At 43.9% G+C, this 142,322-nt stretch overlaps 5 protein-coding genes across 12 annotated transcripts in view; 2 read left to right on the top strand and 3 right to left on the bottom strand.

Annotated features, from left to right (window-relative positions):
* Positions 1 to 3,765: 3,765 nt before the first annotated feature.
* PIK3CD (phosphatidylinositol-4,5-bisphosphate 3-kinase catalytic subunit delta) lies at positions 3,766 to 34,159 on the top strand. 3 transcript variants are annotated; one of them, XM_068158353.1, is made up of 24 exons: positions 3,766 to 3,974; positions 10,604 to 10,676; positions 11,040 to 11,203; positions 11,694 to 11,922; positions 12,323 to 12,552; positions 13,354 to 13,533; positions 14,094 to 14,243; positions 14,568 to 14,657; positions 15,848 to 16,069; positions 19,135 to 19,231; positions 19,593 to 19,723; positions 20,625 to 20,684; positions 20,898 to 21,065; positions 21,617 to 21,738; positions 21,890 to 22,033; positions 23,007 to 23,106; positions 23,865 to 24,043; positions 24,229 to 24,338; positions 24,903 to 24,981; positions 25,214 to 25,381; positions 26,147 to 26,270; positions 27,533 to 27,678; positions 28,139 to 28,271; positions 28,822 to 34,159. In XM_068158353.1, the coding sequence occupies exons 3-24, from the start codon at positions 11,063 to 11,065 to the stop codon at positions 28,957 to 28,959; spliced, it is 3,141 nt and encodes a 1,046-aa protein (XP_068014454.1). In that variant the 5' UTR covers positions 3,766 to 3,974; positions 10,604 to 10,676; positions 11,040 to 11,062; the 3' UTR covers positions 28,960 to 34,159. The 3 variants fall into 3 exon arrangements, with proteins under 3 accessions (XP_068014454.1, XP_068014456.1, XP_068014455.1); XM_068158355.1 differs by having other exon boundaries at positions 13,372 to 13,533; XM_068158354.1 differs by lacking the exon at positions 3,766 to 3,974 and adding an exon at positions 4,243 to 4,411.
* CLSTN1 (calsyntenin 1) lies at positions 33,810 to 74,055 on the bottom strand. Of its 4 annotated transcripts, XM_068158349.1 has the most exons (19): positions 73,603 to 74,055; positions 63,363 to 63,485; positions 56,927 to 56,956; positions 55,320 to 55,515; positions 53,007 to 53,215; positions 51,887 to 52,036; positions 51,601 to 51,786; positions 50,212 to 50,460; positions 48,383 to 48,504; positions 46,313 to 46,475; positions 44,055 to 44,105; positions 42,562 to 42,719; positions 41,728 to 41,876; positions 41,009 to 41,235; positions 40,431 to 40,601; positions 39,704 to 39,849; positions 38,090 to 38,225; positions 37,228 to 37,412; positions 33,810 to 36,563 (listed from the first exon to the last, which is right to left on the bottom strand). In XM_068158349.1, exons 1-19 carry the CDS (start codon positions 74,048 to 74,050, stop codon positions 36,369 to 36,371), a joined length of 3,294 nt encoding a protein of 1,097 aa, XP_068014450.1. In that variant the 5' UTR covers positions 74,051 to 74,055; the 3' UTR covers positions 33,810 to 36,368. The 4 variants fall into 4 exon arrangements, with proteins under 4 accessions (XP_068014450.1, XP_068014451.1, XP_068014452.1 ...); XM_068158350.1 differs by lacking the exon at positions 56,927 to 56,956; XM_068158351.1 differs by lacking the exon at positions 44,055 to 44,105.
* A 21,427-nt stretch (positions 74,056 to 95,482) lies between these two features.
* Positions 95,483 to 127,624, bottom strand: CTNNBIP1 (catenin beta interacting protein 1). 3 transcript variants are annotated; one of them, XM_068158356.1, is made up of 6 exons: positions 127,449 to 127,624; positions 124,296 to 124,374; positions 110,613 to 110,702; positions 107,476 to 107,597; positions 106,919 to 107,009; positions 95,483 to 95,625 (listed from the first exon to the last, which is right to left on the bottom strand). In XM_068158356.1, exons 4-6 carry the CDS (start codon positions 107,569 to 107,571, stop codon positions 95,567 to 95,569), a joined length of 246 nt encoding a protein of 81 aa, XP_068014457.1. In that variant the 5' UTR covers positions 107,572 to 107,597; positions 110,613 to 110,702; positions 124,296 to 124,374; positions 127,449 to 127,624; the 3' UTR covers positions 95,483 to 95,566. The 3 variants fall into 3 exon arrangements, with proteins under 3 accessions (XP_068014457.1, XP_068014459.1, XP_068014460.1); XM_068158358.1 differs by lacking the exons at positions 124,296 to 124,374; positions 127,449 to 127,624 and adding an exon at positions 118,107 to 118,171; XM_068158359.1 differs by lacking the exons at positions 124,296 to 124,374; positions 127,449 to 127,624 and adding an exon at positions 118,112 to 118,142.
* Positions 127,625 to 131,711: 4,087 nt separating this feature from the next.
* Positions 131,712 to 142,322, bottom strand: part of LZIC (leucine zipper and CTNNBIP1 domain containing) — a 10,963-nt gene continuing 352 nt past the window's right edge. The window contains exons 2-7 of the mRNA XM_068158363.1: positions 141,519 to 141,662; positions 141,201 to 141,336; positions 139,718 to 139,816; positions 138,985 to 139,080; positions 137,066 to 137,147; positions 131,712 to 135,602 (exon numbers count right to left, since the gene is read on the bottom strand). Of these exons, the coding sequence (XP_068014464.1) occupies positions 135,544 to 135,602; positions 137,066 to 137,147; positions 138,985 to 139,080; positions 139,718 to 139,816; positions 141,201 to 141,336; positions 141,519 to 141,619 (573 nt within the window). The 5' untranslated portion in view covers positions 141,620 to 141,662 and the 3' untranslated portion in view covers positions 131,712 to 135,543. The remainder of the gene's footprint in view (positions 135,603 to 137,065; positions 137,148 to 138,984; positions 139,081 to 139,717; positions 139,817 to 141,200; positions 141,337 to 141,518; positions 141,663 to 142,322) is intronic.
* Positions 142,162 to 142,322, top strand: part of NMNAT1 (nicotinamide nucleotide adenylyltransferase 1) — an 8,482-nt gene continuing 8,321 nt past the window's right edge. Inside the window, exon 1 of the mRNA XM_068158361.1 lies at positions 142,162 to 142,322. This exon is cut by the window's right edge and continues 131 nt beyond it. The gene's annotated coding sequence lies outside the window, so the exon portion shown is untranslated.

The raw sequence follows: 142,322 nt of genomic DNA on the forward strand, positions 1-142,322 counted from the left end.
GATGTTCTACCATGCTGCTGACTGCTCAGTGAGCAGCCTTACAGGGCTTGACATTCAAATTGCAAATTCCTATCTGAATTTCCCCAAAACAAAGATTTAAGAGCTTTTGCATCTGCAGTTGGTTCAGATTAGTCAATGCCTTCCTCAGAGCATTAGCACTGATTTTCAAAGTGATGAAGGTCTTGTCTTTCCCTCGTCTTTTAGGCTGTGTTCTACTTGAACAAACATCTGTAAAACCCAACAGTAGTAAGCTGTTTATGAAGTTCATCATAACTGGTAAGACTGTGGCAGCTCTGGTTATTTGAAGATGGAGAATTGCAAAGTTCTAAAGATGAAAATGAATGTGTGCAGCAGTTGGAGGCTGTCGGGAGCTGTTAAAATACTTAGTACAGTTTAATATCCTAAGTTCCCTTCAGCGTGCACATTGCTTGCAAGAGAGCTTTTAGGGGTCCCAAATATGTATTTAAAGGAATCCCAATGAAGAATTAAAATGCTGCAGCAGTGTAGCCTTAGGCTGCAGCACACAGACCCTTTGTGTAGGATGCAACAAGCTCTTCAAGTCTGGGAGCACTGGTTTGGCTGGAGGTGTTTCTCAGCAGAGGATGTGCTGTGGCTGTGCTTACCCAGGTGAGCTCTGCTGCTCACCTCTGCAGTAGCTGCTGTGGATCTGCTGTGTTGTATACTTCATGCAGCTATGAGCCCATTTCTGCCAAAACCCTCTCGTTTGACTTTTAAATGTGCCCAAGTTGCCAGCTGTATCTGCAGCCCCAGCACATAGCTGAAGCAGAAGCGCGGTTTCCCGCCTGTTGGGTAGTGTTAACCACACTATGGAGCAAATAGTTTCAACTCTCCTAAAACTGCTCTGGCTTCCTGTTTGCTTTGTGGTGCAAATAAATGTGGTGAGTTGGTTTGTTTGTTTGTTTATCCCACAGCCCAGTAAGTGGTGGGTAGGAGAGGCTACTTCCAGCCTTGTGTGCAGCAGTGGTGAGTGAACGCAGCTTCGCAAATGGCACTGGTTGCTAAAATCGCCCATGTCTGTGGCTCAGGACCCAGGAGGAGACATGGTGGTGTTGTCTCCAGGTGCACACTGGCAGTTAAAAGCGCTCCTGCCAGGCAATCCTGTAAATACCAAGACACTCTGGTTACTTTATTGGCTTGTTGTTATCCTCCTCCTCTTTCTCCCTTTGTCCTCTTTCCTCCCAAAGCTGACCAGCTGTCTCATCCAGGCTGTGAGCACTGGCCCATTTCTCCTGTCCATTTGTCTTTCTACTGTCTGTGGTTTTGTTACCCCTGGGCAGTGCCAGTGCCTGTCCTTTGTCATGCAGTCTGAGAGAAGAGCCATTTCCTTTACACACAGCAAATACTCGTTGTTTGAGTGGAAGTCAGTTTGTGTTACTCAAGAACTGTGTCAAAATCGGGTTTAGACACCAGTTGTTCTTCTTTGCCTGATGCTTAGCCTGGAGCCAAGCTGTAGTAGCAGCATTGTACCTTTTTTGTTACCGCTGTAGGACTCTTCACTGGGGACCACGGCTGGAGGGTGGAATCGTCTCCCTGGCAGATCCACCAAGTAAGTGGCATGAAGGACATGTCCACTGCGTGGCATGAGAACGTAAGAGCTGAGAACACAAAATGAACCTTTCAGTGTTTCCTGAGTAAGTCTGGGTATATTTCTAGCAGATTGGCATGGCATGGAGTTGGTGGTTTGAACTGGAAAGCCCAGCACATGCCTCATGTTGGATGTGTTTGGCATGATGCCACATAGCTACCGCTAGCCCTCTTACCGGTGTTTATTTCAAGCCCTTTAGCACTGTTTTGCTCTCAGCAACACAGAGCAAAAACAATCTTTTCCCTTCTGTTCTTCCTGGGGGTCTTGAATCTTTTATCCAGCAGGTTAAAACTTTTTTCTGACTTTCAGTTCTCTTTTTTATCCTTTCCCTATGGTTTCTGCTGTCCAATTTCTCACAGGCCATGTGGGCAAATGTCCTCTAAGCGTTCAGTACAGTCCTGTATGTGAAACTTGGAGGTGGTGAATAGAAAAGCTGTTGAAAAGGGAGGGGGGGAAGGCAGAACAGAAACCAGAATTCCTGTAAACAGTCTGTTAAAAATATCTTCAACACATGTCAGGGCTGATGATTTAAAATAGACAGTTTCTGAGCTTTAAAAGGTCGCATTAAGACATGATAGTAGATTCACATGGAGTTGAAGAATGAATGTTTCAACAGTCACATTTTGTACTGATGGTAAGATATCTCTGTTGCCAACTAGTAATGTTCAGAGGGGGGGGGGGGAAACCTGTGAGTCAGATTGCAAGAATAAGGAGCTTTTCTTGGATTGTAACATGGAAAAAAAAAGAAGGAGGAATTTATACCTTAATCACATGCCTCCATCAGCAGAAGCTTTAGGAAAATGGTGATTCTGGGAGTCATAACATTGCAGGAGCAGTCAGGACAATGCACTGAGGCTGACCATGTCCTGACCAAGATGGGTTGTTGCCATAAGTTGGAGTGAAAGAATTAACACAAATCCAGGTCCACAGTCTCATTATTTGTGACTGAAACTGTAGTAGGCACTTTGCAAGATCAAGAGTTGTGTGAAAAGAGGTATGTTTTTCATATAGCAAATTGTCTTTGGGTGTCTTAATTGCTGCTGAAATTTTAATGAGGCAGAGGAGATTGTCTTTGGACTCTGGAAACGTTTCCTATCCGCATCTCCTGCTTTGGAGCCACCAGTTTGCTGTGACAGGTCAGAGGGATGCTGTGTGCAGAAAGGTGAAGGGGTGTCTGAGAAGTGCCCGGTGTTTGAGGCACTTTGAGGCTCTGGTGGGCATTTGCACAATGGTTTGGTGCCTAGGTGGGTTCCCCCTGCAGTCAAGGAGCCTGTGTGCAAGGGGTGGGGGAGGAAAAAACAAAGGGTGGATAACCTGTGTGTCCTTGGTGTCCAGCATAGAAAGGTGTGCTTGGTTCTCTGCCATGACTAGCAGGAACTAGTGAAACACCAGGCACGTTTCCTGATCCTGCCTTGAGCCCCAAGGGCACCTTGCCTGCATTGGAGGCCTTTGTTCTTATTCCCCAGACACCCTCCTTTGGGATTTGGAGTCCTCCCCATCCTTATTGTTCACAAGTTTTCTAGATGAAGAAAGAACAGCATGACTGAGATAGTCAAAGGAGCCTTTCCAGGGAAGGAGTGAATCCCAAGCCATCTTAAATCTCCTGTGTGAGCAGTTTTACATGTATGTGTCGATTTAGGGCCCGCCTTCAACATTTTACCCTTCAGCTCTGGTAGTACCAAAGCTCCTGTCTGGTGTCACCAACATGTGGTGGTTCTTAAGCTCAAATACCACCAGAGCTATTCTCTGGTGTCCCTGCTGTGTACATGATGTCAGTTGCCTCAGGAGGGTGGCAGCCATGTAATGCTTTGGCCATTTCGGCGCTTGTCTGCCAGCACCGATTATCTCCCGGTGGTGTTGTGTTGCCTGTGGTGATCTCCCTGTGCACAAAGCAGTGCCGCCCAGGTTACTGGTGTGCAACACACAGCTGGAGTGACCCGTGCGTGACAGCGGGTGGCTGCTGCATCGGGTTACTGGGGCACGATGCCACCTCTTTGCAGGGCTTGCAGCGCTGTGACGCACCACTGCAGCAGCTGCACCCTTCTTGGGGCCCAGTGTGGGATGGCTGGCGCCGGACCACTGATGCGAGGGTCAGGTGTACGGCTGCTGTCCCAGTGTCGGGCTACTGGGGTGCAGGGCTGCCGGGGTGTGTGGTTCCCGCTGGCCCCACGCACTGGCCGGGTCACGGGTGGGCGGTGCGCGCTCGCCGGCGCCCGGCCCTTTGCAGTCGGTGCCTGGGCGCGACGGGCCGGGGCGGCGCCGGCAGCGGGGCCGGGCTGGAGCCGGCAAAGGGCTGGAGCCGGGGCCGCGTAGCGTCGTGAGCGGGACCCGGCTGGAGCCGGGGCCGCGCCGGGAGCGAGCAGCGCAGGTGAGCGCCGAGCTGGGGCCGGGGGAACGCGGCCGGGGCCGGGAGCGGGGCCCGGGGCAGGAGCCGCCGCCGCGCTGGGGCCACGGACGCTGCGCATCCCCCGCCGCGGCCCCGGCAGTCTCGGCCCGGTTCCCGCGGATGCCGAGTACGCGTTCGGCTCCGGCGGAGGCTCGCTCGGTCCTGCGTCTCTGTGCTGCTTGCAGCGGATCCGCCGGGGCTCCGTGAGCTTCTCAAGGCAAGGCGTTTCTGCTCTATGCTCTATGGACCCGAGTGTTGTAAGGCTCGGCAGCCGGCAAGGCGGATGGAGATTGATCCGCTTTGGGGCCAGCCCTTGCCGTGTCTTCCCCCGCAGCGATTGAGGTGCTGGCAGCCGGGCTCCTCACGGGTTCCGGCGGGTGATGGCAGCGGTCGGCCTTTTCTTGCCCAGGAATTGGAAGGTAGTCACTCGTGTCATCTGCTGATGAACCCCCACGGGGTGCTGGAGGGGTCTTGTCCTTGCCTTTACCCGGGAGGTTTGGATCCTGGAACCTTATGACTGCGATTAAAGTCACCCAGCTTCCTGGGTGCTTGGCAACATCTGGCTATCTGTACCTTTGGAGTTGTGCTGCCCAGGGTAGTTGCTAACAGTGGTGTATGTTTCTCTGGTGGGTTAGCTTTGGGCTGTAGGTTTTGGCAGGGCATCATGAAGTCCTTCAAGAGCACGGTGGGCTGTACATGTTCAAGATGAGAACCTGGAAATAAAAAGTTGAATGTGGTTTGGGAGGGTCACTAGAAATGCAGTGGCTTGGTTTTTGTTTTCATCAGCAAGATGCATGTGGGTTTCTGCAACTGCCCACTCATGGGAGCAGTTGAAAAAGATTAATTTCAGCAATTTCTTCAGCTGGATGCTTTTATTTATCCCAACTTCCTCCAACTCCCAGGCTGTGTCCGTTGTTAGCAGTAATACCAGCAAGATACAAATCACTGTGCCAGCACTTAAGAATTGTGCTGTCCTTCATGAGATACTCTTGTGCACATGAGAAAACTGGTACACAGAGGAGTCAGTCTGAAGTTAGGCACCACCAAACAGCTGTCAGGGTTGGGAATGGAACTTGGCAAGTTTTCAGTTTTCACTCTCTTGCTTTCACCCCTAAATACATTGTTTCCCACTGGATGCTTCCTCAGACGGCTCTGAAAGCGTGGTTGACTGACTGTGAATTTGCCTGAAAGGCTGTTTGAAAGTTTTCCCCAGAGAAAGGTTCTCATGCTTTTCTTACTGCTTGGTGTTCCTCTCTCTCTGCAGTGATACTGTTTTACTTTCAGAACGAGGTATGGCTTTACAGCTCCATTTCTCTTGTTACTTTACCTGAGTTCCTCTCTCCTCTCCCTCCCTCTGGCTGTTATTTGTGGTTGGATCTAAGCTCCTGCTGAGTTGGAGTGATGGTGTATCACTGATGCTCTTTCCCTGGTAGCTCTGCAGCTGGGAGCCCCACGGAACTGCAGCCTGTTGTTATCACTGTGTGTACATTCTGCTTTCCTATCTCTTCCCTTACTGACAACCCCTTTCATCATCAGCCCTGCACACAAACAAGGTTAGCTCCAGTTCAGATTACATTAGTGTAGTTCTGCTTCCCATTACTTTTCTCTGTGAGCCTGTTTTGGAGGGGGTTGTGTGCAAGGTGGGTATTGAGCGATGTAAATGCTCAAGGTAAAGGAGGCTTAGGAAATACAGGGAAAGACACAAGCTAAGGGATTCTTTGAATCCAGCAGTTGTCCAAAGCCTGAGTCTTTAGTTTCTACATGGCTAGAACACTCTTTGGAAGGTGGAAAAAGCCATGGTTCTCTGCTGACATCCTGATGCACAGAAGATGCAGGTTTATATCAGCTCCCCTGGTAGGGAAGGGGGTGCTAGGTAGTGTTTTGGAGGATTCAGTTTCATCCCTTCCCCAGGTACCCTGAGCAGATTCCATTGTGGACTGTACACATACATGTAATAGTTTGTGTAAGCAAAGAAAGGAGTAACAGTGATTAATCAGGCCTTAGAACTCTCTTAATAAAGGGCATTATCAAACCAGTGCAACTGTGTGTCTGCTGTCTAGAGCTGGATGAACAATGAACTGCTGTTGGAAGAATGAATGAATCAGTGCAGGGGGTTGTGTGGCAGGATATGAGAGATCAAATCTGTCCTCCAAGATGATGCTAGCAGGTATTTGGAAGGCAACAAAGCCATTCTTCTGGCATAAAGGCTGCTGCCAGCTGAATGCCCAGGCTCAGAGTCACTCTTGGCAGCCTGTGGGGCATGGCTGCAAGTTGTCAGCCCAGCTTGTCATGGATCCTGTAGGCTGGCCAGAGTGTTCGATCTGATCTGCTACAGTGAAGGTCTCTGCCCAGCTGGGGTGAATGGGGCACCACAGCAGACACTTGCACCTCTGCAGGCTGGCAGTCCCTCAGGCTGTGTTTCTAGCACCTCTCACCAGTGTGTGTTCATATCCAGATGAGTAAAGAGCCAGGTGGTCAATACTTGTCAGCAGGCAGAGCTGCAAAGGTCAGTCTTACTGTGAGCTTCTTTAGTTTGCATTCTCATCACAGGACTAGGGTCTGAATCAGGATTTTTTTGTTATGCCACAAGGGAGGCAGATGCAGCACGTTATTTTGTGTGATTAAGTGGCTGGCACTTGGGTCTGAGTATCTACCTAGCCCTGGAAGAAGGAACTCCCCTGCGTGACTCCCACATACAGGCACAGTTCACATGCTTAGGGGAGTTTTCCCAGCCTGTTCTTGGAGGGGAATTTGTGGGTTAATTTCACTGCCTGTCAATAGCTAAATGACTTGCCCACAGTGTACAATAGTCCTGTTTTACCCCCATCAAACAACCACTTTTAGAACACTCACTGAAATGGATCTCTGCCTGTGAAATCTTAGGCTTGGTTCAGATCTGCCAGATGTGTTGGTTGTGGTGAAGGCACATCAAGCACCTGTGCAGGTGAAAATTTTCATGGTCTCCTCCCCAGCAAAGTTGATGCCTGCAATAAAAGTGGCTTCCAGCTGTCTCCCACACAACACACATCACCCCTGAGCTCTGTGCCACTTGTTTCTTATAAATTTACAAGGTATTTTTGTAGCTCTGGGGTTTGGTAATAGTGTCATCTGTGGGCGTTGGAGCTTCCGTGTCTGTCTGATGCTGCAGCCTCAGAGGTTTGTGGAACACTGCTCCATGTGTGAGTTTGCAAGCTTGCTGCTTTTTCCTCCCTTTCAATAGCTGTTGTATGTTGTAAACACCAGAGCTGTGGTTGGTAAGCTTCAGAAGAGGAGGTTTGTGTGTCTTATGTTTACTTCTGGGTTGATACATAGCCACTGGCTGATTCCAGCTGTGTCTGTCACCATCTGTATAAATTTACCTTTATGCAAAACTATTCCTCAGGGGGTGTGAACTCAAAATGTGTTGGTTAGATAGCACCCAGTGACGCTGGGGTTTATGTCCTGGCAGGCTAGTGCATGGACAAGTCCCATGTGCACATCAGCTCTGCCTTGCCTGTCTCTCCTCTTTGGAGAGATGCACATTTATGACCTTTGCATTGATTGATTAATCACAGAATGATTTGGGTTGGAAAGGACTTTAAAGGTCATCTAGTTCCAACCACCCTGCCGTGGGCAGGGGCACCTTCCAGCAGACCAGGTTGCTCAAGGCCTTGTCCCAGCTGGCTTTGAACACCTCCAGGGAGGGGGCACCCAATAATGCAAGAGGGTGAATCAGTCTGTAGCTTTTCTGCAGATGAATGAGCTCAGGTAAAGAGAGGAGAGGAAACTAAGGAGTTGCCTTCATCTGAAACCTGGAGTTTTGTCTCATGATTATTTTGGTCCAGATGGTACATACCATGGGGCAGGTTTTTAGGTCAGGCTTGTGTACAAGCAATCCAGGAGGAAAACTGCTGCCTGAGATGGATGAGGAGGTATTTGAGACCCTGTGGTTTCCTCAAATTTCTGTCCATTTCTCTAGTTCAGGGGATACCTGAAGTTCACAGAGCAATATACTTAGCCCTCACAAGGGCCAAGTCTTTACCTTGTGTCTACGTGTCACTGTGACTTGGTTGGCCACCCAAACAGATCAGCTGGCTGAGGTGTATTTCTCTGTGTGCACCAGCTATAGACTGAGCTTTGTGTTCTGGTTGTCTGTTCTGTTGCTTGGGCAGCAGTGTACCTGCCTTGCACTTGAAATGAGGGTTGGAAGGTTGTGGGAGTTGTGGAGGAAGCAGCATTGTAGGAAGATGTAGGTGGGGGAACGTGGAAGGGTTCTAGCAAAGTATTTTGTGGTATATTGCAGGAGGAAGGAATAAGGGCCGGGGGTGTCGTATGGTAGCAAGTGGGTGGCAGTAAGCTGGAGTCTCTGATAGCTTCTGTACCTGCTTGAGGTTGGTTCTGTGGCTTTGCATCCCACAGAAACACAAACTTTTGTCTCACCCTTGCTTGGCCTAGCTCTGAGAAGTGTGCAGGTTGTGCAGCAGAGTAATTTCTGTCCAACGTGGATTGATTAACTTGAAGCTCAGGCTAGCAGGTCAGGACACTACCATCACATGGGATTTTCAGCAATAATCTGTCTGCCCACCAGGGTGAAAGTCTGAGGTGATGCTGGGGCTTCTAAAAATCAACAGCTGTCAGAGGGAATCCTTATAAAGACTGCTGCAGTGAAGTGTCTCTCAGACAACCCTGGTAGCATAAACCCTTCTCAAAAGGAGCGATGCTGCATTTGGCTGTTCACAAAGGGTGGAACGACCCTGAGAAAAGGGAACTGTAACTCACCCAGATAGTGCAAACAAGGTTACAGCCTGGAGAAGTCTCTCCCAGTTTCCCAGGACAAAAGGGAAAATGACAGTGGGGTGGTGCAGAGTAAAAACTGTCACACTGAATCAGATGTAAGGTCCAGCTAGTGGAGCATTCTGGATTTAGCAATGGAAGGGAGAGAGGATTGATGAAGTGTTGGAGAGAGTGCAAGACCAGAGTTACTGTGAGACACATCCATCCTAGGCTCTGTTGGAGAAATCCCTCTACACTGGGAGATCATCAGTGAGTTTGGGAAGACATAAGGTACTGTGCAACTCAAACTTGACATTGTAATGCTGATAGCTTTGGTAGGTGCTTCATGTCTGTTGGGATGTGACACCAGCTAGAAATCCTCAGCAGACAGAGGCACTTCAGCCATTGTTGTGTCTTCCATCTCTGCTGGTCAGTAGGGTGGTGATAGTTGGCTGCTTTTGTTGCCTTTGGGAGAGGCTGAGGTAGCTGATACTCTAGAAACTGGCAGGGTTTGTTGTTAATGGGCAGGAGAGGAGGCCAGCTTGTTTTGCTTTATTCAAACTTGTGAACCTTGTCTCCTCCCCCTTTCTCTTCCCTCCCTCTTGAGGCACATGGGGTTGTGGTCTCTGTATCCGGTCTCTGTGCGCTGAGGAAGCAGGACAGATAAAACACAACTCATACTTCTGGGAATCCTCACCTCGCTGCTGCTGGGGAAGTGGTGTGCTCCCAGGCACTGCCAGATAAGATGCTGGGCTCCTTGTCATGCTGAGTGTAGGACTGGCTCATGAGAAGCTGCCAGCAGGACTTCATGATTTGGGAGACCTAGTCTTCAGCAGCATGTTGCTCAGCCTCTTCCTAAGTTTGTACGTTGTCTGACAGCTGCAAAGCCACATTTCAAGTTGTGAATGAGCAAATTTTTTGCTGGTTTCGTGGGTTGAGGACAAGTGGTACTGATAGAGCTGCTCAGGGCACGTGCAGGGCTGGATTTGGAACCAGCAACAGGGCAGACTGGTAGGAGGCTGAAGCCACAGCTTCCCCAGCAGCTGTGAGCCACAGCTAGGTGAGCACCCTCCAGGCTGCGCTACTGGCACGTGTCTCTGCTGACCTGGTGGAAGGACTTTGGTAAGTGAGAGGGAATTCAGGTGGGCTGGTTTCTCTGCTGAGGTGGTTGAAGGGAGTTGGAGCCACTTTTCTCTCACTAGGAGCTAATGGGAACAGTTCCAAGTTCTTGGGGACCCCACACTCTGCTGTCTGTCATCTGTGAAGAAAACTGGAGTTTTATACTGCTGTAGTACTTTGCTTGTAGACAAATCACAGAATGTTAGGGGTTGGAAGGGACCTCTGGAGATTTAGTCCAACCCCCTTGCCAGACAAAGATCACCCAGAGCAGGTTGCACAGGATGGTGTCCAGGCAGGTTTGGAATGACAAATGGATGGAGCATGAGGGTTTCTCTGCTTTTGATGTTTGTGTCTTTAAGAAAGGGAACTTACAACGAGCTTCTGCTGAATGCCTTTTGGTTTAGCTGTGCTTCCACACAGCACTTTGTACCTGATAGCCTTCAGATTCCTTTTCTTTGGATGTCCTGAGCATAAACTGTAGAGCCTGCCAAGTGAGAGGATGCCAATGGAATTAACAAACCTGTTTTCATAGAATCACAGAATTGTTTCAGTTGGAAAAGACCTTTGAGATCATCGAGTCCAACCAGTATCTGACTCTACACTTTTGATTGTCTCAGCCTTAGATTTCCTTTTATTCTGTAATTGTGAAGGGAGGGATATACAATGGAGTGTTATGTGTTTGTGTGTATAGAAATGCTTGTGTGCTCAGAGCCAATAACACCTCTTTCTCTCTCTTGCAGACTGGAACTGAGCCCTGGAAAAACAAGGTGGAGCTTGGAGCATGTGGCCTGAGGATTGCCTTACCAAGCCGGGGTAGGGATGGACTCATTGTTTCTGTTGGCTGCTTGGTCGTAGATGAGCTATGAGGACAAGTGCCTTTGTTCTCAAGAGAAGATAATGGTTTAATTTCTTTGTCCAGCACAGGTGTTCATCCCAGTATAGGAAAGATTAGGTTGTACTGAGGTAGAAGCAAATGCTATAGCAAGAACACCTGTGTGGTTTAAAGGCACTGGACTGGAAAGCTGGCTAAAGTGCATGTTTTCCTGGGTTGTGAGGATCTGCTAACCTTGCTTTCTTTGGGTTCTTTTGCACGTGAACTTTCTACAGAGCCCAGCACAGGTCTGAGGATATATTATGTAGTCAACAGCAACAGACACTTTGCCTTTTTTCTTGCAGGTGGTAGCTGAGAAGTGAGCAGGATGCCCCCAGGCATTTACTGCCCTACGGAATTCTGGTCCAAGGGGGAAAACCAAAACATCCAGGTGGACTTTCTACTGCCCACAGGCATATACTTAAACCTCTCTGTGTCCTGCAATGCCAGCTTGGGCACCATCAAGCAGGTAACAGCCTTATGCCAGTCTTTATGTGAAGTCTCCTGGAATGAGGAGTCTGTTCTTGGGGAGTACCTGAGGAAGCAGGTTGGATCTTAACTGCGTGCAAGTTTGGTTTCTTCTGTGTTGCTCTGAGGTGGTTGCTTGTGCTTCACTCTGAGAGCACCTCCTTTGTGACAGCCTCACAATCCACTACACCCATGTCTAGCCCCTGAGACTGCCAGAAACAGGGTGCTGGTGGCGTCAGGCTCAATTCTCTGGATGCCTGTCTGGCCTTGGTTGGAGAGAGTAACTATGGAGTGAGGGCAGATCTGAGATGGCCACCTAGGGCTTGTGGATTGTGTGAGAAGCAACCAGTGAGTGCAGGTCTAGGAATGGTGTGAGAAGGTTTGGCTGGGCATTGCCTTCACTGAATGGTGAGGTGGTGGGGTGATGGTAAGAGGAAGAGGAGGTTCTGCCAGTGCAGTGGTAGTTTCACCCTGCTGTTGTTCTGGCCCAGGTGGTGTGGAAGCATGCTCAGTATGAGCCCCTCTACCATATGCTCAGTGACCCCGACTCCTACGTCTTCACCTGCATCAACCAGACCGCGGAACAGCAAGAGCTGGAGGACGAGCAGCGGCGGCTGTGTGACATCCAACCCTTCCTGCCTGTGCTGCGGCTCGTGGCTCGAGAAGGAGACAGAGTCAAGAAGGTTATTAACTCCCAGATCAGCCTGCTCATTGGAAAAGGTCAGTTCTCCCAGCACTGCTCTCACCAGCAGTGTGCAGGCTGCTGGCTGTAGGGGGAAGGTGCTTCTGTCCCAGACAGCCTTGCTGTGTGTGGAATAGTGATGGAGCCCTGCTCACGCAGGTGGTGAGTTGGCAAGTTTGGTCTCTGGTGGGTCTGGTGAGGGAACTGTGTGTGCAGACACCAGAAGGATGATCTTGCCTGCTTGCAGAGGGCTGTGGTAATGGAGTGGGTGCAATTGTATGATAAGTGATTACCAGGAGCTTGGGCTGACTTCTCCTTTGGGCTGAATACTAAGCACATGTGCAGGGAGATTGTTTCACAGACACTTGGTTATCAAAGGATCATTTCCCCACTGGGTGCAGGTGCTCATTTTGCTTTTCTTTCTTACTCCCTGCTTAGGTCTGCATGAGTTTGACTCTGTGCAGGATCCAGAGGTGAACGATTTCCGCACCAAAATGTGCCAGTTCTGTGAGGAGAGGGCAGCAAAGCGGCAGCAGCTCAGCTGGGCAGCTTGGATGGAGTACAACTTTCCCTTGCAGCTGGAGCCTATGGCCAAAGGCCTTGGGACTGGCCCTCTGCATATCCCCACCAAGAACATTTTTGTCAACATCAAGTTTCAGTCTGGCGGGGTAAAGCACAAACTTTGCTGTGCTGATGTTTAACTGATTTGTGCTCTCCCTTTGGGAGCCTTTGGGCACTTGGAGACAGGACAGTGTGTGTGTGGACAGCGTTTCCACATGTCCAGTCTTCATTCTCCAGTCTTTTGCCTGTAGAGATGGTTGGGAGGGATCCTCTGAGCCTCCAATCAAGGGAGGGGACTTCCTGACCATGCATTGGGTGTACTGGTTAGCTGGTGGCTCAGGTTGCTGCTTGCATGTATGGGGGAAAGCTTTCTGGGTTTGGGTAGGAGAGGAGCACAGAATCCAACACATGCCTTTCATTTTGAAGCCCAAGAGCCTGCTCAGCTCCTGCTCAGCAAACACTGCTTGCTGGCATTGATTTGTGTGGCCCATGGGTCCCTGTTCTTGCCTGCTACCTTTGATTAGTGTTACTTTTGCATGTTGTGCCAGGGCATGAAGCAGGAGGGACAAGGGCCTTGCAGAGCAGTATGTTTGAGCATGGTGCCTTGCTGGTGGAATGACATTGGGAAGATTTTAATGACTAGCAAGCACATAAACTGGTGATTCTGCTTAAACTGGACTTGAAGTTCCTGATTTCCAGCCTTGTGCTTACACTGCTGAAACAAGCTGCTGCCCCATTTGGCAAGCATCCCTGTTCATTTGCCTGTGTGTGTCTGATTCTGTCTTCCTGTCACCTATTGGCAGCAGCAGGAATGTTGTTACCTATCTGCTGAGCTACTGCTATTCCTTGTGCCTGTTTCAGCCTTTTGCTGTCATTTGACAGTGTGTGCTGTGTTGTTGGGATTGCAGGAGAGCTTCACTTTCCAGATCTCCCCAAGGGAGTTCCCCATCACATTGATGAGCTGTGCTATCAAGAAGCAGGCTACTGTCTTCCGCCATGAGACAGTGGAGAACCCTGAGGACTACACCCTGCAGGTGAATGGGAAATGTGAATATCTCTATGGGAACTACCCCCTGTACCAGTTCCAGGTGAGCCTGTGTCTTGTTTTGTCAATGAGTCTGTTCCCATATGGCCTTCTCTTGGTGGGAGGGTGGACTGAGATGTGTTATCCTTCAGCCAGGATGCTGCTTAGGGCAAGGGGTGCTTCCAGGAACCTAACAGATCCTTATCTTTTGGGGGCATAGTGATCTAAGCCTGTCCCTGGGTACCAAGTGCTGTGTAAATGCATTTGTAGACTATAATTCTGTTTGCTTGCATGGTGAGCTGGGGGTTCTCTTCCTGAAAGCTGGACAAGTAATTCCATAGCCTGTATTCCTCTGGCAGGGAAAGCTGCTGCTGGGAGTGCTGAATCCCTCTGTGTTTTCTCTTAATGCAGCTATTTGAGTCTGATGAAATGCCAGCTATAAAAGGCACTTCATATTCTCAGTCCTGGCAACATGAGTCTAGTGAGTTGTAGGTTCATAAAGCAGGGGTTAATGTGTCCTCTCCTTTTTCTTTCCACCTGTTTCTGCTTCATCCAGTTCTGATTTGCCTGACTGTCTTTGGCTGCTTGGCTGTTTTACCCCTGCTGACTCTCTCCTCTTTGCAGTATATTCGCAGCTGCCTGCACCGTGGCCTCACGCCTCACCTGACCATGGTCCATTCCTCCACTATCATTGCTATGAGAGATGAGCAAACCAACTGCATTGCCAGCCCCCCAAAGATGGTTGCCAAGCCTCCCCCACTCCCTAAGAAAAAGGTAAAAGGGGACAGTGACCCAGCAGGGTCACCCTCAACTCATTCACTGATGGAGATGCTGATCTTGTCTGGGAAGAGCAGCTGCTTCTCCTTGCCTCTCTCAGGGACAGGTTCCTAACCAGGGTCTGCAAGCTGGGAATTTGCAGTCAGCCTTCCAGCTGCCTCCACAGCTTCCCTGGTTGTCACAGCCTTTGTGCTGCCCACCTGCACTGCAGTCATTGATTATTTGTTCTGAGCAAAAAGCACCTGATGAGAGATGAAGTTTAGGGCTGCGTTGAGAAGTCTGTTTCATGTGTTCCTGATCCCAACCCTTCTCTTTTTCTAGCCAAACTATGGTTCTCTCTGGTCTTTGGAGCAGTCTTTTTACATTGAGCTGGTGCAAGGCAGCAAGGTCAATGCAGATGAGAGAATGAAGGTATGTACTGACTCACTTTGGGGTTTTGGTTTTGTTTTGACTTTCCTAGTAGCATCTTCTTATTTGTGTGGTGAGGAGAGCAGAGGCTGACAGCTTGGTCTCACGTGATCCTTCATCATGCTTCATTCAGCCTTTGGGCAGTTTCTGAACTGCAGCACAACAGGAAGGGGAAGGGAACTTGCTAGCCAGCAGCTCAGCAATGCTTTCTTAGAAACATTCCCCTGCAAAGGTTTCTGAGCAGCAGACAGAGCTGCTGCCCTGTGGTAACATAGCTTGATAGCAGTGTGGAGAGGCAGGGAAGCCTGCAAAAACCAGAGGAGGGGAAATCCAGCTCTGAGAAGAGAGAATGGTGGAAGAGGTGGTGACTCGTAAAGTGAAGACAGGATGCAGCAAAGCCCTGGGATTTTTGAGGTCATGAAGGGGGAACAGGTGAATGAGAGAGGGAATAGTTGCTCTCAGGGAAAGGAAAGAGCCAGGGCAAGAATATATCATAGGCACAGATGTTCTGTTAGGCAAGGCTTGATAGAGGAACCGGCAGTGAAACAGCTCTGCCCAGTGCTTCGTCGCTTGCAGGGAGCTTCTTCTGGGGAAAACTCCTGTGGAGTAGTCAGCAATATTGGAACAGGGGCTAAAGCTGGGGGTGAGGCTGGCTTTTGGCTGTACAGTAATCTGGTAGGCTGCAAGAGGAGATGGCAGGAAAATGTGTACCCAGAGACAGGTCTGGATGGGCCCTGCACCGCAGCCTGTGCTGGGGCTCAGCTGTTGGCACATGCCTTTCTCCTGCAGTGTTCTCCCCTTTGGCAGAACCACTTGCCCAGGGGTCTGTCCTGCTTTTCCAGTGTGACAGCTTCCTGAGCTTCTGCAGCATCTCAGAGCAGGGTCTGGTGAATATTTTGTCTGGCTTTACTGGGTGAGACCTCTAAGACTCTTACCAATGGGTTGCCCAAGCCTTTTGCAGCAATTGAGCAGCTCTTTCAAGCCTGCTTGAAGGGAAAAGATTACAATGCCCTTACTGAAGCTGAGTAAAGAGGAGGGTTAAGGAACTTAATGTCTGAACAAATTGGTAAAGAGACAGTAGGGCATCCTGTCAGGGGAGTGGATGTCCTTCCCTTCCTCTTCTAGTCATGTCTTCAGCCTTGAACAAGGCCCTGGGGATTCATGGTGTTCTTTCTCCTTTCTCCTTCCCACAGCTGGTGGTGCAGGCGGGTCTCTTCCATGGCAATGAGATGCTGTGCAAGACAGTCTCAAGTTCTGAAGTGAATGTGTGCTCAGAGCCAGTGTGGAGGCAGAGGCTGGATTTTGACATCAACATCTGCGACCTTCCCCGCATGGCGCGGCTCTGCTTCGCGCTCTACGCTGTCATCGAGAAGGCCAAGAAGGCACGGTCCACCAAGAAGAAGTCTAAGAAAGCTGTAAGTAAAGCCAGGCTGGGGGCACAGGGCAGCATTCTGAGCCAGAAGCCCTTTGCTTTCAGAAGACTTTGCTAATAAAATTGCTTAGATCATGATGGCCAGAAACTGCTTCAATAGGAACAGGGAAGTGAGGAAAGGTTGTTCAGAAGCTGATGTCTTGCCCAGAGAGACCAATAAGAAACACAACTGGCATCTGAATGCACACAAAGAGGAACCACTTGTTGGTGTCTCTCTTGCTGTTACACAACTTCCTTGTTTTGTAGTTGAGGTTAGAGCATTTTCTGTGGTGCAACTTCTTTCTAGTAAAGTCTTTCATGCAAGCCCCCTGTGGAGCAAATGAACAGCTAAGAAGGGGGAAGAACATGAGGAATGGAAACACTGGTTACAGCAAAGCTTTAGGTGAGGTAAAATGAAAGTGCAGAATCTTCAAGATTACTGTTCAGATGCTGCAAACTGAGGGGAGAAGGTTACTTTTTTGGAGGCTCTTACCATTATGAGATCACTTTGGAAGCTCTTGTTTGGAGCTTCTGAATCAAATGCAGTGGCATTTCTCCTTTTCCGCACCTCTATTCCAAAACTTTTAGCCCATTCATAATTCAGTGACTAAAAGCAGAGCTAATTGCAGCCTTGAGTTGCTGGTTTGTATTTGTAATTGAATTGCTGGTTTCCCATTGCTGTATCTCATACATGACGTTTGGAGCCCCTTGCATGTGAAAGGTTTTCTTTATGAGCAACAAATGCATGTGTTCCTCTGCATATTATTGTGTCTGCATCCACAAACCCACTGTTGCCATGCTTTAAAGAGAGGTTTGGTCATGCCATCTTTACAGGAGCACAGAGAAATGTGGGGCTGATAAATGTGATCAGAGAAGACTTTAGTCATGGTTCTGTTAGCTCCTTTTGCCTGCTGGGTGGTTCACTGAGCTTTGTTGTGTGGGCATCAGTAGGGATCTCAGTGCATTAAAGAGCTGGCAGATCACAAGTCCTGCTTGTGTGGACCAGTTTCTGGGCTGGGGACTTCAGACTGGAAACATTTTGAAGCCAGGACCAGGATCAACATTTTTCTTGCTTTTTGTTTGTTTGTTTGGGTTTTTTTAAACTTAAGAATAGTAGAACTCCAACTCCTGCTGGAGGCCTTTGTTGGACAGAATATCTGATTGAGCCACAGGCTGCGTTTTTGTGGTCACACTGAAATAATGTTGAGTTTTGAAGCAGTCAGAAGGAAATCTCACTCTTCTGGTTGACACAAAAACACCAGCCTGGTTAGTTGAGCTGTTCAGAGGATCTTGTTCATTGTGTGTTCTGGTACTGGGGAAAGGTGGATGCGTTCTGGGGAGCCCTTCATGTACAAACCACAATATTAGCTGGACCTGAGCTCTGCAGGAAGGGATTTTTCCACAGGGTCAGCTGTGAGTGAGGTGCCCAGATGTCATTTAAAATGCTTGGTAAGAGGAGGGTACAGTCAGGGTGCCCCCTGGTTTGTAGGTTTTGATTGATAGTTTTTTACTTGCCTTGCTGACTGTGCTCAGAGGTTAATTACATGCATGTTGTTTGTCTGTGCAGACTGTCCAGAGCAGATAGTAAACGATTTAGTCCCAGCTACCACAAAAACAGGCATGCTTGCAGACTGGGATGAGTCAGAGGGTTAGTGTCACCCAGAGGGTTGGCTTCCAGTGTTTTTCTAAGTCATGCAGGAGGTATTTATGTCCTTACCATGCTGAATCGTTGCTTTGCTGGACCTGAATGGTCAAAAATCTTGCCTTGTGTTTTGGCAGGCTCTGTGCTGTGGTTTGCTGTCGCTGACTCTGTTAGAAAAGGTTATTGCTGGTGGTGGTGTTTTGTTTGGCTTTTCCCTGTGATCCAGAAGCTGATGTCTCAAATGGGATTTTACTGAAGACACTTAGCCTAATCAAATCAACTCAAAGCTTTATGAGGGGCCACTTGGAAAAGATTGATTTTGGCACGCTGGAGGAAAACGCTGGCTTTGCTCCCTCCTCTAAGGCCTTTGGTGCACATTTGGGGTGAGCCTCATGTTCTCTGGAAGGTCTCAGTGGAACAAGAGGATGTCTCCCTGTGGTTCCCTTCAAGTACTCGTTAGTGGGTGCATCTCACTGGAATTTTGCCTCATAGCTCCTTTGCAAGTCAGTTTCTGTGCTAGCTCATGTGTAAGGCTTGGTGTGTTCGGAGCAGCTGAGTGAAGTGCTGGTATTGCTGGAACTGTAGCATGAGGTAAACTGTTCCATTTGGGGAACCCGACAGCAGGAAATCTGAGGTCACTCATGGAATATGTCTGTCTGCTCTAGTGGCAGGGAACTGGGTTACAGCAGGGAGAGGAGTTTGCTTTCTTGGCCATGTCTCAGTCACTTTATTGCTGGAGTCTCCGACCTCCGAAATGAGACTGGGTTGGACTTGAGGGATTTATTTTGGGGTGTGTGGTGGAGGACTGGCAGCATGAAGTTGGATTTCTCTAGTTTGTGTTTATTGTTGTAGAAAGGAGCCAAGCCTTTTCTTCACATTATCAGATACATCTAGCACTTTGCCTGGTTCCTGAAGTTATGTCTTCCCTGTTTCAAAATTAAGGTGGTTCTCCTCAAACTGTGAAATGTGTGTCGCAGCTTCTTCAAATACCCTCAGGTCTAGAGCTGCAAGGCATTACCAGAAACCAAAGAGATTCTTCAGCTATGCAAAAGATTGGTGGGGAGTGTTTGGTGTCATTCAGCACTACCCAAAACCCCCCAGGTTTTGACAAATAACAGGATTTGATGCCATCTTGTACTCTGATTTCAGGAGAACTTAAAGTCAAGCTACCAGGGGTAGTTTATTTGCAGCACCTCCTTGGTGAGGGGGTGCCTACATACTCTTGAATGGGAAGTACCTGCCTGTAGCATTCTGAGTAGCACTTTGCAGACTTGGAAAAGATCAAGATTATAGAACTCCTTATTCCTACCTATTGTGAGGGCATTGCTTTACATGGGAATATCTCACTTCCTTGTTAATTCCTCTCTTCCCTTCTTCCAGCTTTTGCAGTCACAGTACCCAAATGAGCTTCTTCCTTTGCTTTTCAGGACTGTCCCATTGCCTGGGTGAATGTCATGCTCTTTGACTACAAGGACCAGCTGAAAACAGGGGAGTGCTGCTTGCACATGTGGTCCTCCTTTCCAGGTATGTCTGGAGATGGAGCTTCTGTATTGTGTCTTGTTACTAACACAAAGCCAGGAGACTCCCTGCATTCTGGCCAGTAGTTGTAGGAGGGGCTGTATTACTTCACATTGGCAGACCTGGTATGTTGTGATGGCATCTAGAGCCCTGCCAAGATGAAGGCCTTGTTTTGCTCAGCATTAGATGTATGACGTGAAAGGTTGCTGCTGTCGTGCATACTGCAGCTGGGAGAGGTCAGCAACATGAAGTGAGCTGCTCAGACTGAGGCCATGTCCAGTGATGGAGCTGGGAGCCATCTGCTCTGCTTTCTGCAGCAAAGCTTCATAGGGTTTGTGGTGATGGGTCGATGTACTTTGCTTTCCAGATGAGAAAGGGGAGCTGCTGAACCCCATGGGCACTGTACAGTGCAACCCCAACACAGAAAGTGCAGCAGCCTTGGTCATCTGCTTCCCCAGCGTTGCTCCACACCCTGTGTACTACCCCTCATTTGAACAGGTAGGGAGCATGGACACTTCTGGGGGGCACAGAAACTCCCTGGGCAGGAGCACCCAGTGCCACTGTCTCTTGGGCAGCTGTTGTCAGGGAGCACAAGCATACTGTTGCTCAGAATATTGACTTTTTTCTCTTAACTAATGGACCTTAGAATGAATGCTTCTTCAGGCTGTCAGTTCCTGAGGTGAAGCTGCTCTGAGATGAGCATTTGATTAAAAAATGGGTTTAGCTGAGCTGCCTTCCAACTGCAGGCAGCATTAGGCTCTATAGGAAGGAAGAGGAATAAAAGGGGAAATGAGTGAAAGTAGACAGCCTCCTCCCTTTCAGCGCAGAGCGGTAATGTGCTGTGTGGTGTGGGGATTTTCCATCTGTCATTGCAACTGGCCAGGCACTTGCAATGTGTGTGAGTGGAAGAAGAAATGTGCCTGTTACAGGGAAGAAAGGAGATCTGCTCTGCCAGGGACATACATGCACGCTCCCCATGCTGCATGTTCTGGCTCAGCAGTGTGAACAGATTGTGCTGGTGTGGAAGGTGGCCTGGGCAGTGCTGTCTGCTTGGCAAGCCCACACCAGCTCTAAGAATCTGGATTGGCTCCTCTTAGCCTGGAGCTGGGAGACCCAGAAGCTCTGCTCTCAAATGGTATGGGTGTGTAGGTGTGCCCTTTTTGGGGGGAAAGGACTCATCCCTTCATTCCTGTCACTGTCATGGAAGGGGCTCTATAGCTTACATCTCTGAGCAGAGGGGTCCTGCTGAGTACATTACCTACCCTTGGGCTGTGGGAGGTGTGATTCCCTTCTCCAGAGGTGGCAAATAACTGAAGTCTAATGCAGAATAAATGCCTGAAGTGGTGGTGAGCTGGAAGTAAATGAGAAGCCTTTCTCAGACTCTTTATTTGTGCCCTAGCTGCTGGAATTGGGGAGGAATGGAGAACAACCCCGTGCTGCACCAGAGGATCCTGAGGAGGTGAGTCTTCTGCCATCAGTTTTCCAGCTATGTGAGGCTATGTGCAAGCCTGCTTTCACAGATCAAGTTACATGTTTTCATCTTAACCCCCAGCCAGCTTTTTTCACCAAGCTGGGTCATGCCCCAGACCTACAGGCTCTCTCTGGGCTGACCAAGTCCTCTGAGTTGAAACTGAGCCTTGTGTATGCTCTTTCCTGTCATTCCCATGAGTAGAAGCAGCAGCTGAAGGAGATCCTGGAGCGCAGGAGCCACACTGAGCTGTATGAGCACGAGAAGGACCTGGTGTGGAAGATGAGGTACGATATCCGTGACCAGTACCCACAAGCTTTGGCCAAGCTGCTCATCATCACCAAATGGAACAAGCATGAAGATGTTGCCCAGGTGAGGATGCTGGGCTTGGCATCTAGGACCCCATTATGATCCATCTTTCAGTGTCTACATTCTTCCTGTGGTGTGGTTGAGAGGCCAGGTCTGGTTTAATTCATGGCAGGTTCAGGATCTGGATTGGTGATTTTTAACTGATAGTGAGAGACCAGCAGTGAATCTCTTCCACCAAGAGTATTAGACATCAGTTTGGGATGGTGTCTGTGCTGCTCATCCCTCCTTACTTCTAGAGCTCTGATAGGACCTTCTAAAGGTCCCTTCTTGGTCTACATCATTATGCTGCAGAAAAGTGCTCTCCTCAAAGAGCTTATCTGATTTTTGCCTGTGGTACAGCAAATGTAACCCTGCTGTGGACTTAGATGGCTTCTCCTGTCAGCCTTGCTAGAAAGTTTGCAGACACCAGGTCAAAAACCATCAGTCCAAACTTGCTCTGAGGCATCTATAAATAGTGACACTCCCCTCAAAAGGGAGCTGCTCTTCCATCAGTGGGATCTTACATCTATATCCACTGGCATAAAAACTGTCTCTTTCCTATTTCCCCCTCACAGATGATTTCCTTGCTTCAGACCTGGCCAGAGCTGCCTGTCCTGAATGCCTTGGAGCTGCTGGATTTTAGCTTTCCTGACCGTTACGTTGGTTCCTTTGCTATCAACTCCCTGAAGAAGCTGACGTAAGTGTTAGCCACGGGGAGAGGCAGAGCCCCTTCCTATTTCTGTGCGGGGCTGGGAACAAGGCCGACAGCCTTGTCGGTAACAGCTCTTGCAAGCACCTTTGTGGCAGTGCAGTGAACATTGTCTGCTCCTTTACCTTTCTGTCCACAGAGATCATGAATTGTTCCAGTACCTGCTGCAGCTCGTCCAGGTGCTTAAATATGAATCCTACTTAGACTGTGAATTAACCAAGTTCCTGCTGGACAGGGCATTATCCAACCGCAAGATTGGCCACTTCCTCTTCTGGCATCTGAGGTAGGGAGCAAACACTTAATGCTTTTCCTCAGTAGTAAGTGAAGCCAGCAGTCACTGGTTTCCTTGGAACAGAATAAACCAGGTTGGAAGAGACCTTCAAGATCATCGTGTCCAACCTATCATCCAACACCACCCAACCAACTAACCCATGCAACCAAGCACCCCATCAAGTCTCCTCCTGAACACCTCCAGTGATGGTGACTCCACCACCTCCCCGGGCAGCCCAAATCATTCTCTCTGTGTAAAACATGGTCTAGTCATGGGGTCTGTGTTGATAGGTTGGACTCGATGATCCTCGAGGTCCTTTCCAACCTAAGTGATACTGTGATACTGTGAAACTTCCTCCTGACCTCCAGCCTGAACCTTCCTTGGTGCTCTAGCAGGCACATTTGTGTGTATAGATGCCAGGGTATTTATTTACAGGCTGTTGGCTCTCCTTTAGCTGGTGGTGCCTTTCTAACTTGCTTGCTGTGATTACCCAAACCCTGGAACTGCTGCCTTTGACTTTGGGAGGCTGAAGGAGGGTTATTCCAGGGGAACACGACATCTCTGTTTGTTATTTTTCCTTCTGTTGCCGTCGTGGTGATGAGATTAGGTTCTATTTTCAGAATTTATATACACACACATACTGCCTGTGAGCTGAAATTTACTTTGGACATCCCTGGCCACCTGCCATTTCTGAGCCATAGGCTCTGAACTGTCCTTGCTTCTTAAGTAATGTTCTCAGGAGAGCTGTTAGAAATTTAGTCATCCAAAAGGATGTCTCATGACTTCAAGCAGTGGTTTTTCTACATCACCTTCTGGGGTGGGTGCATCTGTTTTCCCTCCCTAGTACATAGAATCTAAACAGCAGCTAACATTCTGCACCCTCCTCTTGCCTCTCCTCTCTCCTTGTGCTGGCATAAATAGGATGAATGAATTAGTCACTCACTGCAGTGAATCAGAATTGCTTTAACCTCCCTCCTTCCCCTAGGTCAGAAATGCATGTTCCTGCAGTTGCCTTGAGGTTTGGCCTGATCCTGGAGGCATACTGCAGAGGCAGCACCCACCATATGAAGGTTCTGATGAAACAGGTAAAAATTGCTTTTAGCCATAAGGTTAACTTCCCTCTTGCTTAGAGCTGGTTCTTAGCTGCTTTGCTTTCCTAGCCTCATGTTATCATTAATACATATATATATATTACAACCCCCATCTTTTAACTGCTATGTTGGTTTTGGCCTAGCCTGTTCAGAGCTGGAGTTCCCCATCACATGTGGCTTTGCTCATCCCTTACTCACCCACACGTGCCCTGAACTACACAGGGGATGGAGTTTAGTGGGAGCTGATCCCAACTGGCTGATTCAGTTGCTGTGTGGAAGTAATCCTGCTATTTACCCACTCCCTAATACATTTCTTTTGTCTTATCAAGTATCCCTGTACCCAGTTTGGAAGGGAGGGACTCATCTGACATCCATGATGTGCCCCCAGACCAGTGCTGCTTCTGGTTTGGAGAGACTGTGGCACTACTGCACTGCCAGGGCTCCCCAGAAGCACTGAAGAGAAGGGCTGTATGTCCTAGTGTCCCTTTTCTAGCCACTGCACCTCACTTCTTCCTTTGGTGCTTGCTAATGTGCATTATTCCTAGTGCAATCCATCTGTGCCCAGCAGAATATCCACCAGTTATGGCTCTCCCTCAAGCACAGGCTAAATTGGTTTTGTTGCAGTATGTGAAATTGCCAGAAGGCCACGAGAGGGGAAGAGACACAACCAAGGTTTATATTTCACAGTAGATTGTAAGAGTTGTTAAACTTTTCTCTAGGAGCTCTCTGTTTCATCCCTCCCTTGTTTTCAGGGAGAAGCACTCAACAAGATGAAAGCTCTGAATGACTTTGTTAAAGTGAGTTCTCAGAAGGCCACCAAGCCTCAAACCAAGGAGATGATGCATGTGTGCATGAAGCAAGAAACCTATCTTGAAGCACTTTCTCACCTCCAGTCCCCCTTGAACCCCAACATTATCCTCGCTGAAGTCTGGTAAGGCTGATTGCTGCATCTCTTAATTGGTGCTGCAGGCTCTGTGCAGCAGCAGAGCCAGGCTTCTGGTGACCCCAAGGGCCTCCTTTCTCATGGAAGTCACCAGATGCTGCTGAATGTGCACCTTAGATGACCACTGGTTTGAATAGGTGAAACCTTCATGGTATTACTTCTGCTTTCTCCAGTGTGGACCAGTGCACCTTTATGGACTCCAAGATGAAGCCTTTATGGATTGTGTTTAATAATGAAGAGACAGGTGGAGGGGGAGTGGGCATCATTTTTAAGAATGGAGATGGTAAGTCTTTAAAGGATATATTTTCATACTAGTCTCAAATATTTATTGTGGGGAGTGGCCTTCAATGCAGCCCATTAAATTGGTGTTTGAATGAGGACCATCAAAGTGTTAAGAGTTTTATAACATTAATCTGGAGATACAATAAACTCTCCTCTGTATTTCACTTGCTGGCCTCTCCATTAAGATCTTAGCACAGCAGCAGCTGGCTACCCTTGCACAGTAAAAAGAAACCTGATAGGAGGTCTGAAAGAGCTACAGCCACCCCAAGCTTTGTAGGGCTGGAGTGGCTGCTGCTCACTGTGTCCAGACAGATGCTTTCTGAAGTGCTACACTGACCACTCTAGGGAGAGCTTTGGTCAAGTGAAGCGTTCATGTCTCAGTGGAGGTGTCCAGTGTGGTGCCTTCAGACTGTTAACTGTTCCAGTAAATACTGCTGGGTGCTACTAGCTGGACCTGACCTAGAAGCCTGCTTCAGGGGCAGAACAAGAGCCACTTGCAAGAGCACAAGAGGAGGAGAGAACAGGAGATACTTATGGCCCTTTTTTCCTTTGTAATGCTGCTCAGATCTTCGTCAGGACATGCTGACTCTGCAGATGATCCAGCTGATGGACATCCTGTGGAAGCAGGAAGGCCTGGACTTGAGGTGAGTAACATGCACAGTTACCCTGCTGCAGTGATGGAGGCCATTTTGTCTGCAAGTTTGTTTTGTCCCCAGCAGGTCTGTTTAGTATTCTAGGAGCAGCCAGACAGGCTTTGTGGTACTGAGGAGCAGATATGGAGTAGATGTTAGAGGAACAGACAGGGGAAAACTTAAAAGTCAACACAACCCAGTTCCGGGCAAGATTTCAGTGGAAGGGTTTCTTTCATCTCTGCAGGATGACCCCTTATGGCTGCCTCTCCACAGGAGACAAGACTGGACTGATAGAGGTAGTGATGCATTCAGACACCATTGCCAACATCCAGCTGAACAAGAGCAACATGGTGGCCACAGCAGCCTTCAACAAGGATGCACTGCTGAACTGGCTGAAGTCCAAGAACCCAGGGCAAGTGGCTTCCCTTTGACTCAGTGCTGCTTTACTGCTTCCTTCCACCTAGAGAGGTTTTTTTTCTGCTTTGCCTAATTTTTCCCTTTGGTTGAGCATATCTGCATGCTGTCCAACAATCTCTGTGGCTGCTTCTCTGCCTGGCACACTTGAAGGCATCACATAGATCTGTAGCATCTATTTCTTGAGCAGAAATTGAGGTGTCTGGGTTAGTGTTTGCAAGCTTTTGGAGAGCTTAAGGTAGCACTGTCCACAGGCTGGATTCTAAACCCTGCTCTTACTATGGGTCCTGTAATTTTCTCCACAGGTAGTCAGCATGGTGGCAGCTGGGAAAGGGGCAGAAAGGGTAATGCAAAACTGGGGGGTGAAAAAAGCAGGCAACACCAAAGCTGTGTAGCTTGTGGGTTTACCAGGTAGAGAGTGAGCAGCAGTACATCAGAGTTCTGTGATGTAGGAGGACGCCAACAGGAATCGTTGCAGCAGCCTACTTTGTCTTTTGGGGCTGTGGAGATCTAGAAAGGAGTTAATTTAGTTGAGAGTGAACCATTTTTGCTGAGACTGTGGACACAACCTTACCCAGATCTCCAGTTACTGACAGTTGCTAATGCAGCTGTGGTTGTGCAGCCTGTGGAGAGCACTGCAGAAATTCAGACATGGATCCTGTACCTTCTCTTGCAGCTTTGCATGGGGGAAGCTATAAAAACAACTTCCCCAGTGGTGAAGTACTGGTGTTCTAAGTGTCCATGTTGTTCTCACCCTCTGCAGTGATGCCTTGGAACAAGCTATAGAGGAGTTCACTCTCTCCTGTGCTGGGTACTGCGTGGCCACCTACGTGCTGGGCATCGGCGACCGGCACAGCGACAACATCATGATCCGGGAGACTGGACAGGTAGGGGGACTCACTGGAAGAGGGGCATGAGAGCTCCTTAGCAAGGGACAGATACAGCCCAGAGCAGTCCTACTGCTAGGGCTGGGAGGTGAGGTAAATTCCTTGAGACAGACTGGACAAATACTCTTCAGTAGCTTCTGTCATGAAGAGGGTAAATATTTTTATACCTTGAATTGCAATTCCATCAGCATGGCTGCAATCAGCTGCTGCTCTTGACACCCACTTTGGAATGTCAGTGGAGCAATTCATCTCTCTCATACCTAAAATTGTGTGCAGATGCACACTCAAACATGTACTTATCAAATCTGAAGACTCACTTGGCTTCAGCAGAGCCCAACTCACTTGTAGTTGCTGGGTAAAATCCTCAGGCACTTACCCAAGCTGATACATTTATAGATTCCTCCTGGAAAAAACTGTTGGTTTATTTGTTGCACTTCAAAAGTGAATGCAAATGATCACCTTGTGATCATCAGTGTACTGTACTGAGTCCTGTGCTTCTCTGTTCCACAATAGCTGCCAGAGTTTGTATCTCATACACTATTTGGAAGACAAAGGACAAAACTAGGAAAATGAAAGCCTTTCCCTCAGCATTTTGTTAAAGGGAGAAGTCTGACCTAGCTTTCTTGTTTAAGCCTAAACCAACCCTGCACCGGGCAGTGCAAGTCAGTCTCCTGCAGGTCCAGTGAGGTCAGCTGGTTGGTTAGTTAATACTTGAAGTAAGAAACTTTCTGCTGATGTTTTGAGCCCCTTATCTCTCAGGTATGTGCAGCTGCCTGTCTGCAACTCTGTGTAGCAACCCTCCCTCTCCAGCTTATCCCCATAAATCAAGCAGTCAGAGAAACCTGGGAGTGTCTTTGGGGTCACAGCTGGGACAGGGACACTGCCACTTGCTAGTAAGAGAGCACTGTCCCTCTGGGCTGTGACTGGCAGCAGCCCTTCTTGGAGTGCCTTTTCTCCCCATGGGAAACTGCTGGGCAGGGAGCTCAGAGACCTTCCTCCGTTGTTTGTCCACCGGGGGGAGCTGATGCCCTGCGCTGGACAACCTTGGGCTTGGGTACCCAGGGCTGACAGCCACAGTGTGCCCAGGCTCTGCACTGCATCCTCCTCCTTTGCACTGAGCTGGCTATGGAAAACAGAGTCAGTCAAAACACACAGCTCCTTGTTCTCAGAATCTTTTGAATTCAGGAGCTGTGAAGAGATCAACTGATCAGCTGAAACAGATAACTATACTGAAAAGTTGTTATTTTTTCCCTTCTTTTCAGCTGTTCCATATTGATTTTGGTCACTTTTTGGGGAACTTCAAGACTAAATTTGGCATCAACAGAGAACGAGTTCCTTTCATCTTAACCTATGACTTTGTGCACGTCATCCAGCAAGGAAAAACCAACAACAATGAGAAGTTTGAAAGGTAAGTGTGAGCAGTTCAGCTTGCCTGGAGCTTTTCAAGCTCTCAACTCTGTCTCTACACACAAAAGAAATGATCATCCATCCATAATGGAGGTAAACTACACCACAGAAAGTTCCACTTCAACATGAAGAAGAACTTTACTGTAAGGGTCATGGAGCACTGGAACAGGCTCCCCAGAGAGGTTGTGGAATCTTCTTCTCTGGAGCCTTTCAAGACCTGTCTGGATGCATTCCTGTGTGACCTGTGCTAGATTCTACAGTCCTGCTCTGGCAGGGGGCTTGGACTTCATCTCCAGAGGTCCCTTCCAACCCCTACCATCCTTTGATCTGTTCCAAGATGGTGGAAGAGCTTGGTAGTCATCAGTGGAGCCAGCAGGGTTCACACCACAACATAGTCCTACTCTGTGGCCTTGTACAGTTTGCAGCCTTCATTCCTTTGCCTCATCTTCCTTTCTGAACAGATTCAGGGGTTACTGTGAGAAGGCCTACATGATACTGCGGCGCCATGGTCTTCTCTTCCTGCACTTGTTTGCACTGATGAAAGCTGCTGGCCTGCCAGAACTCAGCTGCTCTAAAGACATTCAGTATCTAAAGGTAAGAGAATCAGAGCCCACGTGGTTAAAACTGACTACCTGGCCTTGTAGTTCAGTGTGGAAGGGTCTGTCCTTAGAAACCAAGGACCTCTAAACATCATGAGTTGACAGCCACTGTTCATGTGCAGGCCAGCAGAAGTGCCAGATGTTGGTGCTCAGGAAGTAACTTCAGATTTCTCAGCACAGAGGCACTAGGTACCTTGCAGAAGCAGCTTGCAGGCAAGGAGACAAAACTTTAGGCGTTGATTCCTGTTTGCCTCTTAAATTGTAACAACCTAGCCCTGGCCACCTGAAAGACAGCAACTCTGTACAAGAGCACTAAAGCCCCTGTTTCCCTGTGCCCAGCATGAGAGTAGGGCGTATGTGTTCATCAGAATGAAAAGACTTGTGCAGCTACAGTAACTGTTACAAATTAATGGCTACTCCTTCCTTACCTGGTGCTCCTTTCAATGGAGTAATTTCCTAGCAAGTAAACATCCTAGCAGGTGAGCAGTTAATAGCTCAGTTGTGCTTTCAGTGAGGCCACACTGATTTCTACCTCTTACCTTCAGGATTCCCTAGCCCTTGGCAAAACAGATGAGGAGGCACTGAAGCACTTCAGACTCAAGTTTAATGAAGCCCTGCGAGAGAGCTGGAAAACCAAAGTGAACTGGCTGGCACACAACGTATCCAAAGACAACAGACAGTAGAGCAGCAGCCTGCACCCCTGCTCCCACAGAATGTAAAACCTGCACTGAGTCCAGCAGCTGCAGACAGGTTTGTAAAGACTGATGAATGTTGCTGTGCTGAAGATCCCCCAGCTGTGCTCCCAGAGATCAGACATTCCTGCATGACTGAAAAATTGTTGGCCTGTCATCAGCTGCATAATCATCTCTGCTGTAGAGCTTCGGGGACAAGGGAGACATGAGGCAATAAAATTACTGCAAACAGTGAAAGGTAGGTAGGTACTGTGCCCCTGTCAATTTGTTAGGCTTCAAACATCTTCTAGTGAAGAGTTCAGGCAGTTGTAACATCCTCCCAGTGTGTTAATGTGTATAGTTCTATTTTCTTGAAAATATAGCTGAACACTGAGAACCAACCACTCCTGTAGCTCTTGTGCTATAGCCTGTCTTCTAGGTCCCCCTCACCGCAGCCCAGAGGCATTAACTCCACCGTGTGACTGTTCTCTTACCTTGTTTCAGTGCACACCAAGGTAGGTCAGCTTAAATGCCCCCTGAAGCCAGCCTGGACAGATTCATGTAGTCTACATTGTGACAGGGTAAGAACATCCATACTGTCCTCTTACTGCTACAGAGGCTGAAGTGTTCTGAAACTGAACTGGATAGTGCAGTGAAAAACCTGATGCCTGGCTTGGGCTGGCCACTGGGTTAGGTACTTCTGTTTGCTTTCCTGTGTCAGACTTCAGCTGAGGCTCCAGCAGTTCCTGGGTTGGTTTGTTCTAAGCCTGGAAACAGGAAGATTGGCTTCTCAAAACTGGCCTGTAGCATTGATTTCCACATGTCCCTCCTCCTGGGGTACATTAGAGGCATGTTGCCACCTGGTTTCCCTGCAGTACCTGCATGCAGGGCCCTGGCCTACAGCCGCATCACTGGGAAGCAACACTGACAGTCCAGTGTCAGTTGGGACAGATGGTACTGGTCTGTGCCCAAGTTCTTTGGCCAGTCTGCATTCCTGTGTGAGGATAGAGGGGTGCCAGGTTAACACTGAGGGGTTTCAGTGGTTAATACTGAAACACTTTACAGTAAGCTGCATCTCAAGTCTCCTCTTCTTACAAATCTATTCCCTGTTCCTTTCCGCTCTCTTCCTCCTTCAACCACAGTACCCAACTCCTGGCCTGTTGTTAGAGCTGGTGTGCAAAGACTGTGCCCATGAGGGGTTCAGCCAGGGAGCAAGCTCTACTCATCTCTGCTGTTCCCTAAATCAGGACAAACTCTCTGCTCCAGCCTCTCCCCTCACCCCCCAGTGCTGCCTCTGCCTCCTTCCTGAGCAGAGTCTGCCTCACCTCCCACAAGGTGCTGTATTTCTACTCCAGCTGGTGTCCTCACCTGGTGAGCAGTTCTGAGCACTGCAGCTGCACAGGGACAGATGAGCAGGAGCCACTGCTGCCACTCAGTGCCTCACACAGGGTAGTGGGGTGCACCAAGCAGGCTGCAGCCTGCAGCTCATGCTGGAGGATAGGTGGAGTGGTGTGGTTAGTACCTGCTTCCTTGAGCAGTTCCCTGCAGGGATTCCTTCCATTTTCCCCACATCAGGTTCCTCTGAGGTGCTGTCATCCCTCCTTTTTAAGGAAGAGTATGGGCTAATTTTCAAGAGACCCCTGAAGCTGGCTGCTGTATTTGCTCAGTATGCCTTTAGCTAGACTGAGCAAGTCTCTTGTCCTCCCAGAGCGGTTTTTAAAACTCTTTTACTGACTCAGGTAGGTTAAAATACTCCCAAAGCACCAGGAAGTTCAGATCCTGTTCCTCAAGTGCCAACAGAGACCTGCATTGGCACATGATGGGCAACTCTCATGCAAATTTACCTTTCAGGGCTGGTTCAAAATTCCCACCAACCCAGCAAGCTTAGAACAGACTAAACAATTTGTTTTGAACACATCTTCCCTGCCCTGGGATACATTTGAGAGGAATTTTGCATCCAGCACAACTTACACCCGACTTCTGCACCTCAACAGGAGACACCAGTACTTCATGGTGAGGATGGCAGAACACTGGAGCAGGCTGCCCAGGGAGGCTGTGGAGGGAGATACTCAAAACCCACCTCGATGCCCTCCTGTGTAGCCTGCCACAGGGTGATCCTGCCCTGTGCTGGCTGTTTAAATCCACCAGTTTAGAGGACAAGTTCAAATTCTTTTGTTCTTCACAACTAACACTACCTTCAGACAGTAACTTCCACCCTATGTAGAAATGAAGAGCAGTTAGTACTGGGTTTGCTCAGTGAACCTTTAGAAACAACCTTCCCTTGCCCCCTTTACAAACAGAACCTCAACTCTAAGTAGAGTTTCTTTTCATCACAGATCTGATGAAGTCTATTCTGTATGGCTCTGGAGGCATTCATACAAACCAGGTTGCCTCACAGAGCATCTGGTACTAGAAGCAGCAAGTCTGTAGAAGACAATTCTTATTTTAACTTGAAATCACCCTGAGAGAGTTCCTTTTTCTGCACTGAATGTGAGGAAGAATTGGCCATGACGTTTTGAGACAGGCTGGCACATACTGTGAGAGCCACACCAACAGTAAGTAGCCCTGAAAAATGTTTGCAGCAAGTAACTTGTGGCTGTAAGGTCTGTGCTAGCTAGAACAGAGAGCTGGCTTCATGTCCTTCTGTGACTTTGCAGCTGACAATAACACTAGGAAAAGAACAGGGGATAAATGTGCACAGACAGACCTGCAGGGACCAAAACACCATCTCCACTGGAGCCAGCGCTCTAGAGCTGCTGCTTCCAGAGGTTAGACCCAAAGAAACCTTCTCAAGTCTGAGTATTGCTGAGTTCTCTTCACTGTGCTAAAAGTTACTTTTGCTGCTGTGGTCCTTTGGTGTCTAGAGAATTGCAGGGAATGGTCTTAGGTTTCCAAACCAGTCAGTCCATACTTGCAGTACTGGAAACTGAGCTGGGCAAAACATTGAGAGTAAACCAGCAGACCTCTTTTTTTCTTTAAGCTGTTTTAAGTGTTGAAAGGATAATTTTCCTTCCTTGAGCCAGATTAGAACCTCAAGCTTCCCAGGCTGGGAGGGCACTGGCTATCACAACTTAGGAGTAGGAAGATGCTTGGATCTCTCACATCCAATTAGAAAAAAATCATACAATGACCTGGACAAAGGCAAGTTTCTACCTGGCAGCTGCTCTACCCCAACTGGCAGCAGGTCTGTGCCCTCACAGCAAGGTGCTGCTCCCACCACCTGATGTCACTCACCTCTTCATGTCCCCAGCAAAACCTCACATGATGCTCCTCCCAGCTCACGTGCAGGAGGCACCCAGCAGTGTCTGGGAAGCAGCTTCTTTGTGCAGCAGACCTTTGTGGTGCCTGCCTTCTAGGACAAGGCTTTCACAAGGCCCCACCATTGTGCTCTAAGGATTTGATGCCATCTTCTGTCATTCTTCAAGGGCCTTTTAAGAGCAGGATTTGTGGAGCCCAAGATTCTATCTATGGTGTATATGGAAAACTTGCCACAGTCATGGAGCCTGCTGAAAGGCTGAACAGAAAATGCAAAGAGGAAGACAGAAGCCCCAAATTTCAAGCTTTAAGTTGTTTTGATATTAGAATAAATACTAAATTGTGCAGGATTTAGAGCTCTCTGCCTGCTCAGAGAACAGGGCTGCCCCCACCTAACTCATTGCTGCTCCATGGGGACAAGCAAACATTTATGACCAGGCTGGGGCTGCTAGGCCCACACCGTTTGCTTGCAGCATTCCTTGTGGCCACACCACTTCACTTCAGAGCACAGATAAAGACTGCTGGTTCCTTCCTTATCAAACTAATTCACAGAGCTAGAACCATAGAAAAATACCAGGCCACGTTATGCTGAGATGCTCTGAAACCACAGCAGCCACCTCAGTCATTGGTACATTCTGGGGGATGGGAAGAGAGATTCTGTAATGTAAAAGCACTTCTCTTAAATGCCCCCACATGGGTTTGCAGGGGACTTGGGTGTGCAGGGGACTTGGGTGTGCAGGGGTTGGCACCATTTGGTAGCTTCCAGGTATTCCCAGAAAATCCAAGCCCTACTATGATTTTACAGCAGCACAAAGCAGCAGTGGCTCCTGGCATCTGTCCTCCAGTTTTGGAAGTGCAATAAAACAAAGCTGCAGGAGTGCTAACTGCAAGACCTGAACACTCCCAAGGGTGTTTCTCAACCTGGCACAGTTCAACAGCGAGGTTGCTTAGTCTAGAGAATTGACTTACCAACAAGTAGTACAGACCAGTGAGTCATCAGCTGGACCACACCTTCTGTGCACACCACTGGAATCCTGTCTCGATGGCTCTCCTGGGTCAGCAGGGAGCCTCTGACTCCAGATTTACAGAGCAGCAGCTCACCTGGTCATTTCCAGCAAGTTGAATTGTACTGCAGAGTGAAGCTGAAATCACTTTCACAATGTACATTTCATTAGACACAAGCAGCTTCTGATTTTGTAAATAGGCTCCGAGGGACCTCCCTTTCTAGTTTATTTATTTAGAGATGTTTCTGTGATTATTTTTTTTAACTCTGTACAAACTGATTGTGCTTCATTCTGTTGCCTTGGGGGGGGGGGGGGGGAAGGAAAAAAAAGAAGTATTTTTTTAAGCCACAGCGTGGTTCTGTACGAAGAGGATGTTTACATGTTTAACCTCTCAGTTGCTTTAGGTACATGTTTTGTAAGTCAGAAAATAAAGATTATTGATTAATTGCAAACAGCTGCTGCTGCAGTCTGCCTCTGCTTGAGAGCAAGCAACACCACTGGAACCACACCCTTCTACTGCCACCAGCAGAGGTCCATTAACACGCAGTTAGTTTAACTCGATTCAGCTCTGTCACGGTCAGTAAGAAATAAATGCAAACAACCTTTAGAACCAGAAATTTATTGTAGCTTATAGACTTTCCAAACTGACCTGTTACCAATATACACATCTGAAAAGTTATACCCACAGTGGCTACGAACTGCATCAGGACTTTTACAACCTTTCAGCATTACCATGAAGTCATGATCAGTTTTGGTCTAAAATACAGCAGCTACAGCAACAGTATATGGAAGGATAAGTCTTCTACACATTAACACAGGACAACTGTCAGACATAAGTTAAAAGTTTCCCAGTTTACTTAAAACTAGCAGTTATGTTACCACCTGAAGTAGTCAAAACCATTTCCCCATTTTTAGAAATCTAAAATTTTACATTTAAAAAAAAAAACAACAAACCCCCAAAGTGGTGAAGCTGCTTGTGTGGGTTCTGGGTTCTCCTCCCTGCTTCCAGCTCCAGCTATGATTGGAAAAGGCACTCCGCAGTCGAGCGTCACCCCAGATAGGACCCACCCCCAGATCCCATTTCACACAGCACTAGGTGAGGATAGGTCTGCTCTGAAAATCAAAACTAGGGAACAGTTGGATCGCTGCTTAGCTTTCCTCTCTCTGCATTCCAACCCTTTGTGCCCACCCTTTGGCTTGCTTGTTGCTTCTCTAGCACTCTTACCCCTGCGACAGGTCCCTGCTGGGTCCTGCCACTAAGCAGCCTGCTGGGAGATGTGGGCTGTGCACCTGGAACAAAGGCAGACTACAGACAAGAGCAAAAACTGGAGCTTGCTTACCGTGCTGAGCAGTCAGTGGAGTCCTAGTCTCCTGTACAAGCAAAACAAGTTACTCTTTAATCCATCTGCAAAGGTACAACTCAAGGAAGCAGGCAGTCATTATGCAAGGCTCTGCATAAGCCCAAATGAAGTGAAAACCAAGAGCTGACAATAACCTAGCACTCTCCACCAAGGGGGCATCACTTCCTTCTCGTACCTTTCAGCTATCTCTTAGCAAAATCCTGTGCAATTCCAAGTCAGAGCTTTGATCAGGAACAACCAAAACCCTCTGGACTTGGAATAACACAAAGATGAGTCCCAAGGTTGGCTGGTTGGATACTTTATGCTCTAGTTTCTCCCCAGCAGGAAAACACAATTACTAAGTGTAAACAAAGGCTTAATACATCAACAGTCCAAGGTACTGTACAAGGGGCTACAGGGAATGAGCAGGAGTGTAACAGAAATGGTACCAGCTATGCCCCAAACCCTCCCACTACCAAAGCAGAAAAAATAAACAACAAAAACCCCCAAACAAACCAAGCCCAAAATACTGATCTATGTAGACTGGTAGCCAAGGTGCCCAGGTACACAGCTCTCAGGCTCTCCAGCTTCAGTTACCAACGCAACAATCGACCAACTAGACAAACAATCCATCCTGCCAGCAGTGTGAACAGACCATCACTGTGCTACAGGCAGCCTCTCTGGGATGAATGGGAGCTGTGGCAGCACCCCACAGCGACAGCCACGAATTTGCTCACCATCCAAGTGGTGGTTTTTTAACCCAGTAACTTAAAAGCCCTTAATGCCGAGACTTAACTGGAGGGGAAAGGAAAAAAAAAGAGAGAGAGAGAAAAAAGAGAAAGCCCAAAGAAAATACAAACAACTGTATTGCACAGGGCAGCTGAACCTCTGCAGGGGTAAAGCATTTACAGTTTCTCACAAGCTTGTCTGTTCCCTCTGCAAAGCAAAAATTAAACCCAAAGGAGATTAAAGGAAAGAAACATTAAAAACCAGAGCGGGGCAGGAGGGAGCATGGCAGCCAAGGCCAATGACACTGAACTGCTGAAACATCTACACTAGAGAGCTGTGCCCGTGCTCCTGCTGCAGTAGTATGAGACTTGTAATATTTCATGCTGCATGATTATTAGCTGGTTGGTGGGTTTTTTTTTTGTTGTTTTTACTTTAGCAGGTTTTTAACCCCCCCAATCCCTGTTTTCACTACCACAAAGGACATACTTACATAATTCCAATATATTTACAAAATATTAAAAAGTCTGTTAATCTTCTACATATTAATAACCTCATTCTGCCACTTTACACATGCACTAAGTTCTGGGAGGAGGGGGAAAAGAAAAACTTAAGAAGAACTGAAGAGGCTGAAATGAGCAGCTTTACCCTTTGTCAACAAGCAATCTTTGCAGCTTTTAAGAAAGAGGAGAAAAAAAAACAAAGATCAAAGCCAAGTTTGTTTCACTGAGCAAAAACAACCCCAAACCAGACAGTCCAGAAATTGATGTGCAATGGCTACAGAGCTGTACAGTCACTTAGCTGAGATGACAGGAAGGGCAAAAATAAAACCAAAAGTGCAAGGTGGTTCCTCACATAGTGTGAAAAAAAAATCCAGTCACTGAGGCATGGCTGAAGGAAAAGTGCTAACTACAACTCTAGGAACAGCATCAGGAACTAGCTGACAGAACACAAACACTGGGGGGTGTGGGGGTGGGATCTACTGGCCAGAATGATTTTTGTTTTGTTTTGGAACACCATGAATCCTTGGTGACAATGGAGTGAGTTATAGTGGAGTCTTCTCGAGCAGAAACAAAGACAGAGGGGACAGCTAGAATCAATAACTGAGGGTAGAGTCATCCCATTCCAGCTGTTGCTGTCTATTCACATTCTGTTGGTCCTCCTCCTGCTCTCCCTCTTCCTCCTCACTGCTTTCAGACTCTGCGCTAGTGATGTCATCTTCTTCCCCCTCTTCACTTTCTTCTTCCTCTTCCTCCTCTTCCTCTTCACTGCTGTGTTGATCCTCATAGGTCTGTTAAGACAGAGATTAGCTGTTGATATCATCCTGGCCAAATGCTTTTAATGCTTTTTAATTCAGGAGGCACTATACTGAGAAAGAGCTACCACAGCCTGCTCACTGGACTCTGCAGTAACTGGGCAAGCAGAAAAGGAAAAGGAAGCAGGGCTCTTTAAGTGGCTCTGTTACACTGTGAGCAATCCTGTCACTCCAAACAAACTCATGCTGGTGTGATCCAGTACTTCAAACTCTACTGGAAAAGGCTCTGTCAGGAGGGTCACACCCAGAGCAGTAAGGTTGCACATCTTGTTCCTCATTTTCTAAAAATGGAGATGTCAGCCACAGGAGAAGGGAACCTCCTAAACACTCTTGTTTTGACTAAAAATTCTTTCTACTTGGGGGAAAAAAAAACAGGCCACAGTTGAGGTAGTGAGCAGCATGATAAACACTAGTGCTGGACATTGTCCTGGAAAAGCCACTTAGGTATCATGAGGCTGAAACCCAGGCAAACCCCCAGCTCTTGGCCTTTGTCACTTGGGCAAATCCATTAGAAATCCACTGTCAAGGTCCCTGTTTTGCTCAGGGCTGGTTCTGCTCCGCTGCTCTCTCCACATACAATCCCACCCATCTCAGCTGGAAAGGGACACTTTTCTGTGAAGTGCTGGCACACCAGCTTTACCTCCATGGGGTTCACAGTGATGGTCAAAGCAGAGTCATCCCAGTCCATCTCATTCTCCTTGCCAGTGTCCTGGTCACGCATCGTTCTCTGATGTGCGGCTCGGATCCGGAACACTCCCAGGATAATCATAAAAACCAGGAAACTGACACAAACCACAATCACCACCGTGGCTGTGCTTGGAACAACTGCAACAAGGAAAGATGAGAAACTCTTACACAATGCTAACAAGTGGACCTCTGTTCCCATCACCTGCAGGAGGGAAAGGGTGTTGCACAAACACTGTATTGTAGCTACCCAGAGGCAGCTTCTCTGAGGCCACCTGAAAAAAAATCAGTGAGCAGCTCAAACTCACTTCTGTAAGTATAATGCCATCAGTCTGAAGGACTGATCACACGTGGAAAGCAGATTCCACCACACACAGACTCCTCTCTAAACAGCCTGTTTTTCTTACTCTCACATCCTACACCCATGCCAAATTAATATAATTAAACCAGAAAGGACAGATGACAGAACTCATCAAGGGAATAATGCTGCAGTTCTTTCCTCGTGCCAAGAAATACTGTCCCAGTTCCTCACAGCCCTTTATCTGGGTCTCTCAGTCCCCTCAGGACTAGCACACCTCCCAGTTTCCAATGTGTGTAGACCAATAGGGAGCTGTCTTGGCAGTAAGAGGCATTTCCTCGGCCTCCAGTAATCCACTCCTCCTGCCTGGGCAACAGCAGAACAGGACTCAGTAGCCGCTGAGATTATTAGCCCGAGACACACTGCTTTGAATTTGGGAAAACCTCTCTGCAGCAAGAAGTCTCTGGGACATTGTAACACCAAAAAGTGCAGGTGAACTTCAGTGACTGAGAGTTCCTACCTGAAAATGGGTGAGGGTTAGCCAAGTTGTGCCCAGAGAGATCCACAAACGTGTGATGCACCGGATGAACAAACTGTGGCTGTGCAGCTATGTGATTAGCGTGTTCAACTGGGTTAGCTGTGTGGATAACATTCACCTAGGAACCACAAGACAACGTTAAACTCCAGAAATGCAACACTTCACTGCTGAAGAGATAGGAAGGGAAGGACAAAGTAGAATTAAGCCCCCACTGTAATTCCCAGAGCAGGCATCCAATTCTGCTTCAGCACAGCAATGGCTTGTCTCAGGGACAACCATCCCAATCTAGCTCCTCATAATTGCAATTCCTTGTCACAAACCCTTCAGTTTCACAGCCCAAATCTGTCTTAGTCTGGCAAGTCTGTGTAGTGACACCAGAATTTGAGAAGAAACCAGCTAAAGCCAGTTTAGCATCACGTTTGGTAGCCAGCCATTTTAATCCTGACATAACAGCATCTACAAAGATATCTAACACACAAATTAATCACACTTCCTTCATTCCCATGTTTTCTTACTCTGATGCCCATCTTCTGCTAACAGCAAAGAGAAAAAGCCACATTACAGTCAAAGGGTTAAGGAAAAAAGCTATTAAGTTTGAGCCACACTTAAGGATGCTGGCTTTGAGGTACAAGCGAACCTCAGCCTTTGCACAGCATGTTTCAAGTTTCCTTGCCAAAAAGCAGAGCTACACAAATACCCCTGCTGTGGTGGAACACTGTGATATGGGTACCTGACCAGCTGCACGACAGGAAGAGAACAGGTTCAGTGCAGAACAAGGAAAGCATTTGCAGCTCAGCAGCTTGCTGAGTTCTCAACTCAAGCTCAGAGAAATTCCTCAGGAAACAAACCCACCCTGCTTAATACAATATTTTCAATTCTGCAAGACAGGAGGATGCCCAGCCCGCCAGAGCCACCCAATTAGTGGTGAGTACAATTAGCCTCACTATCACCCCTTTGGTCAGCTTTAAGATGTGCAAATCCAGGCTCAAAGCTGAAAGGTTCAGTGACATGTGTCAGCTCCTCTCAATTAACTTCACATCCCAGCACATGGAATTTTTGTGCCCTTTATGCTGTTCTTCCATATAAATTATTCCTAAGTAATAATTAGCTTGTGCTCTGCTGCAGAGGAAATGCAGCTTTAGCCTGCCTGTGCTCTTACATAAGCCCTTCAGCATCACACAAGCAACAGTAAAGGATCCAGCAAGTTCATCTGCAGAGTTCTCAAAGGTATACCTGAAGGCCACTCCTGTCTCTGGCAGCACTACTCTCACTCTGATAAGTTTTTTGCCAAATGAATGCACTGTCTTTCCAGCTCAGTCTTGTCTCCTTCACACTTCCATTGGCCATGCTACTTCCACAACACAACAGTTTCACCTCTATTTAGGCAGCCTTATTTAAAGCTGAAGTGTCAGATTAAGACCTCATTTATACACAAAACACAGCCTGAAATACACACATTTACTAATATTTATTTACAGGACAAAAATCTCTATCCAGAATGGATCAATTACCTATCAACTGAAGCAACAACTTCTACCCTCCTAGCTGTCCATGCTCTAAAACCTCTCAGAGTGATCAGATGATCAGCTTACATACCTCCACTTTGAACTCATTGCTGACATAGCGTCCATTAAGCTCAGAGCAGACGAGTTTGAACTTCCTGTCAAAGAGAGAAACTGTGTGCCAGTTCCTGTAGTGTATCAAATGCAAAACTTCCTCATAACTAGCCATGGTGTCAACCCCTGGGGAGAGAAAGAAACAAATAAAACAATTACTTTGCAAGAGACTCCTAGAACATCATCATACACCCAACAAATATCACTCCCTTCTGCCACTGAGTTTTCTTGGCTGACAGATTTTTCTGTTAGCAGGCAAAAGCTAACACCACAGACACACACACATGGCTTCACAATTTGTGGATTGACTCTGTTAGTCTTGAAAGGGATTTGAGGAGCCTGTCTTTCAAAGACATTCATATAGGCTGTATATAAAACAAAGGAATACTGCATGCTCCTAGGCAGTGGTTATCTGAGCAAGGGACAGGCCTATCCTGGGGCAAAGTGTACTTGATTTCCACAGCCCAGAGGGACTTTTGAATTCACCTGCCATTTGGGACATGAGAGAACACTAAGAAGGTTCTAGAATGATGTGTTTTCTAGAATCACAGCTTTCCACAAAACAGCTGGAACATCTCTGCCCTTGAAATTCCAGTCAAACACACAGTACTTGGAATAAGGTGTCACAAGCCATCTCCCTAGCCCTGTTCCCAGGATCACTCTCTTCAGACCCTTCCTACAAAAAGACCAGAAGTCATAACCCCTACCTGTGATTATCATGCCCAGGTTGGAACTACTCATCTCAATGCCTTTCTGCTGCAATCGTGTCATGTCAATCTCCAGGCTTTCCTGTTCCTGGTTTAGCTCCTCTCCTAGCACAGTCACCTCACATGTATCCAGGTTGTGCATGATCTCCTCAGATACCAAAGACTCTTGCACTAAAAAGCAAAGAAAAAAATGAAGTGGTAAGCAGAAGCAAAGGTCAAGTAGACAACAGCCCAGGAGCTACAAAATGTCATATGCAAACTTAACTCTTCTCCTAGAACAAATATAAAGATCTGGGCCTGAAGCAAAGAGAGGAGGTATTCATGAAATGATGGTTAAAAAAACAAAGCAAGCCAAACCCTCCAGCAACAGCCAAGGGATACTTCCATGAAGGCAGCAGCCTGGGCTAACTGCCACTTCCAGGTATATTTTTGTTAGCAAAGCATCTACAGCTCTCTCTTCCCCGACTACAATCCCTACCAAAAGAGAAATCCACGCCTCTCTGCAACGGGAAGATCCTCCAGCACCATCACTGAATGAGGAGGAGGTAGGCCACAGCCCTAAGCACAAAAGTTGTTACCTGTAGGATCTTCATCTCCATCCCCCTCGGGCTCCACCTCCCGTGTAATGGTGCTTATGATGCGCAGCTCAGGGAAGAGGGCAACGCCCTCAGAGCTCTCGAACTCGGAAGCAGAGCGAGCAAAATGGTTGATGCCACTGAGGCTGATTTTTGGTTCCTCTGGTTGCAGCACCATGACATATCCCTCCACAGAAGGGATGGAGACGCAGGCATCTTCATTGAAACATCTGTGAGATACAGCAGCAGTGTGACACAGTCAAGGAGGCTATTTGAGAGGGAGGCACAATTATGCAGAGTAATTGCTTTATAAATGTTTAAAAAGCTCTGTCTCAGACCCAAGAGCCTTAGATAAATTCATCAATCGCCTTGGAAAGTAAGAACTCCTCACCAAGGGAGCAATCTCACAATTAATTTTTACTTACAGTTAACATTTGGCCCCATTTTCTATGCCATGAGTGACAGGCACAGATAACACCTTTAATGAAGGCTGTGATATTGGAGACGCTCACAGCATATCCCTGCTGTGAGTTCCTCCCTCATTACACACTGCTTACTAAATTCTCAGGAAGAAAAGAGAATGTTGATGTAGAAGACATTTGCGGTGCTCAGATGGGTGATGGCTACATACAGCAAGACTCCTTTACCACAGCTGAGATGCAGGAACCATTCCAGGCTCCAGTGGCCCTGCACAGGGGTGCACTGTTCCAGCACTGACTTACTTGACATCGGTGGTGATTTTAAGCCTCCGAATGCCAGGTGTTGGGAACTGGCGGGAATTCAGGTAGGAAATGTGCTGCATGGCCTTGTCAACTCTGTCAATGTCATCCCCCTCTATGCTCACTGTTGACTGACTTGGATTCATGTGGATCTGAAACAAGATGGGAAGAAATAAATAAGAGAATACTCAACCAGTAACATGAGCTGGTAATGGAAGCTGGGAGTTCTGCACTGCTGAGCCTGGTAAATGCTGGGATAATTACAGCTGTATGCAAAGCAGTAAAGCCATTGTTTAGTGGCCCTGTAGCACAAAGACTAACTTCCCTCTTCACTTCATCGCCACTCAGCTTGGGAAACTTCACGAAACAGTGTAGGTTGGAAGGGAACTCTGAAGATCATCAAGTCCAACCCCCTGCCAGAGCAGGGTCACACAGAGCAGGTTACACAGGACAACATCCAGGCAGGCTTGGCTTTGAACAGCTCCAGAGATGGAGACTCCACATCTCTGGGCAGCCTGCTTCAGTACTACAACACCATCAACATAAAGAAATTCCTCCTCATGTTCAGATGGAACTTCCTTGTGTTCAGGTTTGTGCCCATTACCCCTTGCCCTGTCACTAGGCACCACTGAAAAAAGCCTGGCCCCATCACCCTCCTTTAAGTATTTAAAAGCACTGACCCGATGCTCTCAGTGTTTCCTCATCAGAGAGATGTTCCAGTCCCCTCATCATCTTTGCTGTACCCTCTCCAGCAACTGGGACACCAAAATTTGGCCAGCAAACCCAGTAAGTATTAACAGCAAAGCAATGTCCATGCTCCCCTTGAGTCAACTTTACCTTCACACCCTTGCCAGTGCCATCAGCCATCTGCAGATCCAGGCCCTCTTTACAAGTGTACAGGCAATCAATCACCTTCTTGTTCTCCAGTTTGCCAGAACGAATCATCAAACCTGCCAGATTGCCTCGGAAGAACTGAGCCATGTGGAGTTCACCACCTTCATAGGGGAGAAAAGGAACAATCTTCACATTTTGATTCTTCTCACTTTCTTCTTCTCTTGTAAAACAACAAATATGCCTCTGGTACCAAAATATTATATACATGCAGGTTAGTTTTTTTATCCATTCTGGGTGTTAACCTTATGTTCAAGCATAAAGAAAGAATTCAACAGTTCACCATGCACATGGCCTTCAAAACAGCTGTGGCCATTTTGAACTGTGAAACAAAGGCCAACATTTCCATACCAAATTTCTTGAATGAAATTGCCCATACAAGAGGTGGTGTCTTCAGAGATGAGGCAGAATGAATGAGATGAACTCTGAAACCTGAAATCTTCCTGCTGGGGTAAACCCTCCCACTAGCTGGTTCTCTACCAAATGGGTAATGCCTTTCTGGATAGAAGACAACAGCATCCTTCCTCTCAGTTATGTACATCTAAACCCATCCTGACAGGCTGTCCTCACACTCGAAGGATAGAAACAAACTTCACAAAGTCATTCAGCTCATTCTGAAGAAAGTGTCTAAGACTCATTGCTCCCCTCTAACAGTGCTGCCTTCTCTGTATGGACTCAAGCAAGTAGTTTAAACTCAGGTGCCTCATTTTTAGATGTACCTTGAACACACTGTTAGAAACACACACTAACTTTAAGTGTCTCAGCTCAAGACACAAAATCCACTAAGACAATAACATCCTGTAGCCAACCTGGAATGCCTGGTAGGCAAAGATTTTGTGCCTACTCATTATCATTAAAACTTGATATAATCACTTTCTGATCAAGTGAGTATCTACTGTAAATTACAGGTCTGCCTTTGGGTTATGCACAAGCACCTCAACTAAATACCGAATTAGTCTTGCTTCAAGTGGGGAGCATGGCTACCTGACTTCAGAGGTCTCTCCCAACCCACTGAATCATTCTATGATACACACATGCCTACACAGATATATATACTTGGATTTCTACACAATGAGGTGCATTGAGGATTTAAGAAAATGGGATGAAAGAAACCACAGCTGATAATTTTACATCAGCAACTTATTTTACACCACTTCACTGGACTCACAACGGGTGCCCATTTGTACGTGGATGTGTGTTTGGGTGCAACCAAAAAAAAACCAAATTCAAAGACAAGTCAAAAAGAAAGAAAGAAAAATAAAATTAAATCAGCTGATGAAGCTCTGGAAATAAAAGCACAATGAAGAAACAAGCCTAGGAGAGGATTATGTGAAGGTCAATGGCCCGAATGCAATGCCTGCATTTCATGCTGTGTGTGAGATGAAGCAATGTCTTGGCTTAAAACCGAAATAAAACAGTAGGGAAAAAACTCCAGCAACCTGCAGAGGTCTCAGGCACAGTTTCATTGTCATTTTCATTTCCTGTATAGTCTGTAGAAAAGCAAGACAAAGAATAGGACAAGAGGGAAAAGAGCAAGTAGTTACAATTTGGCAAACCTTCTCATCACAGAAAATACCCAGCAGCACTTCCCCCAAAACGTCTGCTTACACTTGACCCAGCTTCTCAAGGATTAGGAGACCTTTGGAACACTAACAGCTGCAGTGCAGGAAAGAAGCATTCCTATGTTGTTACAAGAACATAACATTCATGACAAGACAACCTGAAGAGCCCCCCCCTCAAGCTGCAGTACTGGAGAAGCTGTTAACCACAGATACCCCATCTCACACCAGTCACTATTAGTAATGAGATACAGGTCATCCATTGCCTCAATTGATTTTTCTCCTCTCTCAACCGCTAAAGGAGAAATTAAGGTGAGATCCAGCCTGTATCAGCAAATCACCCAAAGGCATTAAATGCTGATCAAAAGGAGCCATTACTGACACAGTTTTGGGTTTTTTTTTTGAGTAATAGTATCACAGGTATTAAGCTGTCAGTTTATCAGATGGAAGTGTCTCACTGGGGAAGCACCAAAAATGAAACCCAGCTTTTAATCTTTTAAAAGAAATGTTAAAAGAACTTTTTTCCAAAGCATAAAAATCTCTCTTTCCTTCAAGGTGAGCTGCATATATAACTTTGAGCAGCCTGGATCTTGGAAACACAAAGAGGAAGGAGGCTTTTTGCACTAACTTCACTCCTTTGGCAGACATCTATCCCTTTGTGTTTTAATCTCCTAACAACCAGGCTTTTTGGTGGAATTTCTCAAAGGCAGCACCACAAGCTCTTGTATTCCAGACTCCTGGAATGCTCCTACTTCAGTCTGCTGTCATTACAAAGAAAATTCTCATGGGAAGAAATTAAAAGAATCATATATTGGTGCCAATATGAAAGCAGAGAGTTTTTTAAACTAAACATGTATGCTTTTGTTAGGATGCAGAACATATATGGAAGCCATCACAATCCATACACTTAGCTGGAACAGAGTTTCCAAGCTCCGGTTTCTTGAAACCCAGCCACTATAGCTTCCCTTTGAGCTAGAAGAGATAGTTGGAATGTCAGAAACAGAATGAAATAAACTATGAAGAAAATCATTAATTGCCTCAAAGGGAAGGACAACAGAATGAGTTTAACACTGAAATAAAATTAATACTGAAAGACAGTGAACTTGTCACAGAAGAGTTAATTTGATGGAGAGGGTACTTAGACAACTTAACCTCCACGCTTCAAAGCCTTAAAACTCCAAGAGAAAAGAGACATTAGAGGACAGAAGACTTAATTTGATTAACATGTCTCCAAGCTTTCCCTTTGTCTTCCATTCACAAGTTGCTCCTATGCATTATTACAGTCTGCAACTACAGTCCATCCTCTGAACTACAGCCACACAGGAATGATTTAACACTGGTTTATCCCTAACCAAAAAGATGAGCTTTATCCCAGCGGAGGTCTAATTTGATCAGCAAGCAAACATTTCAGTTCAGGACTGTGAAGCAAAAGCTTTGTTACAAAGGTCTGTGGTAACCAGTCTCCATGTCCAGATGCATTCTTCTGCTCCTCAAGCTTTGCAGAGTATGTTACACAAGGATTAAAGCACACGAATCAGCATTTCACAGCTTGTGGAATACCAAGTTTTAAGACAGTCTGCATATACTAAGGCAGATACTTTCTATGTTTATTTTTTAAGCAGAAATGGTAAAAATATCCAAGAGAGGCAGCATCACTGTGTTGCTTTGCTGAACTGTCTGCTGGTCCTGCTTCTATTTATGAGAATGCTTATTCTACAATATGCTTTTTAACCTACTCGAAATTAAGTGTTCTGCTTAGTAATCTGAAGTACCTGACCTACTCTTCTAATTGCTATTAAAAATAGCTAGCTACATTCCCATGGTTACCACAAAATTCATTTTGATAGAATGCTGCTTGGCAAGTACCTTCCTATTCCACAGGCACCTGTGGCCAACAAGCAAAAAAAAAAAAGCCCAAAATATGGAAAAAATTACTGAAAGAGGAAATATGTGACACTAGCTAGGTGCAGAACTAAGCTGCAACAGACACAACAAGTTACCTTTCAGGCACTAGAAAATCTGCTATGTAATTCTAAGATTTCATTTTAAAAAAGAGATTGCATTTAAAGATGATTTCATTTCTAAACAAAAAAAAAAGCAGTTGTTAATTAAAATTATTAACAGTTGTCAGCAGTTACCTTGCCAGCACGCTCCCACTACTAGCTGTGTTTCTATCTTTGAGGGGTGAAGCGGGTAATCTTCAGTCACTGGGAAAGGATCATAGGAAACACCATCTACATAGAGTGTCACTGCAGGAAACTCCACATTGAGGACGTAGTGATGCCACTCTTTGTCACACACCTGAGTGAAGAAAAGGTTTGAACAGATTCTCAATCACTTAACTAACTGATGCGATGCGCATTCTGCATCCCCACACACACACACAGCCTGCCTATAAGCCTGGGCAGACATATTTATGTTTCTCACACGTGGCATGCATCTGAGGAAAAGCAAACCAACTGTCAAACATTTATAAATAGTTTCTTTTCTTCTGCTGCCAATCCAGGAAGCTGCATGTGTTTTCCTTCCTTTCTAATAACAGCATCTTTCCATTTCAATATACATATCCACATGCAAACACGTTCTGAAACGCTGTTATAATACAACATGACTTGGCAAAGGACCTCTGCTTGCTGAGAGGGATTATTTGGAGACAAACATGACTGTTTGGAATAGAAGAAAGCCTTCCAAAACAGAATCATTAATAGTGAAAGCTGATTAGTTTTGGGAAAGTAACAATCTTCCCATGAGGATGTACGTGGGCATTTTACCATGAAAACAGTACACACTGCCCTGCAGAGAAAACAGGATATAGTCAAGCACGTTAGAAAGTGCCTCATTGTTCAGGGAACTGGCAAAACAAAGCTGTAACAGCAACCTAAAGTAGCTAAAAGACCCTTTATAAATGCACAGATAGGCAGGGTTATTTTAGCACTCAGATCCAGGGGGCTGGAAAAGTACACAAAATACTTAGTCCCTTCTGCCTCACTCTTCATGATCATAAACATAATGAAATCACAGAAATAAGTTATGCAGATCTTAGCAGGGCCAACGTCAGGATTAGTTTTTAAAGCCTCCACTTTCAGCTCTAAACCAATTAAGCATACATGACTGAAAGAATAAAGACAACTCCTCTCTAAATAGGAAGCAGAAAGTACCTGCATCCCTCAGAGGCCTATTAACTCTATTTTTATGGAGTAAAATCTAATTAAGAACTGATTTGTAGCTACTGCTCACGTGTAAAAAGTCACCAGTTTTGTTTTAGTGGGAAAAAGGATTAAGAAGGCAAATTCTTCTCTTATCCTATTAACAGTTTGGAATGTCACATGCTCAGAAGTACTTCAATACTATAAACAAACTGTAATATTTTTGTTTTCTCATGCACAGTACTGTAGATAGGATTCAGTGAAGATGAATGATATCACAGCCACAAGATTGATATCATATTTTGACATATAAATCCACATTTTTCTCCCTGTCAGGACAATGACTTGCACTTTATTTATTGACTATCTCACAGGGCTTATAATAAAACCACTAAAGTAGTATTTTATGTTCAAGATGAAAAGGTCTAGATGAACCTATTTCTGACAACTGATCACAAACAAAGTCTTGTTGGGTTCTATAAAACATGACATCAGAAGTCTGGAGTTGAACAAAGCACTTAATTAATAACTGGGTTATCAGGGAGTTCAGTTTCACATGGTTTTTATAGAATGGTTTGGGTTGGAAGGGACTTTAAAGATCATCTAGATCCAAGTCCCTGCCATGGGCATGGACATCTCCCACTGGACCAGGTTGCTCAAGGCTTCATGCAACCTGGCCCTGAACATCTCCAGGGAGGGGGGCACCCATAGCCTCCCTGGGGTAACCTATTCCATTGTTTCACCAACCTTATAGTAAAGAATTTCTTTCTGATCTCCACTCTATATGTCCCCTCAAGCTTCAATCCACTGCCTCTTGTCCCATTCACTACAAGTCCTTGTAGAAAGTCCCTCCCCAGCAATCCTGTAGCTTCAGGTACTAGAAGGCTGCTCTAAGGTCTCTCTGGAGCCTTCTCTTCTCCAGGCTGAACAGCCCCAACTCTCATAGTCTGTCCCCATAGTAGAGGTGCTCCAGCCCTCTGATCATGTTCGTGGCCTCCTCTGGACCCACTCCAACAGTTTCACTGCATTCTAACATCTTACCAAGTGCCCTTCCAAACTTACTTCATTGAGTTTCCAGTGAAACTCAGCAGGTTTGTAAGTTTTTCCCTCTGAAGGATCTTGGCGGAAGAGGAAAACAAGGCGGCAGTTGTGCACGTAGAGCGTGTAGTGGTGCCGGTTCATATCTGCAAAGCAGTTTGCATTTATGTTATTACTGTTATTATTTATCATTATTATTTTCTGCAAACCTCAGGAGCCCCACCAGATACACCTGTTCTGCAATTACACACATCCCCAAGCAACTGACAGGAAGAAACACAGAAGTGAAACAGGCAAGGTAAGAGGAACATGGAAGGTCTGTAATAGTAATTAGGGTGAACACTCTCAAAGAAGCTGTGAGTAACAACTGTACCAGTAGACATATCTATCTCCCAATTCCATCTAAACCAAGGCATAGGGCTGAAAACTCACAGAGATAAACATGCCAGCAAGAGAAAAAGAGCAAGAGCTAGATTTATAAATAGAAGAGCTTCTTTTTGTTACAAATGAGGAGCTCCTGCCACATGAAATTACTGTTTTGAAACAGGTACAGCTCATGGCAGGTGGACAGGCTTTTCTACGAGAAAACAGGATAGCTGTAGCTCTGAAGGATGAATCATCTGAAATAAATACACAAGTGAGACACTAGGGAAACAGGTGAGAGTAAGAAAGGGAAATATTGTCTACATCATCCACTCCATGGCATGGCTGAGTCAAGAAAGCAGAGAATGAAAAAATACCAAACTCATGCGAATCCTTCAGCCTGAAGCATTCAATCTCCCTGCACTGTTCCAGTGCAATATATTCTAAATTGCCTCCCTCCAGCAAACCTAATTCCTGTCTTTTAATATTGCAGAACACACCACTAAAAATGAAGGCAAATTAGATTTATACTCCCAGAAATGATCTGTAGCAAAAATTACAAGGTTAGGTCAAACCAAGGAATTAAAAAAGGAAAACTTGTTTGGAAAGTTTATTTCCTCTGTGCTACGAACCAGCAAACACTCTGTTTACATCTGCCTTTTTTTCTGCAGGTCACTCACTTCAATGGATCCAAAGTTTTGGGTTTTGATTACCAGGAATGGGTGAAGGTAGGGAAAAGAGAATAATTGTACCTTGTTCTGAATAAGAATCATTTTTCTCCTGTTCAAAGAAATGCTTTTAAGGTACTACCAACACTGCTAAATCTTTCTTATTTCCAAATGAAATTTAAAATCCATTCAGTGTGGTTTCCTCTGGCAAATTCTTGCAGTAGGTTAACTAAAGCATCCTTCTAATACATTGAACAAATCCACTGTTCCAGCTAACAAAGACGAGAATTCTTTTAGCCCCATTAGAGAGCAATTATGGAAACACGGTTATCATATTTCCTTATTAATGACATCTTCTAAATGATTGTGTCTGTAGCAGTCAGAGAGGCTGAAATTATGCATGGAGTGAAAAAAAAGTTATCACTGGGGAAAAATGAAATAATCTCCTTCCAGCAAAAAGAGAAGATATAGTAGCAAACGCTGTCCCCAAACCTGATGTATGTATCTTAACGATTTGAGGCAGCATCAAGAATAAATCTGTCTTTGGAGATGCAAACGCAAGACTGCATTGCCAGAACAAATCATCTCCCACGACAAAAAGGGATGCATGATGCAAATTCAAACAGAATTAGAACAACAAGTCTGCCTCATCTGAAGCTAGATAATCTGCGGCCGTGCCTATAGGTAAGCACAGGCTTTCACAGTCCATTTCACTTCCAAGGAAAATCTAAGGCAGGGTTCTCACCTGTGCTGCCACGGCATCTAAAAACCACCACACAAACCCCCACAGTGAAATCATTTGCATCTGAAGTACTGACAAACCTGTCTTGTCTGAATTGCACAGAATTGTCTCTTTCTCTTTGGTTCCAGGCCCGTGCCTCATCCACACTGAAATCATGAAGGGCTCTTTTAGATTGACTGTGACAACACCATCTGGAATCTTCACAGCTTGTGTACCATTAAATTCAAACACTTGGTCACTGTCATGACCATTATCAGTAGGCAGTCCTATTGTCCAGTTAGCAGCACTACTTGGAGGGGGAAGCAGCTCGACTGTGCCAGAAGCAGCACCTACAATAAAAACAATCAAATGAAAAAAGGTAGAAACGAAAGAGATTGGTTTCAAACTGGTTTTCTGAGCACTAATTTCCCAGCAGTGTCAGAATTAATGGCTGGACTGGATCTTAAAGGTCTTTTCCAACCAAAACAATTCTATGATTATCACCACCAGCACGCAGCAAGCAATTCTCCTTTCAAATAATGTGTCACTAAGAATAGAACACCTAATATAACAATGTCCTCCATACATTCAACTTCTGGGTAGATGACTAATCTCATGGAGATTGTTTTGCTTAGTATCTCTGCATCTGTAAAGTCCTATTTTGCCTGTAAGAGTTCTAAGACTAATATCCATCCAGCTGAAGAGGGCTGCCTAAGCACCCTCTCCCTGATCACTGCCTAACAATATCCTAGTCAAGAGCAATGATACCCAGCAGGTGCTTGGCATGCTGGGTTTTTTCCTCCACTTCAAGCCTAAATCATTATCATCACAGTGACCTCATCAGGGAATAGCTTAGGAATTGCTTGTGCCTCTTCTAGGGTTGTTCACACTTTCAGCTAACTTCAGCTGAAGCTGAAGGCAAATCATCAGTGATAATTAGCCCTGCAATCCCAACTCTTCCATATTGGCCACAGAAGATTCCTAAACTTTTCAAAGGGCCTTTAACTGGAGGAGACATGGGTGCCAAGGTGCCCTTTACTCCTTGGGTAAGTATTGCACAAATGTAACCAAGCCAAGCAAACTGTTTTATCCAAACCACACTGTCTTGGCTTTCTCAGCTACTTTTTCACCATGTATTTCTTAAATTGGATCCTTCACATCCATCCTGCCTCAGAAAAACCTCAGAGAGGTTTTCACAGCCATTCCCTTCCACATATATGTAATTCTTTCAGCTCTTCAATCTCCTGTAGGGAAATTATTTGTCTACATAAGCTAGCAAAGAGGCAGAAACAAAAGCCTTCACTGCATTTGAGAATCATTCAGAAGTCACCTTCAGCTAATTTCATGCCTTTTATTGCTTGCTAAGAAAGAAGCTGGAGGAAACTACATGCAAATGAAGCCTTTATCTACTCATTGACTTGTGGTCTAACATAACAAAGATAAACTAAGAATCAAGAGAGATGACTCAATTTTAAGAAAAGTGCTCTTACCACAGAGTCTGTGAATGGATTTCTCTGAGTAGGTGTCTCTGTCACAGCCCTTCCCAATGTGATTGGTTTCTAGTTCAACTGTTGCTTCAACAGAGGTTATGGGCTCATCACACGTCTCCAAACGCATGCCAGGGAAGAGAGCTAAGGAACCAGTACCAGGCTCATATTCTATTCTTTTGCTCCAACCTGTGCATTTATCCAAAGAAACAACATCAATCAATCTCTCATATTTAACTCAAGGTACTGGCAAATGCCAAAGGCAGATAAGGAAGGAGGGCAAACTAACCTTGCCAGCCAGGCTTGCATGTAGGTTTAACGCTAATTTTAACCAGCACATCCTCAGCAGCTCTCTTCTTCCCACAGTCATAGGCTGTTACTGTCAGTTTGTACTGATGTTCTTTGCCATAGTTTAACTTTTCTGTGTTTTTTATGTAACCTGACACACACACACACACAAAAGCAATAATCAGATGTCAGTATCTGCTCATTTCTCAGCCATTGACACAATTAAATGCATTCAGATACCACCTACATACTTGATGCAGGTACCAAGGCTTTTATAGACACACCTGCAAGTGAATTAGCCCTTCACTGTTTGACTTCTCAATGCCAGACATCAGGTACTGGTCCTTAAAAATGCCATAATCCGAGAGATAGCACATATACCCAGAACAGCAGGTACAGAGTTAATCAAACTCTTCACAGTGTATCAATCAAAAAGTAACTGTTCATAGCTGGTAACTGCCACACAAATTGGTAGACACATGCCAGGATTCTCCAGCCGTTTTCATTTGCACAGCTGTACAAATTATCCATTGGCAACGTGGATCCCCAAAACCTCAAACTTAAAGCCCACTAAAAAATGTTTTCCTTTGCTTAATCAGATTTTGAAAGGTCCACAGATAAACTGTGGAAAGGAAATAACCTCAACAAATCACTACACTTCAAACCCAATAACTATGGTAATCTCCAGAGTCACATACAAGCACCTCAAATGTGAAAAGCACACACATGGAATCCAAATTCTGAGAGCTAATTAGCAAAAGCTACCCTAATACAGAATAGAAAACTACAAGGGCAAAAAAAAAGCCTACTAAGAGCTGGTTTCAAGCAGAACACAGCTCCCATATTTTCTTTATTTTGAAAAGCATTTCACAAGAAACAACAGACATGCAGCAGACCATCTGCTCCTTACATCAGTAGATAGTACCACAGGACTGGCATTGAAATCCATCTCACTTCTCATTATCAGTGCACAGTGCTGAAGGGAATGTGGCCATTTAATGATCTGTTGTAGCAATGGGCTAAGAGAGGACTGCTGCGGTTCTACGCCAACCAGTCCGAAGTGCTGCCCTTAGGATGGCAAAGTACAGCAATTCCCACTCCATCCCACATCATATTCTTACCATCTTTGTCAATAGCAAAAGGTACATCCGGAGTTACAATTTCATAACTGCAGATCTGGCTGAACTGTGGTGAACAATCTGCATCCACTGCTTCCACTTTGAGGATGTTGTCATACCTCTTCCCTTCAATAGCAGTTGCTTTGTACGACTTCTCTTTGAACACAGGAGCGTACTCATTGACATCATTCACCTGGATGTGGACTGTTGCCCTGCAGAGAAAACAGAAAGCTCAGCTTCCTCTCTACTGCAAAACTCCAGTTCATGCAAGGAGCCTGCTAGAACAGCTCCCTCTATTACAGATGAAGCTATCCTTTGAAATTTAAGCTCCTGGGAAGGAAGTGATCAATGACTAATAAAACAATCTCAACTACCCTCCCTAGGAAAGCAGTGGATGTTCTCCCAGTGTGTTCCTACATAATTCATTGCAGCTTTATGCTTCCTATTGCTGTTTATTTGCAAATGAAATACAAATGCTTGTATTGCAACTATTAAGTTGCCACCATTTTGCAGATACACCACAAAATACAGCTGTGACAAAATAGGCTTTTGCTTCCAGCAGCACAACCCTTCCTCTTTCCTGCTGTCAGATTATTTGATATAAACACCAATTTTTATTCCATGTGAATAAAGAGTGACAGTTAAGACTGGTCTTAGAGTAAGAGCTCAGTCAAGTGCATTGGATTAGCTTTCTTTGGCTAATAAAGTACTGAGCTGTAAGTCAGTGAAAACTGGCTTATTTCTTGCATGTGGGAATGAGAGAGCAGACAATTTAAATGGAAGAATCACAGCAGTAGAAGATACACTTTAACACATCATACAGTAGCTAGTTAGGTAATCCTCAACAAATTGGATCTTGAATTCTGTCTTTTCATGCCTGTCACTGATTGCTGGTATGTACACAATAGGAAAACAATTCAGTTTCTGCCAGTGACCCATGGAGAAAAGGTGAGTAACAAAAAAGTATCTGGAATGTAAACTGATAAAGAATTCAATCACTACAATCCATCCATAAAAGCAAAAGTTTTCCAATGCAAGTCTTTCAGTATTTCTTTTATCCTATGTGCTAAATAAATGCCACAAAAAAGAGCCTTCTCTACCAAACACACTTCATATTCTTGCCTTTAAAAGCTAAACTCCAAAATGGTTAAAAGCCATAAAAAAACCATATAATAGACAGCCATGGGCCAGGAAAATTTCAACAGTGGTTTGTAGGTGCAGGTCTTTGAAACCCATCACACCCTGCTGTGAGTGCAGAAGAGCTGCAGAGCACACTGCCAGATCTGGGCTGGTTCATTACATAGCTGTGAATTTGGATGACCATAATTTTCACTAGAGCCATCAGAAGAAACTTCATCTCTCAGTTAACCAACAGAGATAGAAAAATAGGTAAATTCTGCAGTCTAGGTTCTACAGCACAGGTTCTACAGTTCTATCCAAATGAACAAAGACTGATTCCAACCAACCCAACAACATTTACTTCCATCTTTCCCTTTGAAATCTTCCTTCAGAAGTAAAATTGAATATCAAATAAGGCAGATCTATTTTCCATAAGTGCAATCCCTAGGGAGATAACTTCCTGCTGCTTGTTTGAAGCTATGGAGTAACAAGGTTGTATTTGTCACCACGATGAGAGCTGCTAGTCTGTTCCTCATCTTATTTACATCCTTCTTTGCTTCATACAAACAGTAACCTTCCACATGCTCTGCAGATGTTTACACCAGGGTGTTAAAGAGCTATTCTCAAGTAGATTTGCAAGAGAGCATTTTATATTGTGGTTTTCTCTTCAGACAAAGATTAGCTGAAGATTGCTTTGTTCTCGTTCTTTAATCTAGGCAGAGATGAACCTTATGCTACTCATCTTGAGGGTTATTTGGTGAGGCTGTCTGGAAATGACAGCAACATGTGTCCTTTGCTATTGTGTCAAGTTTTATACAGACTGACCTCTTGAACCAGTTTTTTTGGTTTTAGGAACTGAACTCTGAACCACTGTCCAGGTCTGGTATCCTCTGCAAACTCTTTAGGTCAACTCAAGCCAGATTTGAACTCTACCAGCAGTTTTCCTGCTTCTATCCCCACATTATTTTCCAATGCAAATTCACAGACAACCCAGGATAAAGCAGTATCATCTACACCCCCATTAAAAAGATGTCAAAACCAGTTCATTTCCATTTTCTTGCCATTTCTATTAGCATTCCATGAAAGTCTTCCAGCATTAACACTTGGTTTGCATTTAAATACAGAGACCACAAACCCCCATGAGCTGGAGACTACTTGAAACCAAACTTCCCCTCAGCCCACCACAGACTGACTTACTTGTGGGATTTTTTTGCATTGGCTCCATCTGGTCCCTTTCCACAATCATAAGCCTGGATGGTGAAGGTGTAGTCCTTCTGGAGCTCACAGTCAAGCTTTTCTTTAGAGCGTATTATTCCCTCACCAGTGGATTTATCCACTACCACTGCTTCAAAGGGAACATTTTGCCCATGAATTTTAAATCCACAAATCTCACCTACAGAGTCAAAGTAAGAGAGGTTAGAACTGGTCACAATTATTAGACCTTTTTGTTTTGTTTTGTTTAAATAAATGACCAAGTATTTTGCAGCCAAGGGTTTGTGAGGGTCTGTGGACAAAGCAAGAGCACTGTGCTTTAAAATGGGTGATTTCTGGGAACTTTAGTAAAAAGAAGCACACGTCTGCCTTCCAAGCAGCTTGTTTACTTTGCATCCATTCATGCAGGAGTACAAAAGAGAGAGAAATGTAGACAGGCATTTCACAGGAGTACTTGAGATAGCTCTAGGGTAAAAGTAGATCTTATGAGAGCATACAGCCAAGGCCACTGGTGTAATCTTCTATGCCAAGCTACTGGGAATAGCTGGGCAGCTTGTTTATTTTGACCAGAGCAAAAGGTTAAAATGCACAGTTACAAGTCAAGGGATGAAAAAGCTTCATGTATAGATTCAGCACCATAATTACAGAAATTCTGTCAACAGATCAAAGAACAAAGTCTTCCTGTGCAATGTACCTGGCTAAAATTAGGGAATCAAAATAAACTATTGAATGAGCAAGGTAGAAATACCAACTTCTCAGGCATCCATTTCAACAGCTATCTACTAACAAAGACCAAATATATTAGCCAAGGAAGCTCTCACATTGAACAATGTAATAGGCTTTCCTTCCTACTCAAACTCCTCATCCTAACAAACTTGCCAGAGAAATCCCCTAGTAGGTCATTTTAAAACACACCTAAGCCTAAGCTTAGATTACAAGAGCTCCTCGCTGGCACAGCCAGGTCCATCTGTCCTCACATTATCTGGACTGAGGCTAGCACACCTAGCTGTGCTAACAAAAGCCAGTCCATGAACAGGCTGATCACCTCCATTGTGGTTTTACCTGTATAACTTGTTATGTTTGAAAGGTGACTTTGTTACACCAACATTTTGCCATTAGACTTGCAGTGGTATCATGGTACCATGAATGCACTCCTCCTGCGAACATGTCTAGAGGCATTATCCTGATTTGAGACTACTGAAGGAGGTGGACTGCAGGGAAGATGTTCCAATGCTTCAGCAGTTCAGTATCACTTTACAAAAAAAGTTCAGATGTCCCAATGAAGTCAGCTACCAGTGAAAAGATCAGAAAATACTTATTTTCCCCAAAACAATCTCTTCGGTGTCCACAGAGCGTACAACCACCCCAAATGGTTCAAATGGATGTCTGATTGACAGATATTTCTAACCAAGGGTTTGGTTACATAACAGGATTTTTTTATCAATATACTTTAAAATAGAAAAAAACTGGGAGAGTAATAAATGGGACAAAAGAGCATGACAGGATCTTCTGTTTAAGTGCTGATTCCCCATTTCATAACCAAAGTTAGTAGGTTAATATTCATAAAAGGGATAGAAAGAACCCTTTATCACCTTCTTTGGTGACTGTCACCTCAAAACTCTCTAAAGGGAGAAAAGATAAACCCAAGTCAGTAACAGGAAAGGTTGAGAGGGAGCAAATAAGGAAAAGGCAAAGATGCACACATTACACAGAAAAGCTTTGGAAAAATTGTCTTTTAAAATTCCAGTGGTAATCTGCTGCAACTGTTACAATTTTTAGAGTTTTAGTTATGTTAAATATGATTTAATCTTTTAACTCCAGGCTGCCATTTGCAGAATTCTGAAATATTTAAGAAGTTTATCAAAAGGCTTTTGGCTTTTTTTCCCTCAAAGGGCTTTTGGCTTTTTTTCCTCCTTTTTTTTTTAACACCAACTGCCAAACCAAAGATATTCTCAAGCTTCCATGTTGATTAAGAGCTATTCATACAGTAGAATTCATGTATACTGTTCTATTTAAGGAAGACATGTTAAATAATCTAAACAGGATTTATTCTAGTGCACTGAAACCACTATGTTTCTACAATTAAAAATCTTCACACTTCCCTTCTAGTTCCAGGAAAATTGTTTTAGACAGTCATGGGATTTTTGTGTTTCCACATAGGTTTTTATCAGTGTAGCACCTGGCAGTTACAAAATTCACATTCTCCATCAAGCTCAACTGGACTACTGCCACAATTCTAGACCAAAACACATGTTTAGTAGTGATCCTAATGAACATAAAAGCTTTAACATAAGCAGCACAGGGTGGGGGAGCTATGTATTCTCCTGGCAGCCCATTGCTCTTCCATGTTAAAAAAGCAACCAACAGCTGCTATCATTTTTATTCTGCTGCTGAAGGAAAGAGATTCAGGTGCTCAGATACAATCTGCTGGTACTGAGAATGCCCTGAGCAGCCTGCTTTGTCCCCTCCACCCACTCTAGAAGAGTACAAACTTCCCCAGTGTCCTGGAGCTTCCATCCTTAGGGGAGATCTCAGGTATCATGGAGTTATACAATGGTATCAGAGGACTGTGACAGACACTTGAGTGGTTTCACAGTTCTACTGGGAAGGGAGTTAACCCTGTCCTTCACTCCCTGGAAATCATAATTGGTTAAACTCCTGAACTATCACCTTAGGCATCATCCACATATCAATTATTTTTTACTGATTACCATCATCTTTGACCTGAATTCCAGTACATCAAAGCAGACTCCTACCCTTAAAATCACTTCTAGCAGGTCTCCTGTTCATTCTCACCTATTTCAGACAACTTTCAGTAGCAGTTATTCAAGTCTCCATCCTAGAGTGGCCTTAAAAAGGCAAATTGACAGTTTAGTATTGAAGCAGAAATACAGTAAAGGAAAATTACCTTCTAATGTATCATGATTCCTAGTCCTTCATTTTAGAGCAGCCAATTGCCGAAATAGCTCTCATTAGGTTCTCCCTGAAACTCACTTCAGGTAATCCCTAGACTTATCATCAGCTCTTTATTTTAATGCACTATGTATGCTGCCTCTTTGGCACCCACCTAATTTATTTCAGTCTGTTCTAGCACAGGTTATAAATATAATCCCAGATTTTCATGTGTCTTGGCAATAGGAGCATTCAAGAAAAACTTTACACTGCTTAAATTCGGGGCTGACACCACTGGTTAGCCACAAGTGACATTCCAGCTGGAAGCTTTTGAATATTCCAGATCTCTCACTCCTGTACACCCACTCCCTGCTCCCTTCCAGCAACTCTAAACTTGAGAGTCAAGCATTGATGTGAAACACTGAGCTTACATTTAGAACAAAAATTTTAAAAGGGGAAGGGAACATTAAAGCAGAAATCCTGGTAATAAAAGAGGGAGAAGTGTACTAATGTGGCAGTCATCTATCTGGGACAAGGAGAGGCTGTTCAAAAAACTATCCACTTCTCAACCACCTGAAGGGACCTTTAAATCTGGCACCAACAACAATTTAGCTGCCCAGGCACTACATTTCTAGCTCCTAAGCATAAGACATAAATAAGCTCTCTGGTAAATATCTGTGTGTCTCCAGATGCTTTTTGAAGTGTAAAGCTCTTGCTCAAGGTGTACTATAGCTCAGCTTCTGCCAGGGGTTTCTCAGAACAGTAACTGATCCAACACAGTCCTATTTTCCACTTCATGGTACTCAGGTTAACAGACCAGGTTCTTGTGACTGAGAAAGTTTCAATAAATAAAAGCTCTGAGGTAACCCAGGATCTAAGTGCTCTAAATATGCAAATGCAGAGCTCCCAACCTAACAGGCTTTTTTAAGCTCTCTCTTTTCAAAGTCTCTCTGCAATAAACAGAAGCAAAAAGCAGTAATTCTCTAAAAGTACTTCTCCTTTCTCAAAAATATATCACAGACTGGTACAGAGCTATTTTAAGACAAATAAGATAATTAATAGATTAATTATGCAGCATATATAGAGAGGAATATATGTGCTTAATGCTTTTTCTCACTCCATTCTGGAGTGAGACACATTACTGAAATAGATTTCTAACTCTCCTAATCTTAGAACAAAATCATGATCAATCTTTAAGTTAGTTTATATTTGTTCAGCTAAATAGACTGTAACTGGGACAGAACTTTACTGTGCTGTAACCACAGCTGAAAAAACATTTCACTTTACAGATATATCAGGTTTGTGGAATTTATATTAGCCAGAAAACACAGAGTGATTTTCTACCCTAAAAGCATTCTGTGTTTCTCCTTTCCAGTGCAGCACAATTAAATAACAGTAAGGATTTGGTAGAATGCTAAGGTTTGGTTAATTTTCACTGGTTTATCTCTTTCTGGATTGTTATGCAGTGATGTAAAATAACTACACAGTCATAAAAATACTTGTATCTAAACTGGGCATACAATCCAGTGTGTCCACTAGGCACTCTCAACCTTTGGAGTCAACTATCCCTCTACATTTGATGAGACATTAGGGAAAATTTCTTTACTGAAAGGCTGCCCAGGGAGGTGGTAGAATCACCATCCCTGGAGGTGTTCAAGGAATGTGTAGGTGTGGTGCTTGAGGATATAGTTCAGTGGTCATGGTAGTCGGGTTATGCTTGGACTAGATTATTTTTTCCAACCTTAATGATTCTTTATGGTTGGACTAGATGATCTTTTCCAACCTTAATGATTCTTTATGGTTGGACTAGGTGATCTTTTCCAACCTTAATGATTCTATGATCCTATATCCTCCTAGCTCTAACCAAGCAGCAGTCTCCATGAGGACCATGGAAAGCCTCCCATATTTCAATACATTTAGTAGCATACAAAACTGTTGAAAAGCCAACTCATTCTAAATGTCACAACTGATGATAACTCCAGTTTGTATCTGTATGCACAACAGGTAGAAAATAAAAAGCAAAGAGAAAATGAAAGACAAAATTTAAGGCATGCTTTAAACTTGCTGCAAAAATGGCTGAAACCCTACAGCAACAGAGCTGCCTCTTGGGTTTGCCAAGCGGCTGTGCACATATTGTTGCACACACATTGACTCACTCGCTGGATATGACAAGATCAAAATCTTTATGTTTGACTACACAGTGTCATTCTCCTCTACACATGATTCCTTTCTGGCCTGATCCTGCTGAGCACTGCATTACAGGGGCCTTCTGCAGACAGGACGTCAGCACAGCTCCCTGCCCTACACAAACAGAGCTCGGTGGTGCGGCACGGAAAATGCCATCAGCGCTCGCCCACTGCAACATGTGAGCCACACACACCTCCAGGAGAGGCTGGCAGGAAGGCTTGGGAGATTTTTTTGGGGAGGATTTTTAAAGAATAAATAGAAGATTCTTCAAGCTCACTTTCAAAGCTCTATGTATATTCATGCTCTAAGTCAAAAAATTCCCAACCCCTACAAAAATAGTCCTTATGTTCCAGATTAGTAAGGGGAAAAAATAAACTATAAGTGATCCTCACTAGGGGTGGGGTAACTAAAAGCCTGATACAGGCATATTAAAAAAGCAAGGAAACATTTCTTCCCATGAGGGAAACACCTCCAATATCTTGCTAGCAAGACCCTGTGTTATCCTCTCATAACAAAACAAATTCAGTTATCAGATACAGTATTGTTTCAAAAGCAGTAAAAACTCAGCTCCTTTGTTATACATAAAGAGGAAACCCTTACTGAGAGCCTCAGACATTAAACTGGACACAAATTAATGTACAATAGAAAAATGCAGCTGTCCTTTGGGGGTTGTTTCTTTCAGCAAAACCATCTTGGAAACGTCTGAAATTGCTGAAATTCCAACACGTCTCTATTTGTAATGTAGAGAAGTTTCACTGAGGAAGGACAATGGTGATTGTCCTCTCAAGCAGATCTACAACAGTCATGGTACAAAAGCCCAATTCCAGAGGGGCTCTACAGTTGGGCAGCACAATGAGGCACCCTGGGCACGACCATCTTCAAACCTTGTCTGCAAAAATGTGCTGTTTCAGATACGAAACCACACAAATCACCCTAGGAATAAATGTCTAGATAACCCTGCTTGTTTTTGCACATGTGAATTTGAGGATCCTACCCACAGCACAGAGTGAGAAAAGCAATAAAATATTCCTTTTACTTGCTCCACAGTTTTGTGTGCTACAATGCATTTCAATGAACCAGTTTCAAGATACTTCAACATGCTCAAAAATGAAGGAAAGCAAAAAGCTCTGTTTAAAATATTTTAAACCTGCAGAGAGTTCAAAAGTTTCACTGCTCAGCTAGGGGCACAGTTAATTAAAATCTCTAACCTTTTGAAGTATGAATAAATTTGGGTTTTAAGTAGGAATATAGCAGTTAGGGCTGAAGCAGCCATTGAATCCAGCAAATGCTTTGTTTTGCTGTAAAAACACGTCACTGGGCTTCTCACACTTAAAACACCCACGAAGATGCTGCTGGACAACACCAGTGCTGTTCTCCATCCTGGGACACAACTGTAGCACCACCAACTAGAACTGGTAATGCTGATTCAACACATCTCCCACTTTAGGGCTCCTCAAAGACAGATTCAAGTATTGTTCCATTTAATGTCAGACAAATACTTCAATGAATCCCAAAGCAGAGTCAGGCAGCCCTGAAGGCAAATTGTATCCTAGATTGCATCAAGAAGAGTATGGCCAGGAGGTCAAGTGAAGGGATTCTGCCCCTTTACTCTGTTCTTGTGAGACCTCCCTCTCAAACACTGCATCCAGCTCTGGAGTCCCCATCCTAAGGAAGACACAGAGCTGTTGAAACAAGTCCGGAGCAGGGCCACAAAAATGATCCAAGGGCTGGAGCACCTCTGTTATGAGGATAGGCTGAGGGAGCTTAGGTTGTTCAGCCTAGAGAAGAGATCACTCTGGGGGGACCTTCCAATACCTGAAGGGATCCTGCAGGAAGGCTGAAGAGGAACTTTTCATAAGGATGTCTAGAGACTGGACAAGGGGGAATGGTTTGAAGCTGAGGGAGAGTAGAATTAGACTGGATCTTAGGAAGACATTCCTTAGTACGAGGGTGGCAAGACTCTGGAATAGGCTGCCCAGGGAAGGTGCAGATGCCTCCTCCCTCGGGGTGTTCAAGGCCAGGCTGGATGAGGCCTTGAGCAGCTGAGTCTAGCTGAGAGACATCCCTGCCCATGGCAGGGAGGTTGGAGTAGATGACCTCTAAGGGCCCTTCCAAACGAAACCATTCTACGATTCTCTAATTATGCAACTCCTTGGTATCACTCTGCTGGATTAAAACATTCCTTTACATTTTTTAGCATATTGTGTTTAGAATTAAAGAGAACTATTTTAAGCCTGTTGTTCTGCTGCTTAAGAACTGTTAAGTTTTGAAAACTAAAATACAAAATGGAGAAACATTTAATAAAACCAACTTCCAGTTGTGGAAAAAACGTTCATTAAGTGAAAGCAGGCCACCACAATGGAAAAGCAGTCCCATTTGAAAGGATGCTTTGACACCAGATTTCCCTCAGCAAGTTTGACAACAACATTTTCTTAAGGCTTCATGATATCCAGCCCTCAAGAAAACTTTGCTATCCCTCAGGAGATATAAAACTGTCATTTTCACAATCTATTCAGTGCTGCCAAACTACCAGTACTTTTACACTTCAAAAGTAAAGCACTTAAGAACTGTGAGAGATGATTCATATTCTCCCAGTCACCATGCATGCAAGTCAGCCTTCCTAGATTTCCCATACAGACACTATACAAAACCAAAACTAAACAAAAAAAAAACAACCAACAGAACAGAAAAATGAAATATACACATGAAATTGAAAGCCTGGAATATAAAGTACCCTCTGGTCTGGATAGATTGGATACAGCTGTATATTTGAGGCTGAAATATGAAATAAATACGAAGGAAAACTCTGGTCCAAGGACAAACATTTCCTAGGATCTAAAAGCTTTGAGACATTATGCTGCAAGGGAAAACACACTAATTAACATGTATCATTTGTCATCAGGAAAGCATTTCCACTTCTTACAACAATCATGCAGATGAATTCTTTACCTGCAAAACGCAGAGGTGCGTCTTTGTCCAGGGCTATTAAAGGGGGGTCCAAGAGCACTGTGTTGTCATTCTCTGTAACTATACCATGATAGGTTGTCTCAATCCATGGCTTATGTTTGTTAACTGAAAAGAAAACAAAGTACAAAGTCAAAACCTTTGATGCAGACAACTTCTTTCAGAAATGTTTTATGATACTGATTTAAATCTTTCCCTCTTTCCTTTCTCTAAATCCAAACCATTATTTTACTCCATTAAAAAAACTGAGACAAAAATCTCTGCTAAGTGTGTTCAGAAGGGTTCAGCGTCCCTGTAGGCTTTCCAAAAGTAACTCAAAGAGTCTAAATTAGTCTTGGAACTATGCTGGGATTTAAGATGCCCCTGAAGTGCAATTCACAACCTTCTAACAGAGCTGGTGAGCTGCTGCTATCAGTGCCAAGAGTGACACTAGAAAACCCTATATTCAGCACCAGGTGAAAAAAAGACTGCCCAACACCTACTCTTTAATCCAACAGAAATGCAGATTTCAAACACTGCTGGAAGAAGGCATCAAAATCTCAGGCTTTCATAGAATCACAGAATGACTTAGGTTGGAAGGGACCTTAAATACCTACTCCACAGGCAGGGATGCTTCTCAACTAGACTCGGCTGCTCAAGGCCTCATCCAACCTGGCCTCGAACACCCCCAGGGAGGAGGCATCCATATCCTCCCTGGGCAACCCATTCTAGAGTCTTGCCACCCTCACACTGAAGAAATTCTTCCTGAGATCCAGTCTAAACCTATTCCAAACCTCAGCTTCAAACCATTCCCTTTGCCCTGTCACTAGACACCCTTATGAGAACTTCCTCTCCAGTCTTCCTGTAGATTGGAACATAGCTATTAGGTCCTCGCCGGAGTCTTCTCTTCTCTAGGCTGAACACCCCCAGCTCCCTCAGCCTATCTTCATAGCAGAGGAGTTCCCTTCTGCTTCTCCAACTGAGTTAGCTGTGGTTTTTTTTCCCCTTTGTGGGGGAGAGAAAGCTAAGCCTTCTCTCTCAACCCACTACAAGCCCTTGGATCATCTTTATGGCCCTCTGTCATCTAATAGAATGCCTTAAAATCCGAGTGAAAGACTGGTTACTTTTTCTGTCGCTTACTCTGTAGTTGCTTTAAGAGAATGGGAAACTCCACTAAAAGATTATCCACACAAGCATTCTTCATCTCTGCATGACAGAATGTGTAAATCCATCACTTCAGCATATTTAAGTCTTCCTCTGCCGCAATGAAATGCAGCATCTTTCCTAGACAGCTTGCAAAAGTAGTTCTTTTTCTAGCACATCACAGAGGACGCAAAGCAGAATTTATGTTATCTACTGGGGTAGCATTCTGCTACACAACAATCCAATGTGAGAGAGCTGTGATTTATTAAATATTTACCTTTATGTTACACTCTCCAAAGATAAATACAGTTCATAGTCCACAGAACCAGTATACGGGATGTAACAACCAATTCCTCTTGACACTTGAATATCCTGTTTCTCTCAGTGTAGCTCTCTTCACGCTGAGGTTCTACATGCATCACTTCCACCTAAGTTCTTCTGGGCAATGCACATCTGCTGCTTCAAAAAAAAACCTCTGAGGCTGAGGCTACCACATACCCTTGCTTCCTAAATGAATGTTGTTTTCCCAGGTCAGATTCGGGAAGATAACTAACTAGCTGTTCAGAAGCCTATGCAAAACATTCACAAAACTGCTCCTCACCAGACAGAGCCAAGTCAGCTTCAGCAAATGATGGACAGTCACATATAAAACATGTTTTGCTAGAGGGTATAACAGACATATGAAAAAGCACTCAGTAGGTGACATCTCCCAGAGTTTAGCCTTCGTGAGATGAAGCACTTCTGAAATAAATGCCCTTGCAGTCACAGTGAAGCACACAATACAGCCAGAACACTGTTACACAGTTGAGTCCTGCTACGTCACAGAACCATAAAATGGTTTGGGTTGGAAGGGACCTTAAAGATCATCTCTCTCCAACCCCTTACCATAGGCAGGGACACCTTCTACTGGACCATGTTGCTCAAGGCCTCATCCAACCTGGCCTTGAAACAACTCCAGGGAGGGGGCATCCACAACCTCCCTGGGCAACCTGCTCCAGTGTCCCACCACCCTCACTGTAAGGAATTTTTCCCTAACATCCAGTCTAAATTTATCCTCTTCCAGATTAAAGCCATTGCCCCTTGTCAAAAGTCCCTCTCCAGCTTTCATGTAGGTGCCTTCAGGCACTGGAAGGCCACTACAGGATCACCTCTCTAAAGAATTACAGACTGTCAAGGCGGCAGAAGTGTAAGGCTAACATTGTCTGAATCCTGCCTTTCCAACAAACTCAAATGGATTCATGGTCTCTGCCATCTGCTTACCCAGAGGGATTAAAAATTGTGATAAAAGGACACTTAAACAAACGATTAAACCTAAAGAACTCATACAGGAAACCGTAACACTCTGCCCCCAAGCTTTCATCTGCCATCTTTTACTGGTTAGCAGCAACAAACTGCTAGCCAGGATAGAATATCTCCATACATAATAGTGCAGCAAGGGAGAACTCACAACAAACTCCTTTAATGCAAACAGTGTTTAATTAGCACCGGGTGGTTTTACTCAGCATGGTAACACTATCTTTATAGCTTCAATCCACTCACGGGGGCATGCTTTCAATATTCAGCATACCAACTAGCCAGCTAAATGTCAGCCAATTGTTCCATTCACCCAGAAGCACACTGCTGCAGCACCCTCCAAGGAACTCTGTTTTAAAACAAACCTCCTCATGCTCAGAGGGACACATGCATCATTCCTCCCTTGGAGGGAATGCACCAATAACTGAAGTGTGAGTCTCTAGTGAAGCAGGGCTCTCAAGTCGAACCTGCTTGAAAGGTAAGTTCTTCACTACGGCTGTTAGGAGCATGAGGAGGATGCAGTTGTGTATTTTTCAGTGCATATAGGGCAGCTGCACTTCAACTGAATGTATCAGAGTCCTATCATCCCTTCATCTTAAGTCTATGCAAGGACCTGATATAAAATACTAAAACAGATCTCTGCCACAAAAACTTCCATCTCCATTCTAATGCTTCTGAATGCAGATGACAAACTGTTTAATTTTAAGCATTAGGAAACCTTGTCCTAATTTAGCAACTTAGAGTAAACCCCACGACTGTAGGGCCGTGAAGGCTGTAAAAGTTGAAGTACTGCAACCACATATGAACAGCATTATGAGTATGCTCAGCATCTGCAGTCTAGTGAACCTTCAAACAACAGACCCAGTTAAAAGCAAAGTCATGTCCTTTCATTGTGCTGTAGACAAATCATAAGGCTTCAACCCCTTTGTGTTTAGGAAGGCTAAAACATCACAAGATTTTAAAACATAAAGCTTAAATCCCTTTGTGTTTATGAAGGCTAAACATCACTGGGGTTTCAAACACCAAACTTACTGCTGAATACCCAGGAAAGGCCTGTTATCCGTGCTTGTGATCTACTGACTCCAGCAGAACCACACACTGGAAGAAATTCCAAAGCTAGCTTGTGAAATATGAGGTACAGCTTAGGAGTGACACATTACTGCTTCCCTTGAATCAACTGTGAAATCAAACCAAGTACTGTTCTGATCTAAGTTGGCTTCAGTATTGCAAAATGTTGGACTGAAAATGATCCTTTCACTTTTTCCTCTGTTACTGTGACAAAATTCCTGAAATCTGGAGAAAGTTGTTCCAAGACAGACTGTTAATTTCAAACCAAAACGCTCTGCCTATTCCAACTTGACTCAAACAAAGTGCCCTGAGCTGTTAATCTCCTGTCACTTCACTGGGATAAACTACCCTGGTTTCCATGAAATACAATATTCACACTATTTGTAAGCACCTCAGCTGGAATCTGTTGTAAATCCCAACCAGCATTTAATCTACTCAAGCAGGGGAAGCCACCCTGCACAACGCAGGGAGCTGACTTCTACTCAGTTTGTAGTGGCCAAAACCATTTAGAAGTTCAGCACTCCTCTTCTTTTAAAGCTCATGCTAGAGCCTCTACTGCTGCCAAGGAAGACCTGAATGTGTACCTGCAAGGCGAGCACAAGCCGCTTGTCTAACTTGGTTTATCTAAAGATAATTGCTGCTAAGTTACAAGAGGAAAGGGAACTGGTGCCTGATGTGAGGTGTGCCTTCAACACAGGTTTTTAAAACACTGTTCTAGGTAGATGTGCTCAGCCTCACATCACACTGAACAACCCAACTTTTACTAGTAGTGATTGGAACTCCTGCCTGTTCTGCAGAAGAGCGATATACCTTAAGGAAAGGCTTACTCAGCAAGAGCAATGCTTCATGATGCAGAATGCATCCATCAGATCAACTAGCAGCAACTTTCTCCTGATGACTGAAAGAATTAAAGCATGTAAAGGAATAGGTAAGCTGGGAAATGGGCTTTAGAGCTAGTATGAAAACTTTCATCCAAAGCTATAATCTCAAAACAATCAGAATTAATTTCTAGTACATGAATGGAAGCATATTAGCATTAAATGCACTTACCAAAAGTTCTGTCTGAGGGCTTCAGTTATCTTCTTACAGAGGCTCAGAATTTCACTCAATTTAAATGGGATCTGGCATCCACCTAACTGAAGATTTAGACACACCTCAACCAGAAATGCCTGCAGCTGAAAAGCTTTTCTCTTCTGGACAACCTACTTTAGTGCTGTTTAGCTATGCTGCATATCATAGAACTAGAAAAGGATGACTGGTGTCAAAACAGTTTCATAATAATTAATTGGTACATATCACTGAATGAACTCAGTAACAAATACTGGAGTTCAAGCTAGAGCTGTGCAATCTAGTGACAGTAGACAAAAATATTTGCATTTGAAGTCCACTTTTGAGACTTCATGAAAAATCCAAAGATTGCATAGAAAGAGAATTGTATTCTGTCAATTCCAATGAACTGCACTCAGGAGATTGAGCAGTCTTTTACTCCTGTCCTGAAGGTCTGACAAAAACTGATTAATGTAGAGCTTCCATTGCCTTCCTCTTGATGTAAGAAAATAGAAGCTTGCCTTTCAGTGAGACAGTAAAAACTATGAAGTGTGTCTCACTTTGAATATTCATAACTTTGTACTGTTCTCATGACATTTCAAGCAATATCATTAAAAGAAAAAGTTTGTGTAGTACATAAGAACAGAAGAATACAGCTCAGCCATGAGTACAGATCTACACAATAAAATACACCTCCTCCACCCTGAAAGTAAAGTTGAGTAAGAAAGGGCGTAGCATGGCCTGATTACAACGTGTGTTCTGTTCCTGCCCAAGCCTCACCAGCCTGCAACTCAGAGCTAGGCCTCTGTTTTGTGTTGGAGAAGGGTGAGGATTACATTTGAATACAAACAACTGGAAATATATCAATGGCCATGAAAAGATATATTTATTTAATTGGGTCTCCTCATACCTAGGATTTTATCAAACATCACTCTCCCACAAGCTGGTACAAACAACAGGATAAAACTGAACGCAACTTCTACTCAAATGCTGAGCTTGATAGTCTGGAACTTTTCTTATCTATACCACAAACTTCCAAGACAAACAACAATTTCCATTACAACAATTTCCATTACATGAAAACTATGAGCAGTAACAAAATGCAAGGGGATGAAACAACACCAGGAGAAGCATTAGGTAAAGGCATTGGCATCTACCAACATTCACCTCTGCAGTTCCTCACAGGTAGCTGAAATTCAGCCTACAATTTCAGATCTATCTTGGATTCTTTGCCACAGTTCACATGCACTTAATCTGTGCTCTGGAAGTTCAGCTGCCATACAGTGAGAGCAATCATCAGGTGCCAACAGTTTGAACCTGGACAGTTAAAAATTCTCCAAACACCATATTCAAATTAATGGCTGTAGGAATTCAAGAGGGTTTATTCAATTATGTTTTGCCTAGGGAAAAATACCTGGTTTAGCACCACTTCCAGAGCTTCCTGTGTCACACTGAACCAGGTGCCTAATCTCATTCTATTTGTACAAAGGTACAAGGAATAAGCCTGCTGCAAGTCTGAAGATCAGGTTCATACAAATGACTGATGAGAAACTAGTTAACCACAACTGCATCAGAAGAAACATTCTGAGTGCCAAAGACCTCAGACAGAGGATACATGAACCAAATTTCAATTGGGATAAACACCTGGCAGGGAAAAGAGCAAAACAGTAACAATCCACCTCAAGTCTGACTAGGATTAATGCAACAAAGTTTTAACTTTTGAAGTGAAATTTAAAGTGTTTAAAACCTCACAGAACACTGAATGGGAAGACACAAGCCTCTGTAAACTACCACTTAATAAATGTTATCTTACATGTTGCCAATCGCAGTACAAGAGTGGAAATAACTTGTTAGCTGTAGCCGTATTTATAAACTCCACTCCTTGAAAGGGAATCTCATTTACAAACAGAGCAAACACATCTCAGCACAGCCAGCACTTCTAGCTCTGCTTGTTGACTCCATCTAAAAACAGGGAAACCAACTGGGAGCAGTAGCAGCAACTCGTTTGCAATCAGAATATGAAGCAAGGGAGATGAGGCCTAACACTATCAACAAAGGACAGACGGACAGTTCTTCAAAGGCACTGAGGGTTCTAACAAGCCTTTCAGAAGCTCCTAAGGAGGTTTAGTCCCTCCTGAAGACAATGGGAGATGATCAGCATGAATCAAGCAAATCAGAGTGCAAAATAAGATTTATATAAACCCAAGGCTTCAGGCTTATTAAACTCTCCCCTTGTTTTGAGGTATAGCTTATGTCTTTGACAACAGTAACACTACAAGATGTATGGCCCTTAATATCTTAAACAGAATTTCAGAGAGAATTCCCTGAATGCAACTAAACAGAATGAGAAATAAGGCTTAGAAAAATGGTTAAAGTGGGTTTGGTTTGTTCAGAAAACATCAATGACTACAGAAGTTTCCTCCTCTGCCTAACAGTTTCATAGCCATAAGCCACGGAGCTGTCAGATATTTAGATTTTCATGGCAGAAAATGCTGCTTTACCCAGAATAACAGAATTCCAATTTAATCTGTTTGAGATGAGATGTACACAATACGCTGTCCTGGGGTCTGATCTGGGTTTAACTTCAAGCCTCCTAACTTCCATGAGAAAAGGAAGTCTGTGAGCCTAGCTTCTGCCCTCCTTTAAAATCCTCTTTGCAACAGTCTGAAACTGGCGATGTCAAGTCTGCAGAAACATTAAGACCTCAAACCAAGCTTCTGTTGATAAATTTCCCTGGTAATTTAGCATAGGCAGCACAACCTGCAGTCTAGTACTACAGTACTCCAAACACAAACTAAACCGTGCTTGCCCTGGTCACCTCTCCTCCATCTAAATTTCCACAGCAGTGTATTAATCTATATAATACATACAGACAACAGATGAAAATTGCTTGCATAAACAGACAGTTGTGTATTATGCCCTCCCAAGCATTGGGCATCATAGAAAGGTCTAGCACTGGTTAATTGTCTCTTCTTGGTCATTGTTTAGCCTCTTAAATCCTTAAGAAAACATAACAAAACAAAAACCAGCTCCCATGAAGAGGCAAACTGTTTCTTCATAATGCTTTAGGGTAGGCTTAAATTTCCTTGCCTCTAAAAGGGAGCTAGAAACCTAATCACCAGCCCTGTATTACACAGGCTGTTCCTGTGCCAGAGAAACATCTGCAGTAAGAACATGGTAGCGAGCAAGTGGTTTGTGGTTTGGAGTTAAGACATTCACAGCACCACATAACTTCCTCTAATAATCACAGCTCAGCAAAGCTCCCTCAAGATAGGATTATTTTGATCAATATGCTTCCTAAGTGACATAAAATTGAAAGGGGCCCAAGGCCACAGAGGCATATGGCTCCACCCATTCGGTAACTACAGAAGCAGCAGCCATTAGATGCACTGCTTTCTGGTCTGGGAAGTCTTTCCACTCCCCAGTCAACTCTGCTGATAAACTTCCAATTGTTTCACTCTGACAAAAGCTATTTGAATGTATTGCTAACTACTGCTTTCCACTGCAACATTAGTCCAAAGAGCTTAAAAATATATTTGGGTCAACTTGACCAATTACAAGATGAACTCAGTTAAATCAAGAGTTCTGCATCAGCTGAACAGGACTATGACTCTTTAGAACCTGAACCCACCCTCTGCACCCCTTAAGACAGCTACATAAAGATGGTAGGTCAGCTAGTTCACACCTAACTGTGCTGTAAGATCACATCCCCCAAAAGCTATTTCTGTTTCTTACCATCATCAAACAAAAAGACAAACAATAAAACAAACAAAAACCCACAAACCAAAACCCAAACACTTTTCACTCTCCTGTTCCAACCACAAGAACATGCAGGACTGGTAAGAGAAACTCACCACTGTGGTGTAGCATTTCCAGTCCATTTACTGAACCACACAATGCAGTCTTCACCATAACCAATCTGGCAACCTCTACAGCAAGGACTTTTAAAGTCACAGATAAAATAAAAAAATCTGATGATATAGCATGAAACAAAACTGATCAGCAATGCTTCTAAAGAAATGCTGCTCCTAACAACTGGGAAATGGAAGTGAGCTGACCTAGCAGCTTTCCAGATGTTCTCCAAAGCTTGTCATTACATGCACCTTCACATGCCAATATTAACAGACCTACCAAGCACAGGCATAACGTCATGAGGACTAAGAGAACAGCACATACTAACCCAAAGCATACCTCCTCATCTACCTCAGCTACATGTGAAGTTTAACAGATCAGGACCTGCAGTCCAGCAGCTCCGTGGATTAGACTAAAACCAACAGTCTCTAACAAGCTGTACAAAAGCTGACTAACAGAGCTGTGCTCTGTAGGGCCAATTGGTTCCAGGCACACATTAGCTTTCCTCAAAAAAGATTTTTTATCTTAGTTTCATTTGTAATTGCACATGATGGAAAATGCTGGTAATTGAACGAAATCATGCTTCTGTACTGGTGTGGTAAGCAGCACAACCGATGGTTTCAAGGATGCTAGTGAATAGGCTGGACTCAGATCTTGTGCAAGTGAACGATGGCCACTATCTAAACAGTGATGACTAACTAAAGCTTTTTGATCCTATACAGGGAAACTGCAGCAAGATGTGTCCCTTAACGAACTGATTTGATTAAACAACAAAAACTTCCCGTCAACGTACCCGCAAGCCATTTTAACGCCACACTTCTAACCTACATTCAAATTAAATGCCAGATCCCCAACCTTATCCTCTGATCAGCTGTATCTTGCAGAAATGGCATCCTCAGTTCCAGGGGTAACCTTCAGGTAAGGAAGCATTTGCAAGCCTCTTACTGAAATCTGCTCAGGAGGAGCCCTGCAATGCGTATGCTTTTACTCCACAAGATCAATCAATAGCCACAAGGCCGATGTTTAAAACGCCGTGTCGCTGAAGGTTTAGCAGATACCGGTTCTCGCCAACAACCCAAGGAGTGCTCCTCACGTCAGGCCGATGGCTGGGCTCCCTCAGGGGCTTTATTTCCCCTTCCCACCCCACTGGCCGTCGGGGCTGTCCCCGGCACACGCAGCCGCCTTCCCGACCCCTGAGGAGCGCGGCGTTTGCAGCGGGCTGACCGCTCCGGCCAGGGCAGCCAGCGGAACCCTCCCCCGCAACAAGTGACGGGCTCTGCCCGCCTCGGGCACCGCGGGCCACCGGCCGCAGCCCGGCCCGGTGCCTGCGGGAAGGGTTATGTAACGGGCGGGCCTCCGCCGCGCATCCCGCCGCCGCAACTCGGCCTGGCCCCTGCGGCCGACCGCCGAGGCCCGCCGGGGAGAGGACTGACCTTCGGGGTCGTAAAGTCTCGGGGGGCGGAGAGCAGCCCGGCGCAGGTGAGAGCGGAGGACCAGCCGCCGCGAGCCGCCGCCATCCCCCGCATCCAGTCCCGAGGGGCCGCAGGTGCAGCGGCCTCGGCGGGGTCACCCCGGCCCCCAGCCAGCCCCGGGGAGGGGCGGCCAGCGCCCTCCTCCTCTCCCGCACCGCCGAGCTGTCCTCCCCCGCGCTCCCTCCCCGCTCCCGAAGGACGAAGGCAGCCAAGGACACCGTCCCCCCCACCCAGCAGCTCCATCGATCCGCGGTACATCCCTATGAGACGCCCAGGGAACGGGCGAGCATGGCGGAGGGGAGGGGGGGTGTCCGGACTCGCCGCCCTCGCCTTTCTCCCGGTGCCAGGCAGCCTCCCCCGACTGTGTTTACCTCGAGCGGCTTCCGCTCCTCCGCAGAGCAGCGCGGCCACCAGCAAGCAGGCGGCGGCGGCCGGCAGCGAAGGCAGCATGCCCGGGCAGCACGACGGCGGCATGGCAGCGCAGAGCGGGGCAGGGCAGCGCGCAGCCCCGGCTGGCGGGGCGGCTGTGGCGCCCCCGCTGGTCCGGGCTCCGCTCTGCGCCGGGCGGAGGGCTCGGCTCGGCCCCGAAGAGGAGGAGAAGGAGGGAGGAGGAAGAGGAGGAGGGAGGAGAAGCGTTGCGCTGCCCCACTCCGCTGGCTTTTTCTCTCCTCCTCCCCTCCCTCCCTCCCCCGCCTGGCAGCGCGGCGCCCCGCCAGCGGCACCTAAAATGGCGGCGACGAACGCGGCCGGTCCCCTCGCGCCGGTTCCCAGGCGGGAGAGGGAGCGAACCAACGGCGCGGGGGATGGGGGCGAGCTCATCTGCGGCGGGGCGGAGCGGGGCACAGCGCGGCGGACGGCACCGCCTCTGCCCGGCCTGCCGGTCCCGAGTCCGCCCCCGCTCCGCCCCGAGGCCGGGCACTGCGGCATCGCGCCGCTGCCACACCGACCCCCTCCGGTCCAGACGGTGGGCTGGGCTGTGCCGGGGTTCGGGGTTTTTTTTTGGGGGGTGGTTGGGTTTGGTTTTCTGGGCTGAAGGTCCCTGCGTTGCTGCAGGTCCCTGCGTTGCTGCAGCTGCGGGCAGTTAGCAATCAAGGCGCACCTGGGTCCCACAGAAGGCTAGCAGCAGGTTTAAGCAAGTGCTGATTAAAACCCCATCACTGGAGAACGAGTTAAAGCACAGATGAAGCTATTTAAATGCTTTCACCTTAACGTTCATAGCTCTTTTCCACAAAAATGCAAAGCCGCTGTTTTTTTTTACCTAACCCACCACTGATGCTGAAGACAGCAAGGCCACCAACAGCACAGTAAAGCACTGGGAGCTGGATGCACAAACTCTTGTCAGCTGCTGGTCTCTGAATCACCCCAAGAACGAGCAAACTGCTAACACCTGCTGCAACACACCAAGAAACAAACAGATGCTTTCTTGGTGTGTTTGTGCAGCTCAAACTGCAGTGCTGAGGAAATGTGTCTGGTTTAAGCATAAACACACCTTACAGCACCATCATGCCTCTCCACACATGTAGACCTCATGGTTTCTGTGGTGCTCATCTCCAGCTACACATGCTGCAGAGGATGACCATCCTGGGACATAGCATTAACCGGTCCACAAAGAGGAAGAGCAATGCTTACAGTTTAGACAAACGCTCTCCACAGTGAGAAAGCTTTTCAGTGCAATTTTACTGACTTACGGGCAAAAGTCTATTAGATCTTTTTATAAGCACTATGAGAAGTTTCACAAGAATAATTAAGTTGCACAGAACCTGTCCTGTAGTGGAAAAGTTATTTGCTCTTTCATCAAAAATTTCTATTAGAAAATGCTTCAACAGAAGAAGAAAGTTTTGTCAACTAAAATGCAACCAACTTATTTTATAATTAGATATGACTACTCATGCTTTGTACCTATTAGCCATTCCACTCCCACAGTGAAATAAAAATAAAGTCCAGCATGTTCAGAATCCTAGAGATGTGGTATTTCTTTCTTTTAAAGTGCCACACAATTTAAATACCAAGGTGGATCTGTTCCGGAAAAACCTCCCCCTCCCTTCCAAGGCAAGCCCAATGCTGTTACCTTCCCTGCCAACTACCTGTCTACCTCAAACTCAACATGTGGAAACCAGTCAACCAAAGGTGAGAAAGCAACTAATTTTCTGCCCTGGATCGGTCACTAAGGTCTCTCAGCAAGTTGATGGAACATGGTCTGCAGCAAGCCAGCGCATCTGGATATCCAAAGGCAAGCTGTTTTGCCCAGCCAACAGCTTCTTTGAAGCATCCTCAAAACCACCCATCCTCACAACCACCCATCTTCACTTACTGTACCTTAAGCAATTTACTAATATGAGTGTGTACAGAGAAAAGAAAAATTTTGAAGGGAAATAGACTGGTCCAACACAATGAAAATACCCCAATTACCATACTGTAGGATGGAGCAATCCCTTAACCAAGCAACCAAGTTAGTCCTCATCAATTTCATTGACTGTGTGCTGTAGGCCACCTGCTCTATCAAGAGCTAAGACATCTTTCTTTTTTTAAACAAAGCTAAAGCCTCAGTCTAAACCCCCTTGATTTCTCAGCCTGTCTAACATATGCTGGATGGCAGATCATGTCAGAAGAAGCCTGTAGTCCATCTGTTGCCAAAGAGCTGAGTCTTTACATTCTGCCAACGCAGCTTCAGCTGACAGTATGCTACATTATCTAGTTTTCTTTTGTATGGAGAGTAGAAGGACTGTCCAGCTCAGTATGACTCAAATCAGTCTTACTAACTTAATGCATGAGTAAAAACCACCTCACTACTGAAGATCTGCAAGGCAATATATGCTCAGTTAAGAGATGATTGCCCATTGAGGATTTCATGATGTAACAAAAATGTGCTTGCCCAAATACTACCTTTTGATTAGGAATAGATCTATGTAGAGAGCTTGAATGTCAACATACAAGTCTCTGAAGAAGGCTTTTAAGTCAGTGCCCAGGTGCCATGCAAATATACACATACTCTAACACATTTCCTGCAAAATAAATTATGATTGCCTTTAAACTGGAGAACAGACTAGGCTCATTAGATTTGGCAGAAAAGACAGCTTAAAGAGCAAAGTTTGTTCTGTAGTCCACTCGGGCCATATCATGTGTTGCCAGAGTTGGGACCATGCTACTATTGACCACAGTAAGAGGGGAACTTCAGTGTTACCATCAAGACTCCTTTAAGTGATTCTGATTCAGCAGAATTAGGAAGGAGAGGCATTTTTCAAGAGAAGAAATGCCATGTCCAGGTAAACCTTATTTATTGCACAAGAATACTACCAGCTCAGATCAGTTAGATGACTCAGTTATGATGAAACAGGGAAATTTCCAAAGGAGAAGGCACTGATTGCATTTCACTCTCTAAGCAAAACTCCTCCAAGTCAGTTGTGACTAAGGCACTGATTCAGTAAAGCCAATGATTCTTCAGTCTGTCCTTTAAGATCAGGTAGGTGATTTTGTTCAGCTAGATGACTAAGTGGTTTGACTTGCTCTATAAGTATGGCAAATACAACATCCTCTCAAATACCTTTTGCCTCACAGAACTAAAACTGATTTAAATTGCCCAGAGTGAAACCAGTCCTATTTGCTGTTCAACACCAGCTCTGCTATTGGCCAGAGGCAGCTGCATTTCATAAGCTGACAGAGATTCTCACTTCATCTGAAATGCCACATGCCATTATTTCGGAGAAACTCGGAGAACTAACTTCAGCACCTTCATTTTTTTTCCCCTCTATCTCCCTCCTACTCTGACCTGCTTCTCGAGCTCCAAAAAAGCATTGATTTTTATTTTATTGGTAACAACAAAACTGGAACAAATGGCTCCTGGCAGAACACGTTTTCTGTTACAGCTGAAAAACTATGGGACTAATGTCCTTGAAATGCACACTGTGACTAATGCCCAGCTTGCAAGGACCCAGGAGGACACATTTATTGCACTTGTCAAAATGGAGCTGAGCAGCCAGAAATGAAAAGACAAGATGATAGGTAAAAATGGATGCCTCTGCTTGCTGTTTATAGGGAGCCAGTGCATACCATAAATACAGAGAGAAGTGAGACATGCTCAGTTAAGTCAAAGCAGATCTGGATCTGATTGCTGGAGCTCAGGATCATAAATGATTTTGAATACACATGGAACATGCACCATTACTTCTAGATATAAGACTTGGATCTCTCTTCAAAAGGAGAGGCCAAATAGTCTACAAGGGGCTTGAGAAAAGGCTCCAGTCTTTAAACGGAGGCTAGGAACTGGGTGTGGGCTTCTTTTCATCTCAGTACAATTCATGTTTGCATACCAGTTTGTTCCCAGATTATGATTGCTTTTAACGGGCAGTCGGAGCTCAGAACTTAGCTTTATCTCCTTTGCTGAGCATTTGGTTTATCACAGCTGCCCTGAAACCACTTCTGAAAGGGGACCAATTGCCATAGAGACTATGCAGTAATTAAGCTCATGAGAGAGCTGCCTGCACAGCCAAGCAAAATAATAGATGAAGGCAGCAACAGACCAGTTCCTGAGAAGCTGTGTTACAGCTCCACTCTGGCTCCTCCCATTCCCACTAGAGAAAGCAAGAGGAGAAACTCAAAGTATGTGGGGAATCTGAATTGTAGTATTTTTTGCTTCTGATATGACTTTATCAGTCTAAGCCAAGCAGGAAGAAGAAACAATAAGGACACTAAATAAAAACAAATTAAAAACAAATCACAGTTGAAGGTGAATATAAAAATTACAACTCCTCACAATGAGATCTCTGAACTCAGAGTGCTCTTGTGAGGCAACAGGCAGAAGTGGCATCTTTTGGGTCATTTAAAAGAAAACTTCACAAAATGCCCCTACTAGCTTGAAGGCAAAAAACACACAGATAACCTGTCAGAGCTTTTCTAACCTTGCTGTCTCTGATACACACAGCTGCAATTCTCTGAACATAAATTCACATGTTTTTAGCTTAGGTGGATGAAAATATGTCTTCTTTTTTTTTTTTGTAATGGTTTGGAACCTGACTGTATAGATTACAGAAGAAAGAATTAGAGGACTGGTTTTTCCCCCACACTTGAAAATTTCCAGAACTGCTTTGATCATATGTGAGAATTGATTTAGGGGATGCAAATGAAGGCCTTGGCAATCTGAAGAAGAAAATCTTCTCCCCTGACATTTCTGAACGTTCAGAGAATTCTCAACAAGCCATTGAAATATGAGTTCATGACAGAGACAAAAAGAAAATTCAATAAGCAAAGAAGTACATAAAACCCACTAGCTTCCTCACAAGAAAGCCAGCAGCATTAGCAATCTCTCTACCTTGCTAAATCTCTTCTTTTCCCCCTCCTCTTTAGACTTACTTTCTTACTGCAAAATAAGCATCTAGAAACATGAAAGCAATGAAGGAAGGATGCAAGTCCTTCCTTGCAAAGACAGACTGAATATTCTGCAATGCCATTATAATATTTTACAACTCATTAGCACTTCCCATCCCAGGATCTCCAAGCATTTTACAAGCGTTAATTAATGCACTCTCACAATACTTGTGTGAAGCAGAAAGGCAGGTGTCTAGATACTGTCATGACAGGTGCATTGCAATTGAGTAAGACAGAATTTCTAGGCTTTTCATTTGCATATTTAGGAAAGCAGGGCACAAAGAGTGGAGGTAAAATTAAGTGCTGCAATACCTTGAAATGCCTTCAATTAAGGAACACTGGAATACCTTGAGATACCTTGAACTGGCTTTCAAGCACTTAGCTAGAAAGCAATACTTAGGGACCTCAGTACAATCTGGGCTCTATTATTGTGAAGTCTTTGCATCTAACACCACAAAGGTGTTGTGTTATATAAATAGAAGTGGAGCCTGAATGAAACTGGACCTGTTTCTTAAAAATTTGTTTCCTTACCTGCAGGGGTACTGAGGTCTCCCAAGACCCTGAAACCACCGTGGCCTCTGATTTTTTAAGTCAAGTAAGACCCCACTAAAGACTAAGAGGGAATACAGAAAATGAAACAAGTATCAGGAATAAATTATTTCACTAATTATCCTCTGACTCAATAACACAAGAATTGCAGCCAGGTGCTGTGGAGGAGCCTTTCTGCAATGTGTGTGCAAAAACACAAGGACTCAAGGGCTGGTTTTAGGTTGTTTTTTTCCTGTACTGTACTAACTTGTTTTGAAGAGCAGCATTAGTGGGCCATGGCCACAGTAACTCCTTTATTTCTCTAATGTACACAGAAAACCGAACTAGTAATTTATACCATGGGCAAGGAGGGGATAAAAAGAGAGAGGAATTATAGGGTTTCTTTCCAGTTCTACCACAGATGCTGCTTTGGCTTGGTGACTAGACCCTACTCTACCTATTTCCTCTTTTGACAACACAATAGAATAACATATCATGTATCAAAGGATGGATGGATCAACCAATTCAAATATTTCTACCAGGTACTGCTGACAATGTTCATACTCCTCAGCTTACAGGGTTGTTTTGGTTTGGTTTTTTCTTTATTCTTTAGGATCATGGTATTCAGTGAACATCTGGTCATACAATGAAGCTTTCCTCTTGTCTCTGCTTGCCTTCCTGCAAGGAAGAGGAGCCATGTGCATGAGTACTCCCCTCCCTAAGAGCCATATGGGAATGTAAAGGCATTCTCTGAATTCATTACCCTGCCCCACAATATGATTCTGTCTTTGTATGGGCATGAAAATGGATGTTAATTTATTCCTTATTGCTAATTTGAAAAGGAGCACAAACACAACAGTTGCATTGCAAAGACTTCTACCAAGGGTGTAGTTTAAGTCCAATTATGTGCTATTAGTACATTTGCTCTTTGTTCCTGTGGCATATTAATTACATGTCTGGTATTCTTATAATTAACACAATTACACACTTTATTTTCCCCTTTCGTTAGACAATATTCTTGCATTTGACTCAGATAAGTAATTTTCTATAGGTAAAAGAAGCCAAATTATTGCCTATAAATAAAATCAAGCAATAGGTTTTTAAGTGAGAAATTCCATCAGTGTTCTTCAGCAGAAAGAAAAGCAGATGCTCTCCTGTTTGGCTTCTAAAAGGGAACTAAATTACCATCCTCCAGTTGTGTATCCAGCATCATAATCACTGACTGAAGCAGCAGGGCCATCAGGACTACACAAGTACTGCCACACACAGCTCTTCCAGCAATGTCATCACTGCTGTTCAGAGGCTCACTGCTACCAAGATCTTTTATTTCCCACTGACATCCATGAAACTCAATGTCATCTGGCAAAAAAAAAGTCACATAGGGTCAACCAAGATGGTTTACAGTTGCAAAGATCATCCCCCAGTGAATGCTTGTGGGGACTAAATAAACCAAGCTCTCTTACGACTGTAAGGCAGTAAGGTGGGTAGATTTGACTAATTATGTAGGTAGAGAGGTACTCCACTTATACCTGGAAGATTTGGGGGTTTTCCTCCAGAACCTTGCTCCTCTAAAACAAGTTGCTGTTTCTCTAGAGCGTATCTCCATCTCCACTAGGTCTCATATGCTGCTATGCCTGAAAATGCCCCACTTATGGAAAGAAAGATACCCAGCAGTTGCCTTCTGTAAGTGGTGGTTTGGGAAAGGAGAAAAAAAGAACAAAATATTCTAGTTAGAAACTTAGTAGAAGGTTTTTCAGCATCTGTCCCACATATCTCTCGTGTTCAGATCTCCAGCAGGTCTGGCTGCAATGCAGTTGTGTGTGCAGGAAGAGGGGCTGGCACCCACCAGCATCAATGCCACTTTTTCCCTTCCAGAGACAGAAGTGGACATTTGTCACTTACTGCTCTCTGGTATAAGTTTTAGCAGTAAAGACACCTGAGGTTTGTTTATGATGGTAAACTGCCTTTAACTGTGCCTGCCTCCACTGCTGGAGCTCCCCCCTCCCCAATTATACTGCACTGCTTTCTTCCCATGGGGAAGAAAAGGAAACCTCAGAAGGCAAATACTAGCATTGGAAAAGCTTGCTCTGCCTCTCCTGAAAACACCATCTGGAATATTGTGTATCTTGAATGGTTGGCTAGTAGACCAAAATTATCTAAGGGCCCCCTGAAGACAATTCTTTAAACCATTTCCTGTACAGTCCAAAACCCCACAACCACCCCAAAAGCTGATCTTAGATCCCAATTATACTGACCTTATTTGATGAGCACAATACTCTTGTCTCCTAAGAATTTGCACAGGTAAGAATTTGAGACAGGAGAGGGCTGCTGTATTCTCATCCACTCACATTCCACCCACAGACAAGTCTCTTACTCTCTCTATGCTTCATTTATTCTCTCCATTTAAAGCAACTTGCCTATTCCACAAGGAGGTAGTAAGACTTCATTAACTGTCTGTAAAATACTTGAAGATCCTCAGATAAAAGCCTCTCTAGAAATTAGGAGTATTATTATTTTCATTAAAAAGTCAGCATTTGTAAATTCCCTGCTATGAAGTGACCATGTATAACAAAACCAGCCAGGCCCAATTTCCAAACAATCTTGGGAATCATGGAGCCTGATGCTATTTTATAAATACCCAGTGCAGTAAGAAACAGGAGGAAGAACATGTTCTCATGGTTCCCACCTCATCATCATAGTAGTATCATTAAAGTATCAGTCAGGGTTGGAAGGGACCACAAGGATCATCTAGTTCCAACCCCCCTGCCATGGGCAGGGACACCCCACACTACATCAGGCTGGACAGAGCCTCATCCAGCCTCCAGGGACAGGGCCCCAACCACCTCCCTGGACAACCCATTCCAGGGCTTCACCACTCTCATGGGGAAGAACTTCCTCCTCACCTCCAGCCTGAATCTCCCCACCTCCAGCTTCATTCCATTCCCCCTAGTCCTATCACTACCTGAGATCCTGAGAAGTCCTTCCCCAGCCTTCCTGTAGGCCCCCTTCAGATCCTGGAAGGCCACAATTAGGTCACCTCGGAGCCTTCTCTTCTGCAGACTGAACAGCCCCAACTCCTTCAGTCTGCCCTCATAGGAGAGGTGCTCCAGCCCTCTGATCATCCCTGTGGCCCTTCTCTGGGCACGTTCCAGCACCTCCACATCCCTCCTGTAATAGGGGCTCCAGAACTGGACACAGTACTCCAGGTAGGGCCTCACCAGAGCTGAGTAGAGGGGGAGGATCACCTCCCTCGACCTGCTGGCCACACTTCTCCTGATGCAGCCCAGGATCTGATTGGCTTTGCAGGCTGCAAGTGCACACTGAGAGCTCATGTTGAGCTTTTTGTCCACCAGCACCCCCAAGTCTCTCTCCTCAGGGCTGCTTTCCAGCCAGTCCCTGCCCAGCCTGGATTTGTGCCTGGGATTACCTCGACCCAGCTGCAGGACCCTGCACTTGCTCTTATTGAACTTCATGAGGTTGGCTTGTGCCCACCTCTCCAGCCTGTCAAGGTCCCTCTGGATGGCCTCCCTTCCCTCCAGCTGTCTGCTGCAACACACAGCTTGGTGTCATCAGCAAATTTGCTGAGGGTGCACTCAATGCCACTGTCCATGGCACCCACAGAGATGTTGAACAAGACAGGTCCCAGGACTGACCCCTGAGGGACTCTGCTTGTCACTGGCCTCCACTGGGACATGGAGCCATTGACAGCCACTCTTTGGGTGCGGCCATCAAGCCAGTTCCTTATCCATCTAGTGGTCCACCCATCAAACCCATGACTTTCAGCCAATGGCCAGTTTTAGCTAGATTTCATTTTGAATAAAGACTGTAAAATCCTAACAACAGCCTAGAAGAAAGCCATCATGGTTAACTTATCCCCCCCCCCCCCAGTCTTTATGGACTCATTAAACTGTAGCAAAAGACAAAATATTACACAGATATAGACTGCAAAGCTGCTTTTGTCTTTCCTGCCCAAACACAGCTAGGATTTTTAAATCTTTTTCTTCTTCCTGGAAATGTGCAGCAGCTCTTGGAGCCATTACTCATCTCAATTAAATGCTTAGTCTCAGACTTGTGCTTGATAATAGCTTTTTAGATGCGTGGAAAGCTGGGAATACCAGCCCAAAAACCTGATTATTCAGTATTTCATTCTTTCTTAGGTGCTAGTCCTTGTAACCAGTCTAGGAAACTAAAGTTATCTATTGTGCTACCATCTTCACAAGAGAAAACCTGCATCTCCTCTTTCCTTTGGGTGCTCTTGGCAGACCAAATGTAATAATAACAAAGCAAGCAGGCACAACACCAGAACAGGACGGACAATCAGTGCTGGTCTCCCCATTGTCATCACACATTCTATTGACATTCTCGTGAGGGACACTGGGAGAAAGGTCAGCATAGGAACTAGTTATGAAAGACAAGGGAAAAGAGGCTGTTAGGGTTAATTGTAAGCTGTTCATAGGTAAATGAAATAAATCTACCCTGCAGCAACTGAAAGGCTCAGAAAACAGATGGCTCAAAAGACAGAGGGGCAGAAATCATTTTTCTTCTTCACCTCATGGTGCCCAGATTTCCTCCAAAGCTCAGCCTTTCACAGAGATTTTTAAGCATTTGCCCATGTATGAATTTCAGTAATGGTCTTAAACCCCCAAATAAACAAAGGTCACTACATTCATTAACTATCCATGCAGAAAGAATTGAGAGTACAGGCTTTTTATTGCCAGTGTAACTCTAATAGATTTATACCAAGACCCTCCTGTGCAATACATGTGAAAAGAATCATGTTACTGTCGTTCTGAAGCTGGCTTGCCAGGTCAGAGTTTCAGGCAGAAGAACTGATTTAATGCCAGAAGAACCTAGGTTTACATTCCCAACCCACTAGAAGCAGTTTTGAATTCTCACAAGCTTAACTCTTATTGTTTAACCTTCTGTAACATAACAGGTATCAGAGTAAGGTTAGTTCACAGGTCACCCAGCTTGTGTATACTTGAACTAGTGGAGTCCTGTTGGTTGTGACTGGACTTTAAAAACGGCTCTCCACAACTTTCTTCACAAGTCTGCATAAGGCTCCCTGGTCAAACCACCCACCTCTTCCCTGAATTGTGCAGAGCGCTGAATGGGCGCTCAGTGAGACTGTACAATAGGTGCCAACACTGCAGCCAGAGCCTGAAGAACAAAACCCTCTGTTTGCACAGACCCCAGTTAAATTAGCTGGTAGAAGTGAATTATTTCTAGCATCTGGGCCATGGATGAGAAGTTCCCCAGATCCCCCTGGATCTTGAATTTTCATCATGCAGTATCATTGCATGCAAGCGCCTCCTACTCCTGTGAAAAGTGAGCTGCACAGTGCTGTAAGTGGGCCCAATTGTGCTGTCTCTGAAGCTGATGTCAACACTATTATTTAGATGTGGAAAAATGGGATCAATTTTACCAAACAGTCCTTCTGAGACAGTGCTAGTTGCTCTATTTTCCACATCACAGAGGCTTTCTAAAGGTAACAAAAGTGTGCTAAAAACATGTTGTTTTTTCTCTTGCAGTTGGCATCAAGCAAACTGCTGTTCCTCCTCTTCTTGCAATAGCTAACAAGAAATCCTCTCCACTCCAGGCCTGCTCAAATTCATCTGGCAATAACAGACTGCATCTTTGATAGACGTTTTGCACAGTCTCAAAGCATTTGTCACATTGACACATTAAAAGCTTCACAAACCTCTGCGAGGCAGGGTCAATACCTTTACCTCACTGCTGAGGAAAATGATGAAGCTCCTGTATTTCAGTCACCAAATGTGCCTGGGAGAAGATTTAGAATTGATGCAGGCATCCCAATTTCTGAGCCTGTGGTTTAGCTACATAAACCATCTCCGGTGCTTTAAAATTCTCTTTCAAAATTGTCCAGTCCAGGAGGAGAAGCCTCATCTGCATTTTGGGGTTTGTTCTTTTCTTTCCCTACAACCCTAGCTCCTAGCTAGGGGCTCCTAGATCCTTCCTAGCTGTGCCTTGGCTCTTTAAGGTACAGCCTCATCAGACAAGAGTGCAGCTAAATCCTTTGTCATTTCACATACTTATTTCTATTCTGACAGATACCAGTTGTGACCTTTCCTTGCAGTAAGCCACTGCCCTCCTGGCCTTCACTCTAATGGCAGATTTGCTAATCATGTTTTGATCACCCACCCATCTAATCGCTGGCTGCTGCAAGCCAGGGAGCCAGCCCTATTTTCAGGGAAGAAGAGCCTAGCACGCAAACGCCACGCTTGTGTTCTCCTCCGTATGGAAGGGATCAGAGGATTAAGAGGAACAGTCAACCCTGATTAATGCTGTGAGTGAGTGAGAGATCCTTGCTAGCAGCAGGGGCCGATTGCCGCCCCATGGGGAGCTCCAAGGTGGGCAGTCTCCCTACAAAGACATGTCTGTCTTCTATTTTTAAAGCTAGATGCTGCTTTCCATCGCTGCTCTGCAACAGAAAGGTTAAATGCTAACAGCAAACTGCCCTGGGGTGGGAATGTTGTCCTCAAGAAGTGGAATACTGTTCTGGGAACATACTGAACACCAAGAGAGGTTTGTTTCTATCACTGACTCAGCCACTGACCTCCCACCAGTAGGAAAACAGAATTCTGCCCAGTCGCTTCTGTAAAGGCTGAATAGGTGTGATGAGCATCCTTAAAAGGGAGCTAGCAAAGAGCTGTATTGACACAGCAGAAAACAAATAGACACTCAGAGGTGAGCCAACACCACCATGGTCTGTACTCAGCATAAAGATCAGATGCATGTTCTCCCCACCCCCAACCAACCTGATCCATGTAAGTGAATCTAAGTGAGTTACAATAATTACCCCATCCCCACATGCCCTGCTTTAATGCATCCATTGCACTGTTAACTCCATCATCTCCTCTCCTCAGTGATGGAAGATAAAACATTCTAGCGAGTTCTTCTATAAAGGTTATGTGCCCATTTCTGTGGGATCAGCTTATGATGGACCCAACATGACCTCAAAGACCATACTACCACCTAGACATTCGGCAGCCATGAATTTCCATTCCACCTGTACCTTTTCACATTTCAGATTTTCTCTTGTTTTCAGTGAGCCTCTGATGTGCAACTTCTCTGATGTAAGGCTTCTTACCTTTTCTCCTTCTGGTCTATCCACTCTTCTTCTATGTCTGTCAAAAGTGGACAAGCTGAACAAGTGGAAGGACACAATGTCTTCTGCAAAGGAAGACGGGGGGCTGTAAATCCCACGTTGTGATAAAGGAGTGAAGCAGAGTGCTTTGCACTGAGTCCTAACAGTACACATCCCCTGTGTTTACCACTGTTTCGATGATACATTGCCCACTGAGTGTAAATAAAAAGCTTAGGAGATGAGACAGTCATATCATCCTGTCTGAGGCTCAGCTTACCCAGGCAGCTTTGAGCAGCATGAGAAAGAGCCTCTGGGAATGACTGGTGTCTGTGCAATGTTACATTAAAACAAAACTCAGGATAGGTCAAGTATCGAAAAATGAGTCTGAGTGCCCAGGTCTTGCCAATTTGAACAAGAAGGGTATGGTGACAGCTGAAACTCCAGGGGCTCTGCAATGACTGAGTCCTCCTCAAACTGAGCAAGAGGCACAGAAGGTAGTCCTTCTGCCACAGAGCAAACAGGATAAATGGACCAATGTGACATCTTTCCCATTTTTTAAAGCCATGATTTATGTACAAGATTATCATATGCATTTCTACAGTCCTAATCCTAAACCCTGAAGCAGCCCCACAGATTATAGCTTCTGACCATTTTCTAAAGCAATGTCAACAGTAACCAGTGAGAGATCTCAGACAGAAAAGATACTTGAGCAATGAAAGGGGAAAAAAACCTTAAATATCTGTAGAGTAACCACGCCTGTCAGTGAAAGGCACACAAAGCCACACATCATACACTAGATACACACGGGAGTTCAGCACTACAACAGCTTTATATCCTTCTCCCTCAAGCATCTTTGCTCCCTTTGCTGCCCAGCTCTCATTCTGCCTGACAGCTCCTTAATCACAGTATCTCTGTCACATGCATAAAATATTATTTAACCTCCAGCACAGAGGAAAATGCATTTATAACCTACCGGGTTTTCCCCTTTAATCCCTCTTCCCCTCCTTACTGCTCCCCCTCTCTCTTTAGTAGCTCTAAGCAAGACTAGTGCTAACAAACCTTCAAAAACATTTCTTCAGGTCTAGACAGGAACCAACTCTGCCCTCTGCCAAGATAGGAGACTGCAGAAACAACACACATGACCTCTCCTTTCTACCCAGGTGGCAGAACACACTATCCATTAGACCACAAAAGCAGTGTTTCCTCTCCTGCAAAGATGTCAGTGTGTGTCATTTCAGAATTAGACCAAATCCTGCAGACTGAATGTTGCTTAGACCCCTAAGTCATATCTAGATGTCTAACAGTACTTGGGTTTCAGAGGCTTTGCTCTATGGCAACCTGGCACAGCTGCTCCTTCTGTCTGAATTGAATTCAAGGTGAAAATACCGTGGTCTAGGACCTTACTATGCTAAAGACTTCACTTTCTGTGATCTGTCTCACCAGTGCTTAAGCCATGGAGCTTTTTTTGACAAATTCTCTATTTAAACCTCTAAGGATAGAAGAAAGGATGTTCTCTCCAGTGAAGGCTATGAGCTGTGAGCACACACAGCAGTGTTCCCATGCTAGCCTGCTATTTACTGCAGTAAGGTGCACACCTGAGTTCTGGTCTGGGTGTCTGCAAAACCCTTAGAAAGCCTTTCCTGTTTGTTGCTGGTGTGTAGTTGATCTAAACACTTGTCAGTTCTCCAAGCCTTGTCTCCTCCTTTTGACAATGGCACTTAAAGTGAAAAGATTTCATTGAACTCCCCACAGTGCTCCAATCCTCTGGCATCTGACTTTGCTATATTTAGAGAGAGAAGACAAAACCAAAAATAAAACAACAACAAAAATCTGGTAAAAATGATCATGTAGCTACAGCAGCCCACTGTCCCACTTAGTTTTAGAAGATTGTGACCTCAAGGTCAAGGCCAGACTAAAACAAAAGGCTCTACCCTATGCCCATATGGTACAAGCAGCTGAGCACGCTCCAGAACCAGCACGCAGCACAGCTCCCTTTAGAGGGAGCCTGTGAAGTCTGGTGCTGCTAGCGAGGCAAATCAAAAGCTTAAGATCCTGTCTGGTTTAATTAACATCTTTCTCCAGGCTCAAAGAAGCTTATGAGAATACAACAGTGAGGCAGAATCCTCCTCCCATGCTTCCACCTACAGAAATGCATCCTTTCCTGACCTGCCCCTATCTTCCTCCTCACCTCCCCCAGAGATTTACCAGAACCTAGCTATGAAAAAATAAACCCTGGAGTACAGACTAGTTGTGAACTGTCCTATTTGCATGAGAAAGCTGCATGCCCAGCTGTGGTCAGGCATCAGGCACTCACTCCAGGCACTGACTGCAGCTATTGATCAGGTGAGACACAGTTAATGTCTACCTGCTCCAAGCACTTGAGATCCATGACAAAAGACTAAAGGAAAAGCTTGGCTCCCACTGTCCATTCCAATCATGTTCGATGCAATTTACCCTGTGCCCTCTGATTAGAGGGTCAGAAGTAAAGCTCAAAATGGATTACAGTGCATAGTGACATCACAAGCTTCTATGTCATTCCATGATCAAGTAACTCCCAAGTATTCTCCTACTTCAGGGGACAAATGTATGTACATAAATGATATTGAGAGTTGCCCTCTTCTGAAGCAGTTTCCTTCCTCTGAAATCACAGAAATTTCCCATCACACAGTTAAATAAACCAAACACAAACCCCAGAGCACCAGTGACAGAGACTGTCATAGTCCTGCTCTATACTATAAAGGCAACGAGGAGCTCCAGTGCCATATTCTCTTGCTACTGCAGCTGAACACAGGGCTCCAGCTTCTCTGATGGAACAGACTAAGCACAGGAAACAAAAGAAACTTTTGAACTCTTGTGGCACCTTAAAACAAAGCTCCACAGGTAGAACAGCTACAGAGCAAAGTTTGGTAACCATATTCTTAGTCTCCACACTGAGCCTTGACACATTATCCATGCCTATGCCACAGAATTCCTCACATCTGGGGAAAGATATTTCAGCACAATCATCCTTGTTTCTTCCATCAGTTGGAATATTGCAAGCATCAGGAGAGTATTGAGTTACAGCCATATCTGAAGAGCAAGAGAACTTAACACCTCACTGCTAAACAGGAATGTGCTTTACATGACCACAAGCAAACTCTTGTCTGCTTGAATAACTTAATTATGATTTGTGTCTTCCAAAGTTTGGAATTAGATATACAAAAGTGGTATGCAGAGCAAGTAAAAACAGCTCACCCAAGATCACTATTAATTAAAAATAATAAGCTAGCTAAATAGGTTCCTACTATTGTAAAAGTCTCAACTCAGAACACATATCTTAACCTTAGGATTGAGCTCAACCAATTTAAAAGTCACCAGGTTAAACACAACTATTTTGCAACCTTGGAAAAATAAATAGGTAAACCACCTGTGCTCCTCAGGGTGGGTAAAGAGCCTTTTTCTCTGCAGGGGGCCAAAGAGCTCAGGTGCTCTAAAGCCCTGAGATGCACACCACATGGGGAGGGTGTGCTTGCTCTGCACTGAGTATCTCCAGCTGCTCCCAGCAAGGGTACAGACGGGAGGAACATCTTCTGACCCAGGAGGGATTGCTGTATTGGTAACTGCATCAGAAAGGGGCAGCAAGAATCAGCTAAGGTGAAAAAAAATGAGGAAAAGTAGAGATGCATCAGTCACATCTGGGTTGGAGTTAGCACTGTAATTGTTAAACAAGGACTGGAAGTTTATCTTATGAGTTTCGCAGGCCTCTGGTCACAGATCAGCATTTAGTAGCAAGGAGTTAACCCAGAAAACATCAGGAGAGCAAAAAGCTTTGTGCACCTATTTCATGCTGATACATGAAGCAGCTTGTAAGCAGGCCAGGTTATGAAGTTAAAAAAATATTATCTATCTCTTTTCCAAAATAAACAATGCTCAAAACTGAATGCTTCAGGCTACAAAGGAAATCAGCCAGGTCATTTACAACTTACTGCAGGAATTCTGCTTAGGGCAGATCAGCTGCAAAGAAAATGAAAGCAAAGCTCAGAAGACAGTAGGTGATTTCTTTTCTATTTTTGTATGGGAACCTGCTACAGTCTGAAAGGGAAGAGATCCAAGCTCCTCACTCACCTTGCTAAGTAACAACAATGCTCCTCCCTGTTAGACAGCACTTTTAGTTTTGTAAAACTGAAAAGCATCAGTCACAAGGAGGTTTAGAGGAAACCATAGTGGGAAGTGTCTGTAGAGACTTGCTGTATTTACACAGCCAGTCTATGGCAGATCTGAAAGAACCACAGCAATTCAGTGACCTATTTACAGCAGCTCTGGAGAAGCCACAGATACACACGACACACCATTTGCAGGGTGCAGCACCAGAGCAAACTCCCCATGCTCCACCTGGGGCTGCAAGAAAAGTCTGCCCAGCAAACACCACTCAACACTATAATTTAGAATATTTAGAATAAACCAAACCAGGTTGGAAGAGACCTTCAAGATCATCATGTCCAACCCATCAACCAATCCAACCCACCTAAACAACTAACCCATGGCACCAAAGCACCCCATCAAGTCTCCTCCTGAACACCTCCAATGATGGGGGACTCCACCACCTCCCCAGGCAGCCCATTCCAATGGGCAATCACTCTCTCTGTGTAGAACTTCTTCCTAACATCCAACCTAAACCTCCCCTGGCACAACCTGAGACTGTGATGGCTCATGATTAACAGTATCTGACACATTTTAACACCTTCAAAAGCTCATTTTGTGTGAGGCCACTCTTGTTGCCAAAGCTTACTGAAATTTCTCCAGGCCTAGCCGACAGGATTCTGGGGCAGAAGGTAAAATAAAACAGAAAGGGGTTTACAAGAAAGCCAGGAAGTGACTTTTACAAGGGCTTGTAGTAATAGCCCAAGGAACTATGGCTTTGAACTTAGGATGGGTAGATTTAGACTGGATATTAGGAAGAAATTCTTTACAGTGAGGATGATGAGATGCTGAAACAGGTTGCCCAAGGAGGTTGTGGATGCCCCCTCCCTAGAGGTATTCAAGGCCAGGCTGGTGGTGACCTTGAGCAAGCTGGGCTAGTGGAAAGTGTCCCTGCACGTGGCTGGGGAGTTGGAACTAGAGGATCCTTAAAGGTCCCTTCCAAACCCTAAAAACCAAAATAAAAATAATTATCTTGTTGATGCTGTCAGCAGGGAAGGATTTGCCCTGCACACAACATGCACCTCTGACTCAATGCTGAGTAACAAATAGGTCCAACTTCATTCAGGTGTTGAGTAGGTTGATGCTGGAACTAGATGCATGCCACAGTTGACTGAAAAATCAGCTGCATTCAGCAAACACCCCCAGAGGCAGCAACTGCAACACTGTAGTTGTTTTGGGTGTAACAGGAGCACTATTCTCTTAAAAGCTCTTTGTTAACAGCTAAACTTTATTACTAACAGTGAGAATGAGATGCTTACTCACTAAGGGCTTCCTTTTACAGAGACTGAATACAACTGAAGATTTCTTAAACCTCCAAAAACTGTTCTTACTGAACTGTTGGTTTCTGCTGGTTCCAGCACCCTACAGCCTTTTTTTGCTCTCCCACAAAGTCCTTTGGGAGGCAAGAGACAAAAAAAACTAAAGGACTGATCTTAAACTAAACTAAATCATACATTCCCCTAATCACCCAGGCCCTCAGTATGTCTTTCATAAAAACATTTCTAAGACATGATAGGTATCTCAAACGTTCAAGTTTCACCCTCTTGCATTATAAACCAGTGATAACGTCAGACATGGCACTGCTCTGTTCTTGTAAGGCTCTCAATAGCTACAGAAATTTATCCTACATATGACCCTGAAGTCTTATTTAGGATGTTCTCCTCTACAGGTGACAGGGGTGTTTGAATTTCATGGGCCATTTCCTCTTCAGCCTTCACCCGATTTAGGCTATGGTCAATTAGAAATATAGACCTCATGGAACTGAAACAGATCTACTGGGAAAGCATTAGACCCATTCACACAGACCACTGAAGAGCCAAAAAAGGAGACAACTTACAGTAACTTCTTACCTTAGACAGGAATGGGAACAAAACCATCTGAAGAGCTTATTTTATTAGTGGTCCAGCTTCTTTCAGGCAATAGCTCCTTCCAAAGTGTTGGTGTGCCCTCAGTTCACATGCTCTGTTACTCCAGAGGTTATTTTAGGACCTGGGAGAATCAATCTAAAAGCCTATGTGAATGGTAGGATCTCATTTTCCTTTACAGTGGGCAATGTTCTCAGACACAATGACCTACCTACAATTAGACCAATTGCTGCCCATCTGGAGAGAGATGAGAGGAGCATCTGACTCAGATCTAAAGCTCTTCCACAAGCTCTGGAAAACAGGGTGCTAGGGGAGGCAGATGACAGGCTTGGTAGGAGAAGTACAGCAGCACAGTTGGAGTATCTACAGGAACATGTCTCCCCAACAGATCACCCAAAGGATGTGTGCTTTTTCAGAAGATGCCTCTAAAGCTTTTACACCCCCTCACTGAAGCACTATTTGGTTAGTAGTTGAACTCCACAGCTTTTTCTGTTTACAAATGCATTTCATCTTAGATCTAATCTCACCTCTGATGTCTAAAACAGTGGATGCCTCATCTGTATTAGTAATGGCTTGCTTCAGAAGGCAAAAGCACCATGGTAAAGCTACAGAAAATGGTGTGTACAATAAACAAGCCAACTACACTCATGGCCTCTGTGCAGGTTTCCTTCCAATTAATCCAGCTCCACAGAGGTAACAGGGATTTAGTTTTCATAGCAAGATGATAAATACAACTGTAATTCAAAGGGAACACTGGAAGCCCTTTTCCACTGCTTTCTCCCTGATTCATATAGGAATTCCTGATTATAAACCTTGTTTAAGGTTAAGAGCTCACCAGTGGGGAAGGGGAGAGCACACAGGTAACAGAGCAAGCACAAATCATCTCAAGAGACTGCATCTCTTCCAGTCTCTGAATCCCAAATCATGTGGTAGACAGCACACTGCCTTTTCTCAAGATATTGCTCAAGACTCCATGTTTGGAGTCTACATTGAAGTCCTCCTGAAAGGTAAAGCAAGTATTTTGCATTTGGTGCTTTAACAGTGTAATAAATCAATAAGAAACCAGGGTAGCTATTAAAAACTGTATTTCTCCCCCCCCCCCCAACAGTTACATTTTTAGTGAAAAGATTAAACCACAACACTTCACTTTTCTCCTTGTAAAGACTTAACAGCTCAGAAATGCCATAGATACACATGGAGGATGCATGTTAGCTTGACAATGACAGGCCACCACAATCCAGTCCCTTCAATGCAGCCAGAAACACACCTATCCCATCCAATTAACCCTTTAAGGGCTGCTCCCCTTTGCACCAAAGTTCAAGTGCCTCTTAGGCAGCTAAGTCAAAATGTAACAAATTCTTTGTGCTCCTTCCTGGTTTATTTTAATGAAGAAATTTTCTTATGTGGTCCCAACAAACAGGGGTAAAAGTTTGTCTTTCACGTTGAACTGTACAAAGCTGCAATTGAATCAAAAGGATCTTTTTCACAAACAGATGCAGAGTTGTTCTTAAGACACAGTATTTATTTGCTCAAGATCACATCCCTCCTCGTGCTCACAAGTCCATTCTTCCTTGTACATGCATTCCATGGTTTTTCTCAAGCTTCTCCCCCATTTTGAGCCCATAACAGCATCCTGTCATCATTTCTCACCACAAAAATGGTCACGTTGTCACAGTCAGATTGTGCAAGAGTTACTTCAAATAACTAACAACCACATGAAAAGGAACCAGGAGTGGGTGAATGCAGTTCTGCTTTAATAAGAGTTTGAAACATCTGAAAGTCAGTGCAACCCACAGGAAAACCTAGAAGTATTGTAAAAATGATCTGCACACATGAGAGAAAACGAAGTGCTAGGATATAGGCAGCAGTGATAGAAATGTAATGTGCAGATTCCAGAACAGTCAGTGCACTCTGGGAATTTCACTGCAGGTTTTTCAGTCTGTAAATCTGTGTGTGGTTTTGCCTCTGTGTGTGAGAGAGAGAGAGAGAAAAACACCTCAGTGTGTCACTACTGGACACCTCAGTGCAGTACTACTGCCTCTTGAAACAGGGCCTGAAGAAAATGGTAGTATCTTAGGATCCAGATAAATTCTGTCTCAAGGAGTTGCAGGGAGCCAAACCACATACAGCTTTTCAAGTGACTAGAACCTTAAGTTTATTAAAGCCCAGTGCAAGTTTGATTTAAGTTAATGACCATTAATTTTTCCTTATGTGAGAGCTAGTCTTGTGCAGCAATTAAAGGGTTAAAGTGGAACTCTATGTAGTCTTTCAAACAAGTTCACATATTCTTTATATAAGTTTGGCAAATTTATGTCACAGCCATAGATCTCATTCTTGCAATTCCTGCAAATATATCTACAGCTCCTCTGTCAGAAGCAAAAAAGAGAAGCCACCTGAACAGCTGGGTCTCCCAGGAGCTCACAGTGGGGCCCACAGAGCAGCACAGAACCCCTGGGGATCTCCATGTGCCAGCTAAACCAGGTAGACTTATTGAACTAAATCTGCTTTCGACACATGCTCCCAAAAGAGCTTGAGGCCACAGAGCAGATGAGAATGGAAAAACTGATTGCATCAGACACACTGCAGCCAATAGGAAATCAAAAACATGACTTCAGAGCCAATCAAAAAACCCAAAACAATCCCCCAAAAGCAAGCGTTTATATGTGTGTAGATGTAATAAATATTGCAAAGCACATTTGTCTTTCCCCTGTCCCAGGTCAGTAAGTATAAAGAAATAACCTATGCACCAAAACATCAGCTTTCTGCCATGAAAATGTGGAAGTCAGTAAATACCTGCAAGCCAACTGAAGAGAAAGCATTTGCATTGTCAACCAACCACAAGTTGCTTCCAGTTCTATGCAGCCAAATCAAACCCTCTTCAAATTCACAAGTTTGACCTAAATAAGCACCACTGCATGAAAAGCTTCTTGAGAAGTAGGATGTCAAGAGATTTTCTTTAAAATACAAAATAAAATGCAAGATAAAAGGTTTTCATTGGTCAAGTTTGGAAAACTTGTCTTCCTTTAGCCAACCACAGCCTGGAGCCAATCAAAAATACACCTTTAGGTCTGTCCTTAACTAACACAGCCCAGCTGAGTACCAAAAACTTACAGGAATAGATGGCTGTGAAATTCATTCTGAGGATTGGGCAAAGGGAAACTAAATGACAAAGGAGAAAGGATACCAAGAAACAATTAGGGTGGGCAAAGGAACTTATTAATGCTCAGCCATCCTCCTATAGCTTCAGGAGTCTCACTGTCCTCTCCACTTCTGTCATGTTCAGGTGTTCTGTAGTTACTGCCTTCTGTCTTCTGTCTCTGATCTGGAAAATGCCATCACAACATCCTCAGCACCTGTAAGAACAATGGATAGTGGAAAACATGTGCCATGATTACTTGCTTTGAAGGACACTGGATAAATGCAGCACCCAAACCATCATTCTACACACCTATAAAATCAACAGGAAAGGAAAAAGAGCAGAAAGAGGAAGATGTTTTCTTACTTGTCTGGGACTGGAACTTGAAGCGGCCTAAACATTTCAAGAGCATTCTTTTGCAAGCCTAAGGAAACCACTTGGGTTTTAAATAAAACCAAGAGTCCCTTGCTTTCACATATTTCTAACAAGCAGGACTTAAGAAAAATAAATCATAGGATTGTCACCACAGGCATGTAGAGATAATCTTCCCCCCTGCCTCCACAAATGCTGGCACTGCATAAGACAGTTATGGAGCTTCTCTGAAGTACGAGAAACTCCAATGTTCAGTGAAACTTGTGCTGCCCTTTGCATTGCACTGGCCTTTTAAAGTGACATTTAGATGTTCTTTGCTGTATCTTTACATCTAAATATTCATTACTCTTTGCTTTTAAGAATAAAAATTGGTTTAACAGACCAGCTGAAAGGTTCTTGCCTTTTTCCCCCCACTGAAAATCACTTGAACACCCTTCATAAACTAACATGTCTTGAAAATGTTCCATTCTCTAATGGAAGTGCAATGTTTTCCTTCAAACTGAAGGCTTCCATTTGCCCAGGGAACAGATAGAGCTAAATAAAGCTTTTATCCCTAGCCTGAAGAAATCTTTTCCAGAAGAATTCTGGAATTCTCAGTTACTGGATTTCCCCCCTCCCCCCCCGCCAATTGAGCTGTGGAGAACTGCTCTCAAAATTTGTGTCCCTTAAGCACAGAAAGATGTTAATTACCTGCCTATAATTAATCTCCAAGTCTTTGCAAACTTGAGTGGGCATTTATGGTAGAACAACTTGAATGGCTTGAGAATCTGCTCTGATAAAGGCTTGAAAAAAATACTCCATGCTAAGCTCTCATCCTTCAAAAAGGCACCTTGAGATCTTCAGGAAAAAAACCGCTCACTGGACTTCCTATCTATACAGCATGGCCTAAGAAACACCCACAGAAAAACGTCTTCAGGACAACAGAGAGACACAAAGACATCATACAGTGGTGTCAAAGCAGTGGCTTAAATCAGCACTTCCAGTCTAGACAGGAACTGGAAAACAGCCCTGAAGGGCTAAGCACAATATCTTTCATTTCTGGTAAAAATCTGATCTCCAGGAAAGCCAGATAAAAATAAAAGCTTTCTTTCATCTGTGGATCCTCTAACAGCATTTCTCTAACTGATCTGGAATCATGGTGAATCCTCCAGTCACTACGTAATTCCCAGAAAATTATTTCCTCTATTCAAATGGTCCCAAGTGTTCAAGTGCAACAGATGACTCCCAGTGACCATTCTGGTCATTAATTTGGCCTACCTGGGAGAATTTCACTTAGTAAGTTGTTTGTTTGTTTCCTTTTTATTCCCCCCCCAAGTTTCTGTTGAAGAATAACACAATCATGCAGGAAATGTCAAAAGCAACACTAACTGCCTGTCTCATTCAGGTAACTGAGGAGCTCTAAAGAATTCTCTTACAGGAGTCTCAAGTCCAAATTCAACTTGGATGGAGCCTCAGCAAGTACAAATTCTCCAGCCTTTTACTTGAAGCACATCAAGAAGCAGATTTCAGCTTTGTGCCCCAAGCAACTTCTGCCTGTACATCTGCATGTAGGGTAAAAGACAGAGGACTAATAAAAATTCCCCATCTGTTACAGTCAGATAAATTCCATTTCTCAGTTATCCAATTTGCTCTTTAGTTGCAATATAGAAGAACAAGTGGCAAAAAAGAGACGAGGAAGCTGTGAATTCCTCCTGCTAAGAACCTTAAGAACTGAATCAACGCTCATGAAATGCAACTACATTTATTTTTATACCCTTCATTTATTTGTTGTATGTGCTCAAAGGAGGAAATATTAAGGGCCAAGCAGTAGTTTGTTTTCCATATGTAGGACACCAATCTTCTAGAACTACATCAAAAACTGCTCTGATGCACCCTCTTGCCAACACCCAGAAGCCCTGCAGTCATCTCCCTTTTCATCTCCTCCGCAAACTGCTTTTTTCCTCGATGCAAACATAAATGATATATAGCACCAGGATGCAGCTCTGAATTGACAAGTTGCCAAGTTGTTATGGGTTTTTTTTTTAATACATGAAGACCTCCTAGCCTCCATGAAATGAAGGATTTTATTTGCAAAGATCCTGGAAAACATTTCTGTGCTAAAAAGAGGGGGGAGTAACGACACTGAGAAGCAGTAAGAAACCAAGAGCACGTATGCACAACCTGTATTTTACACTCATCTCCCTTTGCAGTCGAGGAGGCTTTGCTAGGCAAGTCCAGAGCAGCTGGAGTAGCCTAGCAACCACAAAATCACAGATGACGTCACATCAGCACAAGAGATGAGCTGGATTACTCAACAGATGTTGATTGTTTTCCTGGGGTCTCCCCTTTCAACAGTCTAAGCACAAAACAAATTTACAATCTTCTTACAAGCATCTCAAAAGGTTTTATGCAGGAAAGGAAATTTCATTCCAGATAGTCAAGCAACCCATAAACATAGAGGTCAATATTCCTGCCTGTCCCAAACGATTCCAGCTCTCAGCAGTGTTCCTGTGCAGAGCACACAGCCCTTTAAAGCACATGATGAGCAGAAATAGCTTTGGGCACAGAGGACGCCGGGAGCTCTGCAGTTCAGCTCAGCTTTTGCAGTCAGAGCTGTCACGCCGAGGAGCGGGTTCACACTCAGCCAGCTCCTCGCCTCATTTCCTAGGCTTACCTGGCACAGGTTCAATACCACTGCCACTGTCAATAAGAACTTCTGATAACTTGACATTTGCCTGGACTTTGAATAGGAAATGAGAAGGGGCTATAAGAAACACAGCTTGTCAATGCAACACGAAAACAGCACGTGCCACATTTCAACCCAGTGTTCTAATGGAGGAAAAACTCAAAAGGATGATGAGGAATAGAGTGCAAACTGCTTGAACATCTACAGTGTCATGAGTTATGCGCAGTTTGAAGCAAGAAATCAAACAGAAATGGAGAATGGATCTAGAATTCAAGGTTTCAGTCTTTCACAGCCAAATTGAACAGGATCCTCAAGTGTGCAGTACTCTTGTCTTCCCAGTATCGTTATGCTCACTGCAGTTTTAAAGGTACCTGAATTCAGGAACAAAGTGCATATGGGGTTTTTATCACAACACCATCAAAAAGCATGCTCCTTCTCTGATGTTCTTTAGCACTTTCTGATACTTGTTTCCCACACGGTCCTTTTGAAATGAAGATGGATAACCAGTACCAGAAGCAAGGTGGGTAAAGAATGCTTTAAGGGAAGATTATGAATTGTGTTTGAAAGATTACAACTGCACTTACTCAGTGGTTGGCCTTTGCACCAGTTTTACTGAATGCTTTCATAAATGATCCTGGAACAGAGAAGCAGGCACACACTAATGAAATCTGATGGCAATACAAAGTTAAAAAGTTCTGCCAAACACCAGAGAGCAGCAAAACAACAGACAGGAACAAACAGAACAGCAGTGAGGAGCAGAGGGAGCAAAAGAGGCTTAGCTATTAGTGTTAGAAAGGAAGGAAAAAACCCAAAGAGAACAAGTGAGTGAGATATTTCTGTCTTGAAGTACATTATTAAACAAGAATTCACAACAGTGGATTTGCTGCTCTCCCCTCAGTTCCTTGCTGTTTGGTAGAACCATCAATGGTTCTGTTTGCAGGAATTACAGGCACCCTAGCATTTGCATGAATCCCAGGCAATTGCCTTTAAAAAGACAATTTGATCTACCAAATAGAAAGATAATACCACCTAAGTGGGTGGGTAACCGGAGGGCACAACACCCAACAGAACAACAGCTTGCAGTCAAGACTCCAGCCCACGCTGATTTATTTTACTCCCACATTAAAGATCAAATTTTATCCTCAGTGAAGTGATGGATCAATACAAAGAGGAAGACATCCTTTGTCCAAACAACAGCAGACAAAGTTCTTGCAGGCTATTAAATCTAAAGCTAGCGTGAGCAGAGCTATCTACTTGACACAAAACCCAGTGGTTCCCAGACAATGCCAGCCCAGTTGGTTTCAACACACTATCACTACCCTTGTGTGTTGCACATCGTGGCTTATTTTCTATTCACTAACAAAAGAAACAGATTGGGTTTTTTTCAGCATTTCATGAGCACTATGACTCTTGACTGAGACATAACAGGCAATAGTATTTCCCAGATCCAGAACCAGTTTGTTCAGCGGACTTGCAAGAAGGGAAGATACATTCTGCTTGTAAGTTGAGGAGTTAGAATATCACCATGCCACAACCTCCTGACGGGCAGCAAGTCCTACTGGTTTTAGCTGAGCATTTCAATGGTCTAAAATCAGACTGGAAAATTTCCCTGCTCAACCCGTCCCAGGGGGTGTTTAAGAGCAGGCTGGATGAGGCTCTGGCCAGCCTGATCTAGTGTGGGGTGTCCCTGCCCGTGGCAGGGGGGTTGGAACTAGATGATCCTTGTGGTCCCTTCCAACCCTGAATGAAACTATGAAACTTAAGGAAGGGTAAGAGCACAGTATGCAAATCTCAGAATAGTCTGGGTTGGAAGGGACCTTAAAGATCATCTAGTTCAAATCCCCCCACCATGGGCAGGGACATTCAATGAAAGGGATCCTCTCATCAGTGCATTCAGCCTTCCAGAAGCCACTTACAGAGCATGAGGATTTCTGAAGATGCCCTGCAGCAAAAAAAACCCAGGGTGACATTTGTCCAGAAAAATCATCCACACTTCCCAGCAAAAAGAAGGTTGTGTTCAAGCCCAGTCTTACAACCCAAACCATTCAGAGCTAAATGAAACCAATCTAACAAGTCTGCTCATTAAGCAATTCCACAGCCGCCTGTGCTCATGGACAAACACAAACATTTCCAGAGAACAGAGCAGGGGTTTCTGTGCCATGAAAGGAAAGCAAGGATTAAAGTAGTAGTGAATAGAGCTGCTGGTGCAGTCCCACTTGGCTCCCACGACGGATGTTTTCTTTCTAATCCAGTAGAGGAAAATTGGAAAAGCAGAGTGCAGGTTACAAAGTTAAGCCACACATTGCCAGCAGCCTGTGAGTAAGACAATAGGACGGTGAACCACATCTACTTTTAGCACATCCTTCACTGAGCTTTGCACTTCCAGTAATTAATGGATAGAACAATGAAAAAGGCACACTTACACCTGACCTTCTACAATCTAGGCATACAACTGCTCTCTCCACAGCACATTTCTACACTCTATAAATAGAGACGCACCTATACCCAATTAAATATTCCTCTTCCTTCAGGAGCAAAGCTTAATTGCCACAGACTTTCAGACATGCAAATACTTCTCCCACTCCTTCTGCCTTACATTCTCCCATCCTCATCTCTCCTAGAAATTAATAACCACAGAATGTTAGGGATTGGAAGGGACCTCCAGAGATCATCTAGTCCAATCCTCCTGCCAAAGTAGGATCACCTATGGCAGGACACACAGGAACACATCCAGGTGGGTTTGGAAAGTCTCCAGAGAAGGAGATTCCACAACCTTTCTGGACAGCCTGTTCCAGTGCTTCATCACCCTCACAGTTAAGAATTTCCACCTCAACATGAGGAGAAACTTCTTTGTGTTTCAGCTTGTACCTGTTGTTCCTTGTCCTGTCACTGGGCATCACAGAAAAGAGCCTGGCACCTTCATCTTGGCACCCACCCCTCAGATATTTATAGACATTAATTAGATCCCCTCTCAGCTTTCTCAAGACTACATAGCTCCAGGTCTCTCTTCCTTCAAAGCAGAGATGTTCAATAACTAACTCTCAGGCCTATGCCCCGTCTCAAAAAGCAATTGTGACAGTCTTACTCTACCAACTTTCTACAAACTCCTGCTGCAGTTATGTTCCAACTGCAGTTGTTTGGACTGCAGAATTTAGTAATTCTTCTACTCCACTTGGATTTCAGTCTTGGCAAGCTACAACGATCTGAAGGTCAAACGACCTCACAGTGCAGCAGTGAAGGCTGTAGACAGCCACTGAGCTCAGCAAGTGCAGCTGCTGATCAGTTCACCTAAATCTAAGAACATCTGACCATTAGGGTCCTGACTTCAGTGAATGCTTCCCACAGCAAGTACTCAGCTACACTCACATCAGGCCAGGAGGGTACAAGCTGGATAAAACCACACTACCTTAACACAAAGGAGGATGTTAAGAGATGAATCTAACAGCTGCTATTTCCAAGGGCTCTTTGAACAGATACATCCAACTGATGTTTGTATCTGCCAACATCTTTCACCTGCAAAATTAATTAAACCCAAAAAGCTTTTAGAGATCAGAAGGTTAAGCCTGTCAAGGATATCTGAAGGCTGCCATATTAACAGATCTTTGTATACACACATTTCAATTGCCTTCCAGCAAATACCTTCTAAGCATCACCTCTCCTCTGCAATCTCCAGTATGTGTATCCTAGTCTGGCATTCCAAAAATACAGCATGCACTGCTGAGAGGAGGAGCCCATTAAAACAAGCATTGGGTTCAAAAGAATAAAACTACACTGACAAGAGCTCTATCTCCATTCCTCCACCACTATCTGGTATTTGATGAACATGGTCCCCCTCCTAACTCCACAAGCAGCCTGGGTTAATTTTTAATGCTGTACCATCCAGAGAATGTGTCTAACCTAGCTCAGGCATGTACTTGCATCACTGCTTTGCCCTTCCCAAGGGACCAGCTTTCTTCAAGAAGCAGCACGACACTCCTGTTGCTATAGGAACAACAGAGCTGTAATCACCAAGGTCTTAGTATAATTCACGTATCATACTTACTAGCTGCACAGCTTCCATTTACAGATCTGCCAGAGCAGCTACTTAAGGAAGCCAAGTGCTACCCTACCATTTAGAAATGTAAGTAACTGGGCAACAAGAAATAGAGGTTTTATGAAGGAGATGCTTCTGTGCATCTAACTTCCTGAGAGGCATTTTGCTTTTATTAAAAATATGGGAGACAGTCTTGATTTCATCACTTCAAGCTGGAGAAACCTAATGAGTCTGAGCCGTTTTGGTTCTTGCTGCAATGCAAAGACAACCAATATGCTAATATCTCAAAACAGCTCATGATCACATCCACTCTCTAGCACATACACTGGTTAAAAAAAGATGCCTTTGGGTTCCTCAGTTATTCTTGGAGCCATAAAAACAAAGCAACAGACAACCCACAGCCATCAGCAGAAAAAGCTCCTTGAGTAAAGAAAAAAATGCCCTCTGTTTTGCACTTTCATCTAGGTGTTAACAACAGCAGTGATTGAAAATGGTTATTACAAAAATGTGAGCATGACTTCAGTATTTAGTCTCTTAATTACTACTAAATGCAAGTATGAAATGTTCCAGGCTTTGTTCAGGCTTTCCTGGATTACTGAGATCTCATCCCGTCTGCTAATGGTTCACCTTCCAATGGATAACAAAGTCTTTTTAGTACTGCATATATGCTCCCTGTCATGGATGCAACACAAGAGAAAAGACAACAGGTCAGTAGGCTCAGGTATTAGCAAAAACAGCAGGCTATGAACAGGCCACCTGAACTGCCTGAACATCCTTGCTCTTGGGGGGCAGCAGCCCATGCTGGGGAAACAGCACCTCTAGAAGTCAACACAGTGAGGGACTAAGCATTTCCTGAGATTCTGGAATACACTGAAAAAAACCCAACAAATACATCTGGAATTAAAAACAAAACCAACAAACCCAACAAAAAGACTATTTTAAGACTGCAGTACATGTTCTGGTCATACAAGATCCCTTCCCAGATCTATTGGCCTAAGATATGTTCTGGTTATGGATGTAAAGAGTTTAGAACACACTAAGAAGTTGTGTTTCAATCAGGTATCTGCCACAGCACATTAGAGAGCTCTGGACATGTGTCATTATTACTGACTTACACAAAGATCATCAGTAATTCAGAGTAACTCTGAGGATGCTGTCAGGATCTTGATCCACTTCAACACTAATGCTTCAAGTTTTAAGGTGTTTTAATGTAAGCAACTCTGCCAACAACCCTAACACACAGTGGTTTTGTACACCTGAACTGATGAGTTCCCTTCAAAAGAAAGGAGGGAACTAAAAAGATGAAGAGTTTCACTTCCCCCTTTTCTGGAAAAATCAGTACAAACCAAAGGGGACTCCGACTTCAGGCCTGCTTAAAAATCACAGAGGCACTCCAAGATGCTTCTTGACCAAAACTGGCAATTAACTTCTATTACTGAACCCTAAGACAGCAAGGAGAGTGTCAGGGAGAAACTCTACATGTTAGAGCTATCATTAATAGCAGCTCACTGAAGGTTTACAGCACAAGCACTACAATTCCACAGGGAGAAGTACAAACTTCTTCCTTCACTGCACTGTCACACTGCTGCAAATATATAGTGGACACATAGGTTGCAGTGACTCCCTGTGGTCAAACAAACAGGCTCACAAAGAAGCAGACAGATCTTTATCAGAAGCCATACAGCGCTAAGCTCAACAGTCCTACCTCAGGTAATTACTGTCAGCCACCAGCCAGCTGCTCTAAGACAGCACTTCACAGATGCACAGCAAAGGAAAGCATAACAAATGTAACAGAGACTGTGATACACACTCACAAAACTCCAGACCATACACTCTTTATGCTGTTCTCAAAAAAAACCCAAAAACCCAAAGAACCTTCCTGTAATTGTGCAGCCAGACTACAGCATTTTTAAGTGACAAGCAAAATAGTGCAGGTCTGTAACAAAGCTTTTAAAGTGCTAAGGCTAAGAACGTCACTGCCTTCTTTGGAACAAAATGGGGGTGTGAAATCAGCTTTTTGCCTTTCCTGTGCCTGCTGAGCAAAAAGCCTCTAAAGATAGGTCTGGGACAAGTTGGGCTGAGAGCAATCTGTCCTACTATTGGGAAAAAAAGACTGTGAAATCCACTAACATACTAACTCTTCTTAAGTTACTCGTTAAATAACACCCCTTTTAGGGGGTGAGTAAACTAAGCTGCATAAAGGGAAGGAGGAAAAAAAATCCTCCAGATGAAAACAGCAGAAAAGCAGGGAAGAAAATACCTTGAAGCAATCTTGCAGAACACAAGACATGGATTAGCGCAGTGCTTGGCTCTGGGATGGGGTTTCTCAGCGCAGGATAGCGCCATCTAGTGGAGCTGCAATCTCCCTCAAGGCGGCAAATCGGACACTGGACAGTTTGTGCCCTGATTCCAGTACTTTCCTAATCCTTTTTCACCGAAGGAAAAAGTATTTGGCTAGGTTTCCTCATTCTCATTTGTTCTTCATATTAATCTTTACCTAATGTGGAGAGCTGGCATATCTGAATACAAAAAGAACTAACATCCTTTCCTACTTCTCTAAATAGTTAAATATTTTCCTTCTTTTTTCCCCTTATCAAGAAAAATCTTAATAGTCAGACTATCAGCTTAATTAAAATTAATTCCTTCAGCATAAATTGTCATTGTGGAGGGCTGCAAAAATGCTTGGGGGCTGGAGCATCCCTGCTACAAGGTGGGGGTGTTCAGCCTGGAGAAGACTCCGGGGACACCTAAGAGTGGCCTCCCAGTACCTGAAAGGAGGTAGAAGAAAGCTGCAGAGGGACTGTTTCCAAAGGCCTGAAGTGATGAGATGGTGGGCAATGGTTTGAAACTAGAAGAGATCTAGATTGGATGTGAGGAACAAGCTCTGCAGTATGAGGGTGGTGGAACACTGGAACAGGTTGCCCACAGAGGTGGTTGAGGCCTCATTCCTGTAGATATCCAAGGCCAGGCTCGACAAGGCTCTGAGCAACCTGATCTAGTGGAGGATATCCCTGTTGACTGCTGGTTGGACTAGCTAGCCTTTGGAGGGTCCTTCCAACCCAAACCATTCTGTGATTCTGTAATAGTGAAAAATCCCAACTGCAACAAAGTCTTAACTGAATGTGTCTACCTCAGGGTTTGATGAGAAACCAGATCATGTTCACTTTAGATTGGCAGAAAACTCTGAAGCAGAATACACAAGGTTATCTATCTCCATCCTTTCCCCAGCTATGTGAGGAATGAACACACAAGTTTAAAACCGAAGAACAAGTCTGTGCAGGTTGTGTTTCTAATGGTTTGCTAACTGTCTTACATCTATATTAAATTTCAGCTCAGTTCTTTTTGGAATCCAAGTCTTACAATTTCCCTAGAAAACCTAATTGAACATTGTGATCTGACAGAAGGTCTAAGAAGAGGGGGCAGGGGGAATTCAGAAACAAACATTCAGGTTCAGAAAGGATTAGTAGATTCAGAGTAGGGCCACACAATTGTTTACCAAGACCTCTGCAGAGAGCTCACAAAAGCAGCATTACTTCATCCCCTTAATGGGAATCTAAACAAACCAAAGCAGATTTGTAAACTTATTTCATGTTTACTACCTCTGTCTGGGAATTAATTACATTATGTAAATTGAAGAAATGCAATGAGAAACATTTCTCCTATTGTTACACTTTCTGCTGAAATGCAACACTGCACTTCCAGATTGCTGCAAAGGTGAAAAACAAGAGATGTTGGCAGATGATTCCATTTTATTTGAAGTCATACAACTAAATTATCCTATGCATAACAAATTGCTTTTGTACCTACTTCAGAGTTTATTTTGATATAAGACTCTCAGTTCAAATCATACAAAGAAAATGCTTTGGAACCCCCAGTCTTGTTCCTTACTGAGCACAGATGTCCAGTTTAAGAACAAATAAGAGAATTTGGATTAAAACTGTCTTATGTGGAGGATCTATACTGAATACAGTAAGACACTCAGAACTAGAGGCACCACCTGAATTCAACTTACCTATCAAAAGAAGAAAAAAGCAGTAAGGTAAAAATCTAGTTCCAGGGGGGTTGGAACTAGATGATCCTTGAGGTCCCTTCCAACCCTAACAATTCTATGATAAAAACTTATTTCTGTTTAATGACAGGAGTAGGAAACTGTATAAATACATTTAACTCACAGGACCATGGCCATCCAATTTTGGAGTTACCAGGGAGAAACAGATGTTTAAAACTGCTTTTCACCCTACAGGAAATTAGGTATAGCCAAGGCTGACTTTACATGGTAAAATCAGTCCACCTGTTGATTACTGCACTCTAATTCTCTTCCAAAGATTGCAGGGTGGCTTTAAGGAGGCAACATATTCCAGAAATACAGGGACCTAAATCTGTTGCTTTCTGAGACTGTTCTGACAGATTAAACACAAGGCAGACAAGTGCAGTACTCACCCTGATCAATTGAGTGTTGAGGAAGCTGGCTAAGTTGGCTATTCACTACACCCGCATACGTGCGCAAGAACTCCTCTTCACTAGCAGTCAGCTGGAAATGTAGGAAGAATAAGTCAGCAAAAGGGGAAATGAAGACAGACTGAAGATATTACCTCCCACTTCCCAATCAGAAACTTCACAATTGCCTCTATTATATTCTTCAACAGTTGAATCATCTGTTACTTGTGCAAACTACACCCATGGCAAGGACACAGCAGCAAATGGGTACATCGAGAGCTCATGGAGAGATCCAAAGGCACCTTACAACAGCTGCTTTGTTTTGCTCATTTTCCAGCAATGAAAAAGTCTTTCTGCACATAGGCAAATGATCAGATGCTCGAATTTCACTACAGGCACTGTAACCCCCAAAATATTTCAGCAAAAATCAGTTGTGTAACTACAGATAACGATTAAATCCGAGAGTTAAAACACCTCAGTAAAACCAGCATTACTAGCCCATCTCAGTGAGCACAGGCACAGTGAAAATGGTCTGGAAATCCACACAACGTGAATCTTACATTTGATCCCATCTTCCTCAGCATGAGCAGGACTCTCACTTTTTGCTGAATATACATCTCCTCCGGACTCTTTCCGGGGACACCCTCTCGGTTCATTCCCCTCCTGCCAGCTCCTGGATTTCCTGGAAATAAAAGATGAGAAAAACTCAAATAGGTCATGAGGTATAACAGGAATAACAGGAGAAGTTCAATTTCTAAACTAGTACTTCCTATTTTCCACAATGCCCTGGTAGAGTAAGGAATCTCATGTTTCATCAGAGAAATCCTTAACATTTTTAACAGCTAAACTGAGCCTTACATGTGCAACTCAGATACTCAGAGGCTGACATTTACATCCCTTCTAGCTCATTATCTGTTGTTACATTACTGCATGAGTAGTTCAAGAGAGTTCTAACAACTAGATGAAGGAATCACCCTGACAGAAGCCCGTGGGTTTGTTTTTTTCCCCCCTATAAACAAGCACAACCAGTATGAAAACAGGATGCAGAGCGTAGCCATCAAGCCTGCAATGGCTGAACAAAAGCTAAACCATTTTTTTCCCATCTCTTCTTTGTTTTACATGTCATATTAAAAAGGCCACTGTACTTTTATAAAGTTAAAATGCATTAAATGGGTTTGGAGAGAAAGAAGAGCTGAAAGCCAAGAAAAGCAGGGAAAGGAGTGAAGTTTATCATCCTTGTAACATTCAAAAACATTACACTTTGGTGTCTCAGTATCTGGTCATGATTTAAGTTCCACAATAGGAAGCTTATTAAAAAGCAAATGAAACAACATGTACAGGTCCAATCTTGAGCTGCTATAAAAAATGATGTTTAAATCAACAAGAGTAAAAATCTTCACTTCAAATTTCAAAGCTAATGGTGCTTCAAGTAACTCACTACTATAGCAGTGGACCAAACTAAACTGACCCCTTAGTGTTGGAGAAATGTAACCCCTGCCAAGGAACCTGTGGGTGGAGGTGGAAACCAGACAGCCACTCTTCCACCACAAACACCTTGGGAAGTGGCTCCAGACCACCTCTCCAATTAATTTTCCTTAACAGAATTGAGTCTGGTCCCACACCAAACTCTAAATCTGCCTTCCTGAACTTCAGTAACTAACAGAATACGCTACACAAGATATCCTTAGTGAAGGCTCTCACAGCAGGTTCAAACTCACCCGTTTTCCTGTAGTCATTACCAACCTTTCCCCTCACTTCACTTTCATTATTACTGTTAGGGGAAAGTAATCTGGGTGTGGAAACCGTTTAAAATTACACATAGGCCCTCCTGAGTGAGTCAGAAGTAATGCAAACTGCAGTGGCAGATGCTGGGATAGGCTTTACCACCCACATTACTTAGCACAAAGATAACAGTAGTAAAAAAAGTGAGGAAAGCTCTATCACCAGTCCTTCTTGATTAAGTTTCCAGTGGGAAGACTGGCATTATGCTGATTTGCTATAGATCATTCTGCTTGGAAACCTGCAGCCTGGAAGCATTCAAGGTGATCCTATCTTTTTTCTAGAACCAACCGACTGCTTTCTGCAGGGGGAATAAAACAACCTCATTTTTGTGTAGTGTCACAGAAGAGGTTAGGCTGGGAGGGACCTTAAAGATCATCCAGTTCCAACCCCCATGCCATGGGGCAGGGACATCTTCCACTACACCAGGCTGCTCAAGGTCTCATCCAGCCTGGCCTCGAACACCTCCAGTTTCAATCTCCCATCTTCAAACCATTCCTCCTCATTCCATCACTACAAGCATTTCTAAGAAGTCCCTCCCCAGCTCTCCTGTAGTCCCTTTGGGTACTGGAAGGCTGACCTAAGGTCTCACCAGAGCTTTGTCTTCCCCAGGCTGAACAACCCCAACTCAAGGAACAACTACAGTTGACTGGGTTAGGTTACTAAGCATGTACTTGACCATGCGATTTAGTGAATGCTCACAAGTGGGGTCAGGAGTAAGACAATGAAAAAATAAGCCTGGGAAAAAGAAACATTGTTATGCATATCCAGAGACTCATAAAACAATAAACATTTATCAAGATACCAAGTAAGTCTGAAAGGTTTTAACTGCTTCTTCATATTATATTAATACATTATACTTTTTTACTCTATTTTTCCCCCCCAAAAAAATATTGTTACTTGAAAAGGGAAGAAGCATTAGCAGCAGCCAAAGAATCAGCTAAGAAAAAGTATAATAGCAAAAAACTTGAAAAATAACATGCTTCTGGTTTAAAAATGGAACAAATGATATAGGACATCTATCAATAGGTGGCACCACACACAAGCACCAAGAAAATGCCACAGCTGTCCCCATGCCAACCACTGTGACCACACTTCAGCAGTCTTCTACTCATCAGATAGCACAGACCACAGATCTCATCATTCAGTGGCTTCCATCATTGTAGTCTTCCCCTTCTTCATGAATTTTTCAACCCTTGAAAAGGGGTGATGGAAATTGCTATCCAAATCTGGTTCTTCTAAAGTAAATTCCAGCCAAGAGGGATTTATTGTGAAGCTACCTATTTAACAGGAAGGAGAAAAATCCTAAAGCCTGCCCCATTCAGTGAATGCTTCACAAAGTCAGTAAGCAAAACAAGGGAAAAAGCAATCCTATGGATCCAAAGCTATTGAGATATATGTATAAAGAGGTTAAACTAAGATTACAGAGCAAGAGAGATTTGCTCTTCAAAACTGCACATTAAATCTGGGTGATAGCCTCAGCCACCACAGCTTTTCCTACCTGATGACAACAAAGTGCAAAGACAAGTCTTAAGTCAGTACTGAGACCTCAGCATGAAAAACTTTCATCTCTCTGTTCCTGCTACATAAAGCTCTGTCAAGACAGCGTTTAGGATGACAAAACTACCCAGCATATATTGCATCAGGAAATTTCCAAACCCACTTACAAAGCTGCTCTGTGCCCAGAAGACAGCACAATCCACCTTTACAAATCAAGGACTGAAAAATCTTATCAAGGTACTTACCAAATTTGCTTTCTGAAGGAAACTGCATTATACAGTGTACATTTCAGTCACACATACTGCAGCATGATTTAAACAGAATCTACCTCACCCTACAATTCTTTCTAGCATATAGACAAAACCATTGTTGCCCCATCCCCAACCAGACAACGCAAGAAATTTCCCTGCCAACATACCTGCTTCTAAAAACCACAGAAGATCAGATAACCCAGGTGTTTAGTCCAGATTAATGACTGCAGCTGGAAGAAATGTGCAAGGAAACAGCCCTGTGAAAACAAAGGAGCAAAGCATTACAGAAAAACCCCAAACTGAAAAAGCAGAAAGACCCTTCCTTCACAATGCTTTGAATCACAGCCTGCTTTAGAAGACTGTCTGGCCAAAATGCATTAAGCTGAAGGTTGTTTGCACTTTAGAGAACATTTTCTCACAAAAGAATGAAGTTTTTTTTCCAAAGGTCAAGCCATTCCTCATCTGCAAGATTCACACCCTGACCATACCACCAAGGACATTCCCAAGCACTTGAGAGTGGAACACATTCAAGCTTTGCATTCTTTCAGAAGCTTTCAGAATAAAACTCAACTCTCTGGGAAAACAACAACAAAAAGGCAAAGCAAAAAAAAACCCCAACAAACCCTGACATGTAATTTCTTCTGGGGGAAAACAAAAAGTTGTATCTTCCCAAAGAGTTGAAGAAAACCAGGGAGAAATGCAAAGCATGCTAATTTTAACCAAAATGATTGTTTTCAGCTATGTATTTGTTATCTGAATGTAGCAATTATGAAGACTGGCACTTGAAAGCTGGGCTGGAAAAACTCTCTGTGCAGAATTTTTCAGACCAGCTTCCCTGCTCAGTCACCAACAGCTCCAGTTGCAGGCTTCACTTATTTTTTTTTAGACTTGTGACATATTTCTGAAGAGATTTTACAACTGCCACTAGGTCCCAGAGAATGGCAAGAGTTTACAGCTATTCCTATCTATCACATTAGCCTCTAAGACAAGCAGCTCAATGGTATGAATGAAGTGACAGCCCAAGCACTGATGAGCAGTGAAATAGCAAGTGCCTGCTACTCAGGAGAGCATCACAGCTAGAACTATGAAATCAACTGTGTGAGTTGCTGTACTTAAGAGTTTCTCATTAGGAAAAATATGCATACCTGCACCACTGCACCATTTTTTAATGAAAGCCTAGTTAATTTTACCAAGCATCAACTCTCAGTTGGTTGGTGTGTGTTCAACAAGCAAAGGCAGATCTAGACTAATTCCATTTCTTTTATGGCTGCTCACCACCCCATGCGGATGTCATTAGTGGCAGGGAAACAAGACAGGAGTAGCTAGAGCTACTCAACTGTTTTGTTCACCAGGTTCATCAGAGAAATGATGAATCCAAAATACCTGAGCTTCACCCAGAGGTTCTCTACAGTGTCTCTTACTAACAAGTGCTGGAAGCAGCTGAGCTTTATCAATGGCTTAAAAGAATCATTTTGCCTCTCCAGAGGAGAGAAATTGCCTGTTCTGAAAGGATTATTTAAGCCCTACCTCACTAATTAGTTCCCACTGTTCTTGCCCTCTAAATATGCAATGCAGCCCCAAGATAGATTATCTATAGCACCGACAACAGGGCCGTTTGCAGTGACTAATTGCTGTTCTCATTTCTGTGGACTTCAAAGACACACCCCCCACCACCACCACCGTGCAAATACTCACCACACCACTGCCTCAACTCCTTTCTAAAGGAAAGAATTAGAGCATGGGAAGTAACCACCTCTGAGATGCACTTCTGTCCTACTGGCAGGAGCAGCATATTTAGTCACCATTGCAACTCTCCATGTGCACCCCAAATTGCAAAGAAAAATAATGCAGGCATTTGTTTTATTTGACTTAACACCATATACAAAGGCAAACAGAAAGACCAAATGGTTTCCTAATCCTAACAATTTAGAGGGATTCAGCTGAGAACCAAAGCAGCCTCCACAGACAGCTTGCTTTGATGAAGAAGGCATCACAGTTTCATTTCCAAGCACAAGTCTAATCCCTCCAACAAGTCACCGGCAGCACCCAAAACATTTCAGTGCTTTGTCCAATCCACGTGGCTATCCCCAGCTGAACTCACCTCACCCCTGTCACAATATAAACATGGGTGGAACACATCAGGCTTCCACACCAGAGAGCACAACCTCTTAATAATAAGCATCTTGAGTGCTTCAGGCTCCCAAACTGACCAGAGCAAATAAACAGCAAACCAGGTTTGATTACTTTTTGTTAAAAGCACGATTGAAAAACAAGACTACAATGGCTGGTGACCAGTGCAAAGCCACACAAATGTTCTCCTACCAACTTGTTCCTATTTCATGCAGGGAACTGCTTGAGAGGGTACAGCAAAGGGCTGTGAAGATGCTTAGGGGACTAGAACATCTCTCTTACAAAGAAAGCCTGAGGGACTTGGAGCTTTTTTGCCTACAGAAGACTGAGAGGGTTTTTTTTCTCAATGCTTATAAATACTTAAAGGATGGGTGTCAGGAGGATGGGGCCCAGCTTTTTTCAATGGTGCCCAATGTCAGGACAGGAGGTAATGGGCACAGACTTGAACATAAGAAGTTCCACCTAAACATGAGAAGGAACTTCTTTTACATTGAGGGTGGCAGAGCACTGGAACAGGCTGCCCAGAGAAGCACTGGAGTCTCCATCTCTGGAGTCGCTGAAAGCCCACCTGGATATCTTTCTGTGCAACCTGCTCTGGGTGACCCTGCTGTAGCAGGGGCTTGGACTAGATCATCTCCAGAGGTCCCTTCCAACCCCTGCCATTCTGTGATTCTAAGTGGCAGCTCACACTTGCAACATCTCCAGCTACACATCAACATTCATTTCCAACAAACCCCAAGTAAGATCTAAAAATATTTTGCAATCATTTATTTTGGGAGTGGGAGGGAAGAAGTGCAAAATGTGAGAAAGAGTTTAGCAAGACAGCTGAGGAACAGCTGAATCACTACCAGTCTGAGTTCTGCTCAGTCTTCAGAGTCCCACCAAACCTGTGTGTTACACAATGATCCATCCCTGAAGCATTTTTCAAGTCAGGTATTTCTTACCCTCAGTTACAATTACCAGCTCTGAATTCTGTTTCTTTGCTCACCTATATCCACTTTCTATTCCAGCAAGGTCAGGGCATTGTTTATTTTGCCTCTGCTCAATTCCAGTTTTTTGCCTCTATCTAAACAAGTGATTATTGTTTCATTTAGTGCACTACTTCTGAAGAACTCTGTTAGCTCTGTACCACTTTACTCCACACAAACCTCTCTACACTTTGTCAGGTGCTACAAACAGCTGCTTGGACTCATCACACCAATCAGCACTTCTACCATACTTTCAGACTCTCTCTTCATCACAAGGATCTGTCAAAATTCAGGTGTCACTAGAATGTAGGAACATAAAACCAAACTTAGAATCAAAACTCTTGCTTACTATGCCAGCCAGCAGGGTTTAAGAGCAGACATACCATGCAAATTCCTTTACCTTGGAAATGAAAACTATTCTAAGCACAAAGACTCCAGTGCCAATGCTTATCCTTCTTTACTAAATAATTCTGCTGCTTACAATGGTTTACACTTGGGGCAGGGATTGCTCCAAGGAGTACTTTTCAACACAGAGAAAAACTTAAAAGCACTGAAATAATGTTTCTAAGGCCAGAAATGTCTGTATGGGAGACACAAAAAGGTCAGCACCTTAGCTCTAGGTTCTGCTTACCTGAACATCATGAGGTTGAAGGAGTTTTTAAGCTAAAATGTGAGGCACATAAATGGAAAAGAAACAAGTTTTTCAAGTACACGTTACTGAATTACAACAGCACAAGGAAACTGAACCAGCATCAGGATGCAACATGCCGAATGCAGGATGCTGGCAGCTGAACGTCAGCTGATCAGCAAAGATAAAACCCACTTCTGCACATCCCATGCATCATAAACAAGCTTTTATCAGCAGCACTGAAGAATCCTACTGTTTATAGATAAAACACAGAATTAATTTATTTACCTGCTCTTACCAGATATATTGCTTATGAGAAACATTGCCTGAAAGACAACATCTGAGCCTCTATTCTCAGCACAAAAAGCCAGACAGGGAAAGAGAACCACCATGTACTGGGCTGAAGGAATCCCCACAGCATGAACAGAATTCAGCTGGAAAGCTCTGGATTAAAATAATAATAATAATAAATTAACAGCTTTGGCTACTCAGAAGCCTGATTACACACTCACTGATATTTACTGGCCCAAGTGAAGAAATATTGGGGTCTCAGCTGAATTTCTGGTAATCACATCCTGAGGTCCTAGCACTGAAGGAAGGGCTGTCAAAGGCTGATGAAGCCACAGAGAAGAGAGTTCTACCAAGTCTGGAACTGGTCTCTCCAGGTAAGGGTGAGGCAGATGTGCAAAGCCAACAGGGAAGTTTGGGCTGCCAATATCTTATCTATTTTGCAGCTAAGCAGAGTTCCACTCTCCAATCATTATTTCACTCTTTTCTCACAGAAAAGACTAACCTGTCTGTTTCAAAAGCTGTAGTTTCACTCTGAAATGATTACATTCTTCACTAAACTGTGTTAAAAGACTAAATCCTTCAGGATTGTCCTGCTGCATCTAATACACTGCAAATGAACATAATTGGGTCACCTAATTTTCCCTTGTTTGGCAAGGCAGAGGGAATGAAATTTAGTTCTCATCTATTTTTAATATGATTCACAAGACAGAATAATAAATGACAAAGATCTATATATTTAAAGCCAAAACCTCCACCTCAGCTTTGCCAAAGCAATAAATCTGAGTTTAAAAACATCCCCTCCCTTTTCTAAGTAGTAAAGGAGGTTGGTCAGAAAACAAATGGCAAAACTGTCCTGCTCTCCAGCACTTCATTCCCCAAGCTGCCTGCAGAAGGGCTGGGTGAGGATCCCAGGAATGCCTTCTGCCCTGCAAGGCCCAACATGTGGACTGGGCAGAGTCAAGCACGCCTGACATCCCTGTTCTGATCCCTGCTTGCCTAGCAAACATATCTCTGTGGCTGTTGAAAGCATAGTGCAAACCTGTCCCCTTGGCAAAAGAAAGCTCAGTTACCACTTAGACCTAAAACATTTCAGAAAGAAGTTATACTTTCCAGCAAGGCAGTAAGAGATGAGTTGGAACTGGCCATCATTTGGAATCAGAAGATGTCAACACCAAAAAAACAGCTGGGCTACTTTACAAGTATGATACCGAAGTAGAAGGGGATTAACTATTTTTAACTTCTCCACTAGCATTAAGAGATGCTTCCCTACCCCTGTGTTGTTACTTGTCCTGAAAAGATAATGAAAATAGCACATAATCCTTCCCAAAATCAAATTAAAAGACCTTATCAGCTTTCTCTTCACTTACTAACTCTGAGCACAACAATATGCAATGAAAAAAATATTGTCGTTGCAGTTAACCTCCCTCCCTCCCTTCTCCTCTCCCTGATTAGATTCAGAACATGAGCTACTGCGTTTTCACTTTAATAACACAGAGACAGGAGAAATCTGTATTCAAACTCAGTTTAACTTGCCTGTTTTACAAACAGATGGAACAGCTCCTAAGGAACTCAAGCTCACTGGGAAAAACCTGTTTTGACTGAATGCTCTCAGCAGAAGATGATTCCAACACACAGCAACTGAAAAATCACAGTTGTGTAACTCACTCCCACCTATACTCTCACAAATTCAAAACCTGGAAGGGCTCCTCTGTTGGACAATGCCACAGATGGGCTCATGATAAAGAACATTACTCTGACTCCCCTTCTATCAGCCCTTTTGAAAAACAAACCCCAAAACTCTCAAAAAAATCTCACATCCCACCAGAAAAAGGAAAAAGGCACATAAAAAAATATGTTAGGCTTGTAAATTTTGCTTGAAGCAAACTAGTAAAGCATCCCATTTGATTTGAAAGGCATGCTTATTTCAAGCAAGGAGAAAGCCACAGGAGCTTTTGTTCTCTCAAATTACACATTGCCCTCAATGCTGTAGTCCTCTGTAATGCTGAAATTCCTAATATCCACATTTTATTGGTATGGGGGGGAAAAAAAGCCCTGAAACTGAGGAACTGACACACCCTAAATTAAGTGGGGGAAAAAAGAAAAAGGCAGTAAGCTGTCTGTAAAAGCAGTGTTTTACATACTCAGTCTTAATAATTTAGAGTACTTACAGCAGCCATCTGGCTAGCTCTTTAAAATCTAAGTCACAGCTGACTACCTCTTTAATATCTTCCTTAATTTCCAGTTATAGTCAAAAGAAATCCAACAGGAGTTGGTTCAGCTACCATTTAGTTAGTTGTTTTCTTTTTTCTTCCTGCATCTGGCTGGTTCTGTTCAAGGCAGCAAAAAAACCCTCCATTAACAGGACATGATTAGAAAAAGCTCAGGTAAGGAGTTGTGGAGAATCAAACCAACCGCTGCAGGTTTCCTTTGCACTACACAAATTGAGTTAACAACCAGCATGAAGAGGTCCCTTTAACTCTATGATATCATTATCCAAGGTTAAGCTATTAGCCTCCACAGTGACACCACTGAGTACTTCAGTGGTTAAAGCATGGTTGCACTGCGAAGCTTGTAAGGGCAAGGGGATGCTGCATCTTTAAGCCATGTTAATTTTAATGACATTGTACAGAAAACACCTAGAGCCCTAAAAACCTTCCAAGCTGGAGCCAGAAACCTGAAGTCAGGAACCAGAGTCTGAAAAAGCCTGCTACCAATTTTCCTCTAATTCATTCTGACTCATGACCTTCAGTCACAGGCAGCTGGAGACTGGATTAATTCCCATCTCCAGAGACACACGACAATGAAGAATTCATAACAACTACCTATTTATAGGTGAACAGTAAGAGTTGAAATATTGAACATGGGGTTTTGTGTCTTCATTTCTATGCTCACTATTAGCTTTTCACCAACTTTAGAATCTGAACCCTGGTGTCAGATTTAGGCCACTTTCCAGCTGCAACTCCACTGGTAGGTCTGCATCTCTTAAATGTTAGATTTGGATTTTGAACAAAACGCTACAGTCCCCTCTCTTGATGAGAGACAGGAAACAGCCCAACATACTACCACTTAGACATGAAAAATCGAAGGAAACTGCTGGATCAGCTTTCAGAGCTTGAAACAGGGCCTCAAAAATAGGAAATGCATTAAAATAAGCTTCCCTATGTACCAAACCAGTTCTCAGATCAATGCTCAAGCTAACTGTAACAAGCCCCCCTCAAAAAATCCTACCATTATAATCACCATTTTTAGGAAATCAATCCTTCCTGACCTTCAGGCACACACAAACCAGATGATTGGGGTTTGGGGGGTGTTTTGGGGTTCTTTTTGCTGTACCACAGCAGCAACCTCTCAAAGAGAAGACATCTATCACATCTCATGAAGTTAAAAGCAGCAGCACAGGTTTTTAGGTAGTCGCTCAACTTGAAGCCTCTGAAATTAAATGTAGTAACAGCAACAAAACCTTGAAGAAAAAGAAAAAAGACTTTCATTTCACAAAGGCATTCACACTTCAAAGATAAGTTTGTCAAAAATTCTTTAAGGAGTGACAACTCTCCTCTACAGCAGTTTACACACAGATTCCATCTCAGACAAAGCAACAATTCTCACAGAATCACAGAATCATTAAGGTTGGAATGTTACAATACTTTACTCAAGATGGTCTTCAACAGCTGGATTGAGGAGTGCTGCTCTTCTCCTACTCATCAGCATCCCACACAGAGGCTCGGGTGCTTCTTCCCCTCTTTATAACAGCTGCAAATCTCCTACCCAGGGAATTAGGCACTAATGATAGATAGGCAATCATTTTAACTACCAGGTATCACACAAAGAATTATTACTGCTGCAAGAACAGCGTTACGCATCCATCATCAAAACAAAGCTGTACAGCAATGCTTTCTGTGGATCAAGGAGTAAACATTGTATTTTCAGACAGAAAATGAAGTTCCCAGCAGACAGACATAAACCTAAGATGCCATTTCCTGTTCTTAAGAAATTAGTCTCATTGTCATAGTTTAACTGAAATCATAAACCAGTGGAAAAGTAGAGCACTAATAATAGGTTAAAATGTTATCAATACCTTACAAGAACCAACACATTTTCATATAGCTATCCTGGTTTACATGATAGGTGTGCTGGACAGGACTCTGCTCTGGTAAGACCTCCCCCAGAGTACTGCATCGAGCTCTGGAGCCCTCAACACAGGAAGGACACAGACCCACTGGAGCAGGTCCATAGGAGGCCAAAGACCAGGTGGCCAGAGCACTACTGCCATGAAGACAGGCTGAAGGAGATGGGGTTGTTCAGCCAGGAGATGAGAATGCTCCAGAGAACACCTTTCCAGTACCCAAAGGGGACTACAAGAAGGCTGCAGAGGGACTGCAGTGATAGGAAGAAGGGCAATGGTTTGAAGTTAGAGAAGATTCAGACTGGATGTGAGGAACAAGTTCTGCAGCATGAAGGTGGTGGAACACTGGAACATGTTGCCCAGGGAGGCACTTGAGGGCCCATCCCTGGAGATACTCAAGGCTAGGCTCAACAAGGCTCTGAGCAACCTGATCTAGTTGCAGATGTCCCTGCTCACTGCAAGGGGGTTGGACTAGATCACGTATGGAGGTCCCTTCCAACCCAAACCATTCCATGATTCATAAATGGAGATGCTACCTTTTGGGACTACTAATTATTGTCAGCAATGACAGAGCCTCCTGCAGCACGCTCATTCTGTGATCATTGCAGAAACTGAACTGAGGCCAATACCCAAACATGCAAAGGAAGATGGAGCCCATTAATTGTGGTCATGTTCTTGTAATGCCAATCCGCTTTATGAGCAAAGCCGTGTTTTCAAAGAAGCTCTGCCAGTGGTAACGCTGGGCCAAAGTGCTCTGAAGGCTGACAGGTCATGAGCAGTAAAGCTGAGTTTTACTGAAGGCTGCTATTTATATTACAGACACTAAGCAGGCTAAAAAATAATGCATGGGACAAATACCCTACACTCATGCAGCATAAACACCGATAAAGAATTAGCTGACTACAGAAGCAAGAATTTAGTTCAGTCTTCGTAATAACCCTAAAATAAGCCAACCATGCCTATGCAACACAGCACAATGTCAAAACTGCTGTGAGTATGTGTATATGTTTTCTCAGCAATTCTCCTGTGGCTTGAACAGGAAGCAGAAATACGGATGAAGCAGCACACATGCAGAATCTAGCAGCAGTGCTAATGGAGAAGCGCATCCTGGAGAAGGGAAGACTCTGAGTGGGCCTTATAGCTGCCTTCCAATACCTAAAGGGAACATACAGAAAGGCTGGAGAGGGACTTTACATAAGAGTGTCTAGCAACAGGACAAGAAGGGACAGTTTGAAGCTGAGGGAGAGTAGGTTTGGACTGAATTTTAAGAAGTTCTTCAGTAAGAGGGTGGTGAGACTCTGGAATAGGTTGCCCAGAGCAGTTGTGGATGCCTCCTCCCTGTGGGTGTTCAAGGGCAGACTGGATGAGGCCTTGGGCAGCCAAGTCTAGTTGAGAGGCATCCCTGCCCATGGTAAGAAGGTTAGAGTAGATGATCTCTAAGGTGCCTTCCAACCTAAACTATTCTAGGATTCTGTATGGTATCTTTATAAACAGTGTCATTAATACTGTAGTTGTACTCAGATCTTTGAAACTGAACTATGTCTAGTGCAAAAACCTGATGTTTCCATCAACTTAAAAAGGCAAGTGACACTAATAACCAATCTGACCAAGTTCTGAGCAGCTTAATCACACTGCATTGTTTTGTTTAACCAGAAATGGCAGAGGCCATGAGTGACACCTACCAAGAGGACTGCTCTGCAGTAGTCTGCTCCCTGAAGCAGCATTATGCTTATAGGCATTTTATTTGGTACTCCTCGACACAGCATCTTCCTACAGACGCACAGCACACTCAGGACAGCTTTCCACCGCAAAAGTGACCTGTAATTTATCCTGACATCTGAACATCATTAATGCCAGATCATAAACACATTACACTGAAAATGCCTACAGTAGAGGGATTATGGCCAACTAGATTTTTTTTTTTTAAAGTAATTAAAACATGAGTTATTAGGCTGGTGACTACTTCACCTTTTGTTTGCTTTGCAATACTCTATCAATGTACAGCATTAGGATTACAGACTCTTAAATTAATAGTTCCTGACTACCAAAACTGCCTGGCCATTGGACAACAACAGGAAATACTGTTCTGCCCTCATACAACAATAAAACAATGTAAAATATGATAAATACATCCCTCATGACACTTACTTACTGTGCTTCTTTAGATAAAATAATTAAACCCATCTTCTGTTCTCCTTTCCTCATGATTCTCCAGAGCATAACCAAATAAGCAAAGAAGTCATTTCAGGTTTTGACTCCATGTATGGTTTAATTTTTTTTTAAACCAATCCAAACAGTTATTTTATTAAGAGCTCTTGCTAAAAATTGAACTACAAATTAAGGGCTATTTGTCCAATATGAATATATTCCTTGACCATCTTTTTTGCCCTAGCCATGACATAAAACCTTGGCTGCCTCAGTGACCTATTAGCTTCATTAATATTACTGGATAATGTGGGCAAGAGAGTGCTGCTCCCAGGACCTTGAAAAAAATTACATTCTTAGAGAACTTTCCTCAGTCATGTCTTATGAACTGGTCTAAATAGCTGGTTTTAATCATATGTGGAAAACTATGCCAATTCCTCTCTCCTCTGAAAGGCTTACTAAAACCAAAATGCACAAGAAAAGGATTTTATTGCCTCCTTTAGGCCTCCAAAAGAGACCATGCTGCAAAGGTATCTGATGGAAAGAGGAGGAAGGAAAAAATCCTTGCTGATGTTCAAAGAGAACTCTTGATGTTCATAAGCTTAAAAAGAAATCCTAATCACACATCAATTTCACCACAGACCTTTTGCTTGCTCTGTTTTTTGGTAAAGTGGGATAACAAGGACGGAAACCTTGCCTTCAGGAGACTTCCTCTTTCTCAGGAAAAGAGATGCAATTTCCTTCCTCCCTAGCCACAGTTTTGAATGTCACCTTAATTATATTAGCTCTGAATTGTGAAATAAACCTGTATGAGGTCATTAGCTTGACAGCAGGAATCTCCCTTAAGCACCACTGTACGATCACACATACAGAGGCTGGAGAGAATCAGCTACTGACTCTGAGGGGGTGTTTAAGGGTTTTATCAAGTCCAAATCAGTGCTGGGACTGATTATTTTCAGAGAACAAAGAAAACTGGAAGCATCACAAGCAAGACTAAGAATGCTCATATGTTAAAGACAACCAACCAAACTTGTGTGGAATCATGTGGCAAGTCTGACAGATTCAGACAGAAGTACAGAATTAACCAGGTTGGAAAAGACCTTTGAGATCATCAAGTCCAACCTATCACCCAACACCGTCTAATCAACTAAACAATGACACTAAGTGCCTCATCCAGTCTCTTTTTAAACACTTCCAGTGATGGTGACTGCACCACTTCCCTGGGCAGCTCAATCCAATGGCAAATCACTCTTTCTGTGAAGAATTTCTTCCTAACATCCTGACTAAACCTCCCCTGACTACACTAACAGACTTAAACAGACTACACAAATTGAGTTAAATACTAAAAGCTGATTGTTTCAGTATCTCCTTTATACATAAAATTTAGTGCATTTCCAAGATAAATGGCAATTATTACCCTGAGAATGGGAGCATCATGCAAATGCAATACATATTCTAATTGATCAGACTTCCATATACACCAGTAACAACAAAAGGTGCTAGCCCAGAGACCATTAGCAACAATATCCAAGATAAGGCTGACCCTTCTACAAGCTAAAACTAGCTTAAGACTCCAGATCACTTCAGAAAGTTTTCATGAGCATGCAACACCCACCAATTTGTGGCAGAACAAGGAAACAGGATTACTGAGGCTGCACTTCTGCACTTCCCAACCCGTTGGTACAATTACACTACATGTTTATTACATTTAGTTGTCTCAAAGGGAAGGAGCTTATAGCAGTTATGCCAAAAATAGCAGCTATTAAATAAAGAGCAATGAGATGGATATATAAAACCCAAGGTGTCAAAACTGTCTTTACACACACAAGCCATTACGCTTACAAAATTTCACTTAAGGTTTAAACTGTATTTTGTAAGAGCTAAGAATTATGACAGTGAAACACTAAGGAGACCGTTGCAAACAGGTTTATGTGAATTGTGAAAGGCTGATTTTGCCAGTCCCCTGTAGCTGCTGACTGAATTTTCAGTGATAAAAGAGCTGTTTAAAAAAACCTGATGTGGCTGACCTCTGAAGTGAAGCAAAACCTTTCATGAATTCCACATAAACCAGTGAGTATTATTTGGCATCGACAGACATTCCTGGGGGGGAAAAAAAGGCAGCTAGGCAGATGTGAAAGCTCCCATTTTTCTCAATTTGGCAGCAACTCTTAAAGTTAATTGTTTTTTAAGTGCGTTATAGCCGATCTTTTTTGCATAAACACTCAGTTAGCTGTGTTTGTCTTGAAGGCTGATATTGCCTCCTCTGACCAACCCAGCAAGCTGCCAGGAAATTTTCAGTATTCCATGTAAGACCCAGCACACTCCAACTTAAGGAAACTCTACTAAAACTACATTTGTGTGGCAACAGGCACCAGAGATCACCACAGCTGCACTATCCCCTCCTCTTTTCTACTAAAAGCCTTCCACCAGTGGTTTACCATAAACTGTTTCAGTATTAAGGCTGCTCCCTCGCAGAAATTCTGCTGCAAAAATATAGGTCACACTTCCTTTAAGTGTACAGATGGATACTTATTTAAAGCTCACTGAAATTAATTCAGAGTTCCTCACAGGACTTCAGTGTGCACTGAATCAGGACCTGGATGAGTACAGAGGCAAAACAATTACACTTTAATTAAACTTCTTCACGTTGTTGTGAAGCAGTCAACTAATTTTATAGCTGGATACACTGAGTCAGAAAGTTTCAGAGCTTGGTCATGGTCATAAACAGGCCTGATTACTTAAGTTGCTGCCATAGTTGTTAGTTCCCCTCATAACAGGGAAAATGGACTCCTTGGCCAACACATTTGCAGAAAATAGCACAGAACACCTTTAGACAAGTCTAATTGTTGTACAAATCTACTAACTCCATTTCTGTTACCCCATCAGCAGCAAGAAGTTGAATTTTATTTCTCTTTTTCTATTTTTTGCAAGAGTTTATCTCCAGAGACTTTCAGGTTGTGAGGTTTGGTTGGTTTGTCTTTTAAATAGCATTAATAAACCTTTATTAGAATAAACCAAACCAGGTTGGAAGAGACCTTCAAGATCATCGTGTCCAACCCATCAACCAATCCAACCCACCCAAACAGCTAACCCATGGCACCAAGCACCCCGTCAAGTCTCCTTCTGAACACCTTCAATGACGGCGACTCCACCACCTCCCCGGGCAACCCATTCCATAGCGCAATCACTCTTTCTGTATAGAACTTCTTCCTAATATATATAATATGTATAATGATGATGTCTCTGTATTACCTTTCCCAAAAGAAAAGCAGGCATGGCAGATTTGCTGTTCTGTAAAACCTTGAAAATACATTTTGAAAAGCAAGATGTATTATTACACTTCCAAGATTCAGACAGACACTTGCACCACACGTAAGCACTGTAACATTGTCCAGTCACCAGCAGCAAGCAGAAACAAACTCACTTTCCACATGATTTTGAGCATTTCTTAGATAATGTTCCCCAACACTGAGTCTGAAAATAAATCCCAGAGGCAGAGGAGTATTCTCATCGTTCAGTTATCAGTATTTTTTGGTTATTTTCCTGATCTTTGGTTTCTTCTCACCTATTAACACTCCGTAGCCTTGCTCATTCTGGTCTATCTGCTCTCTTAGGCAACTGAAGTTCGTGGACAGGCGATGGAGCTTTAAAAGGAAAAAGAAGCATCAGTCTCATCCACTCTCAGAGATACAACAGCATCAACAACAGCACACAAAGTATCTTGCTTTGTTTTCTCTTAAGTTTGGTGGTAAAAGGTTTCTGGTACATTTGAAAATCAACACATGGATCATCTCTCCCACATACTTTTAAAGCAAGGCCACTGGACAGCCAACATTTCTTAGGACAGAGAAGGGGTGCCAAAACGTTTTCATTCCAATCATTTACATCTTTGGTGAACAGCAACATCAAGACAAACGTTTTCTGGGACTATTCATTTACTTGTATACATGCAGTATCTTAATGGGAGTTACATCAACACACCCAGCAAATCAGAACTTTCAAACTGAGCTGAAATAAAGTATCTCTCTAATACCTGTGATGAATAATGTTATTGCAGAAGCAATTTTTTTAAAGTGAATTATCCTTCTCTTTCAGAGAAAACTCTACTGGAAGTTTCTCTAAGCACATGCAACAGCAGCCTCCAGAAGCCTCTTGCCTCTCTGCACGCACAGCACTTGGGTGCGTTTTTGATGCTTGAAAACTAGGTCAGATGCTCAGGAGGGATGCTTTGTAGTCAACAGCCAACTTCAGAACTGAAATACTTACTAAAAGTCATAAATGTTTATGGTAGTTACAGATGACAAATGCTCTGGGGAGGAAGAGACTCATATTAAATGAATATAGACTGATTTCACACAAGCTGTTTCTTAGGCTAAGCATCAATCTTTAACATCAGTTTCACAGTGTCAAACACATTCAGATGTCAGCTTTACCTGCCTGTACTCAACTAGAGGGTGATTTTTAACCTTTAGCAACAAATGTGTATCACAGTCAGTGTTTGCAATGACAAAATTTAGGGGGTGTTTCATTTGGCATTTGGTTTTGGTTAGAAATTAACACAAATTGTTTTGGACACTTCTCTCTCCTCCTGCAAAATTCACTCAGACCCTGCATGGGGGAAACAGGATGGCAGGGGATGGAAGAAAAGAAATTGATACAACTACAGATGACCCGTAATTGGGATTCAGGACTTGCTTTCTGTGCAGCCCTAACATTGAACATTCCTATGTTGTATCTCTAGTGAAATGCAAGAGTATTTAAACAATTAACCCTCCTTCCTCACACACTGAACTCCTGTGCACCACTGCAAACAGCCACTCAGGTGAATGACAGCTCTGGTACATCCAAGAGATATTCATTACAGTGACTCCTGTTAGGTTATGGGATGGTATTTCTGGTGAAGATTTCAGCATCTTCTTACTTGGATATCCAAAATAACCCCAAAAGCACTTCTATGCCCTATGAAACTTACCATTACTTCTGTCGCGATGCTTAAAGTGTACTAAAACAGTGCTTCTGCTTTGAAGCAGCTCCGGATAAGCCACAAAACTTTGGCCAACCAGCTCTAAGTTCACCAGTTCAAACTGACCTTCACTCTTTTTGCTCAATCTTACAGGCCTCCTTGTAAATTTACACTACTACAATGCACTCCAAGAACATGCAAATCAATTTACCAACACATCTGAGCTACACTGAAGTAGCTGCTGATTTCTACTCAGACGCCAGAGATACACTGAAAGAGATCATTCTTTTTTGACTAATGGCAAAGTGAAGTAACTCCAATGTATCTGAAGTATACCTGCCACCATTTCCCAGCTGAATTTGTTTGTCAAGGGGAATGGTAGCTTTCAGATTAATAAGAAAGTTAGTAATCATGTTTAAAAAGTGATTACTGTGTAGCTTTCTGTATGACTTTTCACTCTGAACACACATACTTTCAAGCTAACCCTCCTGAAGTACAGTTTAGAAACACTGTAAAGGATGAAAAGTGAGGCTCCTTCAGCTGGGTACTTCACATAACACGAGCTTCAAAAGCACTAAGGGTGAAAGAAGTGGACAGCTTGCAAGTTCAGCAGCCAACAAAAACTAAGCATAAAATTTCGATTTTTATAAATGCATTTTAAAATTACATTTTTAAACCCCTCAGCAGACATGGCTATCACCACACTGGAGCCAACTGGGATCAGAAAACAGATATACACCTCTTGCCTCCAGTGTCTGCTCATTTCTGGAGTTTGGTGTTTTGTTGGGTTTTTTTTTTTAACCCACCACATCTGCAGAATGTCTTGCTCTCATCTCACAGAGCATCAAAGCCTATTTTGTTCAATGTGCCAAGATGAGGAACAGTCAAATAAAAGATGATACACAGCAGAGCAAAATATTCTCTTGCTGAGGAGAAAGCAAACACAAGTCTGAAAGTCAAATGTACCCTGAGGAAGCACATTTGGATGTTTAGCAGAAACTAGTCTCCTCTCTCATCTGCTGCCTGGAGTACTAACACACTCGGATTTGGAAAACGCTGCTGTTTCTCTCTCACAGACCTTTCCAAGGCATAAAGAACAATTTGCCAGCACGCACTGTCATTATACCGAATTAAAAGTTAGAGTGCTGCTTCAGATGCTCTGCAAACACCATTTTCAGCAAAGGTAAAATCGCCTCCAGGTGAAGACCTCTCTCAAGCACTGACCAAGGAGCGTTTCCCGGCACTTCACGCCGTGCAGCACCGCACGCTTCCCGTGACACAAACTGGGGCTGCCCTGAGCCGGGGCGTCCAGATCTTGGGTGTTATTGCCTGTGGACGAGACACCTGTCTGCCCTCCCCGCGGCTCTTGCGCACCTCACACAGCTTTTAGGTGGGAACGACTTCACCTGCCACAAAAATGCAGCCATGGCTGGGGTGGGACATCGCCGCCGTCAAACTGGGTGCCACATGACGTAAGAGATGATGCCAGAAAATTAAAAAGGCACCTCCCGTACCTGTGCTGCGGGGCCACGGCCTGGCAGCGCCCACAGACGCTCGGCCACTGCTGGGCCCGGGCAGGGTCAGGGGCCGCGGCCCCGAGCCCTGCTCCGCGCCGGGAATAGGGCGCGGGAGGCCGCCCCGGCGGGGCGGCAGAGAGGAGGCGCGGAGGCCCGGGGCCGGCGGAGCGACGCCCCGGCCCGGGCGAGCGCCTTTGTTCACGGGCGGGCGCCGCGCACAAAGGGCAGCCGCGCTCACCTGCGTGCGGGGCCGAGCCGGCCCCGGCGGTCCTGCGGCACGGGAGGCGGCGGCGGCAGCCGGGCGCGCTCAGAACGGGCGGGCGAGTCGAACGGAGCCGAGCAGAGCGGAGCGGCCGCCTCCTCAGTCGTGACTCACCGCGACGGCCCAAGGCGGGAGAGAGGGAGGGAGCGAGGGAGGTGCCTGGGCGGCTCCGGGGGAGGGACCCGCCGCGTCCCGGCGCCCAGGGCAGCGGCAGCGCCGCAGGCAGCACCCGAGAGCGAGCCGGCAGGAAGGGGCGGCACCCCGCGGCCGGGGCGGGGCCGGGAGGAAGGGACAGTCTTGCAGGGCGGGGCCTGACAGATCAGGGGCGGGGCCACAGGAAAGGCCGCGCCAGAACCCGAGCCACAACCCCGCCGGGAACGGAGATCTTGAGTGCGGGGCTGCTTCCGCAGGAGCACTCAGCACAGCTCTCCAGGGGAACGGGAGGCACTCAGAGGCTACCACCCCACTATTGCTAAGGGCTGCAGACCACCCCTCCCGACAGAGCCGTCCCATCGCGATAAGAGACGTGCGAGAGGTTGGCACCAAAGGGGGCACGCAGGCCAGTTCCTGTTATTTGCCGTACGCTTACCTTAAAGAGACACCCTTGGAATCAGAGCCTGCAATGACGTGGTGCCGAGCGTTTCACGCCGTCCCCTTGCTGTCCTATTCGGCGGGGCGAGGCTGAGGAGCATTTCTGCGGCAGAGCCGTGTTGGGTAAACCACATCATGTTAGCACAGGTTACATGAGTCTCCTCAATCCTACTGTGCTAAGAAGGTTAGACATTGCGAATTCAGTGCAGGTTAATTCAGCCTAATTCAGCAAATAGGAAACACCATCTTCTGAAAACCTCCAGCCATCAGAGGTTCATAACCTCTGCTCATCACTAATATGCAGTTTGGTTCCCCACTAGGCTTCACAATTCTGCTGTTACCTATGAAAAGCTCTGCTCGAGTCAGCAAGGGGAATATAAAATTCCTGGAAATAAAAGTGCTTTGTGTACTGAGTGTTACTTAGTAAAATCCATCAGTTCTCTACTTGGTATTTAACTTAATTGCACAAAAACAGTCACAGTAATGAAACAGGTGGCACTTTCTTTAACAGCTTGCTACTCGATGACATCAAAGCCCAGTGCCACTGAAATCCATACCCCCACTGCCAATTAATGAAGGTCTTAACATGAAAGCCTCTGCAAAGAGCAAACCCAAGCTGCTGACAGGAACAGGAATGGTGCAAATATGCTGGGATCTGAGATCACTAGCACATCCCCACCACACAGCAGGCAGTAATGATTATTAATTATTTAAGAAAAGAATGTAAGAGCTCCAGCATAAGCTTAAAAAAAATTGTGCAGAAGCCTTGCTCTGGGATCCTCCAGCTGGATTACTGCTAATTAGCACTGTACATGAGTCTAAGGAGAAGATCTGAAAGCATCTCATGCTAGCAGGAGCGTATAATTAAGCCATCATTTGCATCTTTGCAATAGTATGAATTTTCCTACCGATAACATCACATAGCATCAATTTAGCATCCTGCCTTTATTTAGAAAGGGATTTAGCAGACAGAGATAACTATAAGGCTTCCTCTGCCCCTGGAGAAGTTTAGATTTATTTGCTTAACTGAGTCTAAATCATCTTCTGCCTCACCTTACTCTCTTACCATCAAGCTGACCAGGATGTTTCACTAGCAAGCAAGGTGATATCTTGACACTATAATTATCACTTGTATCATCCTAAGCCATGATGGATTCTTAAGAGAGCTCTCAGCTTCCAGTTCTGTAACAGATTTAGTAAAAAACTGCTCATGCCTGATGGGAATGTAGCAACATTCACAAAGTAAGGGTAAGACAGAAGGGCACTGCACTTGATCAAACCTATTATCTTACCAATCACCACCTTACTTGTCCCCAGCACAAAATGGGAAGAATACAGTGTGGCATCAGCAGGGGAATGTTAGTTTAATTATCTAAAGGTTAAGTCTTTCTAACACTTTTACAAGTGCTGAATAAAGCTTGGGTATTATTTTATAAAAAACATAATAATCTAAGAGATTAAATGACTTTTTCTTTTCAACAGCTTCTAATTTCTTCTGTTTGATGAGACCATTGTTTGTTCTAGTAAGTCAAAACTTCTTGAAACCTTCCCTGAATCCACAAATTTACTCTGTCCTTCTCTAATCTCCCATTCTTAATCAGTTCTGAGATTCATTTAGGATTCCTTCACAGTGCAGCTGCTTCCAGCATCTGAGTCCCTCTGTATTTGTTGGCATCTCCCTCTCATTAAGAGCTCACAGCAGCATCTGTACACACAAGCTATGCCTTCATTATCCACCTGATTTAACCACACAAAACAATGCTGAAATCTCCTGCTTCTCTCAAAGATGTGTATGGTACCCAATGAGGGAATTGTTTTGAGTCTGAGATCTCTTTTTCTTTTGATAATGTTTTGTATTTCAGACTTAGCCTGACAATTCCAATCCATCCAAATCATGCTCTGATGCAGAAGAGTGCAGTGTTGCTGAAAATTAAACACAGTTCAACCAATCAAGTCTTTGGGACGCTATAATAAATGATGGAGGTTCACAACAATCAGTTGAAGTGTCCATGACCAGTGGCAAGCACAAGTGGTGAAGACTGGAGAGTGTATACCAGCAAATTAAAGAAATAGTTCAGCTGCCTTAGTTCACTGATTCATGCATTGTATTGCATTGGAAGGGACCCTCAAAGGTCATCTTGTCCAACCTTCCTAATATTTCTACAGACCATAGAGTGTGGAGGTATGCAGAGGTTCTTAAGAGATGGACAAAAAAGGCCTTTAGCATTAAAAAAAAAAGTAGCAATGACTATATGTCTTCTTCTTTTTTTGTTAATACAGTAAGAAACCTGCATATTTTATTCAAAAGCAGAAGTGTTCCCAGGTTAAGTTTGGGATTTACAAAGCTGCAAAGCACACTCTTTTATGACAACATTAAAGAGCTTCATTTTAATCTCCAGCTCTCAAGGCTATTAACTGGACACTCCAAAGAAGAGCTGTTCACCCAGACATTAACACTTCTCTGTCTGCAGGATCTGCAGGTGGTTCTGCCTAATGGCTTTCAGCACATCTGCCATCGTTACTGTCCTACTTCTGGAGGTATGTTGAAAACAAGCTCCTAAACATCATCAAGCAGCAAACTATTATAATGCCAAGGTACAATGAGATATCCAGATTAGAACTTGCTTTAAAAATAAATCTGCTATTAAATAATTAGAGTGTTAAATTACAGTAGATATTTCAGTGGGTGGCACAGTAGTGCCTTACCTGCACCTATGTCCACTAACCTTCTATTTCCTCTTTTAAAACCTTATCTTACAGACTAACAAGAAAAAAATGTTTCAGAACAAGTAGTGCCAGAAACTTTAGGCCACCTTTTCAGATGCTCTCAACATCAGCATCTCCTGTGTGACTGAGGTGGGAAGCTTGAGTATTTAAAAGTGAAGGGAGAGCAATCTTGGGCAACCTCAGTAATTCTATCCCCTCCCTATAAAAGTTAAAACCTATGCAACCTCATTCCAAGACAAGGTGTCACATTTTCCATGAGTCCTAAAGAAAAACTCCCAACATGAGCACTTCTGTTCCTCCCTTGTGGGTAGCTAAGCAGACAGATTTGAAAGAAGAGTCTACTGCCCTAATAGAAAAGACTTCCCCAGAACTCAGTGAGGATAATTTAAAAATAATGGAAATGTAGAAGCTAGAAGATGCCTGCAGGCTGGCTTTTATTTCTTTACAGTGTGAAAATTGTACTTGTCCTTCTATAGGAAGGAAATGGCCATACTGGGAACAAAACCAAATGGTTACATTTCAATTTGCCTACCGTTCCAGCCACTAATGAGACAATAGAATTCTCCATCAAAATGAACTTGATTTTAACAGGCAAGGTAACATGATGAACTAAAGGATCTCTTAAGAAATCTTGTCTTTTTGCTTTAAGACAAAGACAACTTGCTACTTTGCCATTCAAGATCAAAGAAAGGAAATAATACAAAGAGACAAAGACAGAAGAAAGAGAGACAGAGCATTTGAAGCTTCAATTTTCTCTCTAACACTTCTTCTTTTAGATCAGTACAATCACTAGACTCACCCTATAGAGAAAGAAGATTAAAAAAAGGGGTTATACATGGCCAAAAAGAACTCTGGGCAACTTTGCTGATGTTTTTAAAGTGACTGTACTCTACCATTCTTATTTCAGAAGTAAAAAAAGGATAAACAAAAAACAAAGGACTTTTATTCTTCAAAGGCATGTATGATCAATAACAACTTCACAGCACTCGATATTCAAGTCTCATAATCCTGTATTTTACTCCAGGAGAGAAAGATGTGTTGAAAGTAAGTGATCTGCCTGGCTCTACAGCTGAGCCTGGGTGCAACTCAAACAAGCTTGTATGTTAAACAACAAACCCGTGCTTGCATTTAGCAGTTGTTCTTCTGTTACCAGTTTTTATTTGAGCAAGTAACTGCATTATAATAAAGAGATTGTGGACTTCTTTCTAGCCCCTGCAGAAACATTTGAGATCGCAGTGGAGGTACATCCCAGGATTATCTGGCAAAGTACTTAGCACAGCACACCAATTAACTTACCACACCTCTGAAATTAATCTAACCACTTCAAGCAGGTGACTTAACTATTTACTGGGGTCAACAGATGAATAGCTTCCTATAGGCAATAGCTTCCTCTTTAAATGACATGGATAGGCAGGGCATTCTGCAGGACATACCCAGCCTCTGGGTCAGAGCTATGCCTTCTGATCCTTTGCAGTGCTGGGAAGGGAGTCCTGGCCTGGCATAGTGAGCCTTGCAGTAACACTGATCACTACCCCATCTTTGTCCATCTAAACCATGAGAAAGCTTTTCAAAAGCAGAAGGAGCACAACGTTAGAAATAAATCCAGTCAAGGATCAGTTTAATAGGAGTCGTACAACTGCCTGCAGTACAGAAACTTTGAAAGAATCCTGAAACAGTTGCAAATCAACAAAACAAGAGTTTCTCCTGGAAACATACACCTCTCAAACTACAAGGAAAAAGATTTCCATATCATTATACTGTAAACTTACTGAGATCTGTGGGAGCACCGAGAGATTTAATTTACATACTAATGCTGCAAGGAGGTTGGGGGGTGTGGGGGGGGAGAAGAGTTACTTAGCACCAGTAATGAGCAGAAAGGAAAAGAAGGCAGCTACAGTCCCCACAGACCGCTTTGTTTTCAATAATTTTAGACTGTCTAATAATGCCTTTTAATAAGCTGCTCTCAGCTATTAAGCTGCAATCACAGCCTTTGTCAGAGAACATAACACTGGCCCAGACAGGAAAACAGTTCTGATAGAATGGACAGAAAGACCTCATCGAAGTAAAAGCACTGAAGTAAAAAGAAAGAACAAAGTTCCATCAGTGAAAGACATCAATGACACTGTGTATACTGTCTGTCCTTTCAGTTCTAAAAAACTACATTTCCAAAGGAAAACCTATTAAATCAGAAGACATTCCAAACCACCTATTTCCTGCTTGACCCTACTCCAGTCCTACTTTACAATTAGATTTGCTTATTTCTAAGGTATTTACACCCCCTAAGTGCAATCTAAATGACTGATCCCATGAATTTTAAGTTTAGAGACTATGCTACCCACTTAGTCTCTAAGTGACACAGAGATTAACATAGCAATAGAGTATCCACAGTCTACTCAATTTACCAGCAGCTTTCACTGAAGCCCAAGCCTAGCTATAAAATCCTAAGACATATATGTGATATATAAAACACAGAAGTTCTGCTCCATTAAACACACGATTCCTTGAAGCAGTGGGCCACCTTCTTTGCTGACAAAGGCAGGGTCAACTCCACTGTTGCCAGAACAGCCATTCTATTCCACCATAAACTGGAACTGAATCCACCCAACATTTGGGTTTACAAGTTGCTTTATAAACCATTACTGAAAGAATCTCAGTATCATTTTTTTAGCACATTTCTTCATTTTTATAGTTCAAAGCACTAACAAGATGGAAACAAGATTGCTATTCCCTGGGAATTCTGATCTTTCCAGGAATATCACCACCCTTATCTTTCCAGGAACAGACTGTGACAGCATCTATCACATTTGACAGATCATAAGCATGCTTCAAACTTAAATAAGACATCAAAATACACCCAATCACTAAAACTAGCACAAAATCCAGCTGTCCTGCATATACACCTAGCACTCTAGCAATACAGGTAGAGATCTCTCTTCCACCTCTTTTTAATATCATTTGTTGCGTAAGCATCAACCTCTGTTGCATTTGGTTATTGTACTTTGCTCTCATTTAAGGAAAAGTTATCACCTAGATAAAACCCAGATAATAAGCAGAGTTAAAGCAATAAAATGGCAGCTTTCTTCTCCCAATACATTCCTGCCCCATCTTATGGGAACTGGCAAGTCACACTTCTCTAAGGGGTGCCAGATAACAACAGCACATCACCACACACAGCCAAACACTCCCTTGGCCAGTGAGATTTTGCTAACACTTCCTCTACCTCTGAAGCTCCCCAAAGAAAGGAAGCACTAGCTCCCTGTTAAAACATATAGTCTAAAGGATCCAAAACTGTCTTCTGTTTGAGCTCTCCTTGCACAGGAACAGAGAGAAATAACTGGGTTTTTTTTGCATTAAGTACGTTTTTTTGCATGGTGGTTTTCTGCCCCCTTTTTTTGTTGTTTTTACAGCTAGAAGCTGTATGCTTTCCTTTAGAATAAGAAGAGTAACAGGTATAAAATTCAAGTAATAAATGTCTTTTTTTCTTTTTGGTTACCAATAGCATTAGGTCAGCATCTGAATATATACCAAGGGTAGAGCAGACTTGAAATGCACATGTCTTAAGCTGAAAAAACTCTCAGTGGAATACAGGCTTCCAGTCAGCTAACACAAAATGCTAACAAGTACTGAATTAAAGTGTGAAACAGGCAGCAGTTTAAGAACAAGATCCCTAATATGGATCTCACCAAAAAAATCCCCAGTTAATTTGGAAGTTAAACATATCCCAGGTAGTTTCTTCAGACAGGGAGATAAAAATTCAACAATATGTGATTTTAAATCTTACAACACCCTGAAAATTATTCAAGAGTCTAACTTCTTTGTGAAGGCACAAGCCCTCCTCTCCCAGCAGCTCCACCATCTGATAAATAGACTGAGCAACACTTGCATTGAATATGTAATGAGAGCTTCCCCCCCTACCCTTTTAAAACTTGTTTCTGCTTGCAAGCTATTTCATGCTCTCCCAGCAATACCAGGAAATAATGGTAGCATGTAGTTTTAATACCCCAAACAGAAAAGTCACACAAAGGGCTTCTCATTGCCATTTCCTAGCCATTCCCTGTCATTTCAATACACAAAGTTAAATTACTCCAGAAGCCTCTCTACAGGACTTCCATTGTTTGTCAGCCTAGGCTAGGACACAATGATGCTTGTTCATCTGCACAGCAAACAAGCAGCTAAGGGCCAACAATGAGCATCCAGTCTCATCTGGGTTCTTCTGCAAATAGTTTGTAGAAAGATGGCATTTCAAATTAACTATGTCAGTTTTCCAGAGCTTCAACCTATTCCCCATACAAACTACTTAGTATGTGAGTCCAGACAAAGTTTAAGACAACTTGAAAGCAATGCGCAGAATCACCCCAAAAACCACTCGTTAGGACTGTGCCACAGAAGGATCTGCTTACTCCAACCACATGCAAAAAGATTATGGTTTAATAGTTAGAGAAATAGACACTCAGAAAAGTTGAAAATAGCTGATTCTTTCCAAAGAGAGTCAGACCATGCTTTTGTTTTTAGAGTACCACTTAGTGTTCAGCCTCGGAGCTTACATTACTAAGGGTTACAGACACCAGGGTTCCAAAGTGCACTTAAGGCTGTTTTGCTTCATATCTTCTGGTTAAGAACCCAAGAGGTTTAGGATTTGTGTTTTGCTTTGCCCTGCTTTTTTCCAACATGTTAAAAATAGAACACCCAAATGCAATATGACAGAATTCCAATGCTGCTGATAACTGGAGAGACACAAGCCTCACGCACCTCTTCAGTGTTTTGCCTTTTCTACTTCAAAACTTGCTAGAGCAAAGACTTTGTCTCCTGATCCTATGAGAGGAAAAAACATTTTCAGTAAGTATTAGTAGAAATCATGAATTTCCTTATGCACAATTTAAATCAAGCAAAACCATCTGAGATCAAAAGAAATCAAACCTACATTTGAAAAGTAGAACACTAATTTAAAAGAACCCAGCCAAACAGGAGACAAACTGGCTTGACAGGTCTGACACCAACCATACTGTATTGGGTCTGCCTGGGATGGAGTTAAAGATTCCCCACAGCAGCTTTCATCCTGCTGTGCTTTCTATGTGTGGCTAGAAAGGTGCTGGTGGCACACCAATGTTTGGCTGCTGCTGAGCAGTGCTGGCACAGGATCCAGGCTGTCTGCCTCCTAAAGGCCAGCAGGCTCAGGGTGGGACAGAGCTTGGGAGGGGACACGGCCAGGACAGCTGACCCAAGCTGAATAGAGGGAGGGTCCATACCATACAACACCTTGCTCAGCAAGAAAAGCCAGGAGGAAGGAGGTGGTGAGAGATTTGTTATTAGGGTATTTGTCTTCCAAAGGAACTGCTACACATAGAATCACAGAATGTTTTGGGTTAGAAAGGACCTTAAAGATCATCTAGCTCAAACCACAGGATACTGAGGACCTACTTCCCACAAAGTGGCTGCTGACAGGAAGAAGAGAACAAGCCTTTTTATTTTCCTTTCATTCTGTGCACAGCCTTTACTTTTCCTTATCAAGCTGCCTTTATCTTGATCCATGAGGTTTTTACTTCATTTTCTCCCCCTGTCCTGATGAGTAGGGGAATGAGAGAATGTCTTGGTGGTTACCCGGAGGCCAGCCCAGGTCAACCCTACCAAAGCACCCTCTTGAACAAAAGGATTCTCACCTTGCTGACACTCTCAAACAGAGGAGCACTGAAAGGTAGGTCACAGAGACAGTTTACTTGTACGCTGACCTAGTCTGACACGTTCCTGCCATTCACAGTTCTTTCATCACAATTCTAAGCAACGCTAGGATGAACTGTTGTGCTTATTTTATGCACAGTATAATTGAACTGTTGGTCTTTTCACTGTAATTAGTTATGACAACGATGGCAAGAAGAGTGCTTTAAAGCTGTATTTTGACAATGTGCCAATAACTGCCAAATTCTCTGCATTGAGCAGAGGAAAAAGCTCTCCTGAAGAGAGTCAATGATGCAAGAGAGATCTTTTTAACTGTAAGAACACTATCTCTGCTTGAGACAAGACATTTATCCCTTCAGCATTACAGGCAACACTTGGCATTTTATGGATATTTGGCCCCGGATTTACTTGCTGCACTATTTCTTCCTTGTGGATGGTGCATCAGGAATTTCATTGCTAATAAAACAGGAAAATGTACATCAAAACTGAATGGCAACCACCTTTTGCTCCTATTTTCTGTTTCACAGGGGAATCACAGGTATTTCTATTAATCAGTGTTAAATGAGGCAAAGAAATTTTAAATTATGACAATGAAAACTTACCAAGGTCAGTGGAGACTCTCTCAAACTGGCTCAGGGCTGCACCAGCATTTGCTGACAAGAATGTCTCCTCATCTGGGGTAAGCTACATAAAAAACAAACAAACCTGTGACCTTGGTACCTTAACTGTGCATATTCCCACCATTCTAACTTCCATCATTTACAAGCACACTTACATGAACTAAGACAGGCTAAGCAACTGGCAGTCTGCAGTTTTTAAGTGACATACTAAAAGCCAAAGCAGAAATGCAAATTACTCACCCCTGCCACTGCATTTTACCTCAATGATGCCTGCCAGCCCAAGGACAGTAGATACAATAGCACACATACCAACAAGCTGAGCTCCAGTGATAATTTGTGATGAAAAGTTCACACTGGACCTCTGTACCAAAATCCAATCTTTTTTGGTCATGTGGTCAACACAATGAGCTAATACTGAAGCTCACTTAATACCATCTACTGAGGAAAGCAAAAATATGCAGTCACTACCAGCGTGGACCATGCTAAGAGTCGGTGACCTAGAAATGGTTCTCTGCTTTCACACATGCCTTTTGCTTTTACTTAGATGCTCTGATGCCTCATGACAGATGCCCATAAAATATTTACAGTAATGAAGTAGTAACCTACATTTGGAAGGTTCAGATATTCCAAGTTAAAACTTGCTTCATTTAAGGAGCCTTAGATACCTCTCATTAAAGCAAAGCATAAGTATGTCAAATTCACCACAGGGTTTGTGTCAGTTTATTACAAATACAGAAATCAGGTACAGCACCTCATTCAGATGCTGGAATGAGGAAAGAGGTATTAGTTACCTGCCTCTGCTGTGCCTTGTGAGCATCTAACTACATCTTCTACAAACATGTAACATGTACAGACAAACACGTAACATTTCCCACCATTTTTCACATTCAGAACACATCTGAACCTACTATCCTAGCAAGTCCTCTCCAAAGTAGGTTACTGATCATTTAATAAAGAGGTTATATCAGTGTGATGAAGTGGCTTGTGTGAAGTGATACAAGAAGTCATGCCAGGAGGATCAGATATTGTCACGCATTCAGTTCACAATCTTAACTTGCCTTTTAACCTATTTCCAAACTATTTTTTTCTCTGGCAGTCAAGCAATAAACATATTCTGAAGAAAAGCATTTGCTAGTATCACCTACTTGGAATGCAGCTCCTTTAAGTACTGCACTTGATCTTTTCCATTATATACCCTTATTTCCTCAGAAAGTGTAAGCATGGAGATACACAGCAACCCATTTCCTGCGTACACCAACAGAAGAAAGAACTTCTCTTCCTCCCTCTAGTGGTAAAACCCGGGGATTGTTCTACCGCCCATGTACTCACTGGGGAAAGAGTTTATCGCTTGGAATCATACAATGACTTTGGTTGGAAGGAACCTTAGAGATCATCTACTTCAACCTCCCTGCTACAGGCAGGGACGCCTCTCAACCAGGCTCAGCTGCTGAAGGCCTCATCTAGTCTGGCTTTGAACACCTCCAGAGAGGGGGCATTCCACAACCTCTCTTGGCAACCTGTTCCACAGTCTCACCACTCTCGTACTGAAAAAACTTCTTCCTAAGATCCAGTCTAAACCTACTCTCCCTCAGCTTCAAACCATTCCCCGCTGTTCTGTTGCTAGACACCCTTATGAAAAGTCCCTCTCCAGCCATCCTGTAGGATCCCTTCAGGTATTGGAAGGTAGCTACCTCTCCAATCTATCTTGTATCAAGAGGTAGATACTGCCAACACAAAAGTAAATAAAGCTCAATGTATGTAAGTAGTCTTGAATAGTTCCTGCCAAGTGGACAAGTGGTAGCTGGCCAGTAAGTCTTGTTTTGGAGCACTTGAAAATATCAGTTTGTACCAGATTGCTCATTTTGAAGTAGAAGAGCCTTGTATAAGGGACACCACCTTACCTTCTCACCAAGCTTCCTGAGAGCAGTCAGGATTTCCACCTTCTGCTGTGTGTGGAGGTCTCGTCCCAATTTGCCAACCATTAAGTCTCGGTCCATCTGTACACCAGGGGAAACAAAGTCACCATATGTAAGCTTCCCATTAGTTTCACTCAACACAACAGCATGAGAGATGCAACAGCCTCAATACATCATCAGTAAGTATGGTACCCACAGAAGGAAGGAGCAGAGCTACCTATAATTTAAGAGATGACTGTGAAGTTGTGCTGGACATTCTGCAAATACTCACTGCATGGAACCTTATCATGCTGGACTTCCCCAAACTTGAGCTGCTCTGTCAAAGACACTCAGGTTCAAAATTCTGGACTCACATGTCACCGATACATCACACTTCACTTTATCTGGATCTCAAGTTCACTCCACATCTCTGAAACACTAAGTGCACTCTCCAGCCCCTCAGTACAACTACTGCTTGAGTGTCTCCAGATTTTTGCAGTTAGACTCAGTTCACTGTTAATCACATTTTGGGAAGCAGCAAGACGGGAGGTAATTCAAGAAATATATATTCTTGCCCCCACCAGCTCCAAACACATGTGAAAGAGATGTTCTCTTTCAGTATTTGCTGTATCTCTTTATGATGCTGTTTTCTAATGCACTTGCAGCTCTCCTGGAGATCATTACACATTTCAATAATTCTAGCTCAAACAGTTTTTTAACAGTGAAACAGCAACTTCACCTCTGCCAACCTTGTCCTCAGTTGCCTCGGTTGTTTCTTTGCAAACATTCTAATTACTTCTGGAGTTTTAAATGCTTGGCTGATGGCTGCTTGTATTGCCTAGAAGGAAAAGAGCAAGAAAAGACCAGAACTAACAGCAGTCACAAGTCACAGCTGCACGACAAGATTAATGAAGGCTGCAAAGCATCATTAGTGTCCTCTGCATCCTTTGATACAGAGAGCTTTGCTTTTTTCCTGCGTAACTATGGAAGTGAGATAAAAAAAATATATGACCTTTATGCTGGGCTTCAAAAATCCACTAATTAGTGCAGCTACACTGAGAAGGAGCCAGGCAACTTTTCATTACAGTCCAGGCCTTGATTTGTAGTAATTTTCAACATCTTCCTGATATTAGCATATCACAAGTGGAAGTGCTATGCTATCTTCAGCAGTTTTAATGCCCATAGTGATGATTACAGCTCTTCTAAGGGTAAGCAGAATGTAAATGATGAGGCAAATCTCCTCCTGTTATTCAAAATCCCCTACGGACCACCAAAACTATTATGATTAAATCTCACCACTTATGTCTGGACAAATTATGATCTCTCTGGATACAAAGCCTTAAAACGTAGGGCTCAGAAGGAACAAATCACTCTCTAATTAAGCATTTGAAAAGACAGAAAAGACATCAAAAGTTTAGAGGTCAGCATAAAATAAGATCAATTCGCTAAGAGAACTTAAAAGTTGCAGTCACTCCTACATGCCTTTCATTTAGGGTGATATGAATCTGAAATCCAATAAGAGAACAAGAAATGCTAACTTCATGCTTTACAGCAAGCAGGCATGAACTTCATTCTTATGGTATGTATTGTCCTGGATTGTCTCTCATACCTTTTACCATCCTTTTGTTGGAGCACTTTATTTTCTAATGTTAGGGTTCTGCTATCCTTAGTCCCTGCAATTTCTCACACATGTTTTTCTACAGTGTTACACTTACTTATTCTGCAACACTTTTGTTCCTTTTGAAAATCAGAGGTTTAACCAAGATTTTATATGTGCATATTTATTAAGTAATAAAAACATTAGCTACATAGATCTAGGTTTCACATATACGGGGCCTACAAGAAGGCTGGGGAAGGACTTCTCAGGATCTCAGGTAGTGATAGGACTAGGGGGAATGGAATGAAGCTGGAGGTGGGGAGATTCAGGCTGGATGTGAGGAGGAGGTTCTTCACCATGAGAGTGGTGAAACCCTGGAATGGGTTGTCCAGGGAGGTCGTTAAGGCCCTGTCCCTGGAGGTGTTTAAGACCAGGCTGGACGAGGCTCTGGCCAGGCTGATCTAGTGTGGGGTGTCCCTGCCCATGGCAGGGGGGTTGGAACTGGATGATCCTTGTGGTCCCTTCCAACCCTGACTGATACTGTGATACTATGATCTGTATCTATTTTCTGTTTCAGTGAGTGCAAGCAGAACATGAACTATTTTTAGTAACACATCATCCTTACCAGTTGCATCCCACTGAGCTCATCCACCAAAGTCATATCTCCAGACATAATCTTCTTCAGGGAGTCATTGATCTCATTCAGCTGTTCTAGAGTTTCTCTTTTGGTTTCTTCATACTCATCTGCATCCAGCTCCTCTCTAGAAAGAATACAACAAACCACATTTTTGTTACCCAACACAAACACCCTAAACAAAAAACCATAAAGCCATAGCAAAACACAAAATAAACCAAACAAGTCACAAGGTTTTTGAAAGGCACCACTTTATTCTGCCAGGCACCTAAGAAAAATATTCCCATATAACAACAAAGCATCTATTACCTGCATTCCTCCAGATCTTGAAGCTGCTGCATTAATCTGTCCAACTGCTCTTCCAAGTTTTGTTTCAGTTTACTGGTCTCTGTTGCTCCTCTTGAAGCCATTTTCTGTTTTCAGATGAAAACTTTAATTTGTTACATGACACTCCTAGGAAAAAAAGAATATTTTGTTGTTGTGTATGAACAAATTAAAGCTGATTTTTAAATGCTCCAGCAGAAGAAAAAAAAAAAAAACAAAACAAAAAGCAAACAACCAAACCAGAATCATGATCACAGAATCTCTAATCAAAACACTGGGAGCTCCTTGCAGTGGAAACACAGAAATGATAGGCTGGCTCTACAGGAATGTTATCTTTGTAGCAAGAGGCGGCTCACCAGGGTAGTAATTGAAACTGCCACAGCACATAAACAAGTTTGAAACCAAGTGGCAATAGCTCCTCTATATGAAACAGATTCTACTCTTCCAAGGGACTCCTTGGGAAACTATTAAATAGTTTCAACCTAGATAAGCAATGCCAGATATGCTAATAAACAGAACAACCCGGATGCAGGTGTCTAAGGCCTGCAAGAGCTTCAGACAGCAGCGTTGCCTGTAGAAAACGAGCACATTCTAGAGGACAATAGTGCTTCTTCGGGTACCAAACAGGAGTCGACATCTACTCGTGGGTAGCATCAATGGGATACCCCTGGCTATCAAACCAGCACCACAACCTCTGACCGGCAATTCTGAGGTTTGCACCAACGCCACCGGCTCCAGCAGCCGGAACAGAGACAAGGAAAGGTAACCCTCTCTGCTAGAAAGGTGCGA

Source organism: Melanerpes formicivorus, unplaced genomic scaffold (assembly GCF_026170545.1).
Source record: "Melanerpes formicivorus ecotype bairdi unplaced genomic scaffold, bMelFor1.0.p_v2 SCAF_39, whole genome shotgun sequence".
Classification (NCBI taxonomy): Eukaryota; Metazoa; Chordata; class Aves; order Piciformes; family Picidae; genus Melanerpes; species Melanerpes formicivorus.

What these genes read in the sequence shown, in the direction of transcription:
- PIK3CD (XM_068158353.1), top strand. Translation starts at nt 11,063, where the DNA reads ATGCCCCCAGGCATTTACTGCCCTACGGAATTCTGGTCCAAGGGGGAA. An exon ending in CACCAGAGGATCCTGAGGAG is followed by an intron (nt 20,685 to 20,897) that starts GTGAGTCTTCTG and finishes TCCCATGAGTAG; the next exon opens with AAGCAGCAGCTGAAGGAGAT. An exon ending in ATTATCCTCGCTGAAGTCTG is followed by an intron (nt 24,044 to 24,228) that starts GTAAGGCTGATT and finishes TGCTTTCTCCAG; the next exon opens with TGTGGACCAGTGCACCTTTA.
- CLSTN1 (XM_068158349.1), bottom strand. Translation starts at nt 74,050, where the DNA reads ATGAGCTCGCCCCCATCCCCCGCGCCGTTGGTTCGCTCCCTCTCCCGC. An exon ending in GGTGACAGTCACCAAAGAAG is followed by an intron (nt 55,516 to 56,926) that starts GTGATAAAGGGT and finishes TTGACTCTGTAG; the next exon opens with GTGAGATTTGTGGATTTAAA. An exon ending in TCACTGTGAACCCCATGGAG is followed by an intron (nt 36,564 to 37,227) that starts GTAAAGCTGGTG and finishes CTGTCTTAACAG; the next exon opens with ACCTATGAGGATCAACACAG.
- CTNNBIP1 (XM_068158356.1), bottom strand. Translation starts at nt 107,571, where the DNA reads ATGAACCGAGAGGGTGTCCCCGGAAAGAGTCCGGAGGAGATGTATATT. An exon ending in TGAGGAAGATGGGATCAAAT is followed by an intron (nt 107,010 to 107,475) that starts GTAAGATTCACG and finishes CTACATTTCCAG; the next exon opens with CTGACTGCTAGTGAAGAGGA. An exon ending in TCAACACTCAATTGATCAGG is followed by an intron (nt 95,626 to 106,918) that starts GTGAGTACTGCA and finishes TTGTTCTTACAG; the next exon opens with GTGCTGAGGATGTTGTGATG.